This window comes from Ranitomeya imitator, chromosome 4, assembly GCF_032444005.1.
Source record: "Ranitomeya imitator isolate aRanImi1 chromosome 4, aRanImi1.pri, whole genome shotgun sequence".
NCBI lineage: Eukaryota > Metazoa > Chordata > Amphibia > Anura > Dendrobatidae > Ranitomeya > Ranitomeya imitator.
This window is the reverse complement of record NC_091285.1, coordinates 637,448,521-637,592,699: the sequence shown is the minus strand read 5'-3', so window position 1 is coordinate 637,592,699 and position 144,179 is coordinate 637,448,521. Positions and strand designations below refer to the sequence as shown.

At 45.3% G+C, this 144,179-nt stretch overlaps 2 protein-coding genes across 6 annotated transcripts; both read left to right on the top strand.

The window, feature by feature from the left end:
- The first annotated feature begins 46,662 nt into the window (after positions 1–46,662).
- LOC138674631 (uncharacterized) lies at positions 46,663–62,091 on the top strand. The gene is made up of 4 exons (XM_069762447.1): positions 46,663–47,197; positions 47,730–47,886; positions 48,426–48,852; positions 61,942–62,091. Exons 1-4 carry the CDS (start codon positions 47,017–47,019, stop codon positions 62,089–62,091), a joined length of 915 nt encoding a protein of 304 aa, XP_069618548.1. The 5' UTR covers positions 46,663–47,016.
- On the top strand, positions 53,141–124,714 carry BRD4 (bromodomain containing 4). 5 transcript variants are annotated; one of them, XM_069766832.1, is made up of 21 exons: positions 53,141–53,323; positions 96,749–97,073; positions 105,323–105,460; positions 110,174–110,309; positions 110,466–110,546; positions 111,020–111,252; positions 111,412–111,810; positions 112,493–112,621; positions 112,840–113,052; positions 113,150–113,343; positions 113,890–114,212; positions 114,918–115,028; positions 115,111–115,163; positions 117,224–117,518; positions 117,610–118,266; positions 118,370–118,479; positions 118,566–118,725; positions 119,469–119,596; positions 119,898–120,097; positions 122,943–123,144; positions 123,229–124,714. In XM_069766832.1, the coding sequence occupies exons 2-21, from the start codon at positions 96,783–96,785 to the stop codon at positions 123,298–123,300; spliced, it is 4,125 nt and encodes a 1,374-aa protein (XP_069622933.1). In that variant the 5' UTR covers positions 53,141–53,323; positions 96,749–96,782; the 3' UTR covers positions 123,301–124,714. The 5 variants fall into 5 exon arrangements, with proteins under 5 accessions (XP_069622933.1, XP_069622932.1, XP_069622935.1 ...); XM_069766831.1 differs by having other exon boundaries at positions 117,610–118,290; XM_069766834.1 differs by having other exon boundaries at positions 53,149–53,323; positions 111,020–111,240; positions 117,610–118,290.
- The last annotated feature ends 19,465 nt before the right edge of the window (positions 124,715–144,179 follow it).

Below are 144,179 nucleotides of genomic sequence, written 5' to 3'. Positions count from 1 at the left end.
GTTTTTTGGGTTATTGCCAGGTCACTGTATGTGCGCTGATCTCTATGTCCAAGGTGCTGATTTGGTCAATTGGTCTTCTGCTGCGGTGGAAGCTTTTCAAGAGTTGAAGCGTCGTTTTTCTTCTGCCCCTGTGTTGTGTGCTGAGCGAAATTATGATGTGGGCAATCGAGAGTTGCTGGCCATGAAGTGGGCATTCGAGGAGTGGCGTCATTGGCTTGAAGGAGCTAAGCATCGCGTGGTGGTCTTGACTGATCATAAGAACTTGACTTATCTTGAGTCCGCCAAGCGGTTGAATCCTAGACAAGCTCGTTGGTCGTTGTTTTTTGCCCGTTTTGACTTTGTGATTTCATACCTTCCGGGCTCTAAAAATGTGAAGGCGGATGCTCTGTCTAGGAGTTTTGTGCCCGACTCTCCGGGTGTATCTGAGCCGGCGGGTATCCTCAAAGAGGGAGTAATTGTGTCTGCCATCTCCCCTGATTTGCGGCGGGTGCTGCAAAAATTTCAGGCTAATAAACCTGATCGTTGCCCAGCGGAGAAACTGTTTGTCCCTGATAGGTGGACAAATAAAGTTGTCTCTGAGGTTCATTGTTCGGTGTTGGCTGGTCATCCTGGAATCTTTGGTACCAGAGAGTTAGTAGCTAGATCCTTTTGGTGGCCATCTCTGTCGCGGGATGTGCGTACTTTTGTGCAGTCCTGTGGGATTTGTGCTCGGGCTAAGCCCTGCTGTTCTCGTGCCAGTGGGTTGCTTTTGCCCTTGCCGGTCCCGAAGAGGCCTTGGACACATATCTCTATGGATTTTATTTCAGATCTTCCCGTCTCTCAAAAGATGTCAGTCATTTGGGTGGTCTGTGATCGCTTCTCTAAGATGGTCCATCTGGTACCCTTGTCTAAATTGCCTTCCTCCTCTGATTTGGTGCCATTGTTTTTCCAGCATGTGGCTCGTTTACATGGCATTCCAGAGAATATCGTTTCTGACAGAGGTTCCCAGTTTGTTTCGAGGTTTTGGCGAGCCTTTTGTGGTAGGATGGGCATTGACTTGTCTTTTTCCTCTGCTTTCCATCCTCAGACTAATGGCCAGACCGAACGAACCAATCAGACCTTGGAAACATATCTGAGATGCTTTGTTTCTGCTGATCAGGATGACTGGGTGTCCTTTTTGCCTTTGGCTGAGTTCGCCCTTAATAATCGGGCCAGCTCGGCTACCTTGGTTTCACCGTTTTTCTGCAACTCTGGGTTCCATCCTCGTTTCTCTTCAGGGCAGGTTGAGTCTTCGGACTGTCCTGGTGTGGATACTGTGGTGGACAGGTTGCAGCAGATTTGGACTCATGTAGTGGACAATTTGACTTTGTCCCAGGAGAAGGCTCAACGTTTCGCTAATCGCAGACGCTGTGTGGGTCCCCGACTTCGGGTTGGGGACTTGGTTTGGTTATCTTCTCGTCATATTCCTATGAAGGTTTCCTCTCCTAAGTTTAAACCTCGTTTTATTGGTCCGTATAGGATTTCTAAGGTTCTTAATCCTGTGTCTTTTCGTCTGACCCTTCCAGATTCTTTTTCCATACATAACGTATTCCATAGGTCATTGTTGCGGAGATACGTGGCACCTATGGTTCCATCTGTTGATCCTCCTGCCCCGGTTTTGGTGGAGGGGGAGTTGGAGTATATTGTGGAGAAGATTTTGGATTCTCGTGTTTCAAGGTGGAAACTCCAGTATCTGGTTAAGTGGAAGGGTTATGCTCAGGAAGATAATTCCTGGGTCTTTGCCTCTGATGTCCATGCTCCCGATCTTGTTCGTGCCTTTCATATGGCTCATCCTGGTCGTCTTGGGAGCTCTGGTGAGGGTTCGGTGACCCCTCCTCAAGGGGGGGGGGTACTGTTGTGAATTCTGTGGCGGAGCTCCCTCCTGTGGTCACAAGTGGTACTTCGGCTGGTTCTCTCTGTGAGCTTCCGTTGGTGGAGGAAAGTGGTACTGCGGCTTCTGAGTTTCCTTCCTCAGGTGATATGGTGAAGTCGTTAGGTGCTGCTCTATTTAACTCCACCTAGTGCTTTGATCCTGGCCTCCAGTCAATGTTCTAGTATTGGACCTGTTTCCTCCTGGATCGTTCCTGTGGCCTGCAGCTCTGCATAGCTAAGTTCCTCTTTGCTATTTGTTTGCTGTTTTTTTCTGTCCAGCTTGTCAATTTGTTTTTTACTGCTTGCTGGAAGCTCTGGGACGCAGAGGGTGTACCTCCGTGCCGTTAGTTCGGTACGGAGGGTCTTTTTGCCCCCTTTGCGTGGTGTTTGTAGGGTTTTGTGTTGACCGCAAAGTTACCTTTCCTATCCTCGCTCTGTTCAGAAAGTTGGGTCTCACTTTGCTAAATATATTTCATCTCTACGTTTGTCTTTTCATCTTAACTCACAGTCATTATATGTGGGGGCTGCCTTTTCCTTTGGGGTATTTCTCTGAGGCAAGGTAGGCTTATTTTCTATCTTCAGGCTAGCTAGTTTCTCAGGCCGTGCCGAGTTGCATAGGGAGCTTTAGGCGCAATCCACGGCTGCCTTTAGTGTGGTTGGAGAGGATTAGGGAATGCGGTCAACAGAGTTCCCACGTCTCAGAGCTCGTTCTTGTTTTTTGGGTTATTGCCAGGTCACTGTATGTGCGCTGATCTCTATGTCCATTGTGGTACTGAATTACCTTTCATAACAGGAGACAGATGGTGTGAAGGAAACCGATTCCTCCCACGTCACCAATCCGTGACATCACTACACAGGCACACCTCTCCGGCACTCCATTTGTCTCTCAGGTCAATAAGGGAACTGCACCTAGAGCAAATAGCCGCCGGGGAGACTGCCCTGTTACCCGCCTGGGGGTATTCTAAGATTCACAATCAGAATAAAAGGATCAGCCCAAAATTAATTTATGATTTAATTGCCTTAAGGGCGCACTAGGTAATTACAAGAAATATACAGTAAAAATATATCAAGAGTTACAGTCAGAGTAAAATATAACAATAATAGTACAAGGCTTAGAAATATAAAGCTGGAGGTCAATTTACCAGGTTGAAGGTTGCTTGTGGAGGCCTGGGAGCTCTGCGTTACACAGGTATAAGACTTAGTTGCCGGGCAGCCCCCAGAAAGCATGTGCTTGCTCCCTTCTGGCTGGCATATGCCCTCTTCCTTATTTCATCATCATCTTCTGTTGAGTGTGTGTGTCACTCTCCAAGTGTCCTCAGCTCTTAAACCTTCTGTGTCCCTGCCCCCTGTAACTGGGTGGGCTAGCAATCCCCACCCCTCAGCTTCCCTGCGACATCTGTATCCAATATCTAATAAATGGAATAACTGCTTTCAGGGTGATCGGATCAGTACATGGGCGGTACCAGCGCATGAGGTTTGTTCTGCTGGTCGTACAGGGATCAAACCTGGACCCATTCGGTCGCTGTGGGAGGCTGATCTCTATATATCAAGTTCCTGAACTCCCACGGACCCGGGAGTTGTACTGTCAGATGCGGAATTTCTTCCGGGCTATGAGGATATTTTTTATGAGCCTGGACCTCGGACGATGAGTCCATAATTAATAATTTCATGGTGGACATGGTCCGGTTGGGCAGATAATAGACTTTGGCTCCTGTAGCCACCTGACATGTATGGCAGTGGCTTCCTCACTCAGGCTTTGAAATATCATTTGTCTGCTACACTGTGCTCAGCCCATTACCATACTAAAGGAACTTTATTCAGGTATGGAAAAGGTGGAGGCCAGGAGTGTTCATCCCTGCAGATGTGTGACCACGTGAATTCAGATAGGAGACAAAATGGAGTCACGCCAATCTATGTTAGTATGCCCCGTATCCAAGATGGCGGCTGCTCCCTCATCACACCTCCCTGCTTTAGAGGGCGCTAGGGGGCATCACATTCCTGTGTTCCCCCATGCGCCCTTCCGCACCTTCTCCTTGCTGGGACACCCATCAGCGTTACCATGGTCTCTGCCTCTTCTGTGGTGAATGGTGAAGTGATACTGCTGGAGAGCGAGGCTCCAGCGTAGCAACCTCCCATTTGTCCCAGAGACTCAGTGTAACCAGCTGAGGGGGTTGTGGTCTGTTTCCACGGTGAAGTGACGTCCGTACAAGTATGGCTGCAGACGCTGCAGGGCCCATACAATTGCCAGACATTCCTTCTCCAACGTGGAATAGGCCACTTCCCTCGGCAGCAGCTTCCGGCTCAGGTACAAAATGGGGTGTTCATGTCCCGTAGTGTCGACCTGGCTGAGCACAGCACCGAGGCCAAAGTCGCTGGTGTCGGTCTGTACTACGAACGGCCGCGTGAAGTCGGCTGCCTGTAGTACGGGAGAGCTAGAAAGGGCGGTTTTGAACTCCTGGAAGGCTGTCTCGCAGGCGACTGTCCAGTCGACCGCGACAGGCATCTTCTTCCTGGTGAGGTCCATCAGGGACTTGGCCAGGGTGCTATAGTGTGGAACAAACCTCCTATAGTACCCGGCAGTCCCCAAGAAGGACATCACCTGCTTCTTGGTGCTGGGGGATTGCCAGGAGGTGATGGCATCCACTTTCCCAGGCTCTGGCTTCAGAACTTCCCCACCTACCCAGTGTCCCAGGTAGTGGACCTCACTCATATAAACCGAAAAAAGAATAAACGGTAATGGATCAATAATATAACTGAAAATTATACCAAATCAATGTAAAAATACACAAAATCCATTCCAAATGGGAGTAAGCATAAATATAAAGTTTATTAGAAAACACTAATACTTATAATTAATTTATACATAAGAGACAACAATTGGAAAGTGAGTGAAGACAGCTAAAAGCACAGCGCATAAAGTGTGACAAAAACTGCGCTGCGAGACAGCACAATAAAATGGAATCACTGCTGCAATACCCGCAACACCTGAAACAGCAGTGCCATAAGTAAAACCAGCATGATATCAGTAAAGTCTCGTAGAGAGTGACAGTTACAACACTACCTGAAAAATGCTTATGACTAACAATCCAGGGTACTAGAATGCTGCACCGTATGATAACAGACAAGGGAATACTAATAAAGGTTGTGCCAAATTTGGCTAAGTACTACTACCTTGAGACATCGCAGCCACAGGGTGCGGGTATGCAAGCAGAAAATGGAGAGCCTCAACGCGCGTTTCACCACCTTGGCTTCGTCAGGAGGCGTGAACGGTAAAAGTGGGCTGGAATATTTATAGGAAAAAGCAAAGGGACTCTGGCGAATTGGCGCGCTGACCCACCATGATATGTACGCGTCAGCAGCGAGGCGGGCCGCCGCGCGCCGCGGACCATGGGTAGGAGGAAGTGCGTCATCCTTCCCCATCTCCACAGCAACGCTCCCAGCCAGCAACGCCACCGAGGCAACACAGCGCATGCGTGGGGCGCGTCTGCACCAAGGATAGGACACAATGAAACAAAGGTGACCACATGTCACGAGAACTCCTCCTCCTGGTGATCAGGGTTAGACAGAACTAATGCAGGATGGTGAGTATTGGTATATATGCCTGATCGGCAGTAAAAAAATACACAAAACGTGCAAAGTTAACCCAAAACTCTCCACAAATAATAAATACAGGACAAAAAAAGCAAAAACAATATTGAAAACTAGCATGCATATGCAAAGACATAATAATCTGTCCTAAAATAGAGGAAACACATAGACATAATGCATAATATAACAGGCCAGTAAGAACTTCATGAAAAATAATATACATCACGTAGGCTATATTGTAATGGCCAAATGGCATACTGATAAATTAATCACATACAGATAGAAATATTTATACCGATCAACACAAAAGCAGAGGGCTACAAAGAGATTCAACATGCGAGCGTGTAAGGGGCAGATATAAATATCCTCCAACACAGTCCATATGTCTTCATAAATCTTCGGATGTAGCAGAATGAACGAATAACAACTCCGGTGCAGGGTCCCTTCAGCGTATACTGAAGAAGTAAACAGATCATGCATAGAACAGCATCTAATTAATAAAAAGACAAAAATCAGCAAAAATACAGCGAAAATACAACAAAGACATAAAACAACATACCCGAACCCACATAAAAAAAAAGGAAAATCTACAAAAAAGACTTGAAACTGAGGGCTTCATTCAGACCTATTGGTGAGAGCGTGTCTAGAGTTACTATACAACGCGCTTCTTTTTGAAGCAATCTCTGTTTAATGTTCCCGCCTCGAATCCCCATATAGACGCGATCAATCCCGCATACTGTAAACCCCTTAGGATTACTGTTATGTCTTTCAAAAAAATGTTTCGGGATTGGTTTCAACAAATGTGGTTCGGAACAATTAGCTGAATTTTTTATATTCCTTAAATGTTCCTGCACTCAAACTTTGAGGGATCTGGTTGTCATGCCAATTATAAATGCGATCGCATGGACAGCGGCCGTAATAAATCACTGCTTCAGTGTTGCAAGTGATATGATGGACAATCTTATAGTTTTTGTTACCCGCTGAATTTATGACATTTTTGGTTCTAATAACGGAGCGGCAAGCCAAGCAGTTCCAACATGGGAAACAGCCCCATGGGGGACCACTACTACTCGAGCCAAAAGGTTTTTTATTTGGAGGAACATAGTGGCTATTACACAGAATGTCACCCAGAGTACAAGATTTACGCCACGTGATAAGAGGGTACGGAGAACACTGATGAGCCAAATCTCTGTCAGTTAATAAAACTGGCCAGTGTTTTTTAAAAATTTCATTAATTTTGGACGTAAAGGTACCTTCACACATAACGATATTGTTAACGATATCGTTGCTATTTGTGACGTAGCAACGATATCGTTAATGAAATCGTTATGTGTGACAGCGACCAACGATCAGGCCCCTGCTGGGAGATCGTTGGTCGCTGAATAAAGTCCAGAACTTTATTTCGTCGCTGGACTCCCTGGAGACATCGCTGGATCGGCGTGTGTGACACCGATCCAGCGATGTCTTCACTGGTAACCAGGGTAAACATCGGGTAACTAAGCGCAGGGCCGCGCTTAGTAACCCGATGTTTACCCTGGTTACCATGCTAAAAGTTAAAAAAAACAAACACTAGATACTTACCTACAGCCGTCTGTCCTCCAGCGCTGTGCTCTGCACTCCTCCTGTACTGGCTGTGAGCCGGAAAGCAGAGCGGTGACGTCACCGCTCTGCTTTCCGGCTCACAGACAGTACAGGAGGAGAGCAGAGAAGCAGAGCGCAGCGCTGGAGGACAGACGGCTGTAGGTAAGTATCTAGTGTTTGTTTTTTTTTACTTTTAGCATGGTAACCAGGGTAAACATCGGGTTACTAAGCGCGGCCCTGCGCTTAGTTACCCGATGTTTACCCTGGTTACCGGCATCGTTGGTCGCTGGAGAGCGGTCTGTGTGACAGCTCTCCAGCGACCAAACAGCGACGCTGCAGCGATCCGGATCGTTGTCGGTATCGCTGCAGCGTCGCTTAATGTGAAGGGGCCTTTAGAATTAAACTGTGTAATGAACCGGGGTGTCAAGTCTGAGTCCTTGGCGGCTTTTCTAGGTGGTTTTACTAACAAAGTAGATCTAGCTGCATTCAACGCACGAGAAAAACCCCTATAAATGTCTTTACACCTATAACCCCTATTCTTATAGCGTGTTGATAAATCCATAGCCTGGCTAATGAAACCGTTATCATCCGAACAAATAGGACGGACTCTTAAGAACTGTCCTATGGGTATCGAACTCTTGAGCTTAGGAGGATGAGAGGATGTAAAGTGCAATAGTGCATTGGTAGCCGTTTCTTTACGAAAGATATTTGTCCTGATAGCACCCTCCATAGGATTTGTGATTTCCAAATCCAAAAAGTCAATAGAGCTTTGGCTATATTTCCACGTTAGCCTAATATTACATGTGTTCATGTTCAAATGGTTCAGAAATGAATCCAACTGTGACGTGGAGCCCTGCCAGATGAAGAAAATATCGTCGATATAGCGTAGCCACGAGATGACGGAGCCGTGACCTGGTGTGTCAAGGACCGTGTCCCTCTCCCACAGCCCCAGGAACAAGTTAGCATACGAGGGCGCACAAGACGCCCTTATAGCTGTGCCCTGGAGCTGTAGGAAGGGGCGGTCCTTGAACACAAAAAAATTTTTGAGTAAGTATGAACTGTAAAAGTTCCAAAATAAATTGAATCAAATTTGGTTCCAGATTGGTCATATCAAGGAAAAATTTAGTGGCCCGCATCCCGTGGCCATGCCCTATCGACATATATAGGGACTCCACGTCACAGGTAACAAACCACATGTCGTCCTCAAGTGTGAGACAGTCTAGTCTTCTCAGGACATCAGTGGTGTCCTTGACAAAAGACGGGAGGGTCTCAACACATTGCTTAAGATAAAAATCAATAAACTGACAGGCTGGTTCACAAAGACCCCCATGCTCGAGACAATAGGTCTGCCTGGGGGGCAGAGGGGGTCCTTGTGAACTTTAGGAAGTAGATAAAAAGTGGGAACAATGGGAAATTCCGGTAATAGTGACAACCGCATTTTTTTGGGAAATAGCAGCAGACTCCTCACCTTCATCCAAAAGATGACCCAATTCACGTTGAAAAGTAGATAGTGGTAATGAATCAAGTCTTTTGTAGTGGTCGGGCCTGTGCAGCTGCCTAAGGGCTTCCGCCTCATACAGACACACAGGCCAGACCACCACATTACCACCCTTGTCTGCCTTTTTAATCACCACGTCCTTCATAGCTCTGAGCTCCCTCAGAGCCCTTCTCTGTGAAGGTGTAAGATTATCATGAAGGACGTGGGGATCCATTTTAATAAAGTCCTCCCTGAATAATTTGACAAAGATTTCCACTTGGGGACAGGCAGACAAGGGGGGAAAAACCCTAGAATGCTGATACAAGTGTGTAGGGACAGAGGGAGAGTCAGACTGAGCATTTTCAGCCGCCAAAGACTCCAATCAACCAAAGCCTGCAATTCAATCGGGCTCATGGACAGGTCCGATTTGGGGGCAAAATATTTTTTAAAAATTAGTTTTCTGGCAAACAGTTCTAAGTCTTTTAGTAATGTAAAATAATTGGACCCCTCTACTGGTGAGAAGGAAAGACCTTTAGACAGTACCTCAACTTGTGACGAAGTCAACTGATATTGTGATAAATTTACTACCTTTAAAACCTCCTTATTTTCTTGTCTCGAAAGTTGTAATGAATGATGCTTTCTCTTTGTGGTTGTCGGTGTATGACTGCGCTGTGCAAGAAGATCTGTTGGAGGACCATCCCCTGCTGACAAATGTCCTCTGTCTAAAAAACGATCTCCACATGCTCCCTCCGAAGTAGTAGAGACACTAGAAATGGACTGTGATCTAACTTGTTTCTTAAGGTACCGTCACACTAAGCGACGCTGCAGCGATACCGACAACGATTCGGATCGCTGCAGGGTCGCTGTTTGGTCGCTGGAGAGCTGTCACACAGACAGCTCTCCAGCGACCAACGATCCCGAGGTACCCGGTAACCAGGGTAAACATCGGGTAACTAAGCGCAGGGCCGCGCTTAGTAACCCGATGTTTACCCTGGTTACCATCGTTAAAGTAAAAAAAACAAACGCTACATACTTACCTACCGCTGTCTGTCCCCGGCGCTGTGCTTCTCTGCTCTGGCTGTGAGCGCCGGGCAGCCAGAAAGGAGAGCGGTGACGTCACCACTCTGCTTTCCGGCCGCTGTGCTCACAGCCAGAGCAGAGAAGCACAGCAACGGGGACAGACAGCGGTAGGTAAGTATGTAGCGTTTGTTTTTTTTACTTTAACGATGGTAACCAGGGCCGCGCTTAGTAACCCGATGTTTACCCTGGTTACCAGCGAAGACATCGCTGAATTGGTGTCACACACACCGATTCAGCGATGTCTGCGGGGAGTCCAGCGACGAAACAAAGTTCTGGACTTTCTTCCCCGACCAGCGACAGCACAGCAGGGGCCTGATCGCTGCTGCCTGTCACACTGGACGATATCGCTAGCGAGGACGCTGCAACGTCACGGATCGCTAGCGATATCGTCTAGTGTGACGGTACCTTTAGGGAGTTTTTGGCGCCAGCGATACACTCGCTTAAGTTGGTAATCCTCTAAATCACGTAAATATTTTTTAGTTTTGTTATTTTGTATATCAGGTTCCCATTTGGAAAGTTCACGTTCCAAATACAAATCAAATTTTCTACAATCGTCACTAGGGAGGGTACTCAGAATTTTTTCTCATATAGTCTCAATTTCCTTCTCTAGGGTCTCTTATCAATCCCCACAAGTAATTCTAATAGGGTCCTAGAACACTTCGTCAGAGTTTCCTCCCATTTAGAAGTAAAAGTAAGGTCTTCTATATTTAAGGTAGGGAATAATTGTATACGTAATCCCCTGGGTATAATGTCTTTTCTCTGTCCCCCATGACGGCACCACGGAGAGAGGGGATCCGCCCAACAAGGACATTAAACCTACAGATAAAAAGGAGGTACCTCTCTCCCGCATCAGTTTGGTTTCCTGTCCTTGATGGGGAACCTGCAGCAGATCTTACCTCAGATCGTCGTTGGATTCCGGGGCCAGTCACACCGGTTCAGGCAGCGGGGGTTCCCTGTCTCGGCTAGGCTGGGCCACCCGAAGTGCCACCGCTGGGATCAGTAGGTCTCGAGGGTGTGCGGGAAGCAGCAGCAGCAGCGTTGCTGCTCCTAGGAAGAATCCTCAGAAAACGAGGGGCCCCTCCAGAGGTGGAACGCGGCGCAATAACGCGCGCCTTAACAGCCGCATCGGGAAAATGGCGCCGGGCTTCCTGTGAGGTAACGCGCATGCGCGGGCGCCGCACTGCATGCTGGACTGGCGCATTGCATGCTGGGGCAGTGCAGGGCATGCTGGGGTGGCGCATTGCATGCTGGGCCGCGCGCGTGCGCACAGTGAGGTGTGCAATGCATGGTGGTCCCGGCGGGGACGCGCGCGCAGCGTGGAACATGTGGCCACTCTATATTTAATGGGGTTCGCTTCACTGACTGGTTGCCCTAATGGAGTCCAGCCAGTGCTCCCCAGTAGCCATGAGTGACCCCGAACTGCAGGGATCACCAGTGCAGAAACCGCAGCAGCAGCAGAAATGCCGGCAGCAGGGGAGAGGAGCCCCTCATGGCCAGCAGCATGGATCTGGGGCACGGTCAGGATCCCAGCACAGCAAGAATTCTAGTGCTGCATCCAGACCAAAGGAACATCCCATAGTGGATATGGACCGTGCACAGCCGGTACTGAGGGGCACACTAGGTGGTGAGTGATCTCCGTGAATGCTCCGGCTAATAGAGCCTACTCTTTCTCTTGCTTGTCTTCTTAGGGAAAGAAAAGCTCAGGGAAGTCCAAACACAGAATCTGCGCGCTTTGTAAAGAAGATTTACCTACTACGTGGGAAAAGAGATTGTGTAAATCCTGTAGAGAGCATACACTCTGCGAGGGGCTTCCAGGGTTCGCTACAGAGCTCAAATCATTAATTAAAACTCAAGTGGAGAATACCTTTAAATCTCTCCACGAGAGTAAAAAACGTAAAAAGATCAGACACAAATCTCCTATCTCTGACTCCAGTGACACAGATAGTGGGGAGATTAGTTTGGGTTCTTCTAATTCCTCATCATCTTCATTATCATCCTCTTCTCGGGGGGCCGTAGTTGCTTCCCATTAGAAGAAACGGACTCCCTGGTTAAAGCTGTCAGAAGCACCATGGGACTAACTGATTCTCATCCCAAAAAAACAGTCCAAAACATCATGTTTGGGGGGCTTAATAACTTCATTAATAGTAGCCTCACGCCATTTGGCACACAGAATCCCAAAGGCACACTCCACCAGTCTACGCGCCCTGGAAAGCCTCAAATTAAAAACACACCGCCGGTGATCCAGGTTGCGCCTGGGATAAGGCCTCATGACATTCATTGTCAATTGGAAGGCCTCATCTCCCACAAGTAGAATAAACTTGGCACACTCTCGTGGGTCTCATGCAATAAGGTGTTTATTATAATACATACAGTATCACAATGTTCAAACGTTTCGGTCAACAAAGGACCTTCATCAGTGTGCTCTAAAATAAAATAAAGTGCATAGACAAAATACAAAGAAAAATTACCAAAATAAAGTATATACAAGTAATTTCATTTGGTCATCTATTACAAATTGAGAAACGGGAGAAAACATCCTAACAATATAGCTTCTATTATGACCCGAGAAGTGGACCCTCTGGGTCACGGCTACAGAGCCCCCAAAGGCGAGCGGACCAGATGGAGCCACCCCTATACAGGGAGTGTTAGAGACAGGCCCAAGGAGGGTGAAGCCGAGACTGCCGAAGCCAAAGGGACGACTGAAGTAAGAACCAGAGATGGGACAGAGGATAAGGGAGAGGTGGTGTCACTGAGGCAAACAGATCAGAAGAATCACAGGACGAGCAGAGTAGGTAGGGAAAATGTACTGACCGGTATAAAGGAGACACACGATAGATGGGGAACGTCAGAAACACAGGACCGGCAAGGACGGCTGGAACACAGGCCTGGCAAGACGGCAGGAACACGGGACTGGCAAGACGGCAGGAACACGGGACTGGCAAGACGGCAGGAACACTGGACTCGCAAGACAGCAGGAACACGGGAGTGGCAAGACGGCAGGAACATGGGACTGGCGAGACGGCAGGAACACTGGACTGGCAAGACAGCAGGAACAAAGGACTGGCAAGGCGGCAGGAACACAGGACTGGCAAGGCGGCAGGAACACAGGACTGGCGAGACGGCAGGAACACGGGACTGGCGAGACGGCAGGAACACAGGACTGGCAAGGCGGCAAGAAAACAGAACTGGGAAGGAGGCAGGAACACAGGACTGGCGAGACGGCAGGAACACAGGAACACGGGACTGGCAAGGAAGGCGACAATGAGACAAAGACCAAAACAGAGTAAACGCTAGTGGAGCCAAGGAAACTAAAGGGATGCCGGCTAGGAGCCGACAAACACGATAGACGCAAAGGCGTCTAACCAGGGCAAATGCAGGAGTGAAATACCCGATGGGCACCGCCATATTGGGGGCGGAGCCAACGGGTCGCGAACTCCCAGAAGCCCCAGCGGTACGAGAAGCCCGTCTGCGCATGCGCGGACCGGCAAAGGGACGAGCACCCAGGAAAGCAGAGACAGAGGAGCGAGGAGGAGCGTCGTGAGCGCGCCGGCCGGAAAGGTAAGTATAGGATGGCGTAACAGCTTCCATGTGCCATATGTATGGTACATATCAGAGAGTACATGAGGGATAAGTACATAAACTTAATGTAGCAAAACTGGAGTGTTGGTGAACATACGGGCAAGCAAAAGGAAAAAAAGGAATGCCCATATGCCGCATACATTATCTGGCGCTATCCTAATAGCATTTATTTCCTCATAGATTGGCTGGTTATAGCCCTCTTATCTCAGCATTTCCTGCTCAGTTCATATTTTTGGTTCGTCCATTTACACACCATCCTGCCACCTTTTTAATCCACACGGATAGATGGATGCACATATATACCTATATACTTTTGTCTCACTGCAGATGCAATATTCTCTCTCAAAGGGTCTGTGTCATATACTCTTTTTTCGCTTATATAGGTATGTACCTCTGATCTACCCGGTGACTTATCAGCACACGTTATACCTTTAGTCCCCCTTTTTTTGCATTCCTTTTTTTCCTTTTGCTTGCCCGTATGTTCACCAACACTCCAGTCATTTTGCTACATTAAGTTTATGTACTTATCCCTCATGTACTCTCTGATATGTACCATACATATGGCACATGGAAGCTATATTGTTAGGATGTTTTCTCCTGTTTCTCAATTTGTAATAGATGACCAAATGAAATTACCTGTATTATATACTTTATTTTGGTAATTTTTCTTTGTATTTTGTCTATGCACTTTATTTTATTTTAGAGCACACTGATGAAGGTCCTTGGTTGACCGAAACGTTTGAACATTGTGATACTGTATTTATTATAATAAACACCTTATTGCATCAGACCCACGAGAGTGTGCCAAGTATATTCTATAGTAATCACAAGGTCTGGGCACCTACTTCTTCGGCACCTCCACCCTCGGGCTGTGCTTATCATTTACTATACTACTCATCTCCCACAAGAACATATGGCACTGCTTCAGCATTGGAGCCTGGGAGTTGTGGTGGTGGGAGGTCTAACTGTCATGAACAGTCAGAGCGCAGACGCCGGGAAGATGGAGGCGCCGGGAAGATGGAGCGGCGCCCGGCGGCTGGAACGCGGACAGGTGACTATTACATACTTACCTGGTCCCGACGTCCGGCTCCCCCTGCCTGTCACAGCTGGTCTTCGGTGCCGCAGCTTCTTTCTCTAATCAGCGGTCACCGGCAGCGCTGATTAGAGAAATGAATAGGCGGCTCCACCCCTATGGGAGGTGGAGCCGCCTATTCATTTCTGTAATGAGCGGTCCCACGTGACCGCTGAAGAGGGGAAGAATCTGCAGCACAGAAGACCGTGGGACAGGCGGGGAGCGCCAGGATCGCTGGGACTAGGTAAGTATGCCTCAGCGCCCTCACCCCCTCACCCGCCGACCCTGCCACCCACCTTGACTCGAGTATAAGCGTGCGCAGAAGAGATCGCGGCGGCCATTTTCCCAAAGCCGAGTTTGCATCTCTTCTGCGCACGCTCGGCATCCCGCGGCCATTTTCCTGAAGCCCCGTGCAGCAGAGCACTCCATCTGCGCACGCGCGGCCCCAGGAAGATGGCCACCCCACCGATGAAAGGGATAACAGCGCAGATCGCGCGCTGTTTCTTCACGTGCGCGCAGGGAATTCGGAACTTGGACATGCGCACACCACTACGCCACCAACGGAAAGCTGGGGAAGAAAAGAGCGATGTCACCACGCCCACCCGACCTGACCAGCCTGATTGACAGGCGAAAACGGCGACTTTGGTAATGTATTTCTCAGCATAGGTGGGGAATCAGGGTACACTACATACACTATAGTAACGCACAGCGCAGGCCCTATTTAACAGTATTTATATCTCAATCTGAAAAAACGGGGTGACAGGTTCCCTTTAAGATTATTGTACTTGTTTTTATTATGTATACCCCTCCTCACATGTAAAGCGCCATGGAATAAATGGCGCTATAACAATAAATAATAATAATAATAATAATAAAAAAGTATTTCTAAAGTAACATAGTAACATATTTAGCAAGGCCGAAAAAAGACATTTGTCCATCCAAGTTCAGCCTATATTCCGTCAGAATAAATCCCCAGATCTACGTCCTTCTAAAGAACCTAATAACTGTTAGGGTATGTGCACACGTTCAGGATTTTTCGAGTTTTTTCACGATAAAAACACTATAAAAATGCATAAAAAACGCATACATATGCATCCTATCATTTAGAATGCATTCTGCAGTTTTTGTGCACATGGTGCGTTTATTTCCGAGAAAAAAATAGCATTGCGGTAAAAAAAAGCAGCATGTTCATTAATTTTGCAGATTTTTTGCGTTTTTCCCGCTATTTAATGCATTGGCAAAAAACGCAAAAAAAAGCGTCAAAAATGCACATGCGGATTTCTGGAAGAAATGTCCGTTTTTTGTCAGGAAATTTCTGCAAGAAACCCTGAACGTGTGCACATACCCTAAGATACAATATTGTTATGCTCCAGGAAGACATCCAGGCCTCTCTTGAACCCCTCGACTGAGTTTGCCATCACCACCTCCTCAGGCACCACCTCCTCAGGCAAGGAATTCCAGATTCTCACTGCCCTAACAGTAAAGAATCCTCTTCTATGTTGGTGGAAAAACCTTCTCTCCTCCAGATGCAGAGAATGCCCCCTTGTGACTATCACCTTCCTTGGTATAAACAGATCCTCGGAGAGATATTTGTATTGTCCCCTTGTATACTTAAACATGGTTTTTAGATCGCAAATCAATCGTCTTTTTTCTAGACTAAATAATCCTTATTTTGCTAATCTCCCTGGGTATAGTTCCCCCATCCCCTTTATTAATTTTGTTGCCCTCCTTTGTACTCGCTCTAGTTCCATTATATCCTTCCTGAGCACCAGTGCCCAAAACTGTACACAGTACTCCATTTGCGGTCTAACCAGGGATTTGTACAGAGGCAGTATAATGCTCTCATCATGTGTATCCAGACCTCTTTTAATGCACCCCATGATCCTGTTTGCCTTGGCAGCCACTGCCTCACACTGGCTGCTCCAGGTAAGTTTATCATTAACTAGGATCCCCAAGTCCTTCTCCATGTCAGATTTAGCCAGTGGTTTCCCGTTCAGTGTGTAATGGTGATATTGATTCCTTCTTCCCATGTGTATAACCTTACATTTATCATTCTTAAACCGCAACTCCCACCTTTCGGTTCAAGTTTCCAACTTTCCCAGATCCATCTGTAGCAGAATACTATCTTCTTTTATATTGACTGCTTTACATAGTTTTGTATCATCTGCAAATATTGATATTTTACTGTGTAAATCTTCTACCAGATTGCTAATAAATATGTTGAATAGATGAGGGTCCCAACCCCGACCCCTGTGGTACCCCATTGGTCACAGCGACCCAGTCAGAGAATATAGCATTTATAAGGAGGTAGCGACCATGCTATTTTAGAATTTTGGATAACTAGAGGAGGAAGACCTGTGAAGACTCAGACGTCAAGGTTAGATTTCAGAAAGGCAGATTTTAAGGGACTCAGAAAGAGAATCGGAGGGATCCAATGGCTGGATATCCTTAAGGACAAAAATGTCCAGGAAGGATGGGAAATTTTGAAAAATTAGATTCTCAAAGCACAATCGTTAACAATTCTGAAAAGAGGGAAGAATAGGAAGCAGGAAAGCAGGAAAGTAGGAAAACATACTCAGAAGGGAGGTAAGAACATTTCTAAAACAATCCACAGCGAGGAGATTGGAACAAAACAAAATCCTCTAAACTGCATGCTCGCAAACGCCAGAAGCCTGACAAACAAGATGGAAGAACTAGAAGCAGAAATATCTACAGGTAACTTTGACATAGTGGGAATAACCGAGACATGGTTAGATGAAAGCTATGACTGGGCAGTTAACTTACAGGGTTACAGTCTGTTTAGAAAGGATCGTAAAAATCGGAGAGGAGGAGGGGTTTGTCTCTATGTAAAGTCTTGTCTAAAGTCCACTTTAAGGGAGGATATTAGCGAAGGGAATGAGGATGTTGAGTCCATATGGGTCGAAATTCATGGAGGGAAAAATGGTAACAAAATTCTCATTGGGGTCTGTTACAAACCCCCAAATATAACAGAAAGCATGGAAAGTCTACTTCTAAAGCAGATAGATGAAGCTGCAACCCATAATGAGGTCCTGGTTATGGGGGACTTTAACTACCCGGATATTAACTGGGAAACAGAAACCTGTGAAACCCATAAAGGCAACAGGTTTCTGCTAATAAGCAAGAAAAATTATCTTTCACAATTAGTGCAGAATCCAAACAGAGGAGCAGCACTTTTAGACCTAATACTGTCTAATAGACCTGACAGAATAACAAATCTGCAGGTGGTCGGGCATCTAGGAAATAGCGACCACAATATTGTACAGTTTCACCTGTCTTTCACTAGGGGGACTTGTCAGGGAGTCACAAATACACTGAACTTTAGGAAGGTGAAGTTTGACCAGCTTAGAGATGCCCTTAATCTGGTAGATTGGGACAATATCCTCAGAAATAAGAATACAGATAATAAATGGAAAATGTTTAAGAACATCCTAAATAGGCACTGTAAGCGGTTTATACCTTGTGGGAATAAAAGGACTAGAAATAGGAAAAACCCAATGTGGCTAAACAAAGAAGTAAGACAGGTAATTAACAGTAAAAAGAAAGCATCTGCACTACTAAAGCAGGATGGCACCATTGAAGCTCTAAAAAACTATAGGGAGAAAAATACTTTATCTAAAAAACTAATTAAAGCTGCCAAAAAGGAAACAGAGAAGTACATTGCTAAGGAGAGTAAAACTAATCCCAAACTGTTCTTCAACTATATCAATAGTAAAAGAATAAAAACTGAAAATGTAGGCCCCTTAAAAATAGTGAGGAAAGAATTGTTGTAGATGACGAGGAAAAAGCTAACATATTAAACACCTTCTTCTCAACGGTATTCACGGTGGAAAATGAAATGCTAGGTGAAATCCCAAGAAACAATGAAAACCCTATATTAAGGGTCACCAATCTAACCCAAGAAGAGGTGCGAAACCGGCTAAATAAGATTAAAATAGATAAATCTCGGGGTCCGGATGGCATACACCCACGAGTACTAAGAGAACTAAGTAATGTAATAGATAAACCATTATTTCTTATTTTAGGGACTCTATAGCGACGGGGTCTGTTCCGCAGGACTGGCGCATAGCAAATGTGGTGCCAATGTTCAAAAAGGGCTCTAAAAGTGAACCTGGAAATTATAGGCCAGTAAGTCTAACCTCTATTGTTGGTAAAATATTTGAAGGGTTTCTGAGGGATGTTGTTCTGGATTATCTCAATGAGAATAACTGTTTAACTCCATATCAGCATGGGTTTATGAGAAATCGCTCCTGTCAAACCAATCTAAACAGTTTTTATGAAGAGGTAAGCTATAGGCTGGACCACGGTGAGTCATTGGACGTGGTATATCTCGATTTTTCCAAAGCGTTTGATACCGTGCCGCACAAGAGGTTGGTACACAAAATGAGAATGCTTGGTCTGAAAATGTGTGTAAATGGGTTAGTAACTGGCTTAGTGATAGAAAGCAGAGGGTGGTTATAAATGGTATAGTCTCTAACTGGGTCGCTGTGACCAGTGGGGTACCGCAGGGGTTGGTATTGGGACCTGTTCTCTTCAACATATTCATTAATGATCTGGTAGAAGGTTTACACAGTAAAATATCGATATTTGCAGATGATACAAAACTATGTAAAGCAGTTAATACAAGAGAAGATAGTATTCTGCTACAGATGGATCTGGATAAGTTGGAAACTTGGGCTGAAGAAAGGTGGCAGATGAGGTTTAACAATGATAAATGTAAGGTTATACACATGGGAAGAGGGAATCAATATCACCATTACACACTGAACGGGAAACCACTGGGTAAATCTGACAGGGAGAAGGACTTGGGGATCCTAGTTAATGATAAACTTACCTGGAGCAGCCAGTGCCAGGCAGCAGCTGCCAAGGCAAACAGGATCATGGGGTGCATTAAAAGAGGTCTGAATACACATGATGAGAGCATTATACTGCCTCTGTACAAATCCCTAGTTAGACCGCACATGGAGTACTGTGTCCAGTTTTGGGCACCGGTGCTCAGGAAGGATATAATGGAACTAGAGAGAGTACAAAGGAGGGCAACAAAATTAATAAAGGGGATGGGAGAACTACAATACCCAGATAGATTAGCGAAATTAGGATTATTTAGTCTAGAAAAAAGACGACTGAGGGGCGATCTAATAACCATGTATAAGTATATAAGGGGACAATACAAATATCTCGCTGAGGATCTGTTTATACCAAGGAAGGTGACGGGCACAAGGGGGCATTCTTTGCGTCTGGAGGAGAGAAGGTTTTTCCACCAACATAGAAGAGGATTCTTTACTGTTAGGGCAGTGAGAATCTGGAATTGCTTGCCTGAGGAGGTGGTGATGGCGAACTCAGTCGAGGGGTTCAAGAGAGGCCTGGATGTCTTCCTGGAGCAGAACAATATTGTAACATACAATTATTAGGTTCTGTAGAAGGACGTAGATCTGGGGATTTATTATGATGGAATATAGGCTGAACTGGATGGACAAATGTCTTTTTTCGGCCTTACTAACTATGTTACTATGTTAGTTAAGGAAACCAGGATGGATGAACACAGAACTTAAACACATGCTAAAAAGGAAAAAATAAATGTTTATCAAATGGAAAGAGGGAGGCATATCTAAAAAAAAGAATATAATGCTGTCTGCAGAACCTGCAGGGCACAAATCAGATTAACTAAAGCTGACAACGAGTTAAGGCTTGCAAGAGATGTCAAAAGCAATAAAAAAGGTTTTTGGGGATATGTCAAAAGTAAAAGAAAAGTCAAAGATGCTATAGGATTTTTACAGGATGAAACTGATTAAAATGGTAAGGAAGGATGTTGAGAAGGCTGAACTTTTAAATTCCTATTTTGCATGTTTTCTTTCGGAAAGAAAATGTAACATCAACTGATCTTCACTGTCTTATTAAGGGAATAGAATAATCCAGGATATCTATAAACAGAAAAATAGTGAGGAAACACTTAGCTAACATAAATTAATTCAAGTCTCCGGGTCCAGATGAATTACACCCCCAGAGTACTGAAGGAGATAGCAGAAGAAATTTTTGAACCACTCTCCATAATCTTTGAAAATTCTTTGAGAGCAGAAGTCACAGAAGACTGGGGAAGAGCAAATGTTATTCCTATCTTCAAAAAGGTGAAGAAGGTGGACCCAGGGAACTATAGATCTATGGGCAGCATGGTGGCGCAGTGGATAGCCTTGCAGCGCTGGGGTCCTGGGTTCTAATCCCACCAAGGACAACATCTGCAAAGAGTTTGTATGTTCTCTCCGTGTTTGCGTGGGTTTTCTCCGGGTACTCCGGTTTCCTCCCACATTCCAAAGACATACTGATAGAATTTAGATTGTGAATCCCATCGGGGACAGTGATGATAATGTGTGCAAAACTGTAAAGTGCTGCGGAATATGTTAGCGCTATATAAAAATAAAGATTATTAGATCTATGAGTCTGACATCTATACCAGGAAAGATCTTTTAACATAGTAACATAGTAACATAGTAACATAGTTAGTAAGGCCGAAAAAAGACATTTGTCCATCCAGTTCAGCCTATATTCCATCATAATAAATACCCAGATCTACGTCCTTCTACAGAACCTAATAATTGTATGATACAATATTGTTCTGCTCCAGGAAGACATCCAGGCCTCTCTTGAACCCCTCGACTGAGTTCGCCATCACCACCTCCTCAGGCAAGCAATTCCAGATTCTCACTGCCCTAACAGTAAAGAATCCTCTTCTATGTTGGTGGAAAAACCTTCTCTCCTCCAGACGCAAAGAATGCCCCCTTGTGCCCGTCACCTTCCTTGGTATAAACAGATCCTCAGCGAGATATTTGTATTGTCCCCTTATATACTTATACATGGTTATTAGATCGCCCCTCAGTCGTCTTTTTTCTAGACTAAATAATCCTAATTTCGCTAATCTATCTGGGTATTGTAGTTCTCCCATCCCCTTTATTAATTTTGTTGCCCTCCTTTGTACTCTCTCTAGTTCCATTATATCCTTCCTGAGCACCGGTGCCCAAAACTGGACACAGTACTCCATGTGCGGTCTAACTAGGGATTTGTACAGAGGCAGTATAATGCTCTCATCATGTGTATCCAGACCTCTTTTAATGCACCCCATGATCCTGTTTGCCTTGGCAGCTGCTGCCTGGCACTGGCTGCTCCAGGTAAGTTTATCATTAACTAGGATCCCCAAGTCCTTCTCCCTGTCAGATTTACCCAGTGGTTTCCCGTTCAGTGTGTAATGGTGATATTGATTCCCTCTTCCCATGTGTATAACCTTACATTTATCATTGTTAAACCTCATCTGCCACCTTTCAGCCCAAGTTTCCAACTTATCCAGATCCATCTGTAGCAGAATACTATCTTTTCTTGTATTAACTGCTTTACATAGTTTTGTATCATCTGCAAATATCGATATTTTACTGTGTAAACCTTCTACCAGATCATTAATGAATATGTTGAAGAGAACAGGTCCCAATACTGACCCCTGCGGTACCCCACTGGTCACAGCGACCCAGTTAGAGACTATACCATTTATAACCACCCTCTGCTTTCTATCACTAAGCCAGTTACTAACCCATTTACACACATTTTCCCCCAGACCAAGCATTCTCATTTTGTGTACCAACCTCTTGTGCGGCACGGTATCAAACGCTTTGGAAAAATCGAGATATACCACGTCCAATGACTCATCGTGGTCCAGCCTATAGCTTACCTCTTCATAAAAACTGATTAGATTGGTTTGACAGGAGCGATTTCTCATAAACCCATGCTGATATGGAGTTAAACAGTTATTCTCATTGAGATAATCCAGAATAACATCCCTCAGAAACCCTTCAAATATTTTACCAACAATAGAGGTTAGACTTACTGGCCTATAATTTCCAGGTTCACTTTTAGAGCCCTTTTTGAATATTGGCACCACATTTGCTATGCGCCAGTCCTGCGGAACAGACCCTGTCGCTATAGAGTCACTAAAAATAAGAAATAATGGTTTATCTATTACATTACTTAGTTCTCTTAGTACTCGTGGGTGTATGCCATCCGGACCCGGAGATTTATCTATTTTAATCTTATTTAGCCGGTTTCGCACCTCTTCTTGGGTTAGATTGGTGACCCTTAATATAGGGTTTTCATTGTTTCTTGGGATTTCACCTAGCATTTCATTTTCCACCGTGAATACCGTGGAGAAGAAGGTGTTTAATATGTTAGCTTTTTCCTCGTCATCTACAACCATTCTTTCCTCACTATTTTTTAAGGGGCCTACATTTTCAGTTTTTATTCTTTTACTATTGATATAGTTGAAGAACAGTTTGGGATTAGTTTTACTCTCCTTAGCAATGTGCTTCTCTGTTTCCTTTTTGGCAGCTTTAATTAGTTTTTTAGATAAAGTATTTTTCTCCCTATAGTTTTTTTAGAGCTTCAATGGTGCCATCCTGCTTTAGTAGTGCAAATGCTTTCTTTTTACTGTTAATTGCCTGTCTTACTTCTTTGTTTAGCCACATTGGGTTTTTCCTATTTCTAGTCCTTTTATTCCCACAAGGTATAAACCGCTTACACTGCCTATTTAGGATGTTCTTAAACATTTCCCATTTATTATCTGTATTCTTATTTCTGAGGATATTGTCCCAGTCTACCAGATTAAGGGCATCTCTAAGCTGTTCAAACTTTGCCTTCCTAAAGTTCAATGTTTTTGTGACTCCCTGACAAGTCCCCCTAGTGAAAGACAGGTGAAACTGCACAATATTGTGGTCGCTATTTCCTAAATGCCCGACCACCTGCAGATTTGTTATTCTGTCAGGTCTATTAGATAGTATTAGGTCTAAAAGTGCTGCTCCTCTGGTTGGATTCTGCACCAATTGTGAAAGATAATTTTTCTTGGTTATTAGCAGAAACCTGTTGCCTTTATGGGTTTCACAGGTTTCTGTTTCCCAGTTAATATCCGGGTAGTTAAAGTCCCCCATAATCAGGACCTCATTATGGGTTGCAGCTTCATCTATCTGCTTTAGAAGTAGACTTTCCATGCTTTCTGTTATATTTGGGGGTTTGTAACAGACCCCAATGAGAATTTTGTTACCATTTTTCCCTCCATGAATTTCAACCCATATGGACTCGACATCCTCATTCCCTTCGCTAATATCCTCCCTTAAAGTGGACTTTAGACAAGACTTTACATAGAGACAAACCCCTCCTCCTCTCCGATTTTTACGATCCTTTCTAAACAGACTGTAACCCTGTAAGTTAACTGCCCAGTCATAGCTTTCATCTAACCATGTCTCGGTTATTCCCACTATGTCAAAGTTACCTGTAGATATTTCTGCTTCTAGTTCTTCCATCTTGTTTGTCAGGCTTCTGGCGTTTGCGAGCATGCAGTTTAGAGGATTTTGTTTTGTTCCAATCTCCTCACTGTGGATTGTTTTAGAAATGTTCTTACCTCCCTTCAGAGTATGTTTTCCTGGGTCGTCTTTGTTCGAGTCTAATGTTTTTCTTCCCGTCCCCTCTTCTTCTAGTTTAACGCCCTCCTGATGAGTGTAGCGAGTCTTCTGGCGAATGTGTGTTTCCCAGGTTTGTTGAGGTGTAGTCCGTCTCTGGCGAGGAGTCCATCATACCAGTAATTCACACCGTGGTCCAGGAATCCAAATCCTTGTTGTCTGCACCATCGTCTTAGCCAGTTGTTTGCATCAAGGATCCTGTTCCATCTCCTGGTGCCATGCCCGTCTACTGGAAGGATAGAAGAAAAAACTACCTGTGCATCCAGTTCCTTTACTTTCTTCCCCAACTCTTCAAAGTCCTTGCAGATTGTCGGTAGGTCCTTCCTTGCCGTGTCATTGGTGCCAACATGTATCAGAAGAAATGGGTGGACGTCCTTGGAGTTGAAGAGCTTTGGTATCCTATCGGTCACATCCTTGATCATCGCACCTGGAAGGCAGCATACTTCTCTTGCAGTTATGTCCGGTCTGCAGATGGCTGCTTCGGTGCCTCTCAGTAGTGAGTCTCCCACCACTACCACTCTTCGTTGCTTCTTGGCTGTACTTTTTGCTGTCACTTGTTGCTGTGTGCCCTTTTCTTTTTTGCTTGCTGGTATTGCTTCATTCTTAGGTGTGCCATCTTCATCCTCTACAAAGATTTGATATCGGTTCTTCAGTTGTGTGGTTGGTGATTTCTCCATGGTCTTCTTGCTTCTTTTGGTCACATGCTTCCACTCATCTGCTTTTGGAGGTTCTCTGACACTTTTTTCACCTTCTGTGACCAGTAGAGATGCTTCTGTTCTGTCTAGAAAGTCTTCATTCTCTTTGATGAGTTTCAAAGTTGCTATTCTTTCTTCCAGACCCCGCACCTTTTCTTCTAAAAGGGCCACTAGTCTACACTTCTGACAGGTGAAATTGGATTCTTCTTCTGGTCGATCTGTGAACATGTAGCACATGCTGCAGCTCACCATGTAGGTTGTCACATCTGCCATGTTGCCCCTAGATCCTGCTGACTTGCTGTGTGTTTTCCTTCTTGTGTAATCTACTCAGCCAAGCTCTCTTGCAATAATGTCCTACAGGCAAAAATTCTTGAATCCCTGGTTTGGTGATGCTTTCGAAGCAGCTGGTCCCGGCTGTACCCAATGATCTTCTAGCTTAGGGAGACTTCGCTTCTCCCAGAAGGCACCTGGAATATGCAAATTAGCCTCCTGAAGCTTGAATCCCTGGTTTGGTGATGCTTTCGAAGCAGCTGGTCCCGGCTGTACCCAACGATCTTCTAGCTTAGGGAGACTTCGCTTCTCCCAGAAGGCACCTGGAATATGCAAATTAGCCTCCTGAAGCTTGAATCCCTGGTTTGGTGATGCTTTCGAAGCAGCTGGTCCCGGCTGTACCCAACGATCTTCTAGCTTAGGGAGACTTCGCTTCTCCCAGAAGGCACCTGAAATATGCAAATTAGCCTCCTGAAGCTTGAATCCCTGGTTTGGTGATGCTTTCGAAGCAGCTGGTCCCGGCTGTACCCAACGATCTTCTAGCTTAGGGAGACTTCGCTTCTCCCAGAAGGCACCTGGAATATGCAAATTAGCCTCCTGAAGCTTGAATCCCTGGTTTGGTGATGCTTTCGAAGCAGCTGGTCCCGGCTGTACCCAACGATCTTCTAGCTTAGGGAGACTTCGCTTCTCCCAGAAGGCACCTGGAATATGCAAATTAGCCTCCTGAAGCTTGAATCCCTGGTTTGGTGATGCTTTCGAAGCAGCTGGTCCCGGCTGTACCCAACGATCTTCTAGCTTAGGGAGACTTCGCTTCTCCCAGAAGGCACCTGGAATATGCAAATTAGCCTCCTGAAGCTTGAATCCCTGGTTTGGTGATGCTTTCGAAGCAGCTGGTCCCGGCTGTACCCAACGATCTTCTAGCTTAGGGAGACTTCGCTTCTCCCAGAAGGCACCTGGAATATGCAAATTAGCCTCCTGAAGCTTGAATCCCTGGTTTGGTGATGCTTTCGAAGCAGCTGGTCCCGGCTGTACCCAACGATCTTCTAGCTTAGGGAGACTTCGCTTCTCCCAGAAGGCACCTGGAATATGCAAATTAGCCTCCTGAAGCTTGAATCCCTGGTTTGGTGATGCTTTCGAAGCAGCTGGTCCCGGCTGTACCCAACGATCTTCTAGCTTAGGGAGACTTCGCTTCTCCCAGAAGGCACCTGGAATATGCAAATTAGCCTCCTGAAGCTTGAATCCCTGGTTTCAAATTATTAACAAATTATTAAACAACATGTATGCAAGTACCTGGATATGAATTAAATTATTAAACAGAGTCAGCATGGGTTTGCAACTAATAAGTCATGTCAGACTAACTTAATTTCCTTCTATGACAGAATCACTGACTGGGTGGATCAGGGAAATGCTGTAGATATAGTATATATTGACACACCATCCTTATTGAAAAAATGACTAGGTATGGAATTGACAAGCAACTGTTAGGTGGATTCATAACTGGCTTATTGATCAGATCCAAAGAATGTCCCAAGTGGGGTACCACAGGGCTCTGTCCTGGGCCCTGTATTTTTCAACGTCTTTATCAATGATTTAGATGAAGGAATTGAGGGTAAACTGATTAAATTTGCTCATGACACAAAGCTAGGAGGGATAGCTAATACTTAAGAAGAGAGAATAATTCAAAAAGATATAAATAAACTGGAGCAGTGGACAGCAACTAACAGAATGATTTGTAACAGGGAAAAATGCAAAGTACTACATCTGGGCAATAAAAATGAAAAAACCATCTACAGAATGGGAGGAATAGAACTAAACAACAGCACATGTGAAAAAGACTTGGGTACACTAATAGATCACAGACTGAACATGAGTCAACAGTGTGATGCAGCAGCAAAAAAGGCAAATACAATTCTGGGATGTATTAACAGAAGCATACAGTCTAGATCACGTGAAGTCATTATTGCCTGTTAGGGTTGGCGGAACGCACCGAGTATATATATATATGTATTAGGCCGGCGTCACACTTGGCGTAAGACAATACGGAACGTATTATACGTCCGTACTACGCGTTCAATACGCCAAAATGTCCCAGAAATCTACTTCCGTAGTTAATGCGTTGCTTAGGTGTGGTCGCGTATTTTGCGCATGTGCTTGTGCGTGTGTAATCCGTATGTGATAAGTATGGCGTATTTTTCACGCACCATCACAAAATGGACATTTAACGGTTTTCAGGCCTGCAAATCATTTAAACCATCATTAACAACACTATTTAAGCCCTCTACAACAGGTGGACCCCTCCCATCTGCCCTATATGTTCTCTAGCATATTTTGGCTGTGTTGCTTTGACCTTACAAACATGTCTGACATGTGTATTTAAGCACAACTCAGCGGGTGTTGCTTCACTGGGTGTTGTCTCGTCGCTTTGGCCAGCCATATCCGGTCAATGTTGATCCGCGAAGGAGGAGACGAAGATTGTGGGTACATCCTCTATTGACCCAACGCCAGAGTAAAGGACATTTCCAGAGACTATATTCAGCTTTGAGGGCACATCCTGACAAGTTTTACCTGTATAGTCGCATGTCCATCAGGACTTTTGACATGTTGTTGGAGATCTTACGTCCTGGGATCACCTATCAGGACACCTGGATGAGAAAAGCCATCTCTGCTGAGGAGCGTCTGCTCCTAACCTTACGGTATGTATTCAACATTCGCACATACTGTATGTTGATGTTTTTTTTTTAAATGTGTTGTGTCCTACTATGTTTCAGTAACTTTAGTTGGACATGAAGCCACAAGCACATAAAAAAAACTGGTGTTAATATTCTAGTATAGTAAGAATGTTAAATGAACATTTTTATATTGTAAATAATGTCATAGTAAATGAAATATACACTTGTGCGTATTCATGTTTTCTTAGTCCTCATGTTAATGTTTTTTTTTTAATTTTCTTGTATTTCAGCTTCCTGTCCACAGGCTTGTCCTATGCGGGTCTACACCTGGAGTTTCTGATTGGGCGGTCGACAATTTCAGGCATTGTTAGGACAATCTGTTCCCAAATATGGCAGAAACTTCAGGAAGTTGTGATGCCTGAGCCCAAACAGGAGGATTGGCTCAAAATCGCCACTGGTTTCAAAAACACTTGTGACTTCCCTAACTGCATTGGAGCTGTGGATGGGAAACATATCAGGGTGCGTAAGCCGCCGAACTCTGGTTCCCAATTCTACAATTATAAGCAGTTTTTCTCTGTAGTTCTGTTAGCAGTTGCTGACAGTAACTACAGGTTTATAATTGTAGACATTGGGGTCTATGGGCGAACTGGAGACTCTAGGGTCTTCAATTCGTCCATAATGGGTCGGCGGCTACGTGACAACCAGTTGAACCTCCCACCACCACAACAACTCCCAGGCTCCAATGCGGAAGCAGTGCCTTTTGTTTTGGTTGGAGATGAGGCATTCCAACTGACGAGGCACGTCATGAGGCCTTACCCCAGGCGCAACCTTGACCACCGGCGGAGGGTGTTTAATTTGAGACTTTCCAGGGCACGGAGACTGGTTGAGTGCGCCTTTGGGATTCTTGTAGCCAAATGGCGGGTTCTTCAGTCTGCCATTCAGCTGAGTGAGGCTACAATCAATGAAGTGATCAAAGCCTGTGTTATTCTACATAATTTCACCAGAATACAGGTCCTTCTCAAAAAATTAGCATATAGTGTTAAATTTCATTATTTACCATAATGTAATGATTACAATTAAACTTTCATATATTATAGATTCATTATCCACCAACTGAAATTTGTCAGGTCTTTTATTGTTTTAATACTGATGATTTTGGCTTACAACTCCTGATAACCCAAAAAACCTGTCTCAATAAATTAGCATATTTCACCCATCCAATCAAATAAAAGTGTTTTTTAATAACAAACAAAAAAAACAACAAATAATAATGTTCAGTTATGCACTCAATACTTGGTCAGGAATCCTTTGGCAGAAATGACTGCTTCAATGCGGCGTGGCATGGAGGCAATCAGCCTGTGACACTGCTGAGATGTTATGGAGGCCCAGGATGCTTCAATAGCGGCCTTAAGCTCATCCAGAGTGTTGGGTCTTGCGTCTCTCAACTTTCTCTTCACAATATCCCACAGATTCTCTATGGGGTTCAGGTCAGGAGAGTTGGCAGGCCAATTGAGCACAGTAACACCATGGTCAGTAAACCATTTACCAGTGGTTTTGGCACTGTGAGCAGGTGCCAGGTCGTGCTGAAAAATGAAATCTTCATCTCCATAAAGCATTTCAGCCGATGGAAGCATGAAGTGCTCCAAAATCTCCTGATAGGTAGCTGCATTGACCCTGCCCTTGATGAAACACAGTGGACCAACACCAGCAGCTGACATGGCACCCCACACCATCACTGACTGTGGGTACTTGACACTGGACTTCAGACATTTTGGCATTTCCTTCTCCCCAGTCTTCCTCCAGACTCTGGCACCTTGATTTCCGAATGACATGCAAAATTTGCTTTCATCAGAAAAAAGTACTTGGGACCACTTAGCAACAGTCCAGTGCTGCTTCTCTGTAGCTCAAAAGTGGCTTTACCTGGGGAATGCGGCACCTGTAGCCCATTTCCTGCACACGCCTGTGCACGGTGGCTCTGGATGTTTCCACACCAGACTCAGTCCACTGCTTCCTCAGGTTCCCCAAGGTCTGGAATCGGTCCTTCTCCACAATCTTCCTCAGGGTCCGGTCTCCTCTTCTCGTTGTACAGCGTTTTCTGTCACATTGTTTCCTTCCAACAGACTTACCATTGAGGTGCCTTGATACAGCACTCTGGGAACAGCCTATTTGTTGAGAAATTTCTTTCTGGGTCTTACCCTCTTGCTTGAGGGTGTCAATGATGGCCTTCTTGACATCTGTCAGGTCGCTAGTCTTACCCATGATGGGGGTTTTGAGTAATGAACCAGGCAGGGAGTTTATAAAAGCCTCAGGTATCTTTTGCATGTGTTTAGAGTTAATTAGTTGATTCAGAAGATTAGGGTAATAGGTCGTTTAGAGAACCTTTTCTTGATATGCTAATTTATTGAGACAGGTTTTTTGGGTTATCAGGAGTTGTATGCCAAAATCATCAGTATTAAAACAATAAAAGACCTGACAAATTTCAGTTGGTGGATAACGAATCTATAATATATGAAAGTTTAATTGTAATCATTACATTATGGTAAATAATGAAATTTAACACTATATGCTAATTTTTTGAGAAGGACCTGTACATGATTGTTCCTCACCAAATTTTGAAGATCACCTCATGAGCAATGTTAGTAGGCCTACCCCATATGTCCCTCCTCCGCGTCGTCCACTTTCTGGCCTCAAAGTTCGTGATGTATTGACAAATTATTTTTTGACTCCTCAAGGTGCTACTCCCTGGCAAGACTATGCAATTTTGCATGTGTAATTATTTATATATATAAAAAATTTTTTCACAATTTATAAACTCGGTCTGTTGTATTTAATTATTTCACATATGGTTATGAGCATATCATGTGTGTGTGATGTAAGAATGAATAGAGCGCATCCAGAGTTTGATTGTTAGTAACGAAAATTTTACTTATGTAAATTTTTTTTGGGGTTGGTTATTGTTTTGTCATAACCTTTTTTTTTCGAAATTCCACAGTTTTTTGTGGCCATAAAAATTAGGAACAACATCCACATTCCAGATTGCTATGTAAGCACAAGCAAACACAATATTGTGTATGCAAATCAAAGATAAAAAATAAACAAAATGGTTAAATTAAAATTAAAAAAAAAAAAAAAAAAGTCATGGTAGGTAGGTGCTGGAGATGTTGATTGCTCAGGGTCAGCATCAGGTGGCCTTTGTAGGCCCAATTGTCCAGCACCCTGTGCGGATGTGGTAGTGGCCTGAGGGACATTAGGCCTGCTATGGTGCTGGGCACTTTGAAGATTGGGGACAGGATTTTGGAGATACCCCTGATGTTGATGACCATATGGGCGGGAATCATACCCCAAACCAAAATGACCATATTGTCCAAACCCAGGTTGGGACCAGCCTCCAGCACTGGGTGTGGACAAGTGGCCATATTGGGATGGTTGCTGATATCCCGCCATATGGTGCTGAGGTTGCCATTGTGGGTTCGTTGTGGGTTGGGGTTGAGGTGTTGGCTGACGTGGAGGGGGTGCTTCAGATCCTTGTTGAGCATGCATGCCTTGTAATCTCTGAGGCCGCTGAATATTTTCTGGTGACATCTGCCACTGTTCAATCATCTGCAAGAGATTGTATGGGTTATTTGGGGGGGTGCATGCATCAATAAGGATCTGAAAACGCCCTCTCACACGAAGCCTCAACTCCCGCTCTATGGACCGTAAGTACTGGGCAAGGCTCCTTGTAAATCCCTCCTCCCCATCATCCTCTCGAACACGTGCCAAATAGTTAATGACCCCAGCATCCACGTTTCTCCTGCTTTGGAGAAGCTCTCTCCTGCGGCGTGAACGCTGTGGTCTGACTGCAGCCTGTGGGGATCGCTCCAGGGCAACAGTAGGGCTGCTGCTATTTCCAGGGTCATCCTGGCTAGGTGGTGGTGCTGCTGTTGCTGCTGATGAGAACTGTGGGGCCTCTTGCTGTTGTTCTGCTGGAGCTGGCTGGCTAGATGAGGAGGATCCTGGAGGGATGGAGCCTGAGGGAGCAGCAGATGGACCAGCCACCTCTTCACCTTCACCAACTGGGTCAATGAACAGTTCAGAGTCAGACCCTGTCTCCCTGTCAGTGAGGTTAGACTGTGTTCTGTAAATGAAAAATTTATTTCGTTGAAATTTTATTTGTAATCATTTCTCAAACTTAAAAAATAACAAAAGGTTGTGATGTTTTTACTTACGGCCTAAGGTCCATGCTGGGGTTCAAAAAGGTTAGCCGGTCAAAATACACATATTTCCATTTTTTAGGAGGTGCCCCGGCTCCACTTCTCTCCCGCTGCTGCCTCTCCCTCCTGTATTGGTCACGGATACTCCGCCACCTTGTTGTAACATCACCCACTGAAACAACAAAAATTAAACACATTGATTAGCCCATTATGCAGAGTGCTCACACAAGGTGTAATTGACTACACAGATTTAAGTGTAGCATAGAAATAGGCATTTGTGGAGCACATTTAGTATTAAATTAGAAAAACTCACACAATTATGAAGCAAGGCCACAAGGACAGAGTCCGCTACCCTCTATCCCAGAAAGCACAATTACTGGAAAACACTGTTAGTAAGGGACATCTGTTCAAAACATTCCTGAAATCCGTTTATCATGTACAACACCAGGTATATACTGGTGTGCTTTCTATTACTTTCTGGATTAATTTATAAATTCTTGTTTAGAAATTCAAAGTAGTAAGGGCCTGCTGTTTAACAAGAACATTACATTTCAAACATGGGTGTACTTATTTGTCGCTGTGCCTCACGTGGCTGCTGGTCATAATGTGGGAAGAGGGACCCACACACGCTCCTCCATGCTGCCTCTTTTTGTGCCCTGTTGGCATAGTTGGGGTCTCTTTGGTCACAGATTACAGGCCTCTCTTGGACCAAAATGATCAGCATGTCTACATTAATTATGCTGGCCATGCTGAATCTCACTCCGTGGAGGCGTGCAGCAGACTTCCGGGTTCACTGTCTGGCTTTTTCAGCTAATTAGCATGTCTCACCTGCCTGATTGAGGCCTTTAGACATTTCCGGACATCTGCCAGGGAGTTGCGTATTTCTCGCAAGTCACACGCATGGTCCGTATGCATTCCGTATTATACGCTCTCCCATAGACTTGCATTGGCGTATTTTTTGCGCAATACGCTGACAAACGCAGCATGCTGCGATTTTGTGCGGCCGTAGAACGCCGTATATTACGGATCCGTAATATACGGCTGATAGGACTAGACCCATTGAGAATCATTGTGCCGTATGTTATGCGAGTTTTACAGACGTAGTTTCTGCGCTCTTACGTCCGTAAAACTCGCAAGTGTGACGGCGGCCTTATTAGGTGCGTTCGCAACCCGGGGTCCACTGTGCAGGAGAGGAACCTGCTGCTGGCAAATGGCGACGCTATATGGTGGTATAAGCGAACTCTGTTAACTCCACAGAGTCGCTAGGAACAAGACTAACTATGTTACTATATACAATTAGGTTCTGTAGAAGGACGTAGATCTGGGAATTTATTATGATGGAAAATATAGGCTGAACTGGATGGACAAATGTCTTTTTTCGGCCTTACTAACTATGTTACTTACTTACTAACTATGTTACTATAAGATACTGTGCAGAGGTCACAGAGGTACACAGCTACCAACAAGAGCAAACTGTGGTCATGCAGTCAGAGAAAACAGACAAACAACTCCTCACTGGAGGTGCCGGTATCCTGGCGGCTTATTTCAGCCAAGGCCCTGAATACACTCATACAAACTCCTCGCCGGAGGTGCCGGTATTCTAGGGGCTTATTTCAGCCAAACCCTAACTGCATCCAGACATGACCACACTGGCGCTGAGCTCATAGACATTGGTTTGATACTAGCGCATGGCCGTGCGGCCATGCAAACCATTTATAGCTGCAGCAGCTTCAGGACCTTCCTAGAGGACCAATGGGAGTTGCTGCAGTACAGTATCTGAGCATGTGACCCCCGACCTCCAATGAGAGGTCTTACCCTGGGCATGCTCAGAAGGGGAAAAGCAGGACTTAGTCCCAGAGATGTCTGCTCTCCGCTGACCAGTACTGGCTACAAAGGCAGAGCCTGGAAGAACAGTAGTAACCAGTCGTCCAGTATCAGCCTGAGCCAGACGCTGGGACCAGCGTCTCTGCTGAGCAGGCTCCACTGTGGCTGGAGAAGAATGGGAGACCGCAGCGGAGGTGGTTTGAGATTCTCCCTGTGCAGAGGCGGGAACTCGTCACCTAACATTACCCCCCCCTCCCTCCCTGGACCTCGCTACGCTCGAAGGCAGCAATGAGCTGCTGAGCTTGAATGTGCCCAGCAGGCTCCCAGGATGTGTCCTCTGGGCCATAACCCTTCCAGTCCACCAAATAAATTTTTTTGCCACGTACTACCTTGCACCCCAAAATAGCGTTCATCTCTTAATCGTCTAAAGACGAACCCGCTGTCCCGGCAGATGACTCGGAAAACCGGGACATGTACACGGGCTTCAGGAAAGACGCATGAAAGGTGTCGGTGATACCTAGGCGTGGAGGAAGGGCCAGATGGTAGACCACAAGGTTAACCTGTTCGAGGACCTTGAAGGGACCCAAGTAGCGAGGTTCAAACTTGGTGAACTCAACTCGCAGCCTGATGTTACGGGCAGAGAGCCACACTAAGTCGCCAGGAGCAAAGGTCGGGGCAGGGCGCCGATGTGCATCGGCGGAGGACCTCATTCTCTCCTTGGAGACCCGGATGGCATCCTGAGTGCGGTCCCAAATGTCCCATGCCTCCACAGCCCAGTCTGCCACCCTGGAGTCGGCGGAAGACATGGGCATAGGCTAGGGACCCATGGATGCTGGCTTTAATTAAGGAGGAAAGGAGTCTGACTGGTGGAGTCGGCTACAGCGTTGTTAAGTGCAAACTCCACCCATGGTAGCAAGGATGCCAAGTCATCCTGCCAGGCAGAAACAAAATATTGCAGATATGTGACCAGGGTTTGGTTGGCCCTCTCTACCAACCCATTAGTCTCGGGATGATATGCTGAGGAGAGATTCAACTCAATGCTGAGTAGACGACAAAGCTCTCTCCAGAATCGAGACGCAAACTGGGGACCCCGGTCACTGACAATTTTGTCCAGCATACCATGTAGGCGAAATATGTGTTTGATAAACAACGCCGCCAGAGCCCTTGCAGAAGGTAGCCGTGGAAGAGGCACCAAGTGCACCATTTTGGAAAAATGGTCAGTGATCACCCAAATAATGGTGCAGCTATGAGACTTGGGTAAGCCTACCACAAAATCCATCCCGACCATCTCCCAGGGCCTGTCTGCCACTGGCAGGGGGTGAAGGCAGGGGGTGAAGCAACCCAGCTGGTCGTTGACAAGGAGACTTGTTCTTAGCGCAGGAGACTCATGCCCGAACATAGTCTGTAACGTCACGGGCCATATGCGGCCACCAATATGTCCTCATCAGTAGCTCAGATGTCCTTTTGGTCCCGAAATGTCCACCCACCCTAGAAGAGTGAGCCCAAGAGAGAACCTCCGGACGCAAACTGGATAGTACAAAAGTCTTGCCTGGAGGCACAGACTCTAGCGAAACCGGGGCCACAATTCTCAGGCTCTCGGAAGGGACAATAAGCTGAGGCTCCTCTTCCTCCTCCTCAGATGATACAACGGAGCGAGAGAGAGAGAGCGTCAGCACAAATGGTGTTCTTCCCGGAAAGAAAATGGAGGGTGAAATGGAACCGAGAGAAGAACAAGGACCATCTGGCCTGCCGAGAATTTAGCTGCTGGGCAGTCTGTAAATAAACCAAATTCTTGTGGTCTGTGAATACTTGGAAGGGAAAGCGAGCCCCCTCCAAGAGATGTCTTCACTCTGAGAAGGCCAACTTCATTGCTAGCAACTCCCTGTCCCCGATGGAATAATTCCTCTCCGCTGGTGTGAAGGTTTTGGAAAAGAAGAAGCAAAGATGCTTCCGACCTTGAGCATCTTTTTGGAAGAGGACTGCTCCAGCACCAACGGATGAGGCATCCACCTCCATTATAAATGGCTTATCTACATCGGGGCGATGTAGGATCGGAGCAGTAGCAAAAAGAGATTTAATAGAAGTGAAGGCCTTGGAGACCTTCTCACACCACAATTTGGGATTTGCTCCCTTCTTGGTGAGGGCTACCAAGGGAGCTACCAAAGTTGAGAAATGAGGGATGAACTGGCGATAATAGTTAATGAACCCCATAAAGCGCTGCACCGCTTTAAGAGAATGGGGTTCTTGCCAGTCCATCACAGCCTGTAGTTTGGCAGGATCCATAGCCAATCCCTGGGCGGAGATGATATAGCCCAGTAAAGGTAAAGGTACCGTCACATTAAGCGACGCTGCAGCGATATAGGCAACAATGCCGATCGCTGCAGCGTCACTGTGTGGTTGCTGGAGAGCTGTCACACAGACAGCTCTCCAGCGACCAACGATGCCGAAGTCCCCTGGTAACCAGGGTAAACATCGGGTTACTAAGCGCAGGGCCGCGCTTAGTAACCCGATGTTTACCCTGGTTACCATTGTAAATGTAAAAAAAAAAAAAACAGTACATACTTACATTCCGGTGTCTGTCCCCCGGCGTCAGCTTCCCTGCACTGTGTCAGCGCCGGCCGGCCGTAAAGCAGAGCGGTGACGTCACCGCTGTGCTTTACGGCCGGCCAGCGCTCACAGTCAGTGCGGGAAGCTGACGGCGAGGGGACAGACACCGGAATGTAAGTATGTACTGTGTTTTTTTTTGCATTTACAATGGTAACCAGGGTAAACATCGGGTTACTAAGCGCGGCCCTGTGCTTAGTAACCCGATGTTTACCCTGGTTACCAGTGAAGACATAGCTGAATCGGCGTCAAACACGCTGATTCAGCGATGTCTGTGGGAGATCCAGCGACAAAATAAAGTTCTGGCCTTTCTGCTCCGACCAACGATGTCACAGCAGGATCCAGATCGCTGCTGCGTGCCAAACACGATATCGCTATCCAGGACGCTACAACGTCATGGATCGCTAGCGATATCGTTGTTAAGTTGTTCAGTGTGAAGGTACAGTGGTGTTCAAAAGTCCTGCATAGGATAAATTGATTGATTTTTCAAGTTTTAATCGTTTTCTGTCAAATATTTTCGATGCTAATATGACATATTATATATCGTTTTGTTCAGAATACAATTTTGCATTCTTTCCCTGTAATATTTTTAGCTTTTGAAGCAGTTTTGCCTGAAATTATTGCAACAATATGGGAATTGAAAGCAGAACTAAACATTGTACAGCTTCAGATCCAAAATTAGCCAATCACAGATGAGGTTCTTGTGACCAATCATAACCGGGATATGGCAGCCAATCACATTGCATTACATTGCATCACATCTGCTGCTTTGTTTGTTTGTTTTATCTGTTGGTCTATCTAGTGAATCATACTGTAGAGTTTTATGATGGGAGCCTTCAGATTTTTGCCAGCGGAGGATCGTGTGCGAGTTGTGGTGCTACATGAAGAGGGTTATACCGGCCCCCAGATCACAAGGAAGGTCGGCTGTAATCAGAGTACAGTCGTAAGAATCACCCAGGACAGGCCCAGATCTGGTCGGCCCAGAAAGTCAACTAAAAGGGAGGATAAAGTACTGATAAGAACATCCCTTGCCAATCGAAAGCTCACCTCTCCTCAGCTTCTGCGAGAATGGCGAGAAAAGTGCAATATTGAGGTAGCAACATCAACTGTTAGGAAGAGATGTTTGGAAGCAGGATTGAGAGGGTGCAAGGCCCGAAAGAAGCCATTGATGACAGCCATACAAAGACAAAGGCGAAAACTGTGGGCATTGAAATAGTTAAAATGGAGGAAGGAGGAGTGGGAAAAAGTGCTATTTAGTGATGAAAGCACTTTTTGCATTTTAGGAAATGATGGCAAGTCTTATGTGAGAAGGTTCCCACATGAAGAGTACAAGCCAGAGTGATTGAGCTCCTCTGTGAAACATCCTATGAAAGTAATGGTCTGGGGCTGTATGGCAGCCAATGGTGTTGGAAGGTTTCATATTGTGGAGGGTATGGTTAATGCAAAAAAATACATAGACATCCTTAATAAGAAAATGCTGCCTTCTGCTCAACACTCTGAATTAAATAAAAAATAATAAATCTTAAAAAGTAAAATTTAAGTCTGTGTGAACTTGCATTGGAAGTTAGTGAACTTAGAAACCTGTTCACCATTCTACACACTGTACTAGTGTAGGTATGGTTATGCTGTAAAAAAATTATAAAAAATGCACATACCATAACAATTTATACACTTGGGACATTCAAAAATGAGTATGGCATACAATGAGGGATTACAAAAACATATCTGTTCCACCAGTTTCACTGTAGAGATGCAGAAGTATGAAACATATAGTTTTCTTCACGCCTATGCAGGACTTTTGAACACCACTGTACCTTAAGGACTCCTGCTCAAACACACATTGGCGTAGAGGGAGTTAGTTCGTAAGAGGTCGAAGACTTTGCAAACATCTCTCCGGTGGGAGCCAATATCTGGAGAGAAGATAAGAATATCATCCAGACAGACTACGACCGAAGTGGAGAGCCTATCCTGGAAGATATCATTTAGAAAGTCTTGGAAAATGGCTGGGGCATTACAGAGCCCAAAGGGCATCACTAGATATTCATAGTGCCTATCCCTAGAGTTAAAAGCCGTCTTCCATTCGTCCCCCTCACGGATGCGAATCAGGTTGTAAGCACCCCGCAGATCTAGTTTAGTAAACACCCTTGCTCCCCGAAGCCTATCAAAAAGCTCAGATATCAGGGGCAGAGGATATTTATTCTTAATGGTGATGGCGTTAAGAGCCCTGTAGTCTATGCATGGACGTAGTTCACCGTTCTTCTTCTGCACGAAGAAGAACCCAGCCGCTGCAGGTGACACTGACTTTCTAATGAATCCTCTTGCCAGATGATTTTCCTGGATGTACTGAGACATTGCCTCCATCTCCGGGAGGGATAACGCATAGACTCGACCCCAGGGAGGCTCAGCACCAGGCAAGAGGTCAATAGACAGTCATAGGGGCGGTGAGGCGGAAGGGTCTCCGCAGCCCTTTTGGAGAACACGTCCGCATAGGGCCAATATTGCTTGGGCAGAGAGGATAGATCTGCGGGTACCTCAGTTGTAGCAACCTGAATGCTCTCCCTCTGACATCTACCCCCACAAGATTCACCCCATCCCAAAATTCTGCCTGTGGACCACTCGATATGAGGAGAGTGATACTGTAGCCAAGGCATCCCTAACAGGACCTTATCAATTCCCTTAGGAATGATGAGCAGAGATATAATCTCCTGATGAGATGGCAACAAGGACCGAGTGAAAGGGATGGTCTGGTGTGTAATCTGTGTGGGCAGTGTCGACCAATTCACCACTCATACAGTTACTGGTTGAGCTAAACAAGAGAGAAAAGAAACATACCAAAATGGGGAACACCCAATATCTATATCAAATATCACTTAATCTTTTAAATATTTATTTATTAGAGTCCAAAACACACAAAAATAGATAAAAGTATTTAAAAACAATAGACAAAATACCCCATTAAGAGGTAGACCCTCCTAGGACCAAACCTACAATATTAGTGGTATTGCAATACCCGAGAGAATCTCATATCAAATGGACATAACAGGGATAGAATCCATGACAAAATATGTGTACAGTGTGTAACAAACCACATATATTGAGCAAATACAATTTACACGGAAAAAAAACATATAAATAAATTTGTTGTAATAGCAGACATTCTTGACAAAAAAACACATGTACCCCAAAAATAGGCAATCATGACAGTCCACAAGGAAAATAAATGTACGCATAAATATCGGGACCTGTGATGGTTGTAAAGACAGGTAATGGCATGTGTGGCAAGATCACTTATTATTATCAAGCTAATATATTCAAAAGTAAAAAATGAAAAATGACCAGACGGATTCCTATATATGGTATATATGCTACAACTGCACACCCAAAAATAACCTATAGCCCTATACAAATTCACAATATAGTAAAATAACTGTACCAAAGAAAGGGTAACTATAGTAAAGATATCATTTAGGCATGCCCAGAAAGTAGGCAAACCCAGTAGGAGGTCCAGAGAGGGTCTAAGACCCAACGTGTGTCGCCAAAGCAGTGGCTTCATCAGGGGTAAGAAAGGTTGAGCTAGCATCACCAGGGGTATAGCGTGATGTTGGGTGAAGGCAGAAGACATAAAATTGCTCTCCGCCCCAGAATCCACGCAGAGCTCTACCGAGTGAGTGAATGAGCCTATTGTAATTGTCCCCTTAAAGGACAATTTGGAGGCAAACGTCGCCGTGTCTAGTGTACCTCCAGCTACTACCACTAGACGCTGATGTTTGCTCAACCGCTGTGAACATCTGGTGGCAAGATGTCCTGACTGCTGGCAAACATTGCAGACCTTGAGCGCATGAGCGGTCCAGGACGTAGATCCTGCTCGTGACACTTCCATGGCCTCATGTGACTCAGGGACCAGGACTGGAGATTCCAAAGGTTTGGCGAAGGTGAGAGCCAGCCGAAACCTCTGCCTACACTGGGCCCGCTCTAACCTCCGCTCGTGAAAATGGAGGTCAATATGGGTAGACACAGCTATTAGTGCACTTTCGGCCACTATGGCTTTGCCTCTATTGATGGTCCCCTGATGAGCCCCTATATCAGGAGGGGGCGAAACGTGTAGGGATGTGGACTATGAAACAATTTACATGACTCAGATAAGTAACTTGTTTTAGTTTCGATAGCTTGCTGGCCACAAACATTTATGGCAATATATTTGATATTATATGTGGCATAGCGATAACAGGAGAATCTGGTGAATGTATATATCCATTTGACTGTATGAGAGCTTGATATGAAACTATTTTTATTCCTTTGGCTCATAATTTATTAAAGAGTAGATCTGGATGTTAGATTGAAACCAGAGGACAATTTATACATAGCCATTTTGGATTTGTTCTTTTTCTTTAATCATATGAATGACAGCTACAGAGCGAGCCTTGAATATGAGAGAAATCTGTAGTCCTTTGAATGGACACTGTTTGGCAACTCTCAGTAAACTTTGGTGACCACTAGAGGATTAATTTTTACTTTTATCCTAGGAGAGGCTTATTTTTAAATTTTTGTAGCCAAAGGAATTAGCTATTTGTGTGCATGGTGGTGGGTTTTGGGATGGGTAGCTGACAGGGCCTTCAGGGATAGAAGGGACAGCCGTTGCGGAGTGGGGGCGCCGTGTCGAACTTAGGGTGCCAACCCCCACTGTCAGGAAGGTACAGCATGTGTAGGATTTTACTAGGGCCACTTTAGGTCTATGTACCATAATATCTAATCTGGCATTTTCCAGATGAGTACCCTTGTACCAATACCCATTTTCAGTTTGGTGATGGTATTTTATGTATTTGTCTAGTGTTGATCATTTGGTCTTTTTAAATATTTATGAATAAAAAATACTTTTAGGGTTTTTGTTTTCTTGTGGTTTAGTCTATCTCTAATATATCCCTAGTTACCATTCAGGTTGGTTTCTCTTTTTCAAGATTTACTATCACCAGAAAATTTTTCTGGCAGCGGGAGGCGAGATAGAGTCGGAACAGGGGTGGCCGTGGACAAGGTTGCTGCAACCACGCTAGCAGCCTGAACAGCAACCGCGGTAACATCCACAGCTGAGGTTGTGCGCTCGAGAGCCGCCAATCTACCCTCCAGCTACTGGATGTACCGCAAGGATTGCTGTTTATCCGCCATTTACTAGCCAGACCCTGGCGCTAGTATTGTTAGGGTTGGCGGAACGCACCAAGTATATATATATATATGTATTATTAGGTGCGTTCGCAACCCGGGGTCCACCGTGCAGGAAAGGAACCTGCTGCTGGAAAATGGCTGTGCTATATGGCGGTATAAGCGAATTCTGTTAACCTCACAGAGGTACACAGCTACCAACCAGAGCAAACTGTGGTCATGCAGAGAAAACAATTATGAACATAAGGATGAATGACCTCGGGGTGATCAAAACATCCAACACCGCGGAGACACCATCACGTGTTTCTCAACGCAGTGATCCAGAACACTGCCCCCATCCCTTATGGGAAATATGCAAATGCATGTAGAAAAGCCGCGGAGACACCATCACGTGTTTCTCAACGCAAGCAATGAATAGCCAGGTCTTTCACCGGGAAGGAACAACCACGGGAAGGGCAGCATCCAAAAAGGAAAGCCACCTATGCCAAAACATGGTATCCATCCACAGACAGCTGTTTCGGGGTATTTGCCCCTCATCAGTGTGCAGTAGGAATCTGGCTATTAGGAGCAGTGCCTAGTAAAAGGACTATAAACATAAGAATGAATGACCTCGGGGAGATCAAAACATCCAACACCGCGGAGACACCATCACGTGTTTCTCAACGCAGTGATCCAGAACACTGCCCCCATCCCTTATGGGAAATATGCAAATGCATGTAGAAAAGCTGCGGAGACACCATCACGTGTTTCTCAACGCAAGCAATAAATAGCCAGGTCTTTCACCGGGAAGGAACAACCATAGCTATTTATTGCTTGCGTTGAGAAACACATGATGGTGTCTCCGCGGCTTTTCTACATGCATCTACCGGGTTGCGATCGCTGGTAATTAACCGTTTACCGGCGGTCGCAAAACCCCCCCCCCAAAACACGCGATTTCCAATTTCACGATAGCCCCCCGATACTCACCTGTCTCCCCCGGTGCTCCTCGTGGCTCCCGATGGGCGCCGCCATCTTGTTCTGGCCAAAAAATGGCGGGCGCATGCGCAGTGCGCCCGTCTGCATCCGGAAATTCTTTGGGCTCTCGGCTGCCGGGGGTAAAAACCGACCCGTTTTGCGATCTGATCACATCAGAGGACAGAGAAATAGGGGGATTCGGGGACCCTATCATACTTACCGGTGTCCCTAGGTCCTCTTGCGTCCCCTCCTGCCCCCGGCTTCTTCATCCGGTAAGAAAATGGCGAGCGCATGCGCAGTGCGCCCGCCATGATCTGCCGGCCAGCAGCTAGAGAAGTTGTGGCTAATTTTAGGGTTAGGGTTAAATTTAGGGTTAGGGCTAAATTTAGGGCTAGGGCTAGGGTTAGGCTTCTTTCACACTTGCGTCGGTATGGGGCCATCGCAATGCGTCGGCCAGATGTACCGACGCGCGTTGTAAAAATTGTGCAGTTTTTCAACGCATCCGCTGCCCAGTCTATGTCCTGGGGAGGAGGGGGCAGAGTTACGGTCACGCATCTGCGGTCGGATATGGTGGACGCGACGTACAAAAAAAGTTACATTGAACATTTTTTTGTGTCGACGGTCCGCCAAAACTCATTGGATCCAGTGCACGATGGACGCGACGTGTGGCCATCCGTCGCGATCTGTCGGCAATACAAGTCTATGGGCAAAAAACGCATCCTGCGGGCACATTTGCAGGATCCGTTATTTGTCCAAAATGACGGATTGTGACAGATGCCACACGACGCAAGTGTGAAAGTAGCCTTAGGGCTAGGGTTGGGGCTAAAGTTAGGGTTAGGGTTGGGGCTAAAGTTAGGGTTAGGGCTAAAGTTAGGGCTAGGGTTGCGGCTAAAATTAGGGTTAGAGTTGGGATTAGGGTTAGGGTTTGGATTAGGGTTAGTATTAGGGTTAGGGTTGGCATTAGGGTTATGTTTGGGATTAGGGTTAAGGTTAGGATTGGGATTAGGGTTAGGTTTGAGTTTAGGATTAGGGGTGTGTTGGATTTAGGGTTTTGATCAGGGCTATGGTTAGGGTTGAGATTTTATTTTTATATAGCGCTAACATATTCCGCAGCGCTTTTTATTTTGCACACATTATCATCACTGTCCCCGATGGGGCTCACAATCTAAATTCCCTATCAGTATGTCTTTGGAATGTGGGAGGAAACCAGAGTGCCCGGAGGAAACCCACGCAAACACGGAGAGAACATACAAACTCTTTGCAGATGTTGTCCTTGGTGGGGTTTGAACCCAGGACTCCAGCGCGGCAAGGCTGCAGTGCTAACCACTGCGCCACCGTGCCGCCCAGATTAGGGTTGTTTTGGGGTTAGGGTTGTGATTATCGTTAGGGTTGTGATTAGGATTATGAATCGGGTTGGGATTAGGGTTAGGGGTGTGTTGGGGTTAGGTTTGGAGTTAGAATTGGGGGGTTTCCACTGTTTAAGTACATCAGTGGGTCTCCATACACGACAGCATATTTTGCGCTCAAAAAGTCAAATGGTGCTCCCTCCCTTCTGAGCTCTGCCATGCGCCCAAACAGTGGTTTACCCCCACATATGGGGCATCCGCATACTCGGGATAAATTGGACAACTTTTGGTGTCCAATTTCTCCTGTTACCCTTGTGAAAATAAAAACTTGGGGGCTAAAAAAATCTTTTTTTGTGGAAAAAAAATATTTTTTATTTTCATGACTCTGCATTATAAACTTCTGTGAAGCACTTGGGCATTCAAAGTTCTCACCACACATCTAGATAAGTTCCTTGAGGGGGCTAGTTTCCAAAATGGGGTCACTTGTGGGGCATTTTTACTGTTTAGGTACATCAGGGGCTCTGCAAACACAACATACCGCCCGCAGACCATTCTATCAAAGTCTGCATTCCAAAACGGCGCTCCTTCCCTTCCGAGCTCTTCCATGCGCCCAAACAGTGGTCCCCCCGACATATGGGATATCAGCCTACTCAGCATAAATTGCAAAATAAATTTTGGGGTCCAATTTCTCCTGTTACCCTTGTGAAAGTAAAAATTTTGGGGTAAAAAGATCATTTTTGTGGAAAAAATGATTTTTTTTTTATTTTCATGGCTCTACATTATAAACTTCTGTGAAGCAGTTGGGGGTTCATAGTGCTCACTACACATCTACTGTAGATAAGCTCTTTGGGGGGGGGCTGGTTTCCAAAATGGGGTCACTTGTGGGGGGGTTTCTACTGTGTAGGTACATCAGGAGCTCTGCAAATGCAGCATGACGCCCGCAGACCAATCCATCAAAGTCTGCATTCCAAGAGACGCTCCTTCCCTTCCGAGCCCCGATGGGTGCCCAAACAGTGCCCCCCCCCCCCACATATGGGGTATCAGCATACTCAGGACAAACTGGTCAACAGATTTTGGGGTCCAATGTCTCCTGTTACCCTTGAGAAAATTAAAAATTGCAGGCTAAAAAATCATTTTTGAGGAAAAAAAAAGGATTTTTTATTTTCACGGCTCTACTTTATAAATTTCTGTGAAGCACTTGGGGGTTTAAAGTGCACACATCAATATAAGTTCCTTAAGGGGTCTAGTTTCCAAAATGGGGTTACTTGTGGGGGGTTTCTACTGTTTAGGCACATCAGGGGCTCTCCAAACGCGACATGGCGTCCAATCTCAATTCCAGCCAATTCTACATTGAAAAAGTAAAACGGCACTCCTATACTTCCAAGCTCTGCGGTGCGCCCAAACAGTGGTTTACCCCCACATATGAGGTATCGACATACTCAGGAGAAATTGCACAACAACTTTTGTGGTCTAATTTCTCCTGTTACCCTTGTGAAAATAAGAATTTGTGGGTGAAAAGATCATTTTTGTATAAACAAATACGATTTTTTATTTTCATGGCTGTACGTTACGTTATAAACTTCTGTGAAGCACTTTGGGGTTCAAAGTGCTCACCACTAGTGTTGAGCATTCCGATACCGCAAGTATCGGGTATCGGCCGATATTTGCGGTATCGGAATTCCGATACCGAGTTCCGATATTTTTGTGATATCGGGAATCGGTATTTAGATTAATGTGTAAAATAAAGAATAAAAAATATTGATATACTTACCCTCGGACGGGCCCTGGTTGTCATCGCTGCAATCGCCATGTTTTCCTTCCTATGAATGAGCTTGTTAAGTACCTTCGATGACGTCGCGGCTTGTGATTGGTCGCTGAGCGGTCATGTGACCGCTCACGCGACCAATCACAAGCCGCGACGTCATCGAAGGTCATTAAAGCGCTCATTCTTAGGAAGAAAAGCATGGCGATTGCAGCGGTGACAACCAGGGCCCGTCCGAGGGTAAGTATATCAATATTTTTTATTTTTATTCTTTATTTTTCCTCTCCTTCAGACCCTGGGAACCATTACGGATACCTTCCGATATTTGTGTCCCATTGACTTGTATTGGTATCGGATATCGGCGATATCCGATATTTTTCGGATATCGGCCGATACCATCCGATACCGATACTTTCAAATATCGGACGGTATCGCTCAACACTACTCACCACACATCTAGATAAGTTCCTTAAGGGGTCTGGTTTCCAAAATGGTGTCACTTGTGGAGCGTTTCCACTGTTTAGGCACATCAGGGGCTCTCTAAATGTGACATGGTATCCGATCTCAATTCCAGCCAATTCTGCATTGAAAAAGTAAAAACGGCACTCCTTCACTTCCAAGCTCTGCGGTGCGCCCAAACAGTGGTTTACCCCCACATATGGGGTATCGACGTATTGAGGAGAAATTGCACAACAAAATGTATGGTTAAATTTCTGTTTTTACACTTGTGAAAATAAAAAAATGGTTCTGAAGTAAAATGTTTGCAAAAAAAAGTTAAATGTTCATTTTTTCCTTCCACATTGTTTCAGTTCCTGTGAAGCACGTAAAGGGTTAATAAACTTATTGGATGTGGTTTTGAGCACCTTGAGGGGTGCAGTTTTTAGAATGGTGTCACACTTGGTTATTAGACCCCTCTAAATGACTTCAAATATGATGTGGTCCCTAAATAAAAAATGGTGTTGTAAAAATGAGAAATTGCTGGTCAACTTTTAACCCTTATAACTCCCTAACAAAACAAAAAAATTTTGTTTCCAAAATTGTGCTGATGTAAAGTAGACATGTGGGAAATGTTATTTATTAACTATTTTGTGTGACATATCTCTCTGATTTAAGGGCATAAAAATACAAAGTTTGAAATTGGCAAAATTGTAAACATTTTCGCCATATTTCCGTTTTTTTTCCATAAATAATCGCAAGCAATATCGAAGAAATGTTACCACTATCATGAAGTACAATATGTCACAAAAAAACAATCTCAGAATCAGCTGGATCCGTTGAAGCGTTCCAGAGTTATAACCTCATAAAGTGACAGTGGTCAGAATTGTAAAAATTGGCCCGGTCATTAAGTACCAAATTGGCTCTGTCAGTAAGGCCGGCTTCACACTCGCGAGTTTTACGAACGTAAGAGAGGTGCAGAAAATACGGATTGCACACGGTACAATGCATCTCTATGGCCAAGCTTCTATCTGCCGTATTTTACGGTTCCGTATTATACGGTCTTCTACGGCCGTAGAAAATCGCAGCATGCTGCGTTTGTCACCGTATTGCGCAAAAAAATCGCCAATGAAAGTCTATGGGGGCGAGAAATATACGGATTACACACGGACCAACAGTGTGACTTGCGTAAAATACGCCAGACATCTCCAGACATCGCCAGGTGCAAGGAATTGAGCCAAGCCCTCAATCATGAAACTCAGACATGCTAATTAGCTCAAAAAGCCACACAGACATCCCGGAAGTCTGGTGCTCGCCTCCACAGAGTTCCAAGCAGCATGGCAAACATCATCAATGTTGATATGCTCCTCATCCTGGTCCAAGAAAGGCCTGAAATATGGGACCAGAGGGATCCCAACTACTCCAACCGGGCCAGGAAAGAGGCAGCTTGGAGGGCCATCTGTGGGCTACTATTCCCTGATTATGCCCAACGGCCACGTGCGGAGCAGACAAGTCTATGTAAGTACACTCATGTATTCACAAGATTTAACTTTAAAAGATGCTTTCCCTACATGATTACTTGAGCAATCATTTTTATCTTTATATGTCATTTATGGCCTTATTTGTCATTTTCTAAAGCTGAGGAACATGCCAAAGTGTTTCTGGACATAGTTCATGTTGATCTTGCCCTGCTAAATATTTTCTTGGCCTCATACCCCGTCCAGAGGGTTGTTGTCCCTTGTCTTATTTTTAGATATTTTTGAGCATTATTCTCATTATAGCACAAGTCATTTTCCTTTCCTATCCTATCTTACCTAATGTATGTTTGCAAGAACAGGGTTCTCTCCCCTCTCTACCAGTCTGATACTGTCAAGTTCTTAACTGTGGGCGATATATAGACCTCTGCATGTAACCCCTTTATCATCTGACTCACCATGGAAATTATTGTGCTATAGCCACTTTTTGCTTTAACAATACAAATATGTCTGACAACTGGACTAAGCTATGTTCAGAATGATATAGAACATTATTTGTGCCCTTGTAATTGCAGTGGATGATGTTATGACAAGATGGCGCAGCATCCGGGACCAATACCGGCGGGAAAGACAGCAGCGGGCTAGGAGTGGGTCAGCAGCCCCACTGAAGAAGAGGAAGTATATATATTACGACCGTCTTTCCTTTTTGGATGCCAGTATGGATCTTAGGCAGTAAGTACAAACCACTCTAGACATTTGTAATGTAACTAAATTTTTATTTTTTTTGTGGATTAGGGTTATGACATTGCAAGTTCCATGTAAGGATGTGTCAATATAGTGCCAACAATAATATAAACAAGCATAAATTCCAAAAGTGTCCTGGAGGAGAGAGGACCCTGGCCGCCAAGCATCCCAAGATTCAACAAGGGATGGGTGAGAATGTAGTATGCGAGTTTAGAGATGTTCAGGCAGTGTTTTGTGGTATGGGTTGTTACTGCATGGTATGTTATTGTTTGAAGAGGTGGTTGTGCCTGGTTTTTTTGTAGCTTGAAATGGTATGCCACATTATGATGTGTCGTGATAGTGTTTGTTACATTTGTGGGGCTCTACAAGACAAATCTTGGATATTCTTGTGTGAATATGAGATAATAGGGGAGTAGAGAAGGAGATGTTGTGTTTTTTTTTTTTTTTTGTTTTATTTTAATATTGCACACCGATGTCTAATTAAACAATGTCAAAATAAAAATTTTATTTTATTGTTTTCTTTACAGAACACAGTCAAACCTCACAGAGAGGGAAACCGGATCAGAATCAGACCCTATCATTGATCCTGTAAGTGTGGAGGAAGAGGTTGCAGGACCATCTGTGGCTGCAGCAGGATCCATCATTGAGGACCCATCAGCAGCATCATCACTGCAGGCAGCAGCAAGTGATGAAGATGCTGCACCATCACCCTCAGCAGCACATGTACCAAGGCCTGTGGAACATGGGCACAGCAGCAGCCCTACAGGCCCACTGGTGTCATCCCCACAGGCAGCTGGGCCTTTACGGAGATCCCGGCGAAGGAGAGAGCTTGAAGGCAGAAGAAGTGAAGTTGATGCTGGGGTCCTCAACTATTTGGCCAGGGCAGCCACAGATGATGGCGAGGAGGCCTTTGCCCGCAGCCTTGCCCGATACCTTAGACCCCTTCCCCGTGAAGTGAGGCTACGTGTCAGAGGGTGTATGCAAATCCTGATTGATTTAAGCACCCCTCCAAATAACCCCTATGAGGTTTTTGAATACCTGGAGCGAAGGCAGCTTGGCCAAACAAACCTCTTGCGCCTTCAATTCCCTCAACAGGAGCCAAATCAATCAGGATTTGCTGCACCTACTCCACGTATGCCTCCCCTTCAACCCCTCCCATCCCAAAATCTACAAAGGCCATTAGAGTACCAAATGGCAGGCTTCAACCCCCAATCCCAATATGGCCACTTCTCCAGACACAGTGATGTTGGCTGGTCCCAACCTGGGTTTGGACAACATGGCCATTTTGGGTTGGGGTATGATGCAAGGCAATCTGTACCTCAGCATGATGCCCAGAGCCAAATGGCTTTTGGTCAACACACATCTGGCCAATATGGACAAGGCCAGTATTCTGGGCCGCAAGCCACTGCATCCTCACAGGATGAACTGCCATCGGCCCAACAAAGGCCACCAGACCAGGACCCAGAGCTGCCAACATCTCCCCCACCAACTTACAGGGATCTGTAATTTAGTTTTGTTTTTTGTGTTTTGTTTTGGTAGCTGGCTACCATGTTAATGTTGTGTTTTCAAAACATTTCCACTTTGTTGTGGATCCTTGATATAAAGCAACCCATAAAAAAGGCTTCTCAAAACCATATGGCAAAAATATGGGGTTAACAACCAAAAAAAAAGGGTTGCAAAGTTAGTAAAAAGTTTACAAAAAAGACAATTGATGTTTGTAGACTAATCATTTTTGCATCACACACATATTCAGAAAACAGAAACATATGGTAATTAAGGAAAAAAACACACACAGTACGTTTTCAGTGGTTGATAATAATATATTACAAAAACATATCTTTAAAATAACAAAAATCACAACTGAGAAACAGCATAATCTTGCCAGGGAGTAGAACCCTGAGGAGAAACAAAATAATTGGTCAAAACATCCCTAACTTTGATACCAGAAAGGGGACGGCGCGGAGGTGGGCCATGTGGTGTTGGACTACTGACACTACGCAACATGTGTTCATCATTACCATCTGAGAAGCAATCATGTATGCGGGTATAGTTGTGCAAAATTACAGATGCTTTGATTACTTCATTGACTGTAGCCTCACTGAGCTGCATGGCAGTCTGTAGGACACGCCATTTGGCCACCAGAATACCAAAGGTGCACTCCACCAGTCTGCGCGCCCTAGAAAGGCGCAAATTAAATATCCTCCGACGGTGGTCCAGGTTGCGCCGGGGATAAGGCCTCATGACGTGTCTGGTGAGTTGGAAGGCCTCATCTCCAACAAAAAAAAAAGGCAGTGCTTCTGCAGTGGAGCCTGGGAGTTGTTGTGGTGGTGGGAGGTCTAACTGGTTTTCACCTAGCCGCCGACCCATTATAGACGAATTGAAGACCCTAGAGTCTCCAGTTCGTCCATAGGCCCCAATATCTACAATTATAAACCTGTAGTTACTGTCAACTACAGCTAACAGAACTACAGAGAAAAACTGCTTATAGTTGTAGAATTGGGAGCCAGAGTTCGGCGGCTTACGTACCCTAATATGTTTCCCATCCACCGCTCCAATGCAGTTTGGGAAGTCACAATTGACCTTGAACCCACGGGCTATTTGGAGCCAATCAGCCTGTTTGGGCTCAGGCATCACAAGGTCCTTAAGTCTATCCCATATTTGGCGACAGGTTAACCGCACAATGCCAGAAATGGTGGAGCGGCCAATCAAAAATTCAAGGTGGAGACCTGCAAAGGACAATCCAGTGGACAGAAATCTGTAAGTGAAACAAACACAATAAATTAGGTTTGTTTCAAGAGTGCACACAAAACATGAATAAGCACAATCATATTTGCATTTGTGGCCTACTAAATTAACACTGAAATGGGAAAAATGGCCTTAAGGGGCTGAAATATAACAGTTACGTCACGTTGTCACATCTGCTTTGGCCTTAATGTACACATATTATGGGTAAAAATTTAAAAAATAAGAAACATTTATAAAAAAGATCATCAACATACAGTATGTGAGGATGGAGAATACATACCGTAACGTGAGAAGACGCTCCTCAGCAGAGATGGCTTTGCGCAGCCTTGTGTCCTGAAATGTTATTCCTGGGCGTAATATCTCCAACAATCTGTCAAAGGTTTGTATAGACATGCGACAGTACAGATAAAACTTGTCTGGATGTTCCCGCAGAGCTGTATATAGCCGATGAAAATGGCCTTTAGTGAGGCGTTTAGTCAGAAGAGGATGCACCCACATTCTTCTGCTCCTCCTTCGCGGATCCACAATCACAGGGTATGGGTGCCCAAACCGATGAGACAATAGCCAGTTAAACAAAACACGCTGCGTTGGGGTGAACTGCAGGTGGTCAGACATGGTCCAAATGTTACAACAACACTCCAACAGTTGCAAAACCACAAAATGACCATATGGGAGTGAGACACATGTTGTAGAGGCCTTAAATAGGGTTGCTGAGGGTAATTTAAATCAATTTCATCCGCAAAAACCGTTATATGTCCATTTTGTCAGGTTGCGTGAAAAATACGCATTACGGTGGGCATACGGATTACATACGCAACATTACATGCGCAAAATACGCGACCACACCTTGCCTACGGAGTTCTTACGGACCACTGTATTTCTAATTTTGGAGCGTATTACGGCCGTAAAATACGGACCGTATTTTTCAACGCTGAGTGTGAGGCCGGCCTAAGGGGTTAAGTGCAAAAACGCAGCAAAAAAAAAAATCAAGATTTGCTGTTTGTTTTTTTTAATGCAAAACCTAAGGAAGTTGCATCATGATTCTATTGGGGGGCACTAAACGTCATCAATATGCAAGAGAAAACAAAAAAAACCACAGCAAAACCTGCTTTTTGTAAGCAGCTTCTTTTACTGCCAAGAAAGCAGGTTTCGCCTGCAGAAAAAAAAGAAAAACGTAAACACAGCTTAACACATCTCACTAATTTAACTAAACTATGCGTGGAGTGGGGAGAAAGAAAAGAATTGCTCTAGGAAAAAAAAAATAAGTGCAGATTGCATTACAAAAAAACAAAAACAAAAAAACAACAAAGAAAATTTATACTTAGAACATCCAAGATGATGCAGGGATACAAAGACATCATGGTTTATACCTCGAGGGGAAAAAAAATAAAAATAAAATAATAATTTGCAAAAAATAAATGACTCTTCACATCCTGCTGTACCTGAAATTTATTTTCACTCAAAATGTAGCAAAAAAGTGTTTTCTATGTTTTGACACTTATTGCTTTCTATGGGTAAAAAAAAAAAAAAGCTGCAGAAATGCTGAAAGAAATGACAATAATATCAGCAGCTTTCCAATTGTCGGGAACACAAAGAAAAAAAAAAGATTTCGGAAATCTCGTAGCTTTTTCAGGTATTGGAAAAAGCAGCTTTTAATTTAAAAAAAACAAAAAAAAGTGTGAAGTTTTTAATTTCCTGAAGAGCTTTTCATTTCTGCAGCCTTCTGATTGGACGGAGACTAGATCTGAGCAGATTCCGTCAGAAGACGCTTTAATTTTTTTTTTCTAAGACCTGAAATGAGGAAAAAAATGTGACACGACTGAACATACAAACAGCGCAATGTTTTTGTCCATGGAGATGACTACGAAGAGTTTTTTCCGCACGACAATTAAAATAAATAAAAATATTGAAAATATAATTAAAAACAAATCAGCACTGTCCCTCATTTTCCCAATATAAAAAAAATAAAAATAGAAATAAAACACACCGCCGCATCTGGAAACGTCTGTACTATAAAATGACATTTTTCGGTCATGGGAAAAATTCAATAAAAAGTGAAAAAGAAACGGCGACATTGTAGATTTTCCGCCATTTCACCCCATTTGGAATTTTCCTTCCCCTTTTTACATGGTAACGTGAACCACGTAGTCGTCCCGCAGAAAACAAGCCCTCATACGGCCATGTTGATGGAGAAAAAAAAAGGTATGGCTCTTAGAGGAAGGTGAGGAAAAAAAATAAAAGTGCAGAAAAAACTTAGTAAAATGTAGGAAACCGCCCCTGAAAGGCTTCTGTGTGTTTCCCACAGTGACCAAGTATAGTAGTCTACATAGTTTGCTCTTTGCAGCCTGGTTGCCAGGGGTAACCAAGCCAAGGATTATTTCTCAGGTTTCCAGATCTAGGAAGAAAGAGGCGGAAACAGGAAGAGGAACCAGCCGCGCATGCGCAGCAGGGAAGGAGCGGATGAGGCGGGTTTCGGACGACGTGGGTGTATGCGTATGACGTCACGGAGCGTAGCGGCGGCGGCGCTGTGTGAGGAAGGAGCCGTGGGAGTGCGCTCTCGGTGCGTCTCCATTAATCCCTGTCGGTGATCGCTCGGTTGTCCCGGTTCTGTGGCTGGACGTAGCGGCCCGTTCCTTGGCATTGTCGCTGCATCGCCCCGCCTCCCGGAGAGGCCTTGAAGGTGAGCACAGGGCCAAGAAGCCTGAGCTATTCACTGTTGCTGGATACGCCGGGCCCGCATTGCATAACCAAGGCAGTTTTGTGGCTGGGCGGAGTTGGCGTATCGTTCTTGTTCATGGTCTTACTCTATCTGCGCACATTTTCCTGTGCTGTTCTCGCCGTAGGGCTGGAGCCGAAGTCTGCGGTGAATGTATTATTGACGTAATGCTGGGAAAATCCCGTACGTACGCAGTTTACGTAGCGCTTGGCTGTGTGTGGTGTGGCCAAGTCTTCTGCCCTAGCTCGGTGTGACTCAGCCCGGGGTCGCGCAGACATCCTCGGCATCCGCCTCGGTTACGTGTTGGCGGGAGCTGTGCTGTTTACCAGTGTGTGCAGGCTGGCCTCCCTATGTACGTTCTTTGCGTACAGCAGTGGGCCGGCTTTGGAGGATGGGCGGGTTACGTCAGATTCGTAGGTCTATGCAGGAAAAGCGCTGGGGGGGATGGCTTACGCTTTTGGCGTAAAATATCCCGGATGTTCTCCAATGTTTACGTAACTTGCGTACATCTGTTCTATGGCTGTTCCAGGACACACTGTTTCTTATTTTGTGATCGCTGCTTGTTCACATGTAGCACCTAGCAGTGAACTTCAGGTTTTTTTTTTTTTTAGATTTAGTTAATCTGTCATTTTGCAGTTTATTTATTTGTTAGCATTTGGATCGGTGTTTCTGAGCCTGATGTTATTATCAATTAACCCTGCTGATGTTGCTTTTTTTTTTTTTTTTTTTTTTATTTAATTTTCCAAAAATGTTTTGGCTCGTCATGGCCATATGAGGGCCGGCCGGTCTTCTGTGACACGGGCCGCATTTCCTAATGTTGCTGTTCTGGAGCACATGTAATTACGTAGGATGAACGAGTCCAACCTTTTCTAATTTACTAAGTACATGGTGATAGGATGTTTGCCCTTTCTCCCGCTATCCCCTCTGACCTCCGTGGCCCCCCCAGCGATAATCAGATCCCTGGCAGAATGGGGCGGATGGCGATCATTACCCCTCCATTCGTTCTAGTGGCAGTAGCAGAGATTGCCGACTTTCGTCGCTGCCATTAAAATGTTACAGCAATGCGTATGATCAGCGCCATTCAGCCGGGGGTCTGGAGAACCCCTCTTCTTGTTATCTCGGGACCACGGTGGTCTGACATACAGCGATCAGAAAGAGGAAAACTTTCAAACTTGGGAATACCCCTTTAAATTTACTCTGCTTCATTCTATTAGAGGGTCGAACAGGGTCAGCATTTTACATGGAAAAGTAGAATAGAAACACGTCACCACTTCTGCATTTATCACCCACTCCTGGTTTTGGCTTACAGATACTGAGGTAAAATACTGAACGTGTGAACGTGGCCCAAGTTAGAAAACGATCAGCACTTTGATCGCAAGACGTGAAGGGGGTGAGCAGGCAATGATGGCACTATTACTATTGGCAGCGGCAGTTAAGGGGTTAAAGTTCTGGGATCAAAACAAAGTTCATTCCAAGCAGGAGCAAGGCTGTGCACATACAGCTCCGCCCCTGCCGCCATACATCATTATACGGGAATCGGACCACCACCACGACGTCTGGGTATATCATAGGTAGTTAAAAAAAAATAAATATATATATATATTTATACCGTATATACTCGAGTATAAGCCGAGACTTTCAGCCCATTTTTTGGCGCTGAAAGTCCCCCTCTCTGCTTATACTCGAGTCATACCCAGGGGTCGGCAGGGGAGCGGGGGCTGTCTAATTATACTTACCTGCTTCTTCCAGCGCTGCAGCTTCTTCCTGTACTGAGCGGTCACATGGTACCACTCATTACATTAATGAATATGCGGCTCCAACTGCCATAGGGGTGGAGCCGCATATTTATTACTGTAATGAGCGGTAACTGTGACCGCTCAATACAGGAAGAAGCTGCCGGCGTCGGGGAAGCAGGGACTACACCGCGCCAGGAGCAGGTGAGAATAACGGGGAGGGGAGCGCTGCGCGATACTCACCTGCTCCCCGTTCCGGGCGCTGCGCCGTCTTCATCGTCTTCTGCAGTGACGCTCAGGTCAGAGGGTGCGGTGACGTGGTTAGTGCGCGCCCTCTACCTGAATGTTAGTGCAGAAGACGCTGAATATGGAGCGGCGCCGGAACGAGGAGCAGGTGAATATTGAAAGTGCCGCAGGCCTGAGCGACGAGAGGTGAGTATGTGATTTTTTTTTTTGATTTTTTTTTTTTTTTTTTTCGCAGCAACAGCAAATGGGGCAAGTGTCTGTATGGAGCATCTTATGGGGCCATAATGTTTGTGCAGCATTATATGGGGCAAGTGTCTGTATGGAGCATCTTATGGGGCCATAATCAACGTTTGTGCAGCACTATATGGGGCCATAATCAACGTTTGTGCAGCATTGTATGGGGCAAGTGTCTGTATGGAGCATCTTATGGGGCCATAATGTTTGTGGAGCATTATATGGGGCAAATATTTTTATGGAGCATCTTATGGGGCCATCATGAACTGTATGGAGCATTATATGGTGCTCCTGATTCAATATGGATATTCAAAAACACTTAACCTACTGATGTCTCAATTAATTTTACTTTTATTGGTATCGATTTTTGCTTTTGACATTTACCGGTAGCTGCTGCATTTCACACCCTAGGCTCATACTCGAGTCATTAAGTTTTCCCAGTTTTTTGTGGCAAAATTAGGGGGGGGTCTGCTTATACTCGAGTATATACGGTGTATATATATATATATATATATATATATATATATATATATATATATATGTATGTATGTATGTATGCATGCGGATGTATGCGGATCAAACGCTGCGCGCACAGATGCAAATGTGAAACCAGCCTAGTGCTAGTGATTCACAGGAATTCGAAATCCACAAAAAAGTACATATTGTGAGTTTAAGACAAATGCAGACACTGCAATTTTTTTAGAACAGCTCAATGTTCATTTTGTCTTATTTTCCGTAAAGTAGTTAAAAATGATATATATTTCTCTTCATGTTTAAAATGGAAAACAGCATGCAATGTTCCCAATGCATGGAAATAAAAATTAGTGTAAAGATTTTGTGATTAACTCTTGTTTTTTTAACACACTGGGCAGCACGGTGGCGCAGTGGTTAGCACAGCAGCCTTGCAGTGCTGTAGTCCTGGGTTCTAATCCCACCCAGGACAACATCTGCAAAGAGTTTATATGTTCTCCCCGTGTTTGTGTGGGTTTTCTCCGGGCACTCCGGTTTCCTCCCACATTCCAAAGACATACTGATAGGGAATTTAAATTGTGAGCCCCATTGGGGACAGTGATGATAACGTGTGCAACCTGTAAAGTGCTGGGGAATATGTTAGTGTTATATAAAAATAAAGATTATTAGATAGTGATTACTAGATGGTGGCCCAATTCTAACGCATCGGGTATTCTAGAATATGTATTTATGTATGTATTTGCAGCCACATAGTATATAGCACAGGCCACGTAGTATATAGGAGCCATGTAGTATATAGCAGACAAATACTACATGGCCTGTGCTATATACTATGTGGCTGCTATATACATATTGTAGAATATCCGATGCGTTAATACAGGCCATGCAATACAGGCCATGCAATACACAGTACAACAGTGGCCACGCAGTATATAACACAGCCACGTACTATATAACAGCCCACGCAGTATATAGCAGCCACGCAGTATATAACACAGGCGACGTAGTATATAACACTGCCCACGCAATATATAGCAGCCATGTAGTATATAACACTGCCCACGCAGTGTATAACAGTGGCCACATACCGTAGTATATAGCACGCAGTACATAACACAGCCCACATAGTATAAAACACTGCCTATGTAGTGTATAGCAGCCACGCGGTAACACAGCCAGGGTGGATTTGATTTAAATCTAACTGATTTAAATCACTAGTCAGTAAGGCTTGATTTAAATCAGTGATTTAAATCAAAGTTTCTACCTAACTGAATTTGACTCCGCAGAGGTCCCAGCCTCTTCTTCACGGCAAAAATGTTACAACATGAACAGAGTTGAGAAAAAGACCTTAATTCTATTGTTCTACAAACCTATCAATACAGAATCAACCCCTTCAGTGCCAAGTCCAAGAAGTTAAGCCCCCGTCACACAAAGCGAGATCGCTAGCGAGATCGCTGTTGAGTCACAAGTTTTGTGACGCAACAGCGACCTCAGTAGCGATCTCGCTATGTGTGACACGTAGCAGCGACCAGGCCCCTGCTGTGAGATCGCTGGTCGTGTCGGAATGGCCTGGACCTTTTTTTGATCGTTGAGGTCCCGCTGGGTAGCACACATCGCTGTGTTTGACACCTTACCAACGACCTCATGACAGGACGTCCCTCATTGAGGTCTGTTAATCGTCATGAAATAGCTGCCGTGTGACATCGTTGTACAGGTCGCCGCATCGCTGCTGCGTCGTTGGGGAGATCTCACAGGTTGACATCTCACCAGCGACCACATAGCGACGCAGCAACGATCCCTGACAGGTCGTATCGTTGTCGGGATCGCTTTAGCGTCGCTAAGTGTGACGGGGCCTTTAGACAATATGTTTCTGATTGTTTGGAGTGGAATAGATCTGCACAACACAAGAAGAATGTGAATCTAAGTGTGAGGAGGAGGAAGGGCAAGCAGACAAGAAAATGAAAGTGAAACTTTGAGCACAATACTGCAGCATAGCCACAGACAGACAAGTCTGGATCTGTTTGTGTGTACGATCTGAGGTTTATTACATTCTTTCCTTATAATGGCAGCAGGCCGTAAAAGAGACCCAGTTTGGGAATATTTTAATGAAGCTCCTTCGCCTATCAGTAAGGCAGGCATGCGTGCAAAATGCAAACGATGCAAAAAAGAGATGCAAGGCCTGGTGGCGCGAATGAGGCAACATCATGAGAAGTGCGGTGATGAAGATGCTTGCCCTTCCTCCTCCTCACACTTAAGGTACCGTCACACTAAGCGACGCTGCAGCGATACCGACAACGATCCGGATTGCTGCAGCGTCGCTGTTTGGTCGCTGGAGAGCTGTCACACAGACAGCTCTCCAGCGACCAACGATGCCGGTAACCAGGGTAAACATTGGGTTACTAAGCGCAGGGCCGCGCTTAGTAACCCGATGTTTACCCTGGTTACCATCGTTAAAGTAAAAAAAACAACCACTACATACTTACCTACCGCTGTCTGTCCTCCGCTGTGCTTCTCTGCTCTGTGAAACTAGCCTAAGTCATCGCGAGACCGCTAAGTCTTCTGGGTAATTTCGCATTGCATCGCCGGGAACGGAAGAAGTCTGCCGGCGCGAAAGCATCGTCGGACGACGGAGGGTGAGTATAGCAGGTTTTTTGTTTTTTTTTTTTCAAATTATTTTTAACATCAGATCTTTTTACTATTGATGCGGCATAGGCAGCATCAATAGTAAAAAGTTGGGGACACACAGGGTTAATAGCAGCGGTTATGGAGTGCGCTACCCGCGGCATAACGCGGTCCGTTACCGCCGGCATTAACCCTATGTAAGCGGTGACCGGAGGGGAGAATGCGGGTGTCGGGCAGTGACTGCGGAGAGTAAGGAGCAGCCATTTTCTTCCGGACTGTGCCTGTCGCTGATTGGTCGTGGCTGTTTTGCCGCGACCAATCAGCGACTTTGATTTCCAGGACAGACAGAGGCCGCGACCAATGAATATCCGTGACAGACAGACGGAAGTGACCCTTAGACAATTATATAGTAGAGATATATATATATATATATATATATATATATATATATATATATATATATATATATATATATATATATATATATATATATATTCTAGAATTTTCCCTTTTTTTTTTTTCCTACGTCATTATGTTCAGTGCTCCGCCTGATAGTCCCGCTCTTCCGCTGGGAAGGCAGCATCTGTTTTGTGGTCTGGATCAATATGTCCCCGTCCATTCCCTGGGGAGTTGTGGCTGAGCCGTCTCTCTCCTGTGTCTTCTCTGCTGCATCCATGTACCGTAATCGTCGCTCTGGCCAGCAATGCGTCCCCTAGACGTCTTGTATTTGGGGCACTCATTTAGTAAACTTTGCGAATGCCACATATTAATGTGAATTTAAAAAAACTTTTCTCAGGAACTTTATTACAATTAAAACTTAAAGTTCAATGTCTGGAATAAACTCATGTAAAGTTTAGGGGATAAATTGAGGGTTGATGGGTTTCTGAACTCATGGACCCCCGCAACCTCAGGAACGGGGCTCTGAAATGTAAGTAAGTGCACCCCTGATCCATTCATTCCCTATAGGTACCGTCACACATAACGATTTCTTTAACGATATTGTTGCTTTTTGTGATGTAGCAACGATATCGTTAAAGGGAACCTGTCACCCCCGTTTTTTGAGATTGAGCTATAAATACTGTTAAATAGGGCCTGCGCTGTGTGTTCCTATAGTGTATGTAGTGTACCCCGATTCCCTATGTATGCTGAGAAATAACTTACCAAAGTCGCCGTTTTCGCCTGTCAATCAGGCTGGTCAGGTCGGGAGGGCGTGGTGACATCGCTGGTTCTTCCTCAGCTTTACGTTGGTGGCGTAGTGGTGAACAAGCAGCGCGCGATCTGCGCTGTAATCCCTTGCATCGGTGGGGGCGGCCATCTTCCTGGGGCCGCGCGTGCGCAGATCGAGTGCTCTGCTGCACGGGGCTTCAGGAAAATGGCCGCGGGATGCCGCGCGTGCGCATTAGAGATCGCGGCGGCCATTTTCCCAAAGCCGAGTTTGCATCTCGGCTTTGGGAAAATGGCCGCCGCGATCTCTAATGCGCATGCGCGGCATCCCGCGGCCATTTTCCTGAAGCCCCGTGCAGCAGAGCACTCGATCTGCGCACGCGCGGCCCCAGGAAGATGGCCGCCCCCACCGATGCAAGGGATTACAGCGCAGATCGCGCGCTGCTTGTTCACCACTACGCCACCAACGTAAAGCTGAGGAAGAACCACCGATGTCACCACGCCCTCCCGACCTGGCCAGCCTGATTGACAGGCGAAAACGGCGACTTTGGTAAGTTATATCTCAGCATAGGTGGGGAATCGGGGTACACTACATACACTATAGGAACACACAGCGCAGGCCCTATTTAACAGTATTTATAGCTCAATCTCAAAAAACGGGGTGACAGGTTCCCTTTAACTAAATCGTTCTGTGTGACAGCGACCAACGATCAGGCCCCTGCTGGGAGATCGTTGGTCGCTGGGGAAAGTCTAGGACTTTATTTTGTCGCTGGATCTCCCGCTGACATCGCTGGATCGGCGTGTGTGACGCCGATTCAGCGTTGTCGTCACTGGTAACCAGGGTAAACATCGGGTTACTAAGCGCAGGGCCGCGCTTAGTAACCCGATGTTTACCCTGGTTACCGTTGTAAATGTAAAAAAAAAACAAACACTACATACTTACATTCCCGGTGTCTGGTCAGGTCCCTCGCCTTCAGCTTCCCGCACTAACTGGTGAGCGCCGGCCAGCCGTAAAGCAGAGCACAGCGGTGACGTCACCGCTGTAATTTACGGCCAGCGCTCAGTCAGTGCGGGAAGCTGAAGGCGAGGGACCTGACCAGACACCGGGAATGTAAGTATGTAGTGTTTGTTTTTTTTACATTTACAATGGTAACCAGGGTAAACATCGGGTTACTAAGTGCGGCCCTGCGCTTAGTAACCCGATGTTTACCCTGGTTACCCGGGGACTTCGGGGTCGCTGGAGAGCTGTCTGTGTGACAGCTCTCCAGCGACGCTGCAGCGATCGACATCATTGTCGGTATCGCTGCAGCGTCGCTTAGTGTGACGGTACCTTATGGTCCTTCCACAGATAGTGGATTACAGTGCTAGCCTATCTTCTGTCCTGTAGAGAATGGATTTTCTCAGGATTAGGCAGGGGAGATGACTCTTAAGTTTTAGGAGTAACTCTTTAACCATTTCAAAATGTAAAGACCTATCATTTCAAGCTGGTGTGAGTGAGGGGCAGTCTGGTGTAGGTTTGGTTCAGATCTTCCCCCTAATTTTCCAATGTTTTGCTCTTTCAGAGCCGCACTACAGTGAAAATGGTGGCAGTGCTGAATCCATCTCACGACTGTCACCACCGGTGCCCAAACCCACCCTACTTACCATATTGGGGTCTGCCTATCACGTCTCTCTTTACATGCCTCACTAGGGCCAAATTTACTGATCACACTCTGAATCCAATTCTCTTGAATGAGAAGTTGGAGGAGAAAAAAAATTCTCCATATTTGTGAGTTTGTGAAAATCAGACTGAACTCAGATGTCATCAGAGTGTGGTTCGATGGTTTACACGGACTCATTGACTTGCAGAGCTGAATATCAGATCCAACTCGTGCATGCTGTGAAAATCGGACATGTGCACGGCCCCATAGAATAACATAGGTCCGAGTGTAATCCGATGTCTTGTAGGATCGCGCTTGGACAGAAAATAGGCATTTGTACGAGCCCTAAAGCTGGATGTTCCTGCACTGGTGCTTTTCTCCCGATGAGGACATCTGTGTTTCATTCTCCAGTGATTTACAGTGGAAGGCCTTATTCAGACATCCAATTTTCACGTATCAATGTTTTTCAAAGATAGCAGTTGTACCCGTGATAGTCAATGGGACCATTCATATGTCCATGGAAAATCACGGGGATATATCCGATTTGGATTCAAGTGTTAGATCAGAATTGGCAATGCAAGTCTATGGGTCCATTAAAGAAAATCACATTGCATTCAGATGACATCAGAGTGCAGTCAACTTTCACAGACAGATAATGGAGAAGGTGGAGAAACGTTTCTTCATTTTTCTCCACGTACGACAAAACCAATGCCACTGTGATCAAAACAAATCGGTCCATTTTTCTAGTACGTGGATAAAATCAGACGTCTGAATGAGCCCTCGGTTGTCGTCATTTCTCATTGATCAGATTTTCGGTCTGTACATTGACAGCACGCTATATGATAAATTAAGTTGTGGTGGCTGAGGAAGTCTCTGATAGAATTACCGTGTGTCTCAGTGCAAAACATGGCGGGACGTCTAGAAAGTATGACTGGAGATCTGTCGGATGTGCAGGACCCCCTGTGTCCGCCATTGAGGGTCATACACTTCCAGATCCCAGGGGTCTTCCATCAGGAGTGGATAATGAGATCTTGGTTCTCCACAGTAGTTTGGTTTCATCTGGAGGGTTTCTATTCCCTTGGGGTCATCCGCATTTTAAAAACCTTGTCATTCCATTGTTTAATGTTCAGTGGCTCTTTGTTTCCAGCACATTCAAGTTTGTTGTGGTCACAAATCAGCTGAGTGGCTAAAAGAAGGCAGTTCCAAAACCTCAGAACCAGCTCCCTGACTAGTTTCCAGTGAACTCACTTTGTAGCCAGTAGTGCAAACAGTGCAAAATGTGTAAATGCTAACATTATTTTCAGACCAAAATAAATTAATGTAACGTAAAAAAAAATCCTAAAATGTATATATTTTTTTTTTAACATGCGGCTGACGTACATGCATCAGTTTTCTGGATTCTTCATGGCTGTGGTTCGGAGCAGCTACTAGTGACCGAGTATACTCGGGATGTTGCTCGGGTGGTCTCTGAGTATTTGTGAGTGTTTGGAGACTTTATTTTTGTTGACACAGCTGCGTGATTTACGGCGGCTAGCCAGCCTGAGTACATGTGGGGGGTTGCCTGGTTGATAGGGAATCCCCACATGTATTCAGGCTGTCTAGCGGTCACAAATCATGCAGCTGCGTGGGCAAAACCTAAATCTCCGAGCACTAACAAATACTCGGAGAAAACCTGAGCAAGGAGTACACTCGCTCATCACTAGTAGCTGTGTGTCAGCAGTAGCAGGCGGCTCCTGTGTCTGCTGTGTGTCATTTACTTTCACTTTTGCTTCATTCTCCCTGTAATCTGTAATTAGCAGGACTGATTGCAGCATCACCGTCAGTCATGGGGACATTGTGCTTCTGGGTTGCTGCATGCCTGTATATCCACATCCTAATCACTCAGGGTCCCTGTGATCATTTTGTCATGTGGCCATAGGACGGACAGACTTCAGCACTATCATTCCCAGAGCCAATACTTTAGAAAAAAAATGATAGACTGAGGGATAATGACGAGTCCTGGTGGTTTTGCTTTCATTTCTATACCAGTAACATGTGGTGAAGCCTCCTCTCATCATTTCCTAAGTGCGGTTCTGCTTTTCTCTCTCCAAACACTGCGGCTGCAGAATAATGGCCGCTTCTGTGGTTGTGGTTTCTGCCCGCACTTCCGGATGACATTGGTCAAATACCAAATCGAGGGGACTTTATCCCCATTTGCTGGAACAATAATTATTTATTATGCTTTACTTATACAGCGCTATGATTTTCTGCAGTGCTGTACATACATCATCACTGACTCCACAGCCCGGATTGCTAGAAAACAAAACTTTTCACCCATGGTATTTATGGATAGCACTTGCACCTATGATATTCTATAGGGCTGTCCACTTGTCCGATATTTTTTTTTTTCCCCCCTCAGACTGAGTGGTCTGCAGCGATAATTGGAGACATGTCTGATTTTGATATGATTGTCAAATCAAAACTGGCAATGCAAAGTCAGTGAAAAAAAAACCAAAAAAAAACCTAAAAACGTTCTCAGATGACATCTGAGTGCAGTCCGATCTTTACGGACTGACAGGAGAATGTGGAGAAACTGTTTTTTTTTTTACCTCCACGTCAGAGAAAAACTGATGCCGCTCTGATCTGAATAATCGGAACGTTTTTATCGGATGTGGAGACAACGGTCATGTGACCGACCCGAAGGTCGCCTTCTAACATGTCTAGCTCGTGGTGGTTTTTTTTTCCCCCTCTAAGGCAGCTTTCTCTAGGCATATTTTTTTTCATGTGCGTTTCCATAGACCTCTCTATAGTAAAAATAACATTTAAAGAACACATGTGGACACAAAGCAAAAAAAAAAGCTTGGAAAAATTGATTAGTTTTATTTTTACATACTGAAATGCTGCAAAGAGGAAAAAAACATTTTAAAGAGTCGCATATGTGTGGGTGACTGAAGGCGAACCCTCTGTGCTTAGGTGACTTACACATCTGCTAGATTCCTTCTAAGAACCTTTAGGGTATGCGCACATGTTGCGGATTTTGCTGCGGATTCACAGCAGTTTTCCATCCGGTGTACAGTACCATGTAAACTTATGGAAAACCAAATCTGCAGTGCCCATGCTGCGGAAAAGCTGCAGTTTATTTTCCGCAGCATGTCAATTCTTTCGCAGCGTTTTACACCTGCTCCATTATAGGAATCCGCAGGTGTAAAACCGCAGGTGAAATCCGCACAAAAAACGCAGGAAGTCTGCGGTAAATCCGCAATGCGTTTTACCTGCGGATTTTTCAAAAAACGGTGCAGAGAAATCTGCACACAAATCTGCAACATGGGTACTTAGCCTTAAGGTACCTTTACACTAAACGACTTACCAACGATCACGACCAGCGATACGACCTGGCCGTGATCGTTGATAAGTCGTTGTGTGGTCGCTGGGGAGCTGTCACACAGACAGCTCTCCAGCGACCAACGATGCCGAAGTCCCCGGGTAGCCAGGGTAAACATCGGGTTACTAAGCGCAGGGCCGCGCTTAGTAACCCGATATTTACCCTGGTTACCATTGTAAAAGTTAAAAAAAAAAAACACTACATACGGTACTTACATTCCGGTGTCTGTCACGTCCCCCGACGTCAGCTTCCCTCCCTGCACTGACTGTCAGTGCCGCCGGCCGTAAAGCAGAGCTAAATATCGGGTTACTAAGCGCGGCCCTGCACTTAGTAACCCGATATTTACCCTGGTTACAAGTGAACACATCGCTGGATCGGCGTCACACACGTTGATCCAGCGATGACAGCGGGTGATCAGTGACCAAAAAAAGGTCCCAATCATTCCCCACGACCAACGATCTCCCAGCAGGGGCCTGATCGTTGGTCGCTGTCACACATAAGGAGATCGTTAGCGGGATCGTTGCTACGTCACAACGATATCGTTAACGATACTGTTATGTGTGAAGGTACCTTTAGACCTTTTTATCACTATGATCTCCACATCAGAGGCTGAAAAGCAGAAATAGCAACTCTTAAGTATTGGCGCGAGCTCCCAACTCCTTCCAGTGCCCTACAATGCTTTCTGTAGTAACCCGCGTCTCCCACCATAGTGTCCTGGATTGTGGCGATAGCGGGTCAGTCAGAATAGATTGTAAGCTCTTCTAGGTGAGGGGGTCTTCTGTTTCAGGAGGCTGCATGTGTAAAGTGTGGAGATTCTCTTGTCGCCCGACATCCGATTTCCATCCTAAAGGCTCGTGCAGATGACCGAATAATCGGTCTGATTGCGATCCAACAAAACAACGGATCACTCTCAGACCATTGTTCTACGGGGCCATGCACATGTCCGATTTTCTTCCTCTGACAGCTGGTCCAGGGGAAAAAAAAATAAAAATTGCTGCATGCCAGAGTTTGATCTGCTACAGCTATTCGGATTGCACTCTGCAAGTCTGGGAGTCCGTGGGAAACATTGGGCTGCCCTCGGATGGCATCTGAGTAACATAGTAACATAGTAACATAGTTAGTAAGGCCGAAAAAAGACATTTGTCCATCCAGTTCAGCCTATATTCCATCATAATAAATACCCAGATCTACGTCCTTCTACAGAACCTAATAATTGTATGATACAATATTGTTCTGCTCCAGGAAGACATCCAGGCCTCTCTTGAACCCCTCGACTGAGTTCGCCATCACCACCTCCTCAGGCAAGCAATTCCAGATTCTCACTGCCCTAACAGTAAAGAATCCTCTTCTATGTTGGTGGAAAAACCTTCTCTCCTCCAGACGCAAAGAATGCCCCCTTGTGCCCGTCACCTTCCTTGGTATAAACAGATCCTCAGCGAGATATTTGTATTGTCCCCTTATATACTTATACATGGTTATTAGATCGCCCCTCAGTCGTCTTTTTTCTAGACTAAATAATCCTAATTTCGCTAATCTATCTGGGTATTGTAGTTCTCCCATCCCCTTTATTAATTTTGTTGCCCTCCTTTGTACTCTCTCTAGTTCCATTATATCCTTCCTGAGCACCGGTGCCCAAAACTGGACACAGTACTCCATGTGCGGTCTAACTAGGGATTTGTACAGAGGCAGTATAATGCTCTCATCATGTGTATCCAGACCTCTTTTAATGCACCCCATGATCCTGTTTGCCTTGGCAGCTGCTGCCTGGCACTGGCTGCTCCAGGTAAGTTTATCATTAACTAGGATCCCCAAGTCCTTCTCCCTGTCAGATTTACCCAGTGGTTTCCCGTTCAGTGTGTAATGGTGATATTGATTCCCTCTTCCCATGTGTATAACCTTACATTTATCATTGTTAAACCTCATCTGCCACCTTTCAGCCCAAGTTTCCAACTTATCCAGATCCATCTGTAGCAGAATACTATCTTCTCTTGTATTAACTGCTTTACATAGTTTTGTATCATCTGCAAATATCGATATTTTACTGTGTAAACCTTCTACCAGATCATTAATGAATATGTTGAAGAGAACAGGTCCCAATACTGACCCCTGCGGTACCCCACTGGTCACAGCGACCCAGATAGAGACTATACCATTTATAACCACCCTCTGCTTTCTATCACTAAGCCAGTTACTAACCCATTTACACACATTTTCCCCCAGACCAAGCATTCTCATTTTGTGTACCAACCTCTTGTGCGGCACGGTATCAAACGCTTTGGAAAAATCGAGATATACCACGTCCAATGACTCACCGTGGTCCAGTCTATAGCTTACCTCTTCATAAAAACTGATTAGATTGGTTTGACAGGAGCGATTTCTCATAAACCCATGCTGATATGGAGTTAAACAGTTATTCTCATTGAGATAATCCAGAATAACATCCCTCAGAAACCCTTCAAATATTTTACCAACAATAGAGGTTAGACTTACTGGCCTATAATTTCCAGGTTCACTTTTAGAGCCCTTTTTGAATATTGGCACCACATTTGCTATGCGCCAGTCCTGCGGAACAGACCCTGTCGCTATAGAGTCACTAAAAATAAGAAATAATGGTTTATCTATTACATTACTTAGTTCTCTTAGTACTCGTGGGTGTATGCCATCCGGACCCGGAGATTTATCTATTTTAATCTTATTTAGCCGGTTTCGAACCTCTTCTTGGGTTAGATTGGTGACCCTTAATATAGGGTTTTCATTGTTTCTTGGGATTTCACCTAGCATTTCATTTTCCACCGTGAATACCGTGGAGAAGAAGGTGTTTAATATGTTAGCTTTTTCCTCGTCATCTACAACCATTCTTTCCTCACTATTTTTTAAGGGGCCTACATTTTCAGTTTTTATTCTTTTACTATTGATATAGTTGAAGAACAGTTTGGGATTAGTTTTACTCTCCTTAGCAATGTGCTTCTCTGTTTCCTTTTTGGCAGCTTTAATTAGTTTTTTAGATAAAGTATTTTTCTCCCTATAGTTTTTTAGAGCTTCAATGGTGCCATCCTGCTTTAGTAGTGCAAATGCTTTCTTTTTACTGTTAATTGCCTGTCTTACTTCTTTGTTTAGCCACATTGGGTTTTTCCTATTTCTAGTCCTTTTATTCCCACAAGGTATAAACCGCTTACACTGCCTATTTAGGATGTTCTTAAACATTTCCCATTTATTATCTGTATTCTCATTTCTGAGGATATTGTCCCAGTCTACCAGATTAAGGGCATCTCTAAGCTGTTCAAACTTTGCCTTCCTAAAGTTCAATGTTTTTGTGACTCCCTGACAAGTCCCCCTAGTGAAAGACAGGTGAAACTGCACAATATTGTGGTCGCTATTTCCTAAATGCCCAACCACCTGCAGATTTGTTATTCTGTCAGGTCTATTAGATAGTATTAGGTCTAAAAGTGCTGCTCCTCTGGTTGGATTCTGCACCAATTGTGAAAGATAATTTTTCTTGGTTATTAGCAGAAACCTGTTGCCTGAGTGTAGTCTATTTTTCAGGGACTGACAGAATGGAGCAGACAGACTTTTTTTTGCTCCCATCTTCTCAGCCTGATTGTCTCTGAGATAATATATACGTCCTGACAGGAGCCATTTCTACGTTGATGGCTCTTACCCCTGTCATTATTGGGAAGGCTCCTGGTCCGGTGTGTCTTCTTGTAACACACAGCTGTGCCTTGTGGTCCCACTGCTGCCGCACCTTCATGCCTTGCATCTGTCATACGATATGTAACCAATAAATGATGTATTTCCTGTCCGATCTGCCAGGTGGTCCTCAGATGCCCAATACATGTCCTCATAATCAGGGTCATGCCTCCCTCAGTGCCCCTCTAATTACAATCGGACTAGTCTCATGTTTTTTTCCCCGTAGTAGACTACTCAGTCCGAGGAATAAAAATTGGACATGTGCACAGCACCATAGAATAGCCTAGAAAACTACGGGTAACACCCATCCCAGGATATCAGTCATGGGCCAAGAAATCCCAGCTCCTAACTTTGTGTGATCCATCTCTAGAGACGGATTACACAACTGGATGGACATCAAGCTGCACAGGAGGAAGACGCTCAGTCGCCAGCACTTTTCTTTGGGTGGGGGTGGCCTTGGAGCATACTTTTTGAATAAAATGGTTTTGCGCAGTCAGTTTCTGACGTTGAATGTCGTCCTGTGCAGAGAGGCTTAGGCTGGGAGTCCACGATCTGAAACTCGCAGCACTTTGGATGCAGTGTTTCTTCTTTGGGTCCAAAGTGCAGCCTCATATTGAACGCAGGTAAATCCTCATGTGATCACTGAACCATGCGGATTTACAGCATTCAATTGATGTCATTTCTCTAGCCGAGACTAGCGTGTCCGCAAGAGAAATTGACATGCTGCGGTCTGGAAAGATGTCCCTCTCCGCCGGTGATCCGTAGGCATCTGTGGGCGCATAGCGGGCATGAGATTTCTTCAAATCCTACCCACTGTGCTGTCACAGCTGGCCGCTGCGGTTGTGATGCGGCATAAATCCGCAGCATCAAATCCTGATCGTCGGCACATGTCCTCATGGTGGCGGTTGTGGTGGGAAGCTCGGTGTCTGTCCTGTAGACTTCAATGTCAGACACTCAGTTTCTTGCGGAACTCTCAGACCACAGAAAATCACTTCAGGGTGTCGCTTCCTGTGCGTCCTGGGTTCTGTGGTGTTGGGCTGAGCCATGTCATCGCCTAATATTGCGGCTTTCTACTTGTCTTGATGAATGTTTGTAATTTTCCTCCGGAAGTGCAGCTTAGAGAATTTTATTTTTTGAATTGGATCCTGTAGATCACGCTATATAAGTCTGTGTGGAGGCCTGAATTCAGGGAATGCCATAGGCTGCTTTCACACGTCAGTTTTTTGTCATCAGTCACAATCCTTCAAATGTTGAATAAAACATATCTGTCGCAGATTGTGAAAAACTGACGCAACAGATTCGGGTTTTTTTTCACCGGATCCGACTAGCTGATCCAGCTCATTGGATAAAAAAAAAATAAAAATTGGAGCATGCTCAGTAAAAAAAAACCAAAACCTGAATCTGTTGCCGAATTCTGTCATTTGACAGATCCGGCGCCATAGGCTTCCATTCAAGCAACCGACAGACGGCGACGGATCCGTCGCTGTCCGGTTTTTTCGACGGACGCAAAGTTACTTTGTCCGGTTTCTCCGGCCGCTGGATAAACAATTTTCGACGGATCCATGACGGATGAAATGTCAGAAATGTCAGACCATCCATCGCTAATACAAGTCTATGAGAAAAAAAAAGGATCCAGAGGCAACATTTGCTGGATCCGTTTTTTTTCAAAATTCGCCTGATTAAGACTGATGGTGTGAAAGGGGCCTTAGACACAATTTTGCAGCATCTGGTGACATGTGAAGTGCAGCACTGTACACCAGAAGGCTATGTGCACACGTAAGAAAAGAGGTGCAGAATTTTCTGCACAAAATCCGCATCTCCTGGCAGAATCCGCAACTGCGGTTTTTATGCGGACTTTGTGTGGTTTTTATGCGGATTTTCTGCGTTTTTTTGCCACTGCGGAATGTTAACATGCAGGGGTGCAGAAACGCTGCAGATCCGCACAAAAGAAGTGACATGCACTTCTTTGAAATCCGCAGCAATTCCGCACTGATTTTTCCGCACAGCTTTTTTTTTTCCCATTGACTAACATTGTACTGTACATCACAGTGCGGATCTGCAGCGTTTCTGCGTGGAAAAATCCTCTGCGGATCCGCAGCAAATCCGCATTGTGTGCACATACCCTAATCATCTGGAAACATTGTAAAGTTGCACGTTTTCTCCTTTCAAAAAGCAATTGTCAAATCAGATTTACCAACATCTCAATATAAACTGCGTACATTACATTGATCTCTTGGACCTGATGAGACAGATGGACTTAAACCAATCTGTGTCAAAATGGCTTTAAAATCATCAAATTAAAATGAATAGTTTTGACAATTAGGCCGGTTGATTGTAAGTAATTGTAGTCCACAAAATGGCAGACATATGCTAGGAGTGACACATTTATTGACTAGCCAGCAGAATGACATTAGCATCTTTCAGGGCACAGCGGCTCCATCAGGCTGGTTTACAAATGAATGGCAGAGACAGAGGACAACACCTAAGAGGACATACAATGGGACATTGGTGATGGGGAGATGCCTTTCAAAGATAAACCAAGGAATCAAACAGATTTAAATGTCTCAATACTGAAAGATCTGTTTACTGATGACAGAGGAAAATCTAAGGATGTATGTAAAATTCTTAGACAATGGGACCCAATGTAACACCTGTCCTTACAGGGACACAGTTCACACCTCCCCCAGGAGGCCCCCTGTATATAAATCTCCTGTTATGTCTCTTAAGGCCCCTTCACATTAAGCGACGCTGCAGCGATACCGACAACGATCCGGATCGCTGCAGCGTCGCTGTTTGGTCGCTGGAGAGCTGTCACACAAACCGCTCTCCAGCGACCAACGATGCCGGTAACCAGGGTAAACATCGGGTAACTAAGCGCAGGGCCGCGCTTAGTAACCCGATGTTTACCCTGGTTACCATCCTAAAAGTAAAAAAAACAAACACTACATACTTACCTACAGCCGTCTGTCCTCCAGCGCTGTGCTCTGCTCTCCTCCTGTACTGTCTGTGTGAGCACAGCGGCCGGAAAGCAGAGCGGTGACGTCACCGCTCTGCTTTCCGGCTGACCGACGCTCACAGCCAGTACAGGAGGAGAGCAGAGCACAGCGCTGGAGGACAGACAGTGGTAGGTAAGTATGTAGTGTTTGTTTTTTTTACTTTTAGGATGGTAACCAGGGTAAACATCGGGTTACTAAGCGCGGTCCTGCGCTTAGTTACCCGATGTTTACCCTGGTTACCAGTGAAGACATCGCTGGATCGGTGTCACACACGCCGATCCAGCGATGTCCACGGGAGATCCAGCGACGAAATAAAGTTCTGGACTTTATTCAGCGACCAACGATCTCCCAGCAGGGGCCTGATCGTTGGTCGCTGTCACACATAACGATTTTATTAACGATATCGTTGCTACATCACAAAAAGCAACGATATCGTTAACAATATCGTTATGTGTGAAGGTACCTTTAATGTTGTCCTCTCTGTCATTCCTTTGGAAACCTGCCTGAAGAAGGATCAACTGTGCCCTGGAAGCTGCAAGCGGTCATTGGCTAACCCGAAGGATGATTACTCCTTGAATACCTATGTCATTTTTGGGCAGAAGTATTTAGTTTTTCTTTTCTTTCCCCTATGGCTAACAATATAAATTTGACATTGGACGTAGACATCATGCAAGAAAACGTTGTCAACAGGATTACACAGTAAGTACATCAGCCCTGTCAGGTCTAACATGCAACTTATGTCCTGGAATGTGGTGGCAGAGCCAGTGTAGACCTTAAAGCTGTGAGGGGTCCACATCCTGCAGCTCCTGTCTGTGTGATGGGGGTTGTCTGTGTGATGGGGGGGAGGTCTGTGTGATGGGGGGGAGGTCTATGTGATGGGGGGGAGGTCTGTGTGATTGGGGGGAGGTCTGTGTGATGGGGGGAGGTCTGTGTGATGGGGGGAGGTCTGTGTGATGGGGGGGAGGTCTGTGTGATGGGGGGGAGGTCTGTGTGATGGGGGGGAGGTCTGTGTGATTGGGGGGAGGTCTGTGTGATGGGGGGAGGTCTGTGTGATGGGGGGAGGTCTGTGTGATGGGGGGGAGGTCTGTGTGATGGGGGGAGGTCTGTGTGATGGGGGGAGGTCTGTGTGATGGGGGGAGGTCTGTGTGATGGGGGGAGGTCTGTGTGATGGGGGGAGGTCTGTGTGATGGGGGGAGGTCTGTGTGATGGGGGGAGGTCTGTGTGATGGGGGGGGTCGTCTGTGTGATGGGGGGGTCTGTGTGATGGGGGGAGGGGTCTGTGTGATGGGGGAGGGGTCTGTGTGATGGGGGGAGGTCTGTGTGATGGGGGGGAGGTCTGTGTGATGGGGGGAGGTCTGTGTGATGGGGGGGAGGGTCTGTGTGATGGGGGGGAGGGTCTGTGTGATTGGGGGGAGGTCTGTGTGATTGGGGGGAGGTCTGTGTGATTGGGGGGAGGTCTGTGTGATTGGGGGGAGGTCTGTGTGATGGGGGGAGGTCGTCTGTGTGATGGGGGGGGTCGTCTGTGTGATGGGGGGGGTCGTCTGTGTGATGGGGGGTCGTCTGTGTGATGGGGGGGTCTGTGTGATGGGGGAGGGGTCTGTGTGATGGGGGGTCGTCTGTGTGATGGGGGGAGGTCTGTGTGATGGGGGGGTCTGTGTGATGGGGGAGGGGTCTGTGTGATGGGGGAGGGGTCTGTGTGATGGGGGAGGGGTCTGTGTGATGGGGGGTCGTCTGTGTGATGGGGGTCGGTCTGTGTGATGGGGGGGAGGTCTGTGTGATGGGGGGGGAGGTCTGTGTGATGGGGGGGTGGTCTGTGTGATGGGGGGGGTCTGTGCTCTGTGTTAAAAGTTATTGGTATGCTGTCCCTCCTGTGCATCTGGGATTGTTGAGCCCTTGATTGGGGGGCACTTAGTATTTAAAGGGGTAGTCCAGAGCCGATATAATTGTTTTATTTTGGCTTTCTACATGCACAAAGAGATCAATTGTAATCACGCTATGGTGCTGGTGACATATCTTTTCCTAGCGCCGGTGATGGTTTCCAATTCCACGCCTTGTCCTCTGCTCACTGTATGGGACTAGAGCCTGATACAAAGGAACTAGTGGGATAAAGTAAAACTTGTGGCATGGCTGTAGCTGAGAAGCCAGCCCTGGGCTTGGTGGGATTTGTAGTCCTGAGAGCCAGAAATGCCAGTCTGGAACAGCAATGAGACTGATAAGAATTCGACCCCCAAAAAAAAACGTATTAAAAATTAAATAAAATGGATGTTGGAATTGGAAAACCTCTTAGAACAGTTGTATGTTCGTGGTTGGTTGGGAAGCAGCACAGTCTTCTCCATGGCAACGCTTTCCTGGTTGTTCTCCTGTAACGAGGTTTTGTGATTGGCTGCAGAAGTCTGTGTTTACACAACTTGTCACCGCCTGGGAAGTGTTGCCATGGAAATGTTTTTTTTTAAAAAAATTTTTTTTAACCTTTTTATTATTACCGTACTATCTGCACCAATTCCCAACATGAATTCATATGCCGGGGACTGAAATCTGTTAACTGGGGGACGACCTTTTCCCAATTCTCATGCACTTTGCTGCCACTGAAATACAATGCAGATTTTTAGACTGTAAACCCCCCGGCATTTCCATCCTGTGTGGACGCAGCCATGCAGACATTTGCTCTTGGCTTTGGCCCAGACGGCTGGACGAGGGTTGAAGCCCTTAAGGTCTTCAAAGACAAGATGTCTCCCGGCAGTGCACTTGTTTGGTCACCTCTTCCCGTCCCCACGGATCATATACTTGGCCACCGGTGTCCTTACAGGGGTTGTTTTCAGGAGAGCATCATCTCTCTATCTCCCTGCTTACATGGGGGCAGAACACTCCTGATGAGTGACAGTTCGCTCTATGGCCAAATGCGCCTTTCCAGGCTTACTCTGCAGGGTCAAAGACTGGTGGGATCCAGCCATCTTTAGATCTATGGTAGTCTGTAACCGTGGCAACAAGCTGTAGACTACTAGAGAATATAAAATCTTCTATGATGGCAGCAATGAGCATTTTTTAGTAAGAGGTAGATTGATAATGTGTGCAAAACTGTAAAGCGCTGCGGAATATGTTAGCACTATATAAAAATAAAAGATTATTATTATTATTATTATTGCAATGTTTCTTGTTTTTACATACAAATTACATGGCGGTTGGCAGAATGTCTCTCGTATGGTCAAATCATTGTGCCGACAAATGTATGACTAATACTATTCTTTATAAACACTGGATAATGAGGGTAAAATACTTGCTCCCAGCAATATTATTAAAACTTATTAAAAAAACAACAACCCTTTCTACACTTGGCATAAAGATGGGGAGGATATTTGCGCTAGTTGCGTAGCTGGCCGCTTGTACAATTTACGCAATTAGCGTATACGCAGCGCCTGGAATTGCATTCAATTGCATCACCACGCTCCTGCTGCGCATGACGTCACTTCCGCAAACAGGGCGAGCGCGTTCGTGAATCGGCACCTTTACGCCGCCAGCGTGACGTAGCTTCCAGCCTCCTTCGCTGCGGCGACGGCCCAGTCCTTTGATCCGTCACGTAGCCGTCGTAGCTACGCCATTTGCGCTGATCGTCGTCGTGAATAGAGCCCTTACGTTTTCAGCTATGTATCCGGCCAGCGCCGCTGCGCAACTTTCGTGACGCCGGTTCTCCTTGGCGGGCCCTGTGTCGGACGGGTTGGAAAGCCGCCACCGGTGGCGCACCCTCGGCGTGAGGATGACGGCTTCTCCTCACCGAGGAGCTCCCCCGCTGCTGACATGTGCGCCGGACACTTAATAGGTACGGAGAGAAATGCCGGGGGCCTGGGGAACAGCCCCGAACCGGCGCCATTTTCTGGGAGAGGAGGCCCGGGGGGGGACAGGGGGAGGGGGGGCGAGATTACATGGAGAGATGGTGCAGCGTGTGTGCGGGGAGGAGGCGGTGTATACCGGCCATTATCTGTACTGTATAGGGGAGGGGTGTATATATGTATACATAGTGTGTATATAATATATACCCTGTGTAATGTGCGGACACTGCGGGGAGGAGGCGGTGTATACCGGCCATTATCTGTACTGTATAGGGGAGGGGTGTATATATGTATACATAGTGTGTATATAATATATACCCTGTGTAATGTGCGGACACTGCGGGGAGGAGGCGGTGTATACCGGCCATTATCTGTACTGTATAGGGGGAGGTGTATATATGTATACATAGTGTGTGTATATAATATATACCCTGTGTAATGTGCGGACACTGCAGGGAGGAGGCGGTGTATACCGGCCATTATCTGTACTGATATAGGGGAGGGGTGTATATATGTATACATACTGTGTGTATATAATATATACCCTGTGTAATGTGAGGACACTGCAGGGAAGAGGCGGTGTATACCGGCCATTATCTGTACTGTATAGGGGGAGGGGTGTATATATGTATACATAGTGTGTGTATATAATATATACCCTGTGTAATGTGCGGACACTGCAGGGAGGAGGCGGTGTATACCGGCCATTATCTGTACTGTATAGGGGGAGGGGTGTATATATGTATACATAGTGTGTGTATGTAATATATACCCTGTGTAATGTGCGGACACTGCAGGGAGGAGGCGGTGTATACCGGCCATTATCTGTACAGTATAGGGGGAGGGGTGTATATATGTATACATAGTGTGTGTATATAATATATACCCTGTGTAATGTGAGGACACTGCAGGGAGGAGGCGGTGTATACCGGCCATTATCTGTACAGTATAGGGGGAGGGGTGTATATATGTATACATAGTGTGTGTATATAATATATACCCTGTGTAATGTGAGGACACTGCAGGGAGGAGGCGGTGTATACCGGCCATTATCTGTACTGTATAGGGGAGGGTGTATATATGTATACATAGTATGTGTATATAATATATACCCTGTGTAATGTGAGGACACTGCAGGGAGGAGGCGGTGTATACCGGCCATTATCTGTACTGATATAGGGGAGGGGTGTATATATGTATACATACTGTGTGTATATAATATATACCCTGTGTAATGTGAGGACACTGCAGGGAAGAGGCGGTGTATACCGGCCATTATCTGTACTGTATAGGGGGAGGGGTGTATATATGTATACATAGTGTGTGTATATAATATATACCCTGTGTAATGTGCGGACACTGCAGGGAGGAGGCGGTGTATACCGGCCATTATCTGTACTGTATAGGGGGAGGGGTGTATATATGTATACATAGTGTGTGTATATAATATATACCCTGTGTAATGTGAGGACACTGCAGGGAGGAGGCGGTGTATACCGGCCATTATCTGTACTGATATAGGGGAGGGGTGTATATATGTATACATACTGTGTGTATATAATATATACCCTGTGTAATGTGAGGACACTGCAGGGAGGAGGCGGTGTATACCGGCCATTATCTGTACTGTATAGGGGGAGGGGTGTATATATGTATACATAGTGTGTGTATATAATATATACCCTGTGTAATGTGCGGACACTGCAGGGAGGAGGCGGTGTATACCGGCCATTATCTGTACTGTATAGGGGGAGGGGTGTATATATGTATACATAGTGTGTGTATATAATATATACCCTGTGTAATGTGAGGACACTGCAGGGAGGAGGCGGTGTATACCGGCCATTATCTGTACTGTATAGGGGGAGCGGTGTATATATGTATACATAGTGTGTGTATATAATATATACCCTGTGTAATGTGAGGACACTGCAGGGAGGAGGCGGTGTATACCGGCCATTATCTGTACTGTATAGGGGAGGGGTGTATATATGTATACATAGTGTGTGTATATAATATATACCCTGTGTAATGTGCGGACACTGCAGGGAGGAGGCGGTGTATACCGGCCATTATCTGTACTGTATAGGGGAGGGGTGTATATATGTATACATAGTGTGTGTATATAATATATACCCTGTGTAATGTGCGGACACTGCAGGGAGGAGGCCGTGTATACCGGCCATTATCTGTACTGTATAGTAGAGGTGTATATATGTATACATAGTGTGTGTATATAATATATACCCTGTGTAATGTGCGGACACTGCAGGGAGGAGGCGGTGTATACCGGCCATTATCTGTACTGTATAGGGGGAAGGGTGTATATATGTATACATAGTGTGTATATAATATATACCCTGTGTAATGTGAGGACACTGCAGGGAGGAGGCGGTGTATACCGGCCATTATCTGTACTGTATAGGGGAGGGGTGTATATATGTATACATAGTGTGTATATAATATATACCCTGTGTAATGTGAGGACACTGCAGGGAGGAGGCGGTGTATACCGGCCATTATCTGTACTGTATAGGGGGGGAGGGTGTATATATGTATACATAGTGTGTGTATATAATATATACCCTGTGTAATGTGAGGACACTGCAGGGAAGAGGCGGTGTATACCGGCCATTATCTGTACTGTATAGGGGGAGGGGTGTATATATGTATACATAGTGTGTGTATATAATATATACCCTGTGTAATGTGAGGACACTGCAGGGAGGAGGCGGTGTATACCGGCCATTATCTGTACTGTATGGGGGGGTTGTATATATGTATACATAGTGTGTGTATATAATATATACCCTGTGTAATGTGCGGACACTGCAGGGAGGAGGCGGTGTATACCGGCCATTATCTGTACTGTATAGGGGGAAGGGTGTATATATGTATACATAGTGTGTATATAATATATACCCTGTGTAATGTGCGGACACTGCAGGGAGGAGGCGGTGTATACCGGCCATTATCTGTACTGTATAGGGGAGGGTGTATATATGTATACATAGTGTGTGTATATAATATATACCCTGTGTAATGTGAGGACACTGCAGGGAGGAGGCGGTGTATACCGGCCATTATCTATACTGTATAGGGGAGGGTGTATATATGTATACATAGTGTGTGTATATAATATATACCCTGTGTAATGTGCAGACACTGCAGGGAGGAGGCGGTGTATACCGGCCATTATCTGTACTGTATAGGGGGAAGGGTGTATATATGTATACATAGTGTGTGTATATAATATATACCCTGTGTAATGTGAGGACACTGCAGGGAGGAGGCGGTGTATACCGGCCATTATCTGTACTGTATAGGGGGGAGGGTGTATATATGTATACATAGTGTGTATATAATATATACCCTGTGTAATGTGCGGACACTGCAGGGAGGAGGCGGTGTATACCGGCCATTATCTGTACTGTATAGGGGGGAGGGTGTATATATGTATACATAGTGTGTGTATATAATATATACCCTGTGTAATGTGAGGACACTGCAGGGAGGAGGCGGTGTATACCGGCCATTATCTGTACTGTATAGGGGGGTTGTATATATGTATACATAGTGTGTGTATATAATATATACCCTGTGTAATGTGAGGACACTGCAGGGAGGAGGCGGTGTATACCGGCCATTATCTGTACTGTATAGGGGAGGGGTGTATATATGTATACATAGTGTGTATATAATATATACCCTGTGTAATGTGAGGACACTGCAGGGAGGAGGCGGTGTATACCGGCCATTATCTGTACTGTATAGGGGAGGGGTGTATATATGTATACATAGTGTGTGTATATAATATATACCCTGTGTAATGTGAGGACACTGCAGGGAAGAGGCGGTGTATACCGGCCATTATCTGTACTGTATAGGGGGAGGGGTGTATATATGTATACATAGTGTGTGTATATAATATATACCCTGTGTAATGTGAGGACACTGCGGGGAGGAGGCGGTGTATACCGGCCATTATCTGTACTGTATGGGGGGAGGGGTGTATATATGTATACATAGTGTGTGTGTATATAATATATACCCTGTGTAATGTGAGGACACTGCGGGGAGGAGGCGGTGTATACCGGCCATTATCTGTACTGTATAGGGGAGGGTGTATATATGTATACATAGTGTTTGTATATAATATATACCCTGTGTAATGTGTGGACACTGCAGGGAGGAGGCGGTGTATACCGGCCATTATCTGTACTGTATAGGGGAGGGGTGTATATATGTATACATAGTGTGTATATAATATATACCCTGTGTAATGTGAGGACACTGCAGGGAGGAGGCGGTGTATACCGGCCATTATCTGTACTGTATGGGGGGGTTGTATATATGTATACATAGTGTGTGTATATAATATATACCCTGTGTAATGTGCGGACACTGCAGGGAGGAGGCGGTGTATACCGGCCATTATCTGTACTGTATAGGGGGAAGGGTGTATATATGTATACATAGTGTGTATATAATATATACCCTGTGTAATGTGCGGACACTGCAGGGAGGAGGCGGTGTATACCGGCCATTATCTGTACTGTATAGGGGAGGGGTGTATATATGTATACATAGTGTGTGTATATAATATATACCCTGTGTAATGTGAGGACACTGCAGGGAGGAGGCGGTGTATACCGGCCATTATCTGTACTGTATGGGGGGAGGGGTGTATATATGTATATAATATATACCCTGTGTAATGTGAGGACACTGCAGGGAGGAGGCGGTGTATACCGGCCATTATCTGTACTGTATAGGGGGGGAGGGTGTATATATGTATACATAGTGTGTGTATATAATATATACCCTGTGTAATGTGAGGACACTGCAGGGAAGAGGCGGTGTATACCGGCCATTATCTGTACTGTATAGGGGGAGGGGTGTATATATGTATACATAGTGTGTGTATATAATATATACCCTGTGTAATGTGAGGACACTGCAGGGAGGAGGCGGTGTATACCGGCCATTATCTGTACTGTATGGGGGGGTTGTATATATGTATACATAGTGTGTGTATATAATATATACCCTGTGTAATGTGCGGACACTGCAGGGAGGAGGCGGTGTATACCGGCCATTATCTGTACTGTATGGGGGGGTTGTATATATGTATACATAGTGTGTGTATATAATATATACCCTGTGTAATGTGCAGACACTGCAGGGAGGAGGCGGTGTATACCGGCCATTATCTGTACTGTATAGGGGAGGGTGTATATATGTATACATAGTGTGTATATAATATATACCCTGTGTAATGTGCGGACACTGCAGGGAGGAGGCGGTGTATACCGGCCATTATCTGTACTGTATAGGGGAGGGGTGTATATATGTATACATAGTGTGTATATAATATATACCCTGTGTAATGTGCGGACACTGCAGGGAGGAGGCGGTGTATACCGGCCATTATCTGTACTGTATGGGGGGGTTGTATATATGTATACATAGTGTGTGTATATAATATATACCCTGTGTAATGTGCGGACACTGCAGGGAGGAGGCGGTGTATACCGGCCATTATCTGTACTGTATGGGGGGGTTGTATATATGTATACATAGTGTGTGTATATAATATATACCCTGTGTAATGTGCAGACACTGCAGGGAGGAGGCGGTGTATACCGGCCATTATCTGTACTGTATAGGGGAGGGTGTATATATGTATACATAGTGTGTATATAATATATACCCTGTGTAATGTGCGGACACTGCAGGGAGGAGGCGGTGTATACCGGCCATTATCTGTACTGTATAGGGGAGGGGTGTATATATGTATACATAGTGTGTGTATATAATATATACCCTGTGTAATGTGCAGACACTGCAGGGAGGAGGCGGTGTATACCGGCCATTATCTGTACTGTATAGGGGGAAGGGTGTATATATGTATATATAGTGTGTATATAATATATACCCTGTGTAATGTGCGGACACTGCAGGGAGGAGGCGGTGTATACCGGACATTATCTATACTGTATAGGGGAGGGGTGTATATATGTATACATAGTGTGTGTATATAATATATACCCTGTGTAATGTGAGGACACTGCAGGGAGGAGGCGGTGTATACCGGCCATTATCTGTACTGTATAGGGGGAGGTGTATATATGTATACATAGTGTGTGTATATAATATATACCCTGTGTAATGTGAGGACACTGCAGGGAGGAGGCGGTGTATACCGGCCATTATCTGTACTGTATGGGGGGAGGGGTGTATATATGTATACATAGTGTGTGTATATAATATATACCCTGTGTAATGTGAGGACACTGCGGGGAGGAGGCGGTGTATACCGGCCATTATCTGTACTGTATGGGGGGAGGGGTGTATATATGTATACATAGTGTGTGTGTATATAATATATACCCTGTGTAATGTGAGGACACTGCGGGGAGGAGGCGGTGTATACCGGCCATTATCTGTACTGTATAGGGGAGGGGTGTATATATGTATACATAGTGTGTATATAATATATACCCTGTGTAATGTGAGGACACTGCAGGGAGGAGGCGGTGTATACCGGCCATTATCTGTACTGTATAGGGGAGGGGTGTATATATGTATACATAGTGTGTGTATATAATATATACCCTGTGTAATGTGTGGACACTGCAGGGAGGAGGCGGTGTATACCGGCCATTATCTGTACTGTATAGGGGAGGGGTGTATATATGTATACATAGTGTGTGTGTATATGATATATACCCGTGTAATGTGCGGACACTGCAGGGAGGAGGCCGTGTATACCGGCCATTATCTGTACTGTATAGGGGAGGGGTGTATATATGTATACATAGTGTGTGTGTATATGATATATACCCGTGTAATGTGCGGACACTGCGGGGAGGAGGCGGTGTATACCGGCCATTATCTGTACTGTATAGGGGAGGGTGTATATATGTATACATAGTGTGTGTATATAATATATACCCTGTGTAATGTGTGGACACTGCGGGGAGGAGGCGGTGTATACCGGCCATTATCTGTACTGTATAGGGGGAGGGTGTATATATGTATACATAGTGTGTGTATATAATATATACCCTGTGTAATGTGCGGACACTGCAGGGAGGAGGCGGTGTATACCGGCCATTATCTGTACTGTATGGGGGGGTTGTATATATGTATACATAGTGTGTGTATATAATATATACCCTGTGTAATGTGCGGACACTGAAGGGAGGAGGCGGTGTATACCGGCCATTATCTGTACTGTATAGGGGGAAGGGTGTATATATGTATACATAGTGTGTATATAATATATACCCTGTGTAATGTGCGGACACTGCAGGGAGGAGGCGGTGTATACCGGCCATTATCTATACTGTATAGGGGAGGGGTGTATATATGTATACATAGTGTGTGTATATAATATATACCCTGTGTAATGTGAGGACACTGCGGGGAGGAGGCGGTGTATACCGGCCATTATCTGTACTGTATGGGGGGAGGGGTGTATATATGTATACATAGTGTGTGTATATAATATATACCCTGTGTAATGTGAGGACACTGCGGGGAGGAGGCGGTGTATACCGGCCATTATCTGTACTGTATGGGGGGAGGGGTGTATATATGTATACATAGTGTGTGTATATAATATATACCCTGTGTAATGTGCAGACACTGCAGGGGGGAGGCGGTGTATACCGGCCATTATCTGTACTGTATAGGGGGAGGGGTGTATATATGTATACATAGTGTGTGTATATAATATATACCCTGTGTAATGTGCAGACACTGCAGGGGGGAGGCGGTGTATACCGGCCATTATCTGTACTGTATAGGGGGAGGGGTGTATATATGTATACATAGTGTGTGTATATAATATATACCCTGTGTAATGTGAGGACACTGCAGGGAGGAGGCGGTGTATACCGGCCATTATCTGTACTGTATAGGGGGAGGTGTATATATGTATACATAGTGTGTGTATATAATATATACCCTGTGTAATGTGAGGACACTGCAGGGAGGAGGCGGTGTATACCGGCCATTATCTGTACTGTATAGGGGAGGGTGTATATATGTATACATAGTGTGTATATAATATATACCCTGTGTAATGTGCAGACACTGCAGGGAGGAGGCGGTGTATACCGGCCATTATCTGTACTGTATGGGGGGAGGGGTGTATATATGTATACATAGTGTGTGTATATAATATATACCCTGTGTAATGTGCAGACACTGCAGGGAGGAGGCGGTGTATACCGGCCATTATCTGTACTGTATAGGGGAGGGGTATATATATGTATACAGAGTGTGTGTATAATATATACCCTGTGTAATGTGAGGACACTGCAGGGAGGAGGCGGTGTATACCGGCCATTATCTGTACTGTATAGGGGAGGTGTATATATGTATACATAGTGTGTATATAATATATACCCTGTGTAATGTGAGGACACTGCAGGGAGGAGGCGGTGTATACCGGCCATTATCTGTACTGTATGGGGAGGGGTGTATATATGTATACAGAGTGTGTGTATATAATATACAGTGGGGCAAAAAAGTATTTAGTTAGTCAGCAATAGTGCAAGTTCCACCACTTAAAAAGATGAGAGGCGTCTGTAATTTACATCATAGGTAAACCTCAACTATGGGAGACAAACTGAGAAAAAAAAATCCAGAAAATCACATTTTCTGGTTTTTTATCATTTTTTTTTGCATATTATGGTGGAAAATAAGTATTTGGTCAGAAACAAACAATCACGATTTCTGGCTCTCACAGACCTGTAACTTCTTCTTTAAGAGTCTCCCCTTTCCTCCACTCATTACCTATAGTAATGGCACCTGTTTAAACTTGTTATCAGTATAAAAAGACACCTGTGCACACCCTCAAACAGTCTGACTCCAAACTCCACTATGGTGAAGACCAAAGAGCTGTCAAAGGACACCAGAAACAAAATTGTAGCCCTGCACCAGGCTGGGAAGACTGAATCTGCAATAGCCAACCAGCTTGGAGTGAAGAAATCAACAGTGGGAGCAATAATTAGAAAATGGAAGACATACAAGACCACTGATAATCTCCCTCGATCTGGGGCTCCACGCAAAATCCCACCCCGTGGGGTCAGAATGATCACAAGAACGGTGAGCAAAAATCCCAGAACCACGCGGGGGGACCTAGTGAATGAACTGCAGAGAGCTGGGACCAATGTAACAAGGCCTACCATAAGTAGCACACTACGCCACCATGGACTCAGATCCTGCAGTGCCAGACGTGTCCCACTGCTTAAGCCAGTACATGTCCGGGCCCGTCTGAAGTTTGCTAGAGAGCATTTGGATGATCCAGAGGAGTTTTGGGAGAATGTCCTATGGTCTGATGAAACCAAACTGGAACTGTTTAGTAGAAACACAACTTGTCGTGTTTGGAGGAAAAAGAATACTGAGTTGCATCCATCAAACACCATACCTACTGTAAAGCATGGTGGTGGAAACATCATTCTTTGGGGCTGTTTCTCTGCAAAGGGGCCAGGACGACTGATCCGGGTACATGAAAGAATGAATGGGGCCATGTATCGTGAGATTTTGAGTGCAAACCTCCTTCCGTCAGCAAGGGCATTGAAGATGAAACGTGGCTGGGTCTTCCAACATGACAATGATGCAAAGCACACCGCCAGGGCAACGAAGGATTGGCTTCGTAAGAAGCATTTCAAGTTCCTGGAGTGGCCTAGCCAGTCTCCAGATCTCAACCCTATAGAAAACCTTTGGAGGGAGTTGAAAGTCCGTGTTGCCAAGCGAAAAGCCAAAAACATCACTGCTCTAGAGGAGATCTGCATGGAGGAATGGGCCAACATACCAACAACAGTGTGTGGCAACCTTGTGAAGACTTACAGAAAACGTTTGACCTCTGTCATTGCCAACAAAGGATATATTACAAAGTATTGAGATGAAATTTTGTTTCTGACCAAATACTTATTTTCCACCATAATATGCAAATAAAATGTTAAAAAAACAGACAATGTGATTTTCTGGATTTTTTTTTCTCAGTTTGTCTCCCATAGTTGAGGTCTACCTATGATGTAAATTACAGACGCCTCTCATCTTTTTAAGTGGTGGAACTTGCACTATTGCTGACTGACTAAATACTTTTTTGCCCCACTGTATACCCTGTGTAATGTGAGGACACTGCAGGGAGGAGGCGGTGTATACCGGCCATTATCTGTACTGATATAGGGGAGGGTGTATATATGTATACATAGTGTGTATATAATATATACCCTGTGTAATGTGCGGACACTGCAGGGAGGAGGCGGTGTATACCGGCCATTATCTGTACTGTATAGGGGAGGGGTGTATATATGTATACATAGTGTGTGTATATAATATATACCCTGTGTAATGTGAGGACACTGCAGGGAGGAGGCGGTGTATACCGGCCATTATCTGTACTGATATAGGGGAGGGTGTATATATGTATACATAGTGTGTGTATATAATATATACCCTGTGTAATGTGCAGACACTGCAGGGAGGAGGCGGTGTATACCGGCCATTATCTGTACTGTATAGGGGGAAGGGTGTATATATGTATACATAGTGTGTGTATATAATATATACCCTGTGTAATGTGAGGACACTGCAGGGAGGAGGCGGTGTATACCGGCCATTATCTGTACTGTATAGGGGGAAGGGTGTATATATGTATACATAGTGTGTATATAATATATACCCTGTGTAATGTGAGGACACTGCAGGGAGGAGGCGGTGTATACCGGCCATTATCTGTACTGTATAGGGGAGGGGTGTATATATGTATACATAGTGTGTGTATATAATATATACCCTGTGTAATGTGAGGACACTGCAGGGAGGAGGCGGTGTATACCGGCCATTATCTGTACTGATATAGGGGAGGGTGTATATATGTATACATAGTGTGTGTATATAATATATACCCTGTGTAATGTGCAGACACTGCAGGGAGGAGGCGGTGTATACCGGCCATTATCTGTACTGTATAGGGGGAAGGGTGTATATATGTATACATAGTGTGTGTATATAATATATACCCTGTGTAATGTGAGGACACTGCAGGGAGGAGGCGGTGTATACCGGCCATTATCTGTACTGTATAGGGGGAAGGGTGTATATATGTATACATAGTGTGTATATAATATATACCCTGTGTAATGTGAGGACACTGCAGGGAGGAGGCGGTGTATACCGGCCATTATCTGTACTGTATAGGGGAGGGGTGTATATATGTATACATAGTGTGTGTATATAATATATACCCTGTGTAATGTGAGGACACTGCGGGGAGGAGGCGGTGTATACCGGCCATTATCTGTACTGTATAGGGGGAAGGGTGTATATATGTATACATAGTGTGTATATAATATATACCCTGTGTAATGTGAGGACACTGCAGGGAGGAGGCGGTGTATACCGGCCATTATCTGTACTGTATAGGGGAGGGGTGTATATATGTATACATAGTGTGTGTATATAATATATACCCTGTGTAATGTGCGGACACTGCAGGGAGGAGGCGGTGTATACCGGCCATTATCTGTACTGTATAGGGGAGGGGTGTATATATGTATACATAGTGTGTGTATATAATATATACCCTGTGTAATGTGAGGACACTGCAGGGAGGAGGCGGTGTATACCGGCCATTATCTGTACAGTATAGGGGGAGGGGTGTATATATGTATACATAGTGTGTGTATATAATATATACCCTGTGTAATGTGAGGACACTGCAGGGAGGAGGCGGTGTATACCGGCCATTATCTGTACTGTATAGGGGAGGGGTGTATATATGTATACATAGTGTGTGTATATAATATATACCCTGTGTAATGTGAGGACACTGCGGGGAGGAGGCGGTGTATACCGGCCATTATCTGTACTGTATAGGGGGAAGGGTGTATATATGTATACATAGTGTGTATATAATATATACCCGGTGTAATGTGAGGACACTGCGGGGAGGAGGCGGTGTATACCGGCCATTATCTGTACTGTATAGGGGAGGGGTGTATATATGTATACATAGTGTGTATATAATATATACCCGGTGTAATGTGCGGACACTGCAGGGAGGAGGCGGTGTATACCGGCCATTATCTGTACTGTATAGGGGAGGGGTGTATATATGTATACATAGTGTGTATATAATATATACCCTGTGTAATGTGAGGACACTGCAGGGAGGAGGCGGTGTATACCGGCCATTATCTGTACTGTATGGGGGAGGGTGTATATATGTATACATAGTGTGTGTATATAATATATACCCTGTGTAATGTGAGGACACTGCAGGGAGGAGGCGGTGTATACCGGCCATTATCTGTACTGTATAGGGAAGGGGTGTATATATGTATACATAGTGTGTGTATATAATATATACCCTGTGTAATGTGCGGACACTGCAGGGAGGAGGCGGTGTATACCGGCCATTATCTGTACTGTATAGGGGAGGGGTGTATATATGTATACATAGTGTGTATATAATATATACCCTGTGTAATGTGCGGACACTGCAGGGAGGAGGCGGTGTATACCGGCCATTATCTGTACTGTATAGGGAAGGGGTGTATATATGTATACATAGTGTGTGTATATAATATATACCCTGTGTAATGTGCGGACACTGCAGGGAGGAGGCGGTGTATACCGGCCATTATCTGTACTGTATAGGGGGAGGGGTGTATATATGTATACATAGTGTGTGTATAATATATACCCTGTGTAATGTGTGGACACTGCAGGGAGGAGGCGGTGTATACCGGCCATTATCTGTACTGTATCGGGGGAGGGGTGTATATATGTATACATAGTGTGTGTATATAATATATACCCTGTGTAATGTGCGGACACTGCAGGGAGGAGGCGGTGTATACCGGCCATTATCTGTACTGTATAGGGGAGGGGTGTATATATGTATACATAGTGTGTATATAATATATACCCTGTGTAATGTGTGGACACTGCAGGGAGGAGGCGGTGTATACCGGCCATTATCTGTACTGTATCGGGGGAGGGGTGTATATATGTATACATAGTGTGTGTATATAATATATACCCTGTGTAATGTGCGGACACTGCAGGGAGGAGGCGGTGTATACCGGCCATTATCTGTACTGTATAGGGGAGGGTGTATATATGTATACATAGTGTGTGTATATAATATATACCCTGTGTAATGTGAGGACACTGCAGGGAGGAGGCGGTGTATACCGGCCATTATCTGTACTGTATAGGGGGGGAGGGTGTATATATGTATACATAGTGTGTATATAATATATACCCTGTGTAATGTGAGGACACTGCAGGGAGGAGGCGGTGTATACCGGCCATTATCTGTACTGTATAGGGGGGAGGGTGTATATATGTATACATAGTGTGTGTATATAATATATACCCTGTGTAATGTGCGGACACTGCAGGGAGGAGGCGGTGTATACCGGCCATTATCTGTACTGTATAGGGGGAGGGGTGTATATATGTATACATAGTGTGTATATAATATATACCCTGTGTAATGTGCGGACACTGCAGGGAGGAGGCGGTGTATACCGGCCATTATCTGTACTGTATGGGGGGAGGGGTGTATATATGTATACATAGTGTGTGTATATAATATATACCCTGTGTAATGTGAGGACACTGCAGGGAGGAGGCGGTGTATACCGGCCATTATCTGTACTGTATAGGGGAGGGGTGTATATATGTATACATAGTGTGTGTATATAATATATACCCTGTGTAATGTGAGGACACTGCAGGGAGGAGGCGGTGTATACCGGCCATTATCTGTACTGTATAGGGGGGAGGGTGTATATATGTATACATAGTGTGTGTATATAATATATACCCTGTGTAATGTGAGGACACTGCAGGGAGGAGGCGGTGTATACCGGCCATTATCTGTACTGTATAGGGGAGGGTGTATATATGTATACATAGTGTGTGTATATGATATATACCCTGTGTAATGTGCGGACACTGCAGGGAGGAGGCGGTGTATACCGGCCATTATCTGTACTGTATAGGGGGAGGGGTGTATATATGTATACATAGTGTGTATATAATATATACCCTGTGTAATGTGAGGACACTGCAGGGAGGAGGCGGTGTATACCGGCCATTATCTGTACTGTATAGGGGGAGGGGTGTATATATGTATACATAGTGTGTGTATATAATATATACCCTGTGTAATGTGTGGACACTGCAGGGAGGAGGCGGTGTATACCGGCCATTATCTGTACTGTATAGGGGAGGGGTGTATATATGTATACATAGTGTGTGTATATAATATATACCCTGTGTAATGTGCAGACACTGCAGGGAGGAGGCGGTGTATACCGGCCATTATCTGTACTGTATAGGGGGAGGGGTGTATATATGTATACATAGTGTGTGTGTATATAATATATACCCTGTGTAATGTGAGGACACTGCAGGGAGGAGGCGGTGTATACCGGCCATTATCTGTACTGTATAGGGGGAGGGGTGTATATATGTATACAGAGTGTGTGTATATAATATATACCCTGTGTAATGTGCGGACACTGCAGGGAGGAGGCGGTGTATACCGGCCATTATCTGTACTGTATAGGGGAGGGGTGTATATATGTATACATAGTGTGTGTGTATATAATATATACCCTGTGTAATGTGTGGACACTGCAGGGAGGAGGCGGTGTATACCGGCCATTATCTGTACCGTATAGTAGGGGTGTATATATGTATACATAGTGTGTGTATATAATATATACCCTGTGTAATGTGCGGACACTGCAGGGAGGAGGCGGTGTATACCGGCCATTATCTGTACTGTATAGGGGAGGGGTGTATATATGTATACATAGTGTGTGTATATAATATATACCCTGTGTAATGTGCAGACACTGCAGGGAGGAGGCGGTGTATACCGGCCATTATCTGTACTGTATAGGGGGAGGGGTGTATATATGTATACATAGTGTGTGTGTATATAATATATACCCTGTGTAATGTGAGGACACTGCAGGGAGGAGGCGGTGTATACCGGCCATTATCTGTACTGTATAGGGGGAGGGGTGTATATATGTATACAGAGTGTGTGTATATAATATATACCCTGTGTAATGTGCGGACACTGCAGGGAGGAGGCGGTGTATACCGGCCATTATCTGTACTGTATAGGGGAGGGGTGTATATATGTATACATAGTGTGTGTGTATATAATATATACCCTGTGTAATGTGTGGACACTGCAGGGAGGAGGCGGTGTATACCGGCCATTATCTGTACCGTATAGTAGGGGTGTATATATGTATACATAGTGTGTGTATATAATATATACCCTGTGTAATGTGCGGACACTGCAGGGAGGAGGCGGTGTATACCGGCCATTATCTGTACTGTATAGGGGAAGGGTGTATATATGTATACATAGTGTGTGTATATAATATATACCCTGTGTAATGTGAGGACACTGCAGGGAGGAGGCGGTGTATACCGGCCATTATCTGTACTGTATGGGGGGAGGGGTGTATATATGTATACATAGTGTGTATATAATATATACCCTGTGTAATGTGAGGACACTGCGGGGAGGAGGCGGTGTATACCGGCCATTATCTGTACTGTATAGGGGAAGGGTGTATATATGTATACATAGTGTGTGTATATAATATATACCCTGTGTAATGTGAGGACACTGCAGGGAGGAGGCGGTGTATACCGGCCATTATCTGTACTGTATGGGGGGAGGGGTGTATATATGTATACATAGTGTGTATATAATATATACCCTGTGTAATGTGTGGACACTGCAGGGAGGAGGCGGTGTATACCGGTCATTATCTGTACTGTATCGGGGGAGGGGTGTATATATGTATACATAGTGTGTGTATATAATATATACCCTGTGTAATGTGCGGACACTGCAGGGAGGAGGCGGTGTATACCGGCCATTATCTGTACTGTATAGGGGGGGAGGGTGTATATATGTATACATAGTGTGTGTATATAATATATACCCTGTATAATGTGAGGACACTGCAGGGAGGAGGCGGTGTATACCGGCCATTATCTGTACTGTATAGGGGAGGGGTGTATATATGTATACATAGTGTGTATATAATATATACCCTGTGTAATGTGAGGACACTGCAGGGAGGAGGCGGTGTATACCGGCCATTATCTGTACTGTATAGGGGGAGGGGTGTATATATGTATACATAGTGTGTGTATATAATATATACCCTGTGTAATGTGAGGACACTGCAGGGAGGAGGCGGTGTATACCGGCCATTATCTGTACTGTATGGGGGGAGGGGTGTATATATGTATACATAGTGTGTGTATATAATATATACCCTGTGTAATGTGAGGACACTGCAGGGAGGAGGCGGTGTATACCGGCCATTATCTGTACCGTATAGTAGGGGTGTATATATGTATACATAGTGTGTGTATATAATATATACCCTGTGTAATGTGCGGACACTGCAGGGAGGAGGCGGTGTATACCGGCCATTATCTGTACTGTATAGGGGGAGGGGTGTATATATGTATACATAGTGTGTGTATATAATATATACCCTGTGTAATGTGAGGACACTGCAGGGAGGAGGCGGTGTATACCGGCCATTATCTGTACTGTATAGGGAAGGGTGTATATATGTATACATAGTGTGTGTATATAATATATACCCTGTGTAATGTGTGGAAACTGCAGGGAGGAGGCGGTGTATACCGGCCATTATCTGTACTGTATAGGGGGAGGGGTGTATATATGTATACATAGTGTGTATATAATATATACCCTGTGTAATGTGAGGACACTGCAGGGAGGAGGCGGTGTATACCGGCCATTATCTGTACTGTATAGGGGGAGGTGTATATATGTATACATAGTGTGTGTATATAATATATACCCTGTGTAATGTGAGGACACTGCGGGGAGGAGGCGGTGTATACCGGCCATTATCTGTACTGTATAGGGGGAGGTGTATATATGTATACATAGTGTGTGTATATAATATATACCCTGTGTAATGTGCAGACACTGCAGGGAGGAGGCGGTGTATACCGGCCATTATCTGTACTGTATAGGGGAGGGGTGTATATATGTATACATAGTGTGTATATAATATATACCCTGTGTAATGTGTGGAAACTGCAGGGAGGAGGCGGTGTATACCGGCCATTATCTGTACTGTATAGGGGGAGGGGTGTATATATGTATACATAGTGTGTATATAATATATACCCTGTGTAATGTGAGGACACTGCAGGGAGGAGGCGGTGTATACCGGCCATTATCTGTACTGTATAGGGGGAGGTGTATATATGTATACATAGTGTGTGTATATAATATATACCCTGTGTAATGTGCAGACACTGCAGGGAGGAGGCGGTGTATACCGGCCATTATCTGTACTGTATAGGGGGAGCGGTGTATATATGTATACATAGTGTGTATATAATATATACCCTGTGTAATGTGTGGAAACTGCAGGGAGGAGGCGGTGTATACCGGCCATTATCTGTACTGTATAGGGGGAGGGGTGTATATATGTATACATAGTGTGTATATAATATATACCCTGTGTAATGTGAGGACACTGCAGGGAGGAGGCGGTGTATACCGGCCATTATCTGTACTGTATGGGGGGAGGGGTGTATATATGTATACATAGTGTGTATATAATATATACCCTGTGTAATGTGAGGACACTGCAGGGAGGAGGCGGTGTATACCGGCCATTATCTGTACTGTATAGGGGGAGGTGTATATATGTATACATAGTGTGTGTATATAATATATACCCTGTGTAATGTGAGGACACTGCAGGGAGGAGGCGGTGTATACCGGCCATTATCTGTACTGTATAGGGGGAGGTGTATATATGTATACATAGTGTGTATATAATATATACCCTGTGTAATCTGTGGACACTGCAGGGAGGAGGCGGTGTATACCGGCCATTATCTGTACTGTATAGGGGGAGGTGTATATATGTATACATAGTGTGTGTATATAATATATACCCTGTGTAATGTGAGGACACTGCGGGGAGGAGGCGGTGTATACCGGCCATTATCTGTACTGTATAGGGGGAGGTGTATATATGTATACATAGTGTGTGTATATAATATATACCCTGTGTAATGTGAGGACACTGCGGGGAGGAGGCGGTGTATACCGGCCATTATCTGTACTGTATAGGGGGAGGTGTATATATGTATACATAGTGTGTGTATATAATATATACCCTGTGTAATGTGAGGACACTGCGGGGAGGAGGCGGTGTATACCGGCCATTATCTGTACTGTATAGGGGAGGGTGTATATATGTATACATAGTGTGTGTATATAATATATACCCTGTGTAATGTGAGGACACTGCGGGGAGGAGGGCTGTATACATTGTACCCTGGCCATTACATGTGTATTGTATTGGGGATGTGTGTGTACAGTGGGGGGAAAAAAGTATGTAGTCAGCCACCAATTGTGCAAGTTCTTACACTTAAAAAGATGAAAGAGGCCTGTAAGGCTACGTTCAGGTTAGCGTTTCCCGACGCTGCGTCGGGAAACGCAGCGGCGACGCACGCGTCATGCGCCCCTATGTTTTACATGGGGGACGCATGCGTTTTTCTTGTTGCGTTTTCCGACACGTGCGTTGTTTTTGACGCTAGCGTCGGACGCAAGAAAATGCAGCAAGTTGCATTTTTCTTGCGTCCGATTTCGTCAAAAAAACGACGCACGCGTCGCAGAACGTAGCGTTTTTGCGTGCGTTTGCACGCGTTTTTTCGTGCGTCGTGCGTTGCGTCGCCGACGCAGCGGCGCGCACAGCTAATCTGAACGTAGCCTAATAGACATCATTGGTAAACCACAACTATGAGAGTCAAAATGAGAACAAATCCAGAAAATCACCTTGTCTGAGTTGTCAATATTTATTTTGCAAATTATGGTGGAAAATAAGTATTTGGTCACCTAAAACCATGCATGACTAAATACTTTTCCCCCCACTGTAGATGTGATATATACACTCTGCATAAATGGATGTCTGCTTGATATCTGCAGTGTATGTGCCTGTAATGTATACAGTCCATTGTCCTGCAGATATACACATGACTGCTCAGCCCTGATTTCGAGGTAGCAGAGGTTCGGCTTTCCCCCACACCTTCCTTGGCACAAAGCAGATGATGTGGGTCATGGTTTACAGGCAGCCGCTCAGGTTGTTGTTGGGCACAATGGCCGCCGAGCCCTGTGTGCACATTACGTCACTTATGTATCTGACGGCTAAATGTGATGTTAGACGAGTTCTCATCCGACCTATCACCCTTAAATTCGTGGACTTCAGCCTGTACAGAGTTTGCAACATAGAGATAATGTTAGATAAGGCATGAATCATCCGCTCTTTTTCTCCTCCACCTCAGGTATTTAAAAAAGAGGTGGCTGGGGGTGTAGAGGGATTGTCTCATTTTTCGGTCTAGTGGATTCACAAGGCATTTGTAGTCATGTTTACCTCTCAGCAGAGGCCAGATTTGTCCTTTTGGCTTAAGTATGGTCATAGTTCACTCATGTGTTTTTTTTGTTTTCCTCTAATTCACTTGTTTTTTGTTAGTGCAGTATGTTGGAACGATATGTAGATATATGTACACTACTCAAAAATATTAATGGAACACTTAAACAACACAATTTAACTCCAAGTCAATCACACTACTGTGGAATCAACCTGTCCAGTTATGAAGCAACACTGATTGTGAATGTTTCTCCTTCTGTTTTGCAAATGTAACAAACAACAAGTATAAATTATAGGCAATTGGCAAGACAACCCCTATAAAGGAGTGGTTCTGCAGTTGGTGACTACAGACTATTAATCCGTTCTCCTCCTTTTTGGCTGTTGCTTTGTCACTTTTGCATTTTGTCATTGTTCTCACCACTAGAGGTGTACTGTACAGTAGCATGAGGCGGTGTCTACAACCCAGAGATGTTTCCCAGGTAGTGCAGCTCATCCAGGATGGCACATCAATGCGAGCTGTGGCAAGGTGGTTTGCTGTGTCTGTCAACAGAGTCTCCATAGCATGGAGCAGATACCAGGAGACAGACCAGTACACCAGGAGATGTGGAGGAGGCCGTAGTAGGGTAACAACCCAGCTGCAGGACCGCTACCTCCTCCTTTGTGCAAGGAGGAGCATTGCCAGAGCCTTGTCAAATGACCTCCAGCAGGCCACTAACATCTATGTGTCTGATCAACTATTCAGAAACAGACTCCGTGATGGGGGTATGAGGGCCAGACATCCACAAGTGGGTGTTGTGCTTACAGCCCAATAACTTGCAGGGCGATTGGCATTTGCCACAGAACACCAAGATTTTCAGGTTCGTCATTGGCTCCCTGTGCTCTTCATGGATGAGTTCCTGTTCACACCGAGCACATGAGACAGACGTGACAGTCTGGAGACGCCGTGGAGAATGTTCTGCTGCATGTAACATCCTACAGCATGACCTGTTTGGCAGTGGGTCAGTAATGGTGTGGGGTGGCATTTTTTGTAGTGTCGCACAGCCCTCCATGTTCTAGCCAGTGGAACCTTATCTGCCACTAGGTACCGGGATGAGATCCTCAGACCCCTTGTGAGACTATATATTGGTGCAGTTGGCCCTGAGTTCCTTCTGAGGAATGACAATGCTAGGCCTCATGTGTCAGCAGTTCCTGAAAGATGAAGGCATTGATGCTCTATACTGGCCCGCCCGTTCCCCCGACCTGAATCCAATTGAGCACATCTGGGACATCATGTTTCACACCATCCACCAACGTCACGTTGCTCCACAGACTGTCCAGAAGTTGGCGGATGCTTTAGTCCAGGTCTGGGAGGAGATCCCTCAGGAAGACTATCCGCCGCCTCATCTGGAGCATGCCCAGGCATTGTAGGGAGGTCATACAGGCACGTGGAGGTCACACACGCATTACTGAGCATCATTTCTTTGTCTTGAGGCATTTCCACTGAAGTTGGATCAGCCTCTAGTTTGATTTCCCACTTTGATTTTGAGCTTCATTCCAACTCCAGACCTCCATGGGATATTAATTTTTATTTACATTGATCATTTTTATGTTTTATTGTTCTCAACGTATTCCACTATGTAATGAAGATTTACAGCTGGAATTTTTTATTCAGTGATATCTGGGATGTGGTATTTTAGTGTTCCTTTTGTTTTTTGAGCAGTGTATATACTGTATATATATTATTACTTCATTGAATTTCCCTGTGAGAGCTCATAATCTGTAACAGTACACAGGGGCTGTCGAAATGGAGAGGTACTGAAACCTAAAAAATAGTGGAAAACTTCCGATTTTTTCTTTATTAGCAGAATTTAGAAAACCCCTTATTCTGAAATATTTCTCTCATATATTTCATCTTTTTTCTCCAGGTCGCCTGGCCCTGCATGCGATGGGAGCTTTATCATGTCATCCGAGACTGGGCTAGGTACACGTCTGAGGGCCACATCTGGAATGGGCGACGGAGTGGAAGGGGTCCCAATGTCAGGGGCTCCACAGTCTGCACCTCCTCAACCGCAACCACAAGTCCCCTTGTTAGTCAACCCTCCACCTCCTGAAACTACCAGACCAACCCAACCAAAGCGCCAGACCAACCAATTACAGTACTTGCTAAAAACCGTGCTGAAGACACTATGGAAGCACCAATTTGCTTGGCCTTTTCAGCAGCCTGTGGACGCTATCAAACTAAACCTGCCTGTGAGTACAATCATATAAGTGTCTCTCCATAGATGCCACCTATATGGCGAGACAATCTAGTCTTCACAGTACAATTTATGATATAGCACATTGTATGTCCATTTTCTGGTGTTAGGCCGACGTTTAAAAAATCAGTTTTTCTCAAAACTTAGTTATTGAAATCCCTGAACTTTCAGGTACCAGAATATTCAACTCCATCCGTGGCCAACTTTCATTTTTGCGCTTTAGCTCCCCCTTCCCTCCCCCCCCCTTCTTGCTTCTAAGAGTCATAATGTTTGCAAGTTGTATTTTTGGATGACACCATACACCTTACCTTATAATGTACTGAAAAATGGGGAGCTGGAATCCAAATAGGGGTGAAACGCTTGAAAATATCGCAATTCCACCTTTGTTTTTTTTGGTTTTTGTTTTTACAGTTTCATTATGCAGTAAAAATTACCTGGCAGCATGATTCTCCAGGTCAGTACGAATACGGCAATGCCAAACTTGTATAGGTTTTGTTTTTGGGTTGTTTTTTTTTAACCTTTTTATTTAATTGGGTTATAAAAAAAATATATATATTTTAGTCTCCATTTTCTGAGATCAGTACCTTATTTTTCAGACTATAACACACATCCCAAGTTTAGAAGAGGAAAATAGTGTAAAAAAAATGAATTTTTTAATCTGCCAGCAGGATAAGGCATATCAAAGGTCACAGGTGCGTTTGACAGTGAAATGTAGCTTGCCGGAGGGGGATGGTTGGGGGTGGGTGTGGGGGTTGCTGTGGCTGCATTGGAGCGGGGTCGCAGGAGGGAGGAGCAGGGTCACACGTTTACGTTGTTTGACAGCAGGAGTGGAGCGGTGGTCCCTGGGTTAGGAGGAGTGGGTGTCCTGGCAGTGCGAGGAAGGAGAAGAGTTCCCTCTGCGCACTTTGATCAGTAAAATGGTGCTTGTTGAAGGTGCATGCGCAGATTAAGATCTCTGCTTGTCTTTGAGCAGAGATCTAAATTTGTGCATGTGCCGACAACCGGCGCCATTTTCCTTTCTCCTACTGCAAGGCCAATGTGCGTTTTGGGGACTCCACTCCTGCCTAACACCTTCCAGCTTAGTGCCCACAGCATCGCCCCACTCATGACGCCCCCGACTTCCTGCTGCGGTGACCCTGCTCTTGCCTGCACTTTATGTACATGCTCAGTAGTGACCGGTGCTGTGGGGTCGGAGCTGAGATGAATATGTGCTGCACTTTATGCACATGCTTAGTAGTGACTGGTGCTGTGAGATCGGAGCTGAGATGAATCTGTGCTGCACTTTATGTACATGCTCAGTAGTGACTGGTGCTGTGAGGTCGGAGCTGAGATGAATCTGTGCTGCACTTTATGTACATGCTCAGTAGTGACTGGTGCTGTGAGGTCGGAGCTGAGATGAATCTGTGCTGCACTTTATGTACATGCTCAGTAGTGACTGGTGCTGTGAGGTCGGAGCTGAGATGAATCTGTGCTGCACTTTATGTACATGCTCAGTAGTGACTGGTGCTGTGAGGTCGGAGCTGAGATGAATCTGTGCTGCACTTAATGTACATGCTCAGTAGTGACTGGTGCTGTGGGGTCGGAGCTGAGATGAATCTGTGCTGCACTTTATGTACATGCTCAGTAGTGACCGGTGCTGTGGGGTCGGAGCTGAGATGAATATGTGCTGCACTTTATGCACATGCTTAGTAGTGACCAGTGCTGTGGGGTCGGAGCTGAGATGAATATGTGCTGCACTTTATGTACATGCTCAGTAGTGACCGGTGCTGTGGGGTCGGAGCTGAGATGAATCTGTGCTGCACTTTATGTAAGAAGGAACATTATTATTATTATTATTATTATTATTTATTATTATAGCGCCATTTATTCCATGGCGCTTTACATGTGAGGAGGGGTATACATAATAAAACAAGTACAATAATCTTGAAAAATACAAGTCACAACTGGTACAGGAGGAGAGAGGACCCTGCCCGCGAGGGCTCACAATCTACAAGGAATGGGTGAGGATACAGTAGGTGAGGGTAGAGCTGGCCGTGCAGCGGTTTGGTCAATCGGTGGTTACTGCAGGTTGTAGGCTTGTCGGAAGAGGTGGGTCTTCAGGTTCTTTTTGAAGGTTTCGGTGGTAGGCGAGAGTCTGATATGTTGTGGTAGAGCATTCCAGAGTAGGGGGGATGCGGAACATAAACCTGGAAACCTAAACCTAAACTATACCTAAACTAAACCTAAACCTAAACCATAAACCTAAAAGCTGGAACATAAACCAGCTCACCCATGATTCAGCAACCAAACCTCGGGAGCACGGACCCGCTGTGTCCAGGCGTGCAAGATCCAAAAAAAGAGAAAGAAATGTCCAGCTTCACCGAGTCCGTAAAAAGGCGATTTCTTTATTAAACTTCAAACATGGAGGATACAGACCCCAGCACAACCATATGGGTAAGAATCCCAACGCGTTTCTGGAGACTAGGCTCCCTTAATCATGCACCATGGTCATGATTAAGGGAGCCTAGTCTCCAGAAACGCGTTGAGATTCTTACCCATATGGTTGTGCTGGGGTCTGTATCCTCCATGTTTGAAGTTTAATAAAGAAATCGCCTTTTTACGGACTCGGTGAAGCTGGACATTTCTTTCTCTTTTTTTGCTGCACTTTATGTACATGCTCAGTAGTCAGGCAGGGCTGTGGGATCAGATTTGAGAGTCAGGGAAATTGAGGAGTCGGGAGTTTTGTCTTACAAACTCCACAGTCCTGCATAAAATGTACTTTTCTGCCAGCGAGGGGTGAATGCAAGTTTATCACATATTGGGGTGATCATAAATAGAGGTACAGGATAGAGAGTATTATACACGTAGCTTTCTGTATGTGAGCTGATAATTAGGATTTGGGAAGTTGGCTTTTGGGACCATGAGTAGAGCAGACCTGTCCTGTGTATGTGTTCACGTAGCTCCAGGTGGCGAAGGCCTGGTTCACTTCTGTGTTGGATGGAGACTGTCACAGACCTCGTCATGTTTTTCAGATGAAATTGATAGATTTCACTCTGAAAAGTGACAGAGACAACCCCCCCCCCCAACAGGTCAAGTGAGGATCAGTCTATAATGACAACTAATCCAACGCAAAGTTGGAATGTATGTGTGATCATTGTCTATATATCTTGGTCAGTGCCCAAATTCTTTGTTTACTATAATTTCTTTACACTTTTTCTCTTTCTCCATTTCCTTTTGCTCCATTCTTTTCTCTTAGGCTACGTAGCGTTCACATTAACGTTTTGCGGGGCTGCGTCGGGCACAGCCGTGGCGACGCATGCGTCATGCGCCCCTATATTTAACATGGGGGCGCATGGACATGTGTTGTCTTGCGTTTTGTGACGCATGCGTCTTTTTTGGCGCAAGCGTCAGGGCGCAGAGGATGCAGCAAGTTGCTTTTTTTTTTGCGTCCAAAATCATGCCAAAAATGGACGCATGCGTCACAAAATGATGCGTTTTGCATGCGTTCTTGTTTGCGTTGTGCGTTGCGTCGCCGACGCAGCACCGCACAACGCAAATGTGAACGTAGCCTTATCTATGTGTTTTCTTTTTCTCTTGTTTTCTTTTTTTTCCCCTCTCGGTTTCCATTTTTTCCTGCCAGAAATGGCAAATCTAGAGTAGAAGTCGTGCAAATAGGGCTGGAAGTCCATTGGGGTTGTGTCCATACAATAGATGTGTTTCTATTATTATTATTATTAATTTATATAGCACCATTGATTCCATGGTGCTGTACATGAGAAGGGGTTACATACAAGTTACAGATATCGCTTACAGTAAGCAAACTTAAGGTACCTTCACACTGAAAGATACCGCTAGCGATCCGTGACGTTGCAGCGTCCTGGATAGCGATATCGTTCAGTTTGACACACAGCAGCGATCAGGATCCTGCTGTGATGTCGTTGGTCGGAGCTAGAAGGCCAGAACTTTCTTTCGTCGCTGGACCTCCTGCAGACATTGCTGAATCGGCGTGTGTGACACCGATTCAGCGATGTCTTCACTGGTAACCAGGGTAAACATTGGGTTACTAAGCGCAGGGCCTCGCTTAGTAACCCAATGTTTACCCTGGTTACCAGCGTAAAAGTAAAAAAAAAAAAAAAAAAAACACCACTTCATACTTACCTTCCGCTGTCTATCCCTCGGCGCTCTGCTTCTCTGCCCTGTGTAAGCACAGCGGCCGGAAAGCAGAGCGGTGACGTCACCGCTCTGCTTTCCGTCCTCTGCGCTTACACAGGGCAGAGAAGCAGAGCGCCGAGGGACAGACAGCGGAAGGTAAGTATGAAGTGTTTTTTTTTTTTTTTTTTTACTTTTACGCTGGTAACCAGGGTAAACATCGGGTTACTAAGCGCGGCCCTGCGCTTAGTAACCCAATGTTTACCCTGGTTACCGGCATCGTTGGTCGCTGGAGAGCTGTCTTGTGTGACAGCTCTCCAGCGACCAAACAGCGACGCTGCAGCGATCGGGATCGTTGTCTGGATCGCTGCAGCGTCGCTCAGTGTGAAGGTACCTTAACAATGACGGACTGATACAGCGGGGCGAGGACCCTGCCCTTGCGGGCTTACATTCTACATCTACAGGATGCTGGGGATGGAGACAGTAGGTCAAAGGTTGCAGGAGCTCTGGTGTTGGTGAGGCGGTAGCTCTGGTGTTGGTGAGGCGGTAGCTCTGGTGTTGGTGAGGCGGTAGCTTCGGTAGTGATGAGGAGGCAGCGGTGTCAGTGCAGGCTGTAGGCTTTCCTGAAGAGATGGGTGTTCAGGTTCCGTCTGAAGGATCCGAATGTGGTTGATAGTCGGACGTGTTGGGGCAAAGAATTCCAGAGGATGGGGGATATTCGGGAGACGTCTTGGAGGCGGTTGGATGAGGAGCGAATAAGTGTGGAGGAGAGAAGGAGGTCTTGGGAGGACCGGAGATTGCGTGAGGGAAGATATCAGGAGATTAGTTCAGAGATATATGGAGGAGACAGGTTATGGATGGCGTTATAGGTTAGTGTTAGTTTCTCTCATGTACATTGACACACCCAGCGTGCGTACTTCCAGCCTTACTAACTATGACATCTAATCTAAATCTCCCTCAATTGTCATAGTGGATCTCTTTATATAAAAAATTAATAAATATCCATGCCGGTGCAAAAAAGCTGTAACTTTTTTTGTTGGGATAATTATATATATATATATATATATATATATATATTACACTTTTTTTTTCAAGTTACATGGGGCTTAATTTTTTTTATTTTCATGATTTTCTTTTTTTAGTTGTTATGTTGGCGATTTCAGTGGGAAAATTCAAGCGTTTGTCTGAGACTTTAGCATTAGGATGGGTCATCAATGTCTAATCGGTGGGAGTGTGGCACCAATCGGCTATGTCCGGTATCTGCAGCTGCTGTAGCTACTCGGCTACAGAGCTGCACATTTGTCCCACCGATCAGACATTGATGACCTATCCTAAGGAATGATGACTGGCCATTGTCTCTCCCGTCCCAAGCGTGACATCGAGTTATTTGTATGCAGCTGTGACACTCTGGTGGAGAGAGCAGACAGCCAGTCCGAGCATTGCGTTGCAATCCTCATCTTGGTCCAATGGCTGTGTGACTCTTCCCTAAGTTTGATGCTCATTATCCCTGACCGCTGGTAGTACAGCTTTGAAGAATGGAGCAGTGGTTGATCATATGCACTTAAGTGGTGAGGGAAAAAAAATAAGAGGTTCATAACACAAGCACATGTTATTGAAACCATTTTTAGGCTACACACAATATTTTAATATGTTCTTATTGCACTTTTTGCATGATTACATCAGTCCAAAAATTTAAATACTGACTTTTTATTTATTTAATAGAGTTGATTAATTTTATAGTTTGATAGAGCAGACATTTACGGATGTTGATTTGACACATGTATTTTTATTTAAAAAAAAAAAATTTTGGGTGGGAAGGGAAAGACTGGGGTCATTTGATTTTTTTTTTTTTTTATACTTTTTTTGTACATTTTTGCTGTGTTTTGTAGTCCTTTTAGCAGACTTGTACAATACACTGCAATAGCACAGGGTATAGCAGGGGTGTCAAACTGCATTCCTCGAGGGCCGCAAACCATGCGTGTTTTCAAGATTTCCTTAGCTTTGCACAAGGTGCTGTAATCATTATGTGTGTAGGTGATTAAATTATCACCTGTGCAGTTCAAGGAAATCCTGAAAACATGACCTGTCTGCAGCCCTTGAGGAATGCAGTTTGATACCTCTAGGGTATAGCAAGAATCATGGTCTCTTATAAATGCCAACCATGGGCTGTCTGTCTTGGGGTATGTGTCCACGGGCCGGATTACATCTGGATTAGCTGCGGATTGAACGCTGCGTACAACCGCAGCGTTCAGCCCAGAGCGTCCAGATGTTACAGCATAGTGGAGGGGATTTTATGAAATCCAATCTCCACTATGCGCGTGAACACGCATCCGGCGGCCCTGCGTTTATGGACATGCAGCGTGTCTTTTTAGAACGCAGCATGTCTGTTTACCTTAAATAACAGGGTCCTATGTATAAGGTGCGGTGATTCCGGACATGTGCAGTGAACACATCCGGAATCACAGCGCGCACAGAAGGGGGTGGCGCTTTGGGCGAATCCAGACTGTGGACACGCACCCTTAGAAGTTCTGTCGTGACAGTCACAGGGGTCTTCAGCAGACCGCCGGCTGACATGGCAACCTGTCGGCTCCCCGCAATTGTGACTCAGTGGCTGATGGGCGATCAGGACAGTGCGTTTCCCCTCCCAGCTCTCCGGCATTTAATAGGTTAAGAGTGCGGCAGACCTCCGCTCCACAAACAGCTATTAGGGGCAGATGATGGCTGAAGAACACAGCCATTACCTGCTGAGGGAGATGCGGGTAAACAAGGGCACTCAACACACAAAGTACCAGTACATCAGATGCCAGGAAGGAGTTAAAGGACCACTCCACTGTGGTGTTTTTGTTTTTTTTTAGTTTTGGTTTCAATGTCCCCTATGTTATCAGTCATTGTTTTCCAAACTTAAGAATAAGGGTACCGTCACACAGTGGCATTTTGATCGCTACGACGGCACGATCCGTGACGCTCCAGCATCGTAACAATATCGCTCCAGCGTCGCAGACTGCTGTCACTTTGCAATGTACGACGCTGGAGCGATAATTTCATGACGTATGTGCGATGTAGCAGCCGTTGGTGTCTGTGCGCACATCGTATACAATATCGTGCACACCTTTGTTGCACCATGCGATCATGCCGCCACAGCAGGACACTAGACGACGAAAGAAAGTTTCAAACGATCTGCTACGACGTACGATTCTCAGCAGGGTCCCTGATCGCAGGAGCGTGTCAGACACAGCGAGATCGCTGGAACGTCACAGATATATCGCTGGAACGTCACAAATCGTGCCGTCGTAGCGATCAAAATGCCACTGTGTGACGGTACCCTAACCCTTTAAATAAACAAAAAAAACTACAAGTTTTGCTTTGGTTTTGTGGAATGACAATGACATGGAGATACATCTAACCAGGTAATTTTCACTGCACAATGAACGCCGTAAAAACTATTGCAGAATTGCATTTTTTGCGCAGTTTCACTGCATTTTTCCCTCCGTTTTCCAGTACATTGAATGGTGTCACTCAAAGGTACAACTTGTCCATGGACAAAATAAGTCCTCATACATTTGTCAATGGAAAAATACATTTTGACTCTTGGAAGAAAAAAAAGGGTGGGGGGGACCCCGAAAAATTTGTTGATCGGGAAAGGGTTTATCAAAATTAGGATTTTTAACTTCCAGTCTATAACCCCTGCGGTCCACAGCCTATTTTGTCATATATGTGAATGAGGGGTACAATATCTCATTCATGTGCTTGACCCCAGAATGGTTGTGGGTTATGTCAGGATCTGAGCATGAAACCGATGCCTGACCGAATCTTCAGCATGTGAACATGGTCTTACCGGAGCTGCCAGTCACAAGATGAAGCTGGTGAATGTGGAGGCCAGAGAAGCCCTTGGCATTCATTATTTTATGTCTGGATAATGAATGAATCCTGGCACCAAATGATGTAGTGGTCAATCTGCGTCCCCCACCCAAGACATGTTCACATCCTACAATCCTTCTGCCTGAATCTGCTTTCATACATCAAAGAAGATCTGAAAATTCACTCCATAAAGATATGTTGTTATTTTTTCTACGAGCCTTCATTTTTATTTATCTTGTGTATTTATGTTGTCCATAGGATTATTATAAAATTATCAAGATACCAATGGACATGGGCACCATTAAGAAACGTCTGGAGAACTATTATTACGTCAATGCCCAGGAATGTATCCAGGATTTTAATGCAATGTTTACAAACTGCTACATCTATAACAAGGTAGGTCTACGGGACGCCCGTGGTGTTGTCAGTTATTGGGGAGATGTAATCTTGTCGTTTTGTGGGCCTCAAACTTGCCCTTTGGTGACCGGTTAAAGGTTTATTGTTTGGGATTCCTCCTTTGGTGGACGGTCTGATGAAATGAGAAGCAACTAACTAACCTGATCTCCGAGATGTCATGGTTAAGGATGATGCAGTATGTGCAGCCATCACTACCAGGCACTTGTGGTTTATTGGTAGTTGGCCGTTTCCCGTGTTACACCTTATCTACGCAAGACATGAGAACTTCGTAGACAAGCATGGAGCTAGGATCTGTGTACTGAGCACAGAGAAAACCACAGCGGTATCTAGAGGAAAAATAGTCCAAGAAAAGGAGCATCTAGGGGAATAAACATTAGTGACTGACCACTGGGACCTTCAGCGATCGCGTGCATCAGGCTCTGCAGCTCGTCCTTAATAGCACAGAGGTGCACGTGCTCCACCATTGCTCTGTTTGTCTATAGGACAGTGGAAGACAACTCTCTTGTATATGTCACCATCCATTTTTTTCTCATGTCAAAATGTTTTGTATTAAATTTTTTAATTAACGTGAACTTGACAGCTGATGAACGATGCCAAATCCACAGGCAGCGCATATCGGACACTGGCTGCATGATTCTAGCCATATATGTTTATCTTTGAAACACTGTGGAAAACTGTTCCTTCGACAGGTCTCTTCGGTTTCTTTGACAGATCTCTGCCTAGAGACGTAAGCAGGGAGAGACCTGTCAGTGTAGGGCAGCGGACGAAGAGAAACGAGTTTTAAACTGTGTTTTTCTCAGCATTTCTGAGTTGAACATGTATGGAATTGTGCAGCCACTGTCTGATACATGTTGCCTGATCCATGGTCAGCAAGTATTAGCTGTTGTTTGCCTTCAAACCCCTTCACGACCTTTGACTTTTTACGTCATGGCTAGATCACGACCTATGATGTAAACTTAGTTCATGACAATCGTGCCTTGACAGGGGCTGTGCACACGCTGTCGCCGCTGGGAACTCTGTGTAGGTAATAGTCTTGACCTAGTTCTCACAGTCAGGAGCGTTGGTGGCACTGCCCCCAGGCCATTTAACACCCTAAATGCCGTGATCAATATCGATTGCAACATTTAGGAGCCAGGGAGGAGGAGGGGGCTCCCTCTCACTTTACGATTGGCCCCCACTAGATAATTTCTCGAGAGGTGTAGTTTCCAAAACTGGGTCACTTCCTTGGGTTTCTGCTGTTTTGGCACGTCAGGGGCTCTCCAAATGTGACATTTGTCCGCAATCTATTCCAGCAAAATTGTGCTCCGGAATTCAATTGGCGTTCCTTTGCTTCCGAGCCCTGCCGTGCGCCCAAACAGTTTTCCACCACTTATGGGGTATTGGTGTACTCATGAGAAATTGCACAACAAAATTCAGTCCATTTTTTCCTGTTGCTCTTGTGAAAAAGAAAAATTTGGGGCTAAAACAACCTTTTATTCTGGAAAAAATGTGTATTTTTTTCATTTTCATTGCTCAGCGTTATAAAATTCCATGAATCACCTGGGTTCAAGATGCTCACCACACCTCTAGATAAGATCCTTGAGGGGGGGGGGGGGAGCTAGTTTCCAAAATGGGAACAACTTGTGGGGGTTTCCACTGTTTAGGCACATCAGGGGCTCTACAAATGCGACATGGCGTCTATCTCAGCTAATTTTGTGCTCCAAAACTAAAACTGTGCTCCTTCCCTTCTGAGCTGTGCCATGCACCCAAACAGTAGTTTTCCTCCACATATGGGGTATCTGCATACTCAGGAGAAATTGCACAACAAGTTGTATTGTCTGTTTTGACCTGTTACCCTTGTGAAAATGCAAGATTTGGGGCTAAAGCAACATTTTTGTGGGGAAAAAGTAAAAGTTACCGTAACTTTTTCATTCTACATTGCTTTAATTTTTGTGAAGCTTCTAAGTGGTTAATAAACCCATTGAATGTGGTTTTGAACACTTTGAATGTTGCAGTTTTTAGAATGATCTCACTTTTGGGTAGTTTGTCACATGGGCCCCTCAAAGTCACATCAAACTTTTGTGGGAACAAATTACAAATTGCTTACAAACTTTTAAACCTTCTAGCTTTCCAACAACAACAAAAAGTTTTAAAAATGATGCAGATGTAGACCTATGGGAAATGATAGTTATTCACTGTATTGTGCGGTATAACTCTGGCTTAAGGGCATAAACATTCAAAGTTTGAAAATAAAGTTTAAAAAAATAAAAAAAGTTCAATATTTTCATAAATAAATGCAAATTATATGTACTCATAATCTACCACTAACATATAGTACAGCATATCTTGAAAAATTTAGATATGTTGGTGTTCCAGAGTTATTACTACATAAAGTGACACTGTTCAAAATTGTAAAATTGGCCTGGTCAGGGAGGTGAAAACTGGCTTGGGGCACGAAGGGGTTAAACAATAATGGTCATTTTAGTTTTTATTCAATCAATTCAATAGTACATGTGAAAATAAGAAACTTTGTAATAGATCTCATCGGAGAAATCTGCTTCTTTCTCCTCTTGGACTGATCTTTCATTCTCTGTAGTCTCAAGGTACCTTCACACTCAGCGACGCTGCAGCGATACCGACAACGATGTCGATCGCTGCAGCGTCGCTGTTTGGTCGCTGAAGAGCTGTCACACAGACAGCTCTCCAGCGACCAACGATGCCGGTAACCAGGGTAAACATCGGTTTACTAAGCGCAGGGCCGCGCTTAGTAACCCGATGTTTACCCTGTTTACCAGCGTAAAAGTAAAAAAAAAAACACTACATACTTACCTTCCGCTGTCTGTCCCCGGCGCTGTGCTTTCCTGCACTGACTGTGAGCACAGCGGCCGGAAAGCGCAGCGGTGACGTCACCGCTGTGCTTTCCGGCTGGCCGGCGCTCACAGCCAGTGCAGAGAAGCACAGCGCCGGGGACAGACAGCGGAAGGTAAGTATGTAGTGTTTGTTTTTTTTAACTTTTACGCTGGTAACCAGGGTAAATATCGGGTTACTAAGCGCGGCCCTGCGCTTAGTAATCCGATGTTTACCCTGGTTACCAGTGAAGACATCGCTGAATCGGCGATGTCTGCAGGGAGTCCAGCGACGAAATAAAGTTCTGGACTTTCTGCAGCGACCAACGACATCACAGCAGGGGCCTGATCGCTGCTGCGTGTCAAACTGAACGATATCGCTAGCCAGGACGCTGCAACGTCACGGATCGCTAGCGATATCGTTCAGTGTGACTGTACCTTCAGTTCACAGATAAAATCCGTATTCTGTGAAGACAGATACATTACTGAGATAGGAGATGAGAGCTGCAACTGATGAGTCTATGGAGGCAGCGCTCCTCCTTCATCCTCCCCTGCCCATCTACATAGACGCTTATCTGTCTTCACTGAATACACATTGTACCTGTAAACTGATTTTGAGAATGAATGATCAGTCCAGGAGGCGAAAGGAGCAGATTTCTTTGATAACCTCTATTACAAAGCTTCTTATTTTCGCGTGTGCTGTTAATTAGTGGAATGAAAATTACAGGCAACCTGTCCCCAGTGGGGCCAGCAATTTTCAACCCTCCGTTACAGTACTCTGTCCCAAATTCGCTAGGCAAAAAAAGACCTTTTATTTTACCCACATACCCTCCTCTCTTCCTGCGACCGCCATCCTCTCTCACTTCTTTATATGGATGATGCGTCCTACGTCCCACCTTGTCCTCCATTGCACTCCTGTACTGGCGCCCTTCTCTCTGCCCTGCCAAGGACAGAGTAAAGTAATGTACAGGGAAAGGAAAAAGAGCGCCAATGACCTGAAGGTAAAGCCATCGCATGCGCACCACAGTATGGCAGAGAGAAGTTGCACCTGCGCAGGAACGCGATTGGGGGGGGGGGGGGGGCGGTCACTGAAACCTCAAGTCAGTTTCGCTCAGAGGAGACTGACTTCAGCCCATTATCCGCTAAGGACAGGGGAGGAGGGTAGGGAACAGAATGACAATGACGGTGCAGAGCTCCTTTATCAAGTGTTTAACATCAAATTAAGATCAAGACAGCTCAGCTCTGCTATTTAATGCCCTGCTTGTTGCTGCAGCTCTCCATCCCCATGTTGTCATGCACCAACTGCGTCAAGGTCTGCATCTTGTCACAGAAGCGCATGACATACTCCACGATGGACACTCCTGGAGGGCTCGGCTCCTCTTCACACCTCCCCCCCGTTTAGACTGCACTACAGAGGCAGAACCTCTCGGTACTCCTCCGCGCGCATCTGTCTGTGAGCTATAAAGTGAATGAAGAGCAGCTGTGCTCTATGGGAGACATCACTGCAGCTCATCTCCTCCCCCGTCAGCTCTCAGTGGATTGCAAACTACAGATACAGCATGCAGAGGGGAAAACTGGTGAGAATGCAGGATATGTCACATAATGGCAGAAATGGTGTTATTCCTCATGTACACACAGCACGGCTTATTCTGAATAGTTACTTGAAAGCACAGTTGTCCTTTAACTTATAAGTGCAGCCAGACATTGGTGATGGGTCTTCTTTGAGGATTTATGACCAGATTAAAGATTTTAATGTCGTGAACCCATTTATAGAAGATTATTTGTTGTTTTTGGATTATGCCGAAGTCTCGGTTTTCTGATTATTCAAAGCTCACGTCTTAATAAATTTTTATTTTTTTCCCTTTAGCCTGGGGACGATATAGTTTTGATGGCTGAAGCCTTGGAAAAACTCTTCTTACAGAAGATTTCTGAGATGCCGCAAGAAGAGACCGAATTGCCAATTGTTCAGAGCAAAGCACGTGGTCGTGGCAAGAGGGAACCAGGTGACTGGGAAACCAGGGGGTCTTCTTGTGGATGTGGGGGGATGTAGCGTTGGGTTATTAATTTGAAGACTTTGCTCTGTAAGAATAGACCTGGTCACTTGTGAGTGTTAGTACAATACATGACACTTGGGGTTAAGTGTTTTCTGTGTATTCTAGATGTATCGATCACCCCAATGAGAACCCGGCTCCCTTCAATAAGCCAAGGAGACAAGCCCATCACTAAAGCCCCCGTCACACGTAAGTTAACCCGAATTGTAGTATTTATCTGCCTGATATTGACACGTTAGGATAAATGCAAAAATACTGGGATATAAAGACCTCCACCTTCGGTTACCAGCAAAATCTGCACAATGTTTTGCCTCCCGTTTTAGTTTCTTTGGTCCCCCTATGGGGACTAAACCTGCCCTCACTTGATTGCTTGAACTATATAGCTCAATACGTTGGTATCGTAGTGCATAGTGGAAACATTGATTTGTGATGACGATCAGCGTGACACGTGCTCCCGAGCATTCTCCACACACCCGCTCGCTCTCCAGGATGTACGGTGACATCCGAGGGTGGGAAGGAGTCACACATTCTAGGTTTCTGTCACGCTGACTTGTACAGAATAGGCTTTTCTCCACTGTATCTGATTAAGTAGCAGAAGTCAGAAAACAAAGTTTCTGTTTCAATCATGTTTTCACCTCCTTAACCACTTGTTCTTTCCTCAGCTGTGTCTAAGCCTGCAACCCCTACTACTCCTGTGACCCAGGCACCTACCCCTCCGCAGACCCGTACCCCACCTGCCCACACCCCTACCATCACGCAAGCGCCCCTCACGTTTTCACCTACCGTCACTCAGGACATGGTGGTGCCCACGACAATACCCGCTGCTCCACCGCCTGTACAGACTCAAACACCCATCATCCCAACTGCAACCCAGCCCGTAAAGGTGAGAAGAACGGTGAGTTCAAAGAGGCTAATTATGAAGATGTGTTACTATAGTCTGCCATTGATACAACGCAGGACCAAAATAAAATTGTAAATCCTGCTAGAGCTTCTTTACGTAATAGATTAGTTACGTGATTCATTCCGCTACTGACTTGTGTATTTTCCACTATAGAAAGGGGTTAAAAGGAAAGCTGACACCACGACTCCAACCGCCCATGATCCGCTCCATGAATCTTCTCCGCTTCCTAGTGACCCTAAGCCACCCAAGCCTGCGCCGCGGCGGGAGAGCGGTCGCCAGGCTCGGCCTACAAAGAAGACTGAGGTGCCTGACTCCCAGCTTCCCGCGCCTCCTGTCTTACAAACTGCTGCAGGTCCAGCATCTATCCCAGCAAATAGCAGCACCAAAATCTCTGAGCAACTGCGCCATTGTACCGGAATCGTCCGGGAAATGTTTGCAAAGAAACACACTGCCTATGCCTGGCCATTCTATAAACCAGTGGATGTGGACGCTCTCGGGCTACACGACTACTGCGAAATCATCAAGCATCCGATGGACCTGACTACCATCAAGGTATGGGAAAATGCCGTCATATATTGTCTCCCACTCAGCTGTCATGTCCCCCTAATCGTGATACACCTGTGGCTGTTAACTAGTTAAATACCACAGTCAATCTGACAGCGGCATTTAACTCTCAGAAAGCGGATGCGCAACTTGGCTCCGCCCATCGGCACACCTGTCACATGATCATGGGGCGCTAATAGGTTGGCATGACAACCTGGGGTCTGCAGGAGACCCTTGTGGTTGTCATTGCCGAATTGCTATGAGAAAGCAGATGAGCGTTTTTGTTAGGCATAGCTTCGCTGCAGCCCTGCTACGTGCAACACTATCGATCAGAAGATCGCAGCTTCTAGTCTCAAATGGAGACGACTGAAAAAGTCAAAAAATAAAATGTTACGGTTCTGGGAATAATGGGAGCAAAGAATGAAACTGCAAAAACTGAAATACCCCTGATCGTTGAGGGGTTAATCCTCGCTGTCAAATGATGGAATATTGACAAGATTCCAATAGCCCCACATGGCACTAGCCATGGAATACAGCTATGGCTACACCTGAGAAATGACTGCCAATCTATAAGGCTAGTGTCTGCATAACACTAAGCACGTGTTACCTGTAATGTACGGGTCAGATATGTCCCCGCTCTGCCTTTTTTTGGCACTGTTTGTGACCAGCTAATGTCTTTTGGTTGCCACAGGGCAAGTTGGAGAATACGGAGTACCGAGATGCCCAGGAGTTTGCCGCTGATGTGCGACTTATGTTTTCTAACTGTTACAAGTATAACCCACCAGACCATGAGGTGGTAGCCATGGCCCGAAAACTGCAGGTAAACTTTGGGGTGATGATCAGCGACTGGGGGGCAATTTGGACAGGAATGTGTGTCAGTAGCATCTGTGTATGGGGTCCCTAGGAGTATGGAAATGGGGAACTTGCCTAAGTGGAGCATGCATTGTGAAAATCCATTGCTTGCAAGAGCTGGGGCCAGTAGGTGTTACACTGTTATATTTGCTTTCCATAATAAAGAATCTTTTTTTTCTTTTTAAGGATGTGTTTGAAATGAAATTTGCCAAGATGCCGGATGAGCCTGAAGAAACCCCTGCGCCAGCACCGTCACCAAGCCCTGGTCCTCCTGCTCCCTCCATCAAAGTTCCCTCTCACATCTCTAGCGATAGTAGTAGCGACAGCTCTTCCGATAGTGAAAGTAGCTCCGATAGTGAAGAGGAGAGAGCGCAGAGGTTAGCGGAGCTTCAGGAGCAGGTGAGCACAGAAAGGTCATTTTGCTCCGTCCTGACACTTTCCTGCTGGGAAGTAGGCAGCAATAAGGGATTTAACGCCTCCTGATTTCTTCTTGTAGTTGAAAGCTGTACACGAGCAATTAGCGGCCCTCTCTCAGCCGCAGCCAAACAAACCAAAGAAAAAGGAACGCGAGAAGCGCAAGGAGAAGCACAAAAGAAAGGAAGAGGTTGAGGAGCCTCGTAAGAACAGAGCTCGAGAACCTCCAGCTAAGAAACCCAAGAAAAGTGCTCAAGCGCCAGTGGGAACACCAAGGTACGATACTAACCCTAGAGAAGCCCGGCCAAGGGTTAAACAACGATCAACTGGTTTCCATTTAAAACTGTGACTATGACCTTTAATGTGGCATTGTCTGAAATCCACTGCAAAATGTAAAGTGTTCTCCACTTTATTATCCTGGAGTCCACTATTAATATTGGATGCAAGTTTCGCAAGCAAAAGTGAGAAAGATCCAAATAATTTCCAATCTCTAAAACTTGTGTTTCCGTTAGTGCTGGGAATATCCCTTTAAATAAACTTATCTTTCATGATCAGGGGGGCAAAGGGTGTTTTTTTTTTTTTTTGTTTTTTTTTTTTCTCCCAGAGGGGTGGAGGGTGGGGTTATAATTATATGTCTTTACATATTAAATCTAAAAATAAATACAATGATTTATATTTTTATATATATATTTATGAGAAATGAATAATAATTTTTCTTCCCCCCTCCACCTGCATATACGTATTTCCTTTCAGAATCCCTTTCCTTGCCTTGTTCCGGTGATGGTAATTTCATGTTTTTGCCTCTTCCTTTTGTCATGATAGTGTAAAGAAAGAAGCGCCCCTACCAGTGGCCCGCCCTCCCCGACCCGCACCACCACCCGCTCCCTGTGAGTCTTCAGAAGAGGAAACGCAGAGATGCCGGCCCATGTCTTACGAGGAAAAACGTCAGCTGAGCCTGGACATTAATAAACTTCCAGGGGAGAAGCTGGGCCGTGTAGTTTACATTATCCAGTCCCGGGAACCATCCCTTAAAAACTCAAACCCAGATGAGATTGAAATAGACTTTGAGACTCTGAAACCGTCCACTCTGCGAGAACTGGAGAGATACGTCACCTCTTGCCTGAGAAAGAAGCGGAAGCCTCAAGGTGAGGTCATCTGTAACGGCAGCATGCTCCTGGTGGAGTTGTGCAAGCTCCTGGTGGAGTTGTGCAAGCTCCTGGTGGAGTTGTGCAAGCTCCTGGTGGAGTTGTGCAAGCTCCTGGTGGGGTTGTGCAAGCTCCTGGTGAAGTTGTGCAAGCTCCTGGTGGGGTTGTGCAAGCTCCTGGTGGGGTTGTGCAAGCTCCTGGTGGGGTTGTGCAAGCTCCTGGTGGGGTTGTGCAAGCTCCTGGTGGAGTTGTGCAAGCTCCTGGTGGAGTTGTGCAAGCTCCTGGTGGAGTTGTGCAAGCTCCTGGTGGAGTTGTGCAAGCTCCTGGTGGAGTTGTGCAAGCTCCTGGTGGAGTTGTGCAAGCTCCTGGTGGAGTTGTGCAAGCTCCTGGTGGAGTTGTGCAAGCTCCTGGTGGAGTTGTGCAAGCTCCTGGTGGGGTTGTGCAAGCTCCTGGTGGGGTTGTGCAAGCTCCTGGTGGGGTTGTGCAAGCTCCTGGTGGGGTTGTGCAAGCTCCTGGTGGGGTTGTGCAAGCTCCTGGTGGGGTTGTGCAAGCTCCTGGTGGGGTTGTGCAAGCTCCTGGTGGGGTTGGCCATGTTCCACTTATGGGTCCAATATTGGTGTCATATATTGGGGAATACATGTGGGATGACTGATGTCTTCTGGCCTACTCACTGCTTTTTCCTGAAGCTGCTGTTCTATTTCCTAGATAAAATTGAGGCTCCGATTTCTGGCTCCGGTAAAGGGAAAGGGTTCTCATCTTCAGAATCGGAAAGCTCCAGCGAGTCCAGCACTTCTGACAGCGAAGAATCTGACCCAGGTTAGATGACATATAAACTGTATGGGTACAGGAAAAGCTGTCACAGTAAACAACCTTATTACAATTTCTTCTATATTTACAGAAATGGCCCCAAAACAGAAGAAAAAGAGTCACTCAGGGAGAGAGTCCAGAAAGGTAATCCTCACTATAGAGAGCAGTAGACCAACCAGACTGCTCCCCCGACACATCTTGGCCACATCCATGACACAGTGAGGTTGTGGCTACCTAATCTTAAGACTCAAGGCCCAATTCATCACTTGTGATTTATTGAAGTCACTTTTTTTTGTTTTTCTTTTTTTGTCTCATAATATTTGCTGATGTTTTTTGCGCCAAGTTCTTAAGTAGCGGACTCGGTCCATGATTTTCTCAATCGCATTTCATGAATCTGTCTAAAAAAAAAAAATATCTGGAAATAAAAACAAAAACTTTAAAAAGAAAGATGACTTAAAGGGACACTGTCACCTGAATTTGGAGGGAACAATCTTCAGCCATGGAGGCGGGGTTTTTGATTCACCCTTTCCTTACCCGCTGGCTGCATGCTGGCTGCAATATTGGATTGAAGTTCATTCTCTGTCCTCCGTAGTACATGCCTGCACAAGGCAATCTTGCCTTGCGCAGGCGTGTACTATGGAGGACAGAGAATGAACTTCAATCCAATATTGCAGCCAGCATGCAGCCAGCGGGTAAGGAAAGGGTGAATCAAAAACCCCGCCTCCATGGCTGAAGATTGTTCCCTCCAAATTCAGGTGACAGTGTCCCTTTAAGTGTCTTGGCCGCACCGAGGGTGCCCTGAGCTCTTGGCCGCGCCGAGGGTGCACTGAGCACTTGGCCACACCGATGGTGCACAGAGCTCTTGGCCACACCGAGGGTGCACTCCGCTCTTGGCCACACCAAGGGTGCACTGAAGTTCCCTAATTTGCATACAAACTAACTTTTTCAAGCACTTGCCATTAACGGGTACAGAGCTAGGATGATTTTTATAGGGGCTAAATCCCCTATGTCACCATTCAGGTGATTTACAATGCTATTAAGGGGTGACAGACATTTTTTAAATGCTTGAATTTGCTCTGCAAATAATTTTTGCAGTTGGGTGTCATTAAAAATGTTGCACCGTTTGCCTTATACCGCCTCTTTGATGCACTTTCGAGTGTTTGCTGCAAAAATGAATTAACGGAGGATTAGTCAGTGTGCTCATTGAGATTTAAAGGGGTAGTGAGGGGAGCTAAAAAATTATTCTAATGGCCCAGCATTCATAAACGATAAATATAAGCTGAACAGTGCTGTGTGTAACCCTCTGAGTACCTGTAACTCCTTGTGACACTGGAGCTTCAGTGCTAGTAGCTCTGCAGACAAGGAGACATCATCAGGGAGCTGCTGCTACTAGAAGCAGTGAGCAGACCACATCTCCTGATCTGTAACATAACGTGCCATAATGGAGGGGGAGCAGTGAGGAGCAGCTCCTGGGTCACTCGGAGTTACAGGTACTCGGAGGGATACAAACAGCGCTGTTTTTGTTAACATTATTGTTTATGAATGCTGAGTCTTTAGAATTTTTTATCTCCCCGTAGTAACAAGGAGCCTGTAAAAAAACCAAACTGTTCAACATTTATAATTAAATTTAATAGCAAAAATAATGTAAGAAAAAATGCTCTAAAGATGGGCAACTTTCCTGCAGTAATGGACAGATAGATGAAGGCTGTTTTCCCACCTGCATGTGGCGTTCATATATCATAGCACCATTTTGTGTTGGATCCATCAGAAGACTGATCTGAACGGCAACTGTCAGACCCCAGTGACACGGGGTCCATATAACGGGGGACCATAGGGGTTCCTCTGGAAGAAGAATGGCTGATAGTCTTCTGAATGGCAATGTGAATATGACAAGTTTCATCCCTTTTCCAGTCGTGCTTTGTTTCCATCCCAATGGTGGTGTCACAAGATTTCTATATTCTTCTTCGTCAGATGATGGTGCTGTAACATCCGGCCATGACTCTAGCAGCATCCTTCTCTTCCTTGTAAACACGTGCTCCACCACGGGGGAGGGGAGCGATGGCGGTCATATTTTGTGTGGCCGCAGCTCGCTAGACTGCTCACTAAACTCAGGAATTGCAAAGAGGGACACAATGTGAATTTTCTGTGCACATTTGGCTCCAGCTCTTTGTTAATTTTTCGTTTGTTTTTTTTTTTTCCTACAGAATCATCATCAGTCCCACCCTCCTCAGCCGTCTCTTGCACCCCCTTCCAACGCCTTGAAGCCACCCTCCCCTATCCCTCCGCCCTCCTACGTCCCTCCTCCCAGCCTGGACGCGTCCCATCCATCCCTTCATCTTCCTCTCCATCCTGCTAGTGTTTTTGAAGCCGTCTCTGCTCACTACGGGCAGGCAGGTCTGCACATCCCGGCACCTGATCTTCCAGCACATCTAACAGGTGGTCAGCCGGAACGCATTTCGCCGCCTCATCTCAACCAACATGCTCTTGTTAGTCCGCCAGGTAAACTGCATTTCTGTCTTGCTCATACACTGACTGCACCAAGTGTAAGAACATGTTCTGTGACTGATCATATTTATTTTTTTATTTACAGCTCTACACAACGCCATGCCCCAGCAACCCTCTCGCCCTTCAAACCGTGCAGCTGCTCTACCCCCAAAACCTATCCGACCACCATCAGCTTCACCCACTCCACCACAGACGCATCACCAACCAGTCTCTCATTCCCACCACCACCATCCACAGCCCCCTCATGTACTTTTAGAAGATGACGGTCCACCGTCTCCCAACAGCGATCTCCATCCTTCCCCTATGCATCTAGGCCCTGCACAGATGGCGCTTTACCTGCAGCAACTACAGAAATCGCAGCATACTCCCGCTCAGTCTCCCCTGCAGCCGCTTCTCCCTTCTGTCAAAGTGCAAAATCAAGCCCCACTGACCGTCCCTCCCCAGTCAGTGCGTCACCTGCCGAACCTGCCTTACCCTTCTCCTTCCTCTTCCTCTATAAGCACTGCCCCCCAACCTACGCCTCCTCCTCCCCATGTGCATCAGTTACAGAGTCCTCCTGCAAAGTCCCAACAGCAGCCGCCAGGGCCGGCACCACCCTCCTCACAACACCCAGCTCTGCAAAGCCCCTTGGTTCCGCCGCACCAACAGCTGGCGCAACACCAGCAGCAGGCCAAGCAGCAACAAGTGATCCAACACCATCACCCGTCACCTCGGCAGCAGAAATCAGAGCCGTACCCCGGAGGTGAGAAGATCAGGGGCATGCCAGGTATTTGCCAAAGGGATGACCACTCATGAAGCGGGCCCTTCCTGTGCTACGTGTTATTTACCCGATTTGTTCTGTCCAGGTCACATGAGAGAGGCTCCATCACCGCTTCTCCTCCATTCACCACAGGTGGCTCCATTTGCAGGCATGCCACATCCACCGTCACCGCAGGCCATGCAGCCTAAGAAGCAGGTAAACCCGATTGCATCTTTGCTTTGTGTCTTTTTTTCAGCAGGTTTTCTTTTTACTTCTTCTAATCCACTTGTTTACTCCTCCAGGAAATGAGAGGATCATCAGTGTTGCAGCCTCAGCCACTCGTGGTAAAAGAACAAAAGCGCCATTCACCCTCCCTGAGGCCTGAAGGCTTCTCTCCTGGCATGAGGAGTGAACCCCACAAACTTCCAGAGTCGCTTAAAGGTTCCAGCCATGACCAACCCCGTGAGTGCAGATGTCACTTATGTCACACATACAAAGTATTTAGATTTTGCCCAGTGATGGCTGATCCTTCTCCAGCCTTTACTGTATGTTTAGAGATTCTCATCACTGAGAGATCAGAGACTATTCTTTGCTAGGTAGAATGGCTCCTTCTAGTGATGAGCAAACGTGCTCGGGAAACGCCTTATCCAAGCATGCCCGGGTGTTATCTGAGCGTGCTCGTATATTATGTTCGAGTCCCCACGGCTGCATAATTTGCAGCTGTTGAACAGCCTCAACACATTCATTGATTCCTTAACAAACAAGCAATCCCCCCCCACATGTGTTGAAGCTGTCTAAAATCCGCAAATCATGCAGCCGTGGGGACAGGAACATAATATACGAGCACGCCCAGATGCTGGGATAACACCCTGCACGCTGAGGATCATTCCAACACCCGGCACTGATGTCCTGTCAATGAGACTAAGAGCCATACAAGAGATCTGCCAGGCGTTGGATGGTGGCTTGGTGTGCAGGACCAATCTCTCCACTCAAGATGACCAAATTGTGTGAAAAACATGGACGCAGCATTACCCCTTTACTTTTTCCCCATCTCTTAAATTATCCCTTTGCGTCCACTTAAACCTTTTGCAATCCTCTACATCTCTTCCTAGTCTTGGGGACATGAGAGAGGGTATGATTGTGATGCTGGCTCTTCAGGTCTCTTGTTTGTATCAGCCGTAATACGTGACTTATCTCCTATTCAGGGCCAGAGATGAAACCGATTGATGGTAGCCGCCCTGTGCGATCCTCAGAGCAGAGCATCCCTCCTCAAGGAATACTTGAGAAAGAGAAGCAAAAGCAGGAGCCCAAGACGCCAGTGGCCCCTAAAAAGGTAATATGAATACAGATTTTTCAAAAGATTATTGGATTACCCTTCACAAAGCCAAGCCTGAGTCCAACACCACCATATTTAATGGACCTGGGAAAGTCACAGGGAGGGTGGAGGATAGTCAAGCGCCACCACCCGTTAATTATCCCATTCTTTCTTCATACTTCACCATGCTGCTTATTTTCTCTGCAGTGTAGATCCTGACAAATTAATGCAGTGTGCACAGCGCCTATGCGTGTTTGTGCTGTGCATACATTAACGTTCAATTCATGTTTCTTTTGTGACATGTCAAATTTTTCTCCAGGATATGAAAATTAAAAAAATGGGATCATGGGCGAGTCTAGTGCACAAGACCCCAGTCACCCCCACAGCAGCTGGGAAGTCATCCAGCGATAGCTTTGAGCAATTTAGGCGAGTAGCACGGGAGAAGGAAGAGCGGGAGAAGGCTCTAAAACTCCAGGCTGAGCAAGCCGAGAGGATGCGACGAGAGCAGGAGAGGATGAGGTAAGACTTCTACTGCTATCAGAACATCAGCGCTAAAAAAATGAAAATATGCCCTACAATGTGAGACTGGTAAAAAAAAAGCCCAGCAATGGATCATAGGTAAGTATCATTATTACTATACACAAGTCACTGAAGCAGCTAAAAAATAAGTCCTAGCCTTCCCAACAAGTTTCGCCTTGACAGGCTTCATCAGGGGGCTGGGGCAATAATGAGTTACGAAACGGGAAGTTGGACCTCTTAATGCCTTTGCTCTGTCTTTATTTGCTCCGAAGGAGCCACAGACTGCAGCCATGGCCAATCAGGGTAGACTAGTGCTAGAATTAGGATAGTTAGCATAAAACGTAGGAGTTTCATATTCAGAATTCTGATTACCGTATTTTCCTGCGTATAAGATGACTTTTTAACCCCTAAAAATTGTCCCAAAAGTCAGGGGTCGTCTTATACGCCGGGTAGGGGGGCACGAAGCGATCCTGGATGGTTCCCAGGGTCTGAAGGAGAGGAGACTCTCCTTCAGGCCCTGGGATCCATATTCATGTAAAAAATAAAGAATAAAAAATATGAATATACTCGCCCCTCCAATGGACCCTGGCTCTCAGCGCTGCAAGCGTCTGCCTCCGTTCCTAAGAATGCAGGGAGTGAAGGACCTTCGATGACGTCGCGGTCAGGTGATGCTTTAGGACATAAGACACCAATGTGTTTCTCTCCTGAAAAACTTGCTTGATTCTTTTTTGTTTTTTTGTTTTTTTATTACAACAACTTGCAGCTGGAAGGGTTCTCTAAAAAAATCTGTATGAGGGCTGATGTAGGGTGGGGTGGAGCTATGATTAACAGTGAAGACATTCTTATAAATGGGTTATCCTTGTTTTATTATCCCCTTTTTGTTTGTTTTTGTTGCCATAAATTTTACTGCTGATAAATGACTTTAGACGTGTCTCAGTTGTCGAGGAGCATGATTGTAATCAAACACACCTAACGTAAAATGTGAACAAAGAAATATATACCCTCACAAAAATCAGTGACACAAAGTGCATACTATCAGAAAAATATCAAAATTACATAAACCTAAGTAAATTGAAAAAAGTGCTAAGTGCAGTATAACAACAAATCTTTTTATAACAACAATAAAAAATAGCGTATATCATCAAAAGATAAAAATAGTAGTCGTAATACAAGAAAAATAAAAATACAGGTCGTAAAATTGTGTAATTAATAATAGTTATAGTAACATAGTTAGTAAGGCTGAAAAAAGACATTTGTCCATCCAGTTCAGCCTATATTCCATCATAATAAATCCCCAGATTTACGTCCTTCTACAGAACCTAATAATGTTACCATACCATGGAAAATATGTGTATCATGTAGTATTTGGAACATCAGAATAGCAGCACTGCATAAAGGTGTGATAAAACGTGCAGGAAATCATAAGGAAAAATTATAAAATAGTAATACAAGGGTAGGGGGTAACTCACAAAATAGTGTAAGCACGTTTGCACCTGGATGGCATCCACCCCAACGCGCGTTTCGGGATTCTTCCTTCGTCAGGGGATGGAAGGGTTTTCTAAAAAAAAAAAAAGCTGTGTAAGAGGGCTGATGTAGGGTGGGGTGGATCTATGGCTAACAGTGAAGACATTTATTGTAAAAAGGTTATCCAAGCTTTATTATCCCCTTTTTGTTTGTTTTTGTTGCCAAGAAATTACGGCCGATAAATCACTTTAGATGTGTCTCAGTTGTCAGAGGAGCATGATTGTAATCAAACACACCTGATCTGCTCACTCAGCTGCAGAGCAAGGCTGTTGACAGGAAGAAAAGAAACAATCTCCTCTGCTGACTTGGTACAACTGGGTTTTCTCCAGCTTCATGTTAAGGTACCGTCACACTAAGCGACGCTGCAGCGATACCGACAACGATGTCGATCGCTGCAGCGTCGCTGTTTGGTCGCTGGAGAGCTGTCACACAGACCGCTCTCCAGCGACCAACGATCCCGAGGTCCCCGGTAACCAGGGTAAACATCGGGTTACTAAGCGCTTAGTAACCCGATGTTTACCCTGGTTATCAGCGTAAAAGTAAAAAAACAAACACTACATACTTACATTCCCGGTGTCTGGTCATGTCCCTCTCCTTCAGCTTCCAGCACTGACTGAGCGCCGGCCGTAAAGTACAGCGGTGACGTCACCGCTGTGCTATGCTTTACGGCTGGCGCTCAGTCAGTGCGGGAAGCTGAAGGCGAGGGACCTGACCAGACACCGGGAATGTAAGTATGTAGTGTTTGTTTTTTTACTTTTACGCTGGTAACCAGGATAAACATCGGGTTACTAAGCGCGGCCCTGCGCTTAGTAACCCGATGTTTACCCTGGTTACCAGTGAAGACATCGCTGAATCTGCGTCACACATGCCGATTCAGCTTTGTCAGCGGGAGATCCAGCGACAAAATAAAGTTCTGGACTTTCCCCAGCGACCAACGATCTCGCAGCAGGGGCCTGATCGTTGGTCGCTGTCACACATAACGATTTAGTTAACGATATCGTTGCTACGTCACAAAAAGCAACGATATCGTTAACGATATCGTTGTGTGACGGTACCTTTACTCAGTTTTGCTTACTAATTCTGGAAGCTTTTACAGCTAGACATGGAAATTGACTGATGCAATCTGGAGCAGATCCAGGTACATTTGTCCATGATGCTGCTCCTCTGACAGTTGAGACACATGTCTCAACTGTTGTTTTTTCAGGCTGCAACCTATCCAGACAACCCTTTTTAAGTGTTCTTTTACTTAAGAGCATATCTTTTATTTCGGGAAGCTGGTTTATATGTACCTTGACCCTCTAATATAACTTGTTCCCTCTAGGTCTCGGGAAGAAGATGATGCTCAGGAGCAAGCACGTAAAGTTCACGAAGAGGCTCGTAGGAGACAAGAGCAGCAGCAACAACAGCAGCATGTGCAAAATACTCTTCCTGCTGCTCCTCCGCCTACACAAAGCTCTCAGCCGATCATGGATCAGAGAGAGATGGAAAGGAGGAGAGAACAGGAGAGAAGACGGCGACAGGCGGTAAGCTCCAAGCATCACGGTGTCAGTGCGTTTGGTGTAGATCATGCTTACAGCTTCTCATTTTCTTGTCCTTTGTTCCTGCAGATGGCCCCCTCTATAGACATGAATTTTCAGAGTGACCTGATGGAAATATTTGAACAGAACTTGTTCTCCTGAGACTTCAATCTTCGCACCGTCGCCACCTCCACCACTTTACTCCACTCAGCCCTGTCCCATGATTTTCACCTTCGAGGGTTTTTTTTTTTTTTTCTTTTTGAAAACATTTTTTTTTTAATGTCACTGCTGAGGGGCAAAAGGGACACCACCCTTACAAGAGACGTTGACGTTCATGCCCCTCATGTATTTTTATCCCAGCCTTTGTACATTGAAACGTGGAGTCTCCAGAAGTGTTGATGCGAAAGCGAGAGGAGACACATGACCTCAGTATGGATTATCGTGCAGTAAAAAACCTTCTGATTTCATACCAACCCCCCCTTCCTCCTCTCATGGCAGAGCAATTTGGAAAAGCAGAGACTCTCTGGGGTGGGCGGGGAGGGGTAGCAGAGGTTATCCCTCTATAACCCACTTTCTGTGAGAAGTGGGGGGGACTGGAGCGCTCTGCATTGAATGAGGTTCGCGCGCAAGAGACAGGCGTTTGGGTACAGTGCAAAGTGTGCTTGTTTGTGTCAGGGCGAAGAGGGGCCGCAGAACATTGCTAATTGTGTGCGCAAACAAATCGCTACGGCAAGTAGAGATTACCTGGTGTATATAATCCAAATGCCCTCGCAGCTCTTGGGAACCCATTTAGCCTTGTTTTATACTATTTCATCTAATCACCTTTTCCGCCATTGCACTTTGAGTCCAGTTATCGGGTACCAGGCAGAGATGCAGTTACGTACGTGCCGGAACGTTTTACCGAGCGCCGCGATTAGGCAAGATGTCACATTTACACAGCGGCCATTAGAGGAGACATCGTATTAGCGAAACGTGGTCAGTGTTCTGGGCGTACATCCGCAGACACGTGCATCATGTCCCGTACCCGATGTCGCTCACCGTGTACATGTCGGCTGCATTTCACATACAGCAATGACTGCTCCACGACAGCCCATGGTTTTTGTACACACATTTCTATGTGCCTGCAATGATTGTACTTAATTTTTTTTTTCTTTCTTTTTTTTTTTTTTAATATTGTATACATTTTCATGCTGTGTACGTGTGTGCGCGTGTATGTTTGTCCCTTGTACACCCAAATTGCTCTTGAAACTCAGGTATTAATCCCCCCCACCTTCTCTATACGGACGTAGAAAACGGCTCGGCGTGAATCCAGTAGAACGTAAGCAAAGCCTAGCGAAATAATAGTCGTGTCCCCCTGAAAAAGCCTAATTTCCCATTCTGCACATCCATTGCATTGTATATCGCTTTCCACGTGTACGTACGGGTGGGCCGTATACAGACACACACATGGAGTTGCATGGTTTATTACGTATTCTTATGAGTTTGTTATAAAACACCATTCTATGTAGTATTTTAATATCGCTCTGCTGGGCCGACCCATTTACATTACATTGCATGGCTGCCTTCACCGACCGCGAAAAATTAACAAAATAACAAAAAATAGAAAAAAAATGAAATAACCCTCCGTAGTCTACGTTTTCTCACCCAGCAAGGTCTTCTCCCATCGGTTGCTGCGCGATCCTATAGGAAGGGTGATGCGCTGCGAGTTCGGTCTCCGGCCACCGTGCCGTGTCCTTGTATTCTCACAAGGATACCGCACTTCAACGCTTGAGCGTCAAACCCGCGAAATGGGCTTTCTGGAGCGCGGCGCTAAACTAAAAAAAATGTTAACGTGCGTGTAAAAGTCTGACCAGGTCGGCCCAAAAAGGAGTTATGTATACACTGTAGCATCAAAAGTTCATACGACCACAAAATGCTGTGAAATCTCGGGAGTCCAGCTCGCCACCGCAGGTTCAACCTGGCGCAATGATCTGCTCGCACACAATACAATAGTCTGCAACAATCCCTATGCCCTTAGTCTGTAGGCACTGCAGTAATGCAGAGTAGCTGTACCAGCCCTAAGTGTAGTGCGGGCCCCGTGAGTGTGAGTGAATGTATATGTACGTGAGTGCGTATTCGTGCGTGCATGGCGGGGAGGGAGGGGGTGGTGGGAAGGGATCTTTAATTGTTTTGATCACCCTGTTAAATAATTTGATACAAACTTGCCTTCCCTGGAACTTTCCGACCCATATCCTGTCTCTGTAATTTTACTCTGTTTTTATTTTAATTTTTTTTGTTCGTTTTTTTTTTTATTTTATATATAAATATATATAATTTGAACTGTTAAAAACAAGAAAAACTAAAATCCTTTTATGTGCCATAAGCTCTGTTTCCTCTATTCTCCACCCAATCCCCTTCCCCTATTGTTTTCCTCATTTTTTTATTTTAAGATAGAGCCCTCACCCCCCCCACCTCCTTTCCTCCCATTCATTTTCCTGAGCAAACAGGCACAGAAGTCTGTGTTGTAACTGATTTCATGCAATAAAGTCTTTTTTTATTATATTTTCATTTCATTTTACTTTTGATGCATATACAAAAAAAAAAACAACTTAGTATTATTTATGTTGGTTTCAACCCGTTTGCCTCTGTTGCCCACCTCTAACTCCTGTCCACCCACCCTTTATCGTTTCCTCCTTTTTTTTTTTTTTTTAAAGTTACCCTGCAGAAGGGTGCTCTCTTCATCTACGGGGCATGGTGGTAAGTGCTCTGCAGAAGCGGTGGAGGGTGTGGGGATTGACACATTGGCAATATCGGGGAGCCATGTAAGATTGTGAGGGTGATACTTGTTCAGTATTTGCAAAGTGGTGATGAGGTTCGTGATGCTCTGCAGGGGCGGAAAACAATTTTTTTTTTTTTTTTTTTTGGGGGGGGGCGGGAGAAAGTCAAAATTGGAAGCAGGTTATAGAAAAGACACATAACACCGCACATTAAAGAGTTCAGGACATGATGTACTTCCACTTGTATTCATCCTTAATATATTTCTGGAAAATGCCCCCTTATTCCTGGTATTACTAAGCAATGGGCATTTGACCGAGATGTTATTCTAGAATCCTAATCCATTCACCTATTAAACAGTGTTCTGTCTCACGTTCCCCAACTTCATCTGGATCCCTTTTTCCAATTGCCTTACTGCATCCTATCGCTATACCAGTATACCAGTCACGTCCCATGTCTTATCATCTATTTATTTTTTATTCTTCACCCTTTTTTCACAAAGTAACTGTCATGATGATGTAATTTAAAGTCAATTAAAATTTATTAATTTTTGTTTTAGTTCTAAAGGAATAATTTGGGATCTTGACCCCTTCAACTTTCATCTAAGAGTCTGTCTCCCTCGTCCTCCCCACCCCCCATATAAATAGTCTATTTTTGTAATCAAAAAGTAAAATATTTAGCCATATACTGTGTTGTCCTTTGAGTAGAGGAGCGATAAGATGTAAATGTGTTATGGCCTCCTAAGTGATTCTCAGAAGAATCGCGCGTCGGGGACATCTGTGCAATTTGTGTTCGACTCGGCTATTTAAGAGCTTTTGATTTTCCTCTAAAATAAAACCGACAAGTAGCAAGCGACTTGCATTATAGTCCGCGGCAAGTGAGTCGCAACAGAAAATCCAACTTCTATTGATATCATAGGAAATCATTAGATGTGACACTATTTTTTTTTTTTTTTTTTTTTTTAGAAGGGCAGGGTACATCATCCGAAATCCTGAAAGTAATGTCAGTGACTCATGCATGGGATTTCAGACGTGACCGTGAGGAAATAGGCTGCCTTCTGGGATGGAAATCAAGCCATATTGAATAGATCAACAGATCACAGATTCACCAATTCCTTGACTTCTCTTTACCATAGAACAGGGGTGTCAAACTGCATTCCTCGAGGGCTGCAAACATGTCATGTTTTCAGGATTTCCTTGTACTGCACAGGTGATAATTTAATCACCTACATACACAATGATTGCAGCACCTTGTGCAATGCTAAGGAAATCTTGAAAACACGCATGGTTTGCGGCCCTCGAGGAATGCAGTTTGACACCCCTGCCATACAACCCTTTTATCACCTATCCACAGATCGTTGGGGGGGTTCCGATCATTTTGACTTCCAAAGATCTGTAGAATGGGGTACTTTTATCCCCGTTAGATTGGAGCGACCGTGCCCCACACTCTACTACCTATCCATTTGTTTACTATGGGACTGCTGGAGCGCTACTCTGCTTTTTCCAGCAGCCCCATAGGTAATGAATAGAGCGCGGTCGAGCAAGCGCACTGCCACTAAATTTTAATGGATGAAAGTGCCCTGCTCCTGTCCATCTTTAGAGGTCCCAGTGATCGGACCCCCACTAATCTATTAAGTTATAACCTAAGCTGTGGATAGATGATAACTAGTGATGAGCGAGCATGTTCGGATATAGTGTTATACCATGCTTGGGTGTTATCGCTGGGGCTCGAGTAATATGTTCGAATCCCCGCGGTTGCATAAGTCACAACGCTTAGACAGCCGCAACACATGCCAGATTGCCTAACAGCCATGCAGACGTGGGGACCCGAACATATTATTCGAGCACACCCAAAATACTCGGATAACACCTGAGTATGCTTTGATAAGGTGTTATCCCATGTTCGGGTGTTAACCGAGTGTCTTCGGCGTGCTCGGATAATCTGTTCGGGTCCTCGCGGCTGCATGTCTCACAGCTGTTCGACAGCCACAACACAGATCAAGCAGTTATAAATAAATTTTAAAAGCAGATACCCGTTTTTTTTTCCCCAAATGCCCTCTCGTTGTTCCCCCTTAAAAAAAAAAAAAATAAATCCTCTAATTTTGCAGTATTAATCAAAAATGTTTTTTTTTTTTTTGCAACTACTTAATCTACATTTTATTTTGCAGATCATTGTAATCCATTAATCCTTCCTAGGAAATGATAGCTTAAAAAAAAATAAAATAATGTTGAGGGTATTCATTGGAAAGCCCTGCCATTTCTTCTAGATTGGATTATTAGGCTTTTCGTTATGCCATTTTTTTTTCACCACGACAATCATCATTTCTTCGTCCAGTCTCGCACCCAGTGTGGCTTCTTGACAGATTTGGGTGGGTGTTTTTGTATTTTTATATTTTAAGGATTTTTTGGGGGGATTGGAAGGACGGACAGTGTTAAACGCTCCTCACTTGTGTATTCATTGGGATCCATTACATCCACGGTGATCTAATGATTTCTATTCATACAGCTTTTAAGTAAGCCAAACAAGCACTACTTCTGTGAGTAGATGAGGTTTGTGTTTTTTTTTTTTTTTTTTTTAAATTATAATTACAAGACTGGCAAAGTGCTTTAAGGCTTCCAGGGGTGTACACATACACGTCACCTTTGGCCGACCCTTGTACTGGTATCCATAACCCTATATAGCACGTTTTTTCTTTCTTTTTTTTTTTTTTTTGCAGAAACCCTGCAGAGCATCACAAATTCATATAAACACAAAATACCAAATTTATATCAAACTACACATGTATCACGGCTTGTATTACCATGTTCTTATAATTAAAGACTGTCTGTGAATTTAAGAAATAAATAGAATTTTTACTCTACAGTTGTGCAGATGTGCTTGTGATAAACTATTCAGGTATTTTCCTTTTAAAACAAACAAAAAACAGATGTATGCTTTTAGTAATGTTTTTGCTGTATATTTTTTAATTAAAGGGGTTTTCCAGGACTATTTATATCTAACAGCAGGTAGTTACTACCTACCTGTCTGTTGTGCAAGCGCCGATATTTGCCCGCACAGAACAGTATGATTGTCAATCAACATGACGTGAACAGTCATGCCCCTTTGATTGAGCTGGCCGGAAGAGGAAGAACTGCTCTGTTGATATGGAGCAGGCTAATCACCCATAGGAGCAGTCAGTAATCGCTCTGAGATGACAACGGGTAGAACAGACTGGTGGTCAGAAACTACCTGCCTGTTAGTTCTCAGGCACATAGTAAAATAAAAAAAAAAATAGTCCCGGTTAGACCCTTTAAGAAATGAATAAACGAGTGTGTGTATACAGTTGTGGCCAAAAGTATTGACACCCCTGCAATTCTGTCAGATAATACTCAGTTTCTTCTTGAAAATGATTGCAAACACAAATTCTTTATTATCTTTATTTAATTTGTCTTAAATGAAAAAACACAAAAAGAATTGTTCTAAAGCCAAATTGGATATAATTCCACACCAAACATAAAAAAGGGGGTGGACAAAAGTATTGGCACTGTTCGAAAAATCATGTGATGCTTCTCTAATTTGTGTAATTAACAGCACCTGTAACTTACCTGTGGCACCTAACAGGTGGTGGCAATAACTAAATCACACTTGCAGCCAGTTGACATGGATTAAAGTTGACTCAACCTCTGTCCTGTGTCCTTGTGTGTACCACATTGAGCATGGAGAAAAGAAAGAAGACCAAAGAACTGTCTGAGGACTTGAGAAACCAAATTGTGAGGAAGCATGAGCAATCTCAAGGCTACAAGTCCATCTCCAAAGACCTGAATGTTCCTGTGTCTACCGTGCGCAGTGTCATCAAGAAGTGTAAAGCCCATGGTACTGTGGCTAACCTCCCTAGATGTGGACGGAAAAGGAAAATTGACAAGAGATTTCAACGCAAGATTGTGCGGATGTTGGATAAAGAACCTCAACTAACATTCAAACAAGTACAAGCTGCCCTGCAGTCCGAGGGTACAACAGTATCAACCCGTACTATCCGTCGGCGTCTGAATGAAAAGCAACTGTATGGTAGGAGACCCAGGAAGACCCCACTTCTTACCCCGAGACATAAAAAAAGCCAGGCTGGAGTTTGCCAAAACTTGCGTGAAAAAGCCTAAAACGTTTTGGAAGAATGTTCTCTGGTCAGATGAGACAAAAGTATAGCTTTTTGGGAAAAGGCATCAACATAGAGTTTACAGGAGAGAAAAAAGAGGCATTCAAAGAAAAGAACACGGTCCCTACAGTCAAACATGGCGGAGGTTCCCTGATGTTTTGGGGTTGCTTTGCTGCCTCTGGCACTGGACTGCTTGACCGTGTGCATGGCATTATGAAGACTACCAACAAATTTTGCAGCATAATGTAGGGCCCAGTGGGAGAAAGCTGGGTCTCCCTCAGAGGTCATGGGTCTTCCAGCAGGACAATGACCCAAAACACACTTCAAAAAGCACTAGAAAATGGTTTGAGAGGAAGCACTGGAGACTTCTAAGGTGGCCAGCAATGAGTCCAGACCTGAATCCCATAGAACACCTGTGGAGAGATCTAAAAATGGCAGTTTGGAGAAGGCACCCTCCAAATATCAGGAACCTGGAGCAGTTTGCCAAAGAAGGATGGTCAAAAATTCCAGCAGAGCATTGTAAGAAACTCATTGATGGTTACCGGAAGCGGTTGGTCGCAGTTATTTTGGCTAAAGGTTGTGCAACCAAGTATAAGGCTGAGGGTGCCAATACTTTTGTCTGGCCCATTTTTAGAGTTTTGTGTGAAATGATTAATGTTTTGCTTCATTCTCTTTTGTGTTTTTTTTCATTTAAGACAAATTAAATGAAGATAATACCCAAGAATTTGTGATTGCAATCATTTTCAGGAAGAAACTGAGTATTATCCGACAGAATTGCAGGGGTGTCAATACTTTTGGCCACAACTGTATATAATATATAATATATATACACACACATATATATATATATATATATATATATATATATAATATAACGCTGGGAGCGTCACTCTGTCTGAAGCCTTTATAGACTGCGCAGGCGCAAGCGCCGGCGCAGTCTGGCCCTCAGAGTGACGCTCCCAGGAGATCGCGGTATGCGTAAACACTGAACGCATACCGCGATCTCCACCGGAGAGTCAGGGACCGCCAGGAGGGTAAGTATATTCACCTTTCCACGTTCCAGTGCTGCGTGCGGCTCCGTCTCCCGGCTCCTCTGCTGTGACAGTTCAGAGGGCGCGATGACGCGCTTAATGCGCGCCGGCGCCGCCCTCTGACTTACCAGTCACAGGCAGAGGAGCCGGAGTGTGTCTTCAAGAAAATGGCACCGGAAAGCGCGGACTGCGCAGGCGCCGATTCCTGCTGCCGGAAACGGCGCCTGCGCTTTCCGGCGCCATTTTCTTGAAGACACACCTGCAGTGGAGCCGGACGATAGGTGAGTATGTTTTTTTTTTTTATATATCTATGGCAGCAGGATACGGGGGCATACACACTGGAGCGTCTTATGGGGGGCATATCATACAATGGTGGCGCAGGATGGGAGCAGCACATGACAGAACCGGGGCGCAGGATGGCAGCAGCACATGACAGAACGGGGGCAGGATGGCAGCAGCACATGACAGAACGGGGGCAGGATGGCAGCAGCACATGACAGAACGGGCCCAGGATGGCAGCAGCACATGACAGAACGGGCGCAGGATGGCAGCAGCACATGACAGAACGGGCGCAGGATGGCAGCAGCACATGACAGAACGGGCGCAGGATGGGAGCAGCACATGACAGAACGGGCGCAGGATGGGAGCAGCACATGACAGAACGGGCGCAGGATGGGAGCAGCACATGACAGAACGGGCGCAGGATGGCAGCAGCACATGACAGAACGGGCGCAGGATGGGAGCAGCACATGACAGAACGGGCGCAGGATGGCAGCAGCACATGACAGAACGGGCCCAGGATGGCAGCAGCACATGACAGAACGGGCGCAGGATGGCAGCAGCACATGACAGAACGGGCGCAGGATGGCAGCAGCACATGACAGAACGGGCGCAGGATGGCAGCAGCACATGACAGAACGGGCGCAGGATGGCAGCAGCACATGACAGAATAGGGCAGCACATGACAGAACGGGCGCAGGATGGGAGCAGCACATGACAGAATAGGGCAGCACATGACAGAACGGGCGCAGGATGGGAGCAGCACATGACAGAACGGGGGCGCAGGATGGCAGCAGCACATGACAGAACGGGGGCGCAGGATGGGAGCAGCACATGACAGAACGGGGGCGCAGGATGGGAGCAGCACATGACAGAACGGGGGCGCAGGATGGAGCAGCACATGACAGAATGGGGGCGCAGGATGGAGCAGCACATGACAGGATGGGGACGCAGGATGGAGCAGCACATACCAGGATGGAGACCATATACCAATATAAATGCTCGCGGGTTCAATAGCTAGTATATATATATATATATATATATATATATATATATATATATATATATATATATGTGTGTGTGAAAAAAATATAATCATACGCTATAAATTTACCAAAGTACCGTATATACTCAAGTATAAGCCGACCCGCCTAATTTTGCCACAAAAAACTGGGAAAACTTAATGACTCGAGTATAAGCCTAGGGTGGGAAATGCAGCAGCTACCAGTGAATTTCAAAAACAAAAATAGGTACCAATAAAAGTAAAATTAATTGAGACATCAGTAGGTTGTGTTTTTGAATATCCATATTGAATCAGGAGCCCCATAAGATGCTCCATACAAAACACGCCCCTTATAATGCTCCATACAGTTAAGGATGGCCCCATAAGATGCTCCATAGAAACATTTGCCCCATATGCTGCTGCTGCGATTAAAAAAAAAAAAGACATACTCACCTCTTGTCCTGAGCAGGCGGGAACACCGGAACTTGCGATATTCACCTGTCTCCGTTCAACCCGCTGTGCACTGTTGTGTCTTCCGGCTCTTTGCAGAGACTGTTCAGGCAGAGGGAGTGCACTAAACACGTCATCGCGCCCTCTGACCTGAACCTCACAGCCAGAGGACGCGGAAGACACAGCGGCGCCCAGCGGTGGAACTGGGACAGGTGAATATCGCATGGCTCACCCTCTTGGCGCGGTCCCTGCTCCGATGCGATGGCGCCGGCAGCTTGTTCCTGTGTTCAGCGGTCACTAGTACCGGTCATTAAAGTGATGAATATGCGGCTCCACCCCTCTGGGAGTGGAGTCGCGTCCATATTCATTTCTTTAATGAGTGGTACCACGTGACCGCTGAACACAGGAAGAGTTGCGGGCGCTGGGAGCAGGGGAGTATGATGGGCAGCTGCCGCGCCCCCGCCGACCCCCTGGGACAATGACTCGAGTATAAGCAGAGGGCACTTTCAGCCTAAAAAATTTTTTATGAAATCCCATTCTAAATCATTTGCTATTAATAAGGTGTTGGTTCCGCCTTTTAAACACTGTAGAACAAACACTTTGCGATTCACCCGCCGCTATTAACTAGTTAAATGCCGCTGTCAAACGCTGACAGCGGCATTTAACCGGCGCTTCCGGCCGGGCGGCAGGAAATGAGCGCATCGCTGACCCCCGTCACATGATCGGAGGTCGGCGATGCTTCTGTATAGTAACCATAGAGGTCCTTGAGACCTCTATGGTTACTCATCCCGGCTAGCTGTGAGCACCACCCTGTGGACGGTGCTCATAGCACACCTGCATTTCTGCTGCATAGCAGCGATCTGATGATCGCTGCTATGTAGCAGAGCCGATCAGGCTATGCCAGCTTCTAGCCTCCTATGGAGGCTATTAAAGCATGGCAAAAGTAAAAAAAAAAAAAAATGTGAAAAAAATGTATAAAAGTTTAAATCACCCCCCTTTCGCCCTCAAAATAAATCAATAAAAAAAAAATCAAACTTACACAGACTTGGTATCGCCGTGTTCAGAATCGCCGATCTATCAATAAAAAAAAGGCATTAACATGATCGCTAAACAGCGTAGCGAGAAAAAATTCAAAACTCCAGAATTATGTTTTTTTGGTCGCCGTGACATTGCATTAAAATGCAATAACGGACGATCAAAAGAACATATCTGCACCGAAATGGTATCATTAAAAATGCCAGCAAAAAATAAGGCCTCAACCGACCCCAGATCATGAAAAATGGAGACGTTACGGGTATCAGAAAATAGCGCAATTTTTTTATTTTCATTTTTTTTAGCAAAGTTTGGAATTTTTTTTCATCACTTAGATGAAAATTAACTTAGTCATGTTCGGTGTCTATGAACTTGTACTGACCTGGGGAATCACAATTGCAGGTTAGTTTTACCATTTATTGAATGTAGCAAAATAGCCAAACAAAAAACAAGTGTGAGATTGCACTTTTTTTGCAATTTCACCGCACTTGGAATTTTTTTCCCATTTTTTAGTACACAACATGCTAAAACCAATGATGTCGTTCAAAAGTACAACTTGTTTCGCAAGAAATAAGCCCTCACATGGCCATATTGATGGAAAAATAAAAAAGTTATGGCTCTGGGAAGGAGGGGAGCGAAAAACGAACACGGAAAATCCCAAGGTCATGAAGGGGTTAATAAAATCCAATTTTTTTGAAAAAAATGTTTATGCGTTTAGTGCTTGTAAAATTCAAGCGTAAACATAGGATTTTCCAATAAGTAATGACTTCCTACATCACTAGACTTCTTAAAGCAATAAATTCAAGTGACCCCCATAAAGAAGAAGCTAACGCGAAACGTGCGTCAGGGAGCCTTCTGCAGCCAGGTTATGTATTAGGACTTTCCTCTGTCACGAATGATTGAATTGCTATGCACCTTAAACTTGTGTACTGCGCTGTACTGTACTCTGGTACAAATACTACATAGAACTATATGCAGCACTAGCAAGCCCACACTATTGTCATGTGAAGGGTGCATAAGCTTTTGCATGAAGAGTATTCCTTTTAGTTCTTTCACTACTATGTGATTCATCTTGCTTTGTTGGAAATTATGTGGTGAATAGACTAGCACAAATGGCTTACTAACCCTCCTTTAATATAATTAAATCACTTGAATGTATTGTTTTAAGAAGTCTAGTGATGTAGGGAGTCATTACTTATTGGAAAATCCTATGTTTATGTACTTGCGTCAAATTTTACAAGCACTAACTGCATGAACATTTTTCTCTATCGCCTCCCATTGGGGGACACAGGAACCATGGGGTGTATGCTGCTGCCACTAGGAGGCTGACACTATGCAAATAAAAAAGTTTGCTCCTCCTCTGCAGTGTTCACCCTACCGACAGGAAGTAGGTTATTCAGTTTAGCTTAGTGTCAGTAGGAGGTGGACACGGGTCTTTCATTAGACCCTTATCTACCTCAATGTGCGTCGCTTTCTTTCAGGTTTTTTCCGGAAGGGATACAGGGTGAACAGTCACACCTGTAGTCCAACAATACGGACTATGAGTACGGTGTGTACTGCCACCCCGTATCTTTATAGATCCCACAGCAGGACCATGATCCTAGCACACAAGCGTGCTTAGAAGTACGGTCCTAGCTCCTTCCCCCGCCCACTCGCCTGTTGGTTGGATGAGACGAGGACGTCCACCATCAGCTCCATGGACGTCTGACACCTTTCTCAGTAAGGTTAGTAACGGACGGCGTGGGAGTTTTTGAGGTATTTCCCCCACCCATCCCAGTTAGGAAATCAAAGGAGAGGGATCCCTCTGGGCCTTTTTATTATACTAAGAACTGCTGTTACCAGGCTACCTTGTCCTGTTTTGTTCGGCAGGTCCCACAGGTAGGGATAGTCGCTGCACGTCAGCGTCCTTGCTCACGTCTTCCCCTCGTTCTGGGGGGCCGTCCTATCTTTCCTCCAGCACGGCGACTTTTTCAGCCGCGCTGCCTATTATTCCGGCGGCGGGCGGATGCTCTGCCTCTGTCTCTACAGGCAGCCCCGCTGCCTACTTCCTCCGGCGGACACGTTCCTCTGTCGTCCAGCGTGGTGACCTTGGTGGCAGTCGCGCCGGCCGCACCGCTCGTTCTTCAGCGTAGCGGCCCTCTCCGGCGGTCACTGGCCTCTAATTTGGGCCCCGGCCTACTTCCGGCTCCACCCATTTCCGTTTTCATCAGGCGGGCTTTTTTCCCACCCGTCACTCTTCCTGTGCAGGGCGCTAGCTCCGCCCACTATCAGCCTTCCCAGTTGCCCTGGGATCGCCACCATCTTGCTTCCGGACCCGGTGGCTAACCCGCCCCCCCCTCTAAGAGCGGGTCCTTTTCCCCAGCGCACGCTTTCTTCGGCTGGGTCCCCTGCATCCTCCTTAGGTCGCCGTCCCCCTGCTGGTGCCCTGGACCTGTGCCATGATGCCAGTCGCAGCTACAGCCGGGAGCAGTCTACAGGACTCCTGCTGTGAATAGCTCTGCTATGCAGTCCATTACTCCCCTCTCCTGTACCCCTAACCTTCGGGCATTATTTAGTGGGTCTTCTCCCAGGCCTAATCCTAAAAGGAGAGCGTTCCCGTCGTCCTTCTTGTCAGCTGCAGCATCTCCACTATACCCACCGTCCAGGAGTCCCTACCCCAGGTGAGACCAAGACCCCTATCCCTGGGTGGGATTTCCTTCTGTCTCCATCTGGGGCGGACCTCACCAGGATGTTACGACCCTGGTATCCGTGCTTGACCGCAGTTGCCAGTGGGTCACCGGATTCTCCGGCCTTTTCGACTCGGGCCACAAGAGATTCAGACAGGAGCGAAATTCTAAGTTCCTTTTTTCGGAGGGATACAGGGTGAACAGTCACACCTGTAATCCCACATTATGGACTATGAGTATGCGTGAACGGCCACCCTGTATCCTCATAGATCCGACAGCAGGACCATGATCCTAACACACAAGCGTGTTTAGAAGTTCGGTCTGGGGCACGGTTTCTCGCCATCCGTCAGTGAAGGGGGCATTGGTCGGAGCAAGAGTCCTCTCTGCCGATCGACACCCTTGAGATAGGGGCCATTCTTCTGTCCCTGAGTCACTGGGAAAGGCTTCTCAGAGGTCTGCCAGTCAGAATCCAGACGTCCAATTTCTCGGCTGTGGCATATGTCAATCACCAGGGAGGGAATCGGGAGGTATCCAAGATCCTCCTCTGGGCAGAGGCGACGCAGTGTTTTTCTCTGCCGATAGGGCCTTGCGGCAGGAGAATGCTCCCTGCTTCAGGAGATCTTCCTTCAAATTTGCCTTTGATGGGGAACACCGGAAGCGGATCTCCTGGCGTCCTGACTGCTTAGGAAGGTTTCACCATTTGTTTCCAGGTCCGCGATCCTCTTGTTGTGGATACAGATGCTTTGGCCATTCCTGGGTCGCAATTTGTACTTCACTATCTGTTCCTCCCTTCCCTTTCTTCCCAGGCTGTTGAAGATCAATGCGGATGGGGTGCCGATCCTTCAGTCTGCACCAGATTGGCCCAGAAGGTTCTGGTTCGCTGAGATCGCCAATCTCCTCGCGGACTCCCAATGGAGGCCCCCAGACAGGCCAGATCTTCTGTACCAAGGACCAATCTGCCACAGAGTTCTTGGTGGCTCAATTTAACAGCTTTGCCTTTGAAACCTTCCATTTTGGCCGTTTTCTCAAGGCGGGACTTGATGCTGGCCTTGCCCTTAGTTCTCTAAAGGGTCAGATTGCAACCCTTTCCATTCTTTTTCTGAAGTCCCTTTCAGAAGTCCTTAGCTACTGGCTATCACGATACAAAGATTTATATCCATCCCATTCTCAGATCAGAACTTTTCTCCAACGAGTGGCGCATGCGACTCCTGTACCAGACTCCCGAGGATCCCTGGGACCTCAATCTTGTTCTGGAGGCTCCGTGGGGTTCCCCCCTTGAACCTTCCCATGAGGCCTCACTGTCTGTTCTGTCCTGTAAGGTGGCGTTTCTGGTGGCCATCTGCTCCATTAGGCGCGCCTCGGAGTTGGTTCTGGTTCTTCACCAGGATAGGGTAGTTTTAGGGCCTTCGTCGCCTTTTCTCCCCAGGTTGGTGTCCTCCTTTTACTTGAATAAGATCGTCCTTCCCACCTTTTGTTCTGCTCCGACCTAGTCTCTGGGGCGTTCGCTGAACAGACTAGACCTGGTCAGGGCGGTGAGGATCTATTTGTCTAGGACCGCCTTCTTCAGGAAGACGGACCGTCTTTTTGTCATTCCAGACGGTACGCCAAGAGGCCTACCGGCCTCCAAGGTTACGATTGTTCTCTGGATCAGACCTGCCATTCTGGAGGCTTACCGGGTCAAGAACAGAGTGACTCCTCCTGGGATTAAGACTCACTCTGCCCCGGGCAGTGGGCGCCTCCTGGGCGGTACACCATGGGGTATCCGCCCCACAACTTTGCTAGGCAGCAACTTGGTGTTCCGTTCACTCATTTGCCAAATGTTATAAGCTCCATACCTACGCTTCGGCAGTTGCCAGCCTAGGCGGAAGGATCTTGCATGTGGCAATGGTGAGTCCTCCGACCTGAATGGAGTTTTTCTGATGTTCCCACCCAAGGGACTGCTTTGGGACGTAACATGGTTCCTGTGTCCCCCAATGAGAGGCGATAGAGAAAACAGGATTTTTGGTTGCTTACCGTAAAATCTGTTTCTCGGAACCTTCAATGGGGGACACAGCACCCTCCCAAGTTGAACAGCTTTGTTTTGTTGTGTTACATTTGAGTTTCCTATCTTTACATGTTGCTTCTCCTACTGCTTTCTCACTAACTGAATAACCTACTTCCTGTCGGTAGGGTGTATACTGCAGAGGAGGAGCTAACTTTTTTATTTGCATAGTGTCAGCCTCCTAGTGGCAGCAGCATACACCCATGGTTCCTGTGTCCCCCAATGAAGGCTCCGAGAAACAGATTTTACGGTAAGCGACCAAAAATCCTGTTTTTTCAAACATTGGATTTTATTAATGGTGATTCCTCCTCTGTCCTAACTTAACAGACCAACTTATCTAAAAGAAAATAATATTGTACACATATATTTTGGCAAGAATATTCCTGTTTGCAAATCCATTTGGTGTATATCCACTGAAAAATATAAAAAAAAATTTTTTTTAAAGTGTTCTACAGTGTTTAACCCCTTTCTGCCAATAGACGTACTATTGCGTCCATGTGGGGTGGGCTTTACTTCCCAAGGACGCAATAGTACGTCATATGCGATCGGCAGCGCTCACGGGGGGAGCGCCGCCGATCGCGGCCGGGTGTCAGCTGCCTATCGCAGCTGACATCCGGCACTATGTGCCAGGAGCGGTCAAAGACCGCCCCCGGCACATTAACCCCCGGCACACCGCGATCAAAGATGATCGCGATGTGCCGGCGGTGCAGGGAAGCACCGCGCAGGGAGGGGGCTCCCTGCGGGCTTCCCTGAGCCCCCCGCAGCAACGCGATGTGATCGCGTTGCTGCGAGGGTCTTACCTCCCTCCCTCCCTGCTCCAGGGCCGGATCCAAGATGGCCGCGGATCCAGGTCCTGCAGGGAGGGAGGTGGCTTCACAGAGCCTGCTCAGAGCAGGCACTGTGAAGCAGCCTGCACTCCTATCAGATCGGTGATCTGACAGAGTGCTGTGCAAACTGTCAGATCACCGATCTGTGATGTCCCCCCCGGGACAAAGTAAAAAAGTAAAAAAAATTTTTTTCAAATGTGTAAAAAAAAAAAAAAAAAAAAATATTCCAAAATAATGAAAAAAAAAAAAAAATATTATTCCCATAAATACATTTCTTTATCTAAATAAAAAAAACAAACAATAAAAGTACACATATTTAGTATCGCCGCGTCCGTAACGGCCCGACCTATAAAACTGGCCCACTAGTTAACCCCTTCAGTAAACACCGTAAGAAAAAAAAAAAAAACGAGGCAAAAAACAACGCTTTATTATCATACCGCCGAACAAAAATGGAATAACACGCGATCAAAAAGATGGATCTAAATAACCATGGTACCGCTGAAAGCGTCATCTTGTCCCGCAAAAAACGAGCTGCCATACAGCATCATCAGCAAAAACATAAAAAAGTTATAGTCCTGAGAATAAAGCGATGCAAAAATAATTATTTTTTCCGTAAAATAGTTTTTATCGTATAAAAGCGCCAAAACATAAAAAAAGATATAAATGAGGTGTCGCTGTAATCGTACTGACCCGAAGAATAAAACTGCTTTATCAATTTTATCAAACGCGGAACGGTATAAACGCCTCCCCCAAAAGAAATTCATGAATAGCTGTTTTTTGGTCATTCTTCCTCACAAAAATCGGAATAAAAAGCGATCAAAAAATGTCACGTGCCTGAAAATGTTACCAATAAAATCGTCAACTTGTCCCGCAAAAAACAAGACCTCACATGACTTTGTGGACTCAAATATGGAAAAATTATAGCTCTCAAAATGTGGTAACGCAAAAAATATTTTTTGCAATAAAAAGCGTCTTTCAGTGTGTGATGGCTGCCAATCATAAAAATCCGCTAAAAAACCCGCTATAAAAGTAAATCAAACCCCCCTTCATCACCCCCTTAGTTAGGGAAAAATTAAAAAAATGTATTTATATCCATTTTCCGGTTAGGGCTAGGGTTAGGGCTAGGGTTAGGGTTAGGGTTGGGGCTACAGTTAGGGTTGGGGCTACAGTTAGGGTTGGGGCTAAAGTTAGGGTTAGGGTTTAGATTACATTTACAGTTGGGAATAGGGTTGGGATTAGGGGTGTGTCAGGGTTAGGGGTGTGGTTAGGGTTACCGTTGGAATTAGGGTTAGGGGTGTGTTTGGATTAGGGCTTCAGTTATAATTGGAGGGTTTCCACTGTTTAGGCACATCAGGGGCTCTCCAAACACGACATGGCGTCCGATCTCAATTCCAGCCAATTCTGCGTTGAAAAAGTAAAACAGTACTCCTTCCCTTCCGAGCTCTCCCGTGTGCCCAAACAGGGGTTTGCCCCCACATATGGGGTATCAGCGTACTCAGGACAAATTGTACAACAACTTTTGGGGTCCAATTTCTTCTCTTACCCTTGGGAAAATAAAAAATTGGGGGCGAAAAGATAATTTTTGTGAAAAAATATGATTTTTTATTTTTACGGTTCTGCATTATAAAGTTCTGTGAAGCACTTGGTGGGTCAAAGTGCTCACCACACCGCTAGATAAGTTCCTTAGGGGGTCTACTTTCCAAAATGTTGTCACTTGTGGGGGGTTTCAATGTTTAGGCACATCAGGGGCTCTCCAAACGCAACATGGTGTCCCATCTCGATTCCAGTCAATTTTGCATTGAAAAGTCAAATGGCGCTCCTTCGCTTCCGAGCTCTGTCATGTGCCCAAACAGTGGTTTACCCCCACATATGGGGTATCGGTGTACTCAGGACAAATTGTACAACAACTTTTGCGGTCCATTTTCTCCTGTTACCCTTGGTAAAAAAAAACAAATTGGAGCTGAATTAAATTTTTTGTGAAAAAAAGTTAAATGTTCATTTTTATTTAAACATTCCAAAAATTCCTGTGAAGCACCAGAAGGGTTAATAAACTTCTTGAATATGGTTTTGAGCACCATGAGGGGTGCAGTTTTTAAAATGGTGTCACACTTGGATATTTTCTATCATATAGACCCCTCAAAATGACTTCAAATGAGATGTGGTCCCTAAAAAAAAAATGGTGTTGTAAAAATGAGAAATTGCTGGTCAACTTTTAACCCTTATAACTCCCTAACAAAAAAAAATTTTGGTTCCAAAATTGTGCTGATGTAAAGTAAACATGTGGGAAATGTTACTTATTAAGTATTTTGTGGGACATATATCTGTGATTTAATTGCATAAAAATTCAAAGTTGGAAAATTGCGAAATTTTCATAATTTTCGCCAAATTTCCGTTTTTTTCACAAATAAACGCAAGTACTATCAAAGAATTTTTACCATTGTCATGAAGTACAATATGTCACGAGAAAACAATGTCAGAATCACTGGAATCCATTGAAGCGTTCCAGAGTTATAACCTCATAAAGGGACAGTGGTCAGAATTGTAAAAATTGGCCCGGTCATTAACGTGCAAACCACCCTTGGGGGTAAAGGGGTTAATATAGATAATTGTCATTTTTTACTTGGCATCTGATTCCTATGTATTTATGGGTATTGTATTTAACATGGAAGTGCCATTAATGGCTAGGCCAACTTTTGTTTAAAGATTTTTGGAGGTATTTGTGGGAATTTTTGCCCATACATCCAGAAGAGCATTTGTGAAGTCAGACCCTGATGTTATGGAGAGGCCGAGCTCACAATCTCAGATCTAGTTCATCCCAAAGGTGTTGGATGGGGTTGAGGTCCGGGCTCTGTGATGTTCATGGTCTTCCTCACCAAACTCTCTCAATCATGTCCGTATGGATCTTGTGCTCTGGACACCGTCATGGGGAAGAGAAAAGAGCCTTTCCCAAACTATTCCCACAAAGTTAAAGGCTACAATTGTCCAAAATGTCTTGTATGCTGAAGTATTAATAGTTCCCTTCACTGGTACTAAGGGGCTGTAAGGAAAACACAAGGGAGCTAAGGGATACGGATAACTCCCCACTGTCACCAATATGTGACGGAGCTTACACATTTGCAGCTCTCTGCACCTCCCTTACCCTCAGGTCAGCCAGGGAATTGCACCAAGGATAAGTGGTCGCCGGAGGTGCTGCCCTGTTACGTGCTGGTTATCGAGGCACTCTGCAGTGAGGGCTGTATGTATATCACCAGGCCGGGGATATCTAGTGTATCTAGTGTATCCTCACCCACCCCCTGCAGACTGTGAGCCCTCGCGGGCAGGGTCCTCCCTCCTTATGTACTCGTGTGCCTTGTTATCTGCTCATGTTTAATGTATTTGTCTATATTTGCCCCGTATTCACATGTAAAGCGCCATGGAATAAATGGCGCTATAAAAATGTATAATAATAATAATAATAATCTACTATATAATTGTCTATGGGTCACTTCCGTCTGTCCTTCAGTCTGTCATGGATATTCATTGGTCGCGGCCTCTGTCTGTCATGGAAATCCAAGTCGCTGATTGGTCGTGGCTGTTTTGCCGCGACCAATCAGCGACGGGCACAGTCCAGCGGCAACATGGCCGCTCCTTCCTCCCCGCAGTCAGTGCCCCCTCCATACTCCCCTCCAGTCAGCGCTCACACAGGGTTAATGGCAACGTTAATCGACCGCGCTATGCCGCGGTGTAACGCACTCCGGTTACGCAGCTATTAACCCTGTGTGACCAACGTTTTGCTATTGATGCTGCCTGTGCGGCATCAATAGTAAAAAGATCTAATGTTTAAAAATAATAATAAAAAAAAAAGAATTGTTATATACTCACCGTCCATCGGCCCCTCGGATCCACAACAGGCCTTTCCCGCTCGCGACGCTCTGGTAACCGGTCCATTCTGCGGTCTCGCGAGATGTTGACGTAGCGGTCTCGCGAGACCGCCATGTCGTCATCTCGCGAGACCGCAATGCATTCTTGAGACCGGAGCGCGGGAGGTGCGTCGGTAACCGCTCCGCTTGGATCCGGGGGCTCCGGAAGGTGAGTATATAACAATTTTTTATTTTAATTCTTTTTTTTTTTTTTTTTTAACAGGGATATGATGCCCACATTGCTATATTCTACGTGGGCTGGGCAATATACTACATGGGCTGTGCACTATACTATGTGGGCTGTGCAATGTGGCTGGGCAATATACTACGTGGGTTGTGCTATATACTACGTGGCTGGGCAACGTGACTGGGCAATATACTACGTGACTGGGCAATATACTACGTGGCTGGGCAATATACTACGTGGCTGGGCAATATACTACGTGGCTGGGCATTATACTACGTGGCTGGGCATTATACTACGTGGCTGAGCATTATACTATGTGGCTGGGCATTATACTACGTGGCTGGGCAATATACTATGGCTGGGCAATATACTACGTGGCTGGGCAATATACTACGTGGCTGGGCAATATACTACGTGGCTGGGCATTATACTACGTGGCTGGGCATTATACTACGTGGCTGGGCATTATACTACGTGGCTGGGCAATATACTATGGCTGGGCAATATACTACGTGGCTGGGCAATATACTACGTGGCTGGGCATTATACTACGTGGCTGGGCAATATACTACGTGGCTGGGCAATATACTACGTGGGCTGGGCAATATACTACGTGGGCTGGGCAATATACTACGTGGCTGGGCAATAGACTGTGGCTGGGCAATATACTACGTGACTGGGCAATATACTATGTGGCTGGGCAATATACTACGTGGCTGGGCAATAGACTGTGGCTGGGCAAT

What these genes read in the sequence shown, in the direction of transcription:
- LOC138674631 (XM_069762447.1), top strand. Translation starts at nt 47,017, where the DNA reads ATGGCAAACATCATCAATGTTGATATGCTCCTCATCCTGGTCCAAGAA. An exon ending in GCCAGTATGGATCTTAGGCA is followed by an intron (nt 47,887 to 48,425) that starts GTAAGTACAAAC and finishes TTTTCTTTACAG; the next exon opens with AACACAGTCAAACCTCACAG. An exon ending in TTAGACCCCTTCCCCGTGAA is followed by an intron (nt 48,853 to 61,941) that starts GTGAGGCTACGT and finishes TGTTTTTCAAAG; the next exon opens with ATAGCAGTTGTACCCGTGAT.
- BRD4 (XM_069766831.1), top strand. Translation starts at nt 96,783, where the DNA reads ATGTCATCCGAGACTGGGCTAGGTACACGTCTGAGGGCCACATCTGGA. An exon ending in TTCCAGCCATGACCAACCCC is followed by an intron (nt 118,726 to 119,468) that starts GTGAGTGCAGAT and finishes TCTCCTATTCAG; the next exon opens with GGCCAGAGATGAAACCGATT. An exon ending in CGCCAGTGGCCCCTAAAAAG is followed by an intron (nt 119,597 to 119,897) that starts GTAATATGAATA and finishes ATTTTTCTCCAG; the next exon opens with GATATGAAAATTAAAAAAAT.